The sequence below is a fragment of the Gadus morhua genome, chromosome 8, assembly GCF_902167405.1.
Source record: "Gadus morhua chromosome 8, gadMor3.0, whole genome shotgun sequence".
In the NCBI taxonomy this organism is placed as follows: domain Eukaryota; kingdom Metazoa; phylum Chordata; class Actinopteri; order Gadiformes; family Gadidae; genus Gadus; species Gadus morhua.
Window position 1 is genome coordinate 20229143 of NC_044055.1, and position 124947 is coordinate 20354089.

The window sequence follows — 124947 nt, forward strand, 5'->3', positions numbered from 1 at the left end:
GTCGAGCTACATGTGCGGTGGAAAAGCGGCATTATTGTAGTGTTGCCCATCTGCTTCCCCACATATTGTTTTAACGCCATTTACATCTGCCTGTAATATCAAGGTCCCAGGGAAGTGGTTTGGAGTGACAGAGATGTACCATTGAATATCTATATCTTAAGATATCAGCCTTCAACCCCCCCCCCCCCCCCCAGACACCACCTGATCCCATGGTAGGAAAAATTGATTCAGCCTCCTGCCAAACAAATCTGCCCATCAAGATGCCTGCAAAGTGCTTCGTACACATCTACCTCAAATAATCTACAAACTACAAACAGTGTACTATATGCAATATAACCCACTTATAGACTCGTGTTATATTTAGTGATCAGCAGGTGATGGATCAATAAGACAGGTCGTAGGTCAGATTAGGTGCTCACGTGTCTAGTGTAAGATCGATCTCCAACTCGGTGGTGTTCAGAGAGATGCCTGCTGTGCTCAGAATGATGTAGAAGGTCACCTGTACACACACACACACGCACGCACGCACGCACACACACACACACACACACACACACACACACACACACACACACACACACACACACACACACACACACACACACACACCTTATTAAGAACAACAAATACCTTCAAGATGATAGTTGATCATTGAAGTGTGTGTAAAGAAGGTATCTAGTAATAGTATCAATGATACATAAATAAAAGATTATGATGTATTTTATTTAATTACCTAATATTATCTTCATATTAATTACTATTAATTAGTCCTCACCTTAGCGTCTCGTTTGAAGGGGTTCCCAAGTTCACATTCTGCCATAGAGCCATCCTTATTGGCCTTGCAGGTCACCGGCTGGATCTAATCAGAGCACAGATTAGAAGTCCACTTTGTTGTGTGTGAATGTACGTGTGTTTGCGTATTTGTGTGACCACTGAGTTTATATGTTGTATAGCTAGATGTGTGTGTTTGCATATGTGTTTGTGCATGAAAGCATGTGTGTTGCGTGTGTGTGCGTGTGTGCTTGTGCGTGCCTGTGTGTGTGCGTGCCTTTGTGTGTGTGTGTGTGTGTGTGCGTGCCAGTGTAAGTGTGTGTGTGTGTGTGTGTGTGTGTAAGCCTCACGTATTTAGACAGGACGCGGTATGAAGAGTAGGACAGGGCTTTGGGGAAGGTGGCGTTGATAGAGGCCTCGTAGGCATCATCGCCCTCGACGTTGGTCACCGTGACCTCCAAGGCAATCTCCTTCTCGTTGCTGAGGGACAACACTGGCACCCCAGAGCTGTCGCTGAGGACACAGCCCAGACACGGGCGTCAGTGACCTGGTGCTCCTCTGTGTGTGCGGTGTGTACTTCATTCATGTGTGTGTGTGCATGTGCGGTGTACTTCGCTCATGTGATTGTTAATACCAGCCGCAGAAACATATACTGTATGCTAAAATACGGGTAATATTTGAATATTAGGGGGAATATTGAATATTTGTGTGTGTGTGTGTGTGTGTGTGTGTGTGTGTGTGTGTGTGTGTGTGTGTGTGTGTGTGTGTGTGTGTGTGTGTGTGTGTGTTTGTGTGTTTGTAGCTGGCCTCTTACAGGTGTAGTGGTTCAAAGACGTCTTGGTTGGGTTTCTTTCGGCAGAAGCGATACCCTACCACCATTTTACTCTGGCACACGTTGTCTGCTCCACAGCCCTCCTTCAGGAAGCTCACCTACACACACGCGCAGACACACACACACACACACACACACACACACACACACACACACACACACACACACACACACACACACACACAATCATGAACACACATATACACATGTATACGATACATTCATCTAATGAAAAATGATGAAAGGGCAGACTCCAGCATCAACCCCAGCAGCTCCCCGGCCGTACCTCTGAGCGGATGCTTTTGGGCTTGTCGGCGTCCAGGACGGGCTTTAACTCGGCCCCAGAGGCCTGTCTCCGGCGCCGCGCGCTGTCCTGGATGTCCACGAACACTTCGATCGGGATGCCGCGCAGCTTGTCCCGAATGTCGTCCTGAAATAAGACACGGTATTACGAATCCACCATGCACTGAAATGTAGTATCACACACACACACACACACACACCAGACACACACACACTCACAGTCCTATCAATGTAGCAATCGCAGGTATCTTGAGCGTTGGCACACACACTTAAGCACAAATGAACAAGCATGCACACACGCACGCTTAATCACACGCACACATACACAAACACAAACCCGTTTCCGCAAGCATGCATGTACACAAACACACACACATAACAGTGAGGGGTGAAAGGGGGCGGGGTCAGGAGGAGTTGAGCGTACCTGCAAGGTGAGTTTCCATTCCAGACAGGACTGCTGATTCTGCTTGGTCAGCTTGAGGAGGCCACTGATCTCGAAGTTGCTGCCAGAGGACGACGCCTGGGTGATGACCACCCTGGAGGGTAGGCCCGCCTTCTTACGCTGATCCTCCACCACCAGTTTGTAGCGCACACCTGAAGGAGGGATGGGGCGAGGGCAGGAAGTGTGGTGAGGGTGAGAGCGGGGATGAAAGAAAAGCGTGTTCGATTTTTTTATTTATTCCTTTTCATGTTAAAGATACACTTTGTAACATTGCCAACAAGTGTTTGAAGTTGGTACTGCAGTACGGATTTCCAATATTGAGTTGTGTATGCCCACCCCCTCCTCACCAGGGCTGAGGCTAATGCAGGTTGTCAGGTTGAGGAAAATCAACGGCCACAAGCATAAATCATTCAAATGCAACTCCAAGATTGACCTTTGTTTTAACATGGCTCTGGTCATGGTGCCTTTTTGAATGAGGACGCATCGTTTGAGCATGTTATTATACATAGCATATAAATATGATAATTAATTGTATTTTTACACAGAGAACTCAGTTGATCAAATTGGTTTGCTTTCATGGCTGCAGAACACTTGGGTCTGCCTGCCGATTTGTTTCATATTTGGCAACACGGGGTACTCAGAGAAAAGGGAAATCAAACCAAATTCACAAAAGATAAGTACATTGTGATTGTAGCATTGGTGTCTGAGATGCCATTATTTTGACCTACCAATGTCGCCTGAATTTCTGATGACATCTCATGTTCATTTTATGACGTAATACAGTACATTTTTCACGTATGTTTTTTTATTTAAGTTTTTTATACATTTGTTGTATTTTGTAGGTACATTGTGTACCTGGGGGGAAACCAAGGGGCCAGGGAAAGATAGCTAAGGTTGTGTGGCTTGGCTGTCAAACGACGACTTACTCAGTTTAGGATTGTAGTTCGCTGCGCTGGCGACGTAGCTGAAGCAGCCGGACACTGTTAGACTGTGAACACACAGGGGCAGGTTAGTGATGGCATGCTCTTGGGTATTTTACTCTTACGGATAAGCTACAATCAATGAAACACAAATATAAATGATACGTTCTTCTTCGTTTCAATCGATATAGAATGAAAACCCTCCCCCGTGAATCATGTTGTAAACGTTGGAATCCATTCGCCGAGCTGCACAGAAAGCAAAACATTCTCATGGAACGAGAGAGATGCTGCCATGGCGAACAAGACTCACCAGATCTTGTCGCCACAGTTCTTCTTGGTGAGGTCCAGCTCGGGGGGGGTGATGGTGATTTTCTTGATGATGTCAACAACTGGGCGGGCCCTGAAAGGATAAGAGCGCCAATCAACACTTCTGCACTCCAACATCATGAACAATAATAATAAATAAATAATAAATAAAACCACTACTTAAGTGATTTAGCTCATGATTAAGGATATAGCTGCTTTTCAACCACTGGGATTTAAACCTTGGGCCATTCGGCTGGGACTCAACTTCTACTCGGTGACACTCTACGGGAGCGAAGCTATGATTTCACAAAGATCAAGACCAACCCACCTGAAGACAAACACCGAGTCGGAGAGGGAGCCCACGGCCAGGTCGGGGTAGGTGTTCCGGTCCAGGTCCATGTTCCCCGCCAGAGAGTAGCCAAAATGCCTGCTACCTAACGGCCTGCCTTTCAACATCTGAGAGACAAACGATGAGGTGTCACAGCGTGGGATCAAATACAAGGCACTAAGGTAATTCAGGACATGAACATGAACATATTTAAAAGCACATTGTACATTATCTATGTAATTAAAAGCTTTAATTAATTTGTTTTAGTATTTATTGTTTAAGATGTATACATTTATACATGCATTTATTTATTTGTGTGTTTATTTGTTCGTTTTGTTCATTTTGTCATTTATAATTAGGATGAGGATCATGATGAACATGAGGAGGAAGAGTGATGCATCGGGTGACCTGGGAATGCTTCTTGTTGGAGCTGATGCCGTCCTCTGAGCCGTGGTAGATGTAGACCACCCCCGCACCCTCGTCATCGTAGGGGGCCCCGACTGCAAAGTCTGCATGACAAGGTGGATAATGGTGAGTTATTGTCATGATGATGGCCGTGCTTGTTGCAGTCTGTAGGAGAGAAATAGGAGAGGGGTAGTGGCTCGCGTCAGGACCCCAATAGAAGCCAGGTGAGTTAGGGGCAGATGTCGTCCACTAATCCCCTGTCTTGCCTTCAAAGTATGGCAGGGGTGGCCTGGGTCAGACGATGGGACTTTGTATAGTATTGCGTCAACTTCCCACTCAGACTACTTACCGGGGTAATTGTCCTGATTGATGTCGCCCAGGTTCTCCACAGACAGTCCAAACATGGAGTCCTGAGGCCCGTCGATCCGGAGGGGGGTGACTGTGTCCCATGCCCCGGCCTTGTTGACGTAGACGTAGACCGCGCCCCCGATCTTCCCGTCCTTCTCAAAGTACTGCGGGGCCCCCACAACGATGTCGTGCCAACTAGGAGGAGAGATCAGATGGTTCTTTATTCCTCCCGGTACAGGATAGAGGCAGGAATGAAAAACAAAAGTCTCAAATTCCGTTCATTTAATTAATTTATAAATATAGGGTAAAAAAACAAAACATTAATTGATGTACACAACATGAGAAGTGGAAATAATGTTCACATAAAAGCAAAATAGAAATGGCATTATCATTATTTCATGATGGTACAATATTGAAACTCCACATTAATGACCCTTATAAATAAGGCTCTAAGGTGTCTCAGTGACATAGGGGACTAGGGTAGGCTTGAAACCATGCATTATTGACTTCAAGAGTTTGTCCAAATGAATAAACAAAGCAAAATACATCTGACTACTGAATACTCTGTTTACACAGACTCACTCCCTGGTGCTTGGGACCTTTTGTATTTCATCTCGGGGCATTATGGATCATTTCCAGGGAAATCGTATGAAACGTTAGGAATAACCTTTGTTTTTCTATGTAACATATCTCCAATAGCTCTCAGTAATATATAGTTAAAATGAAGTGTATAGAAAGTCCCCAATGACTTTGAATCCTGGTGTGTGCACGTGTGGGTGAGTTTCTGTATCCTCCCTATCCTATCTCCATGTACCCGTCTTGGTTGAGGTCCAGCACGGCCAGGTCGTAGCCAAAGGAGGAGGCCAGGCCTTCCCCCTGCAGGGTGAACTCCTCCCGCATGCTGGAGTCATTATCTATCGTCAACAGCACCACCGCCCCGCTGTGATTGGCCCTTGGTGCGCCCGCCACCACCGTCAGCCTTTCCTTCACCACCAGGGACTTGCTGGAGTCCAGGGAGAAGCCTGGTGGGGGAGGGAGAGAGGCAGTGAGGCAGGGGGAGAGACAACCAGAGAGAGGGAGAGAGGGAGAGAGAGAGAGAGAGAGAGAGAGAGAGAGAGAGAGAGAGAGAGAGAGAGAGAGAGAGAGAGAGAGAGAGAGAGAGAGGGAGAGAGAGAGGGAGTGAGAGAGAGAGAGAGGGAGAGAGAGTGAGAGAAAGAGAAAGAGAGAGAGAGAGAGAGAGAGAGAGAGAGAGAGAGAGAGAGAGAGAGAGGGAGAGAGAGAGTGAGAGAGAGTGAGAGAGTGAGAGAAAGAGAAAGAGAGAGAGAGAGAGAGAGAGAGAGAGAGAGAGAGAGAGAGAGAGAGAGAGAGAGAGAGAGAGAGAGAGAGAGAGAGAGAGAGAGTGAGAGAAAGAGAGAGAGAGAGAGAGAGAGAGAGAGAGAGAGAGAGAGAGAGAGAGAGAGAGAGAGAGAGAGAGAGAGAGGGAGAGAGAGAGAGTGAGAGAGTGAGAGAAAGAGAAAGAGAGAGAGATAAAAGCCTTTCTCTCAGTCAATCAGGTCAATAAAGGCATACATGGACAGACAGAAGTACATCGACAGGTTGAAGTAACAGACAGACAGACAAAAAGGAGTGGGCCTCAGACAAGACAAGACAGGGGTCAAAGGTAATATACTATACTATACTATACTATACTATACCAGGGGTTCATCTAAACCGGGAAAGAGAGGCGCTGCGCCTCCTTGTTTCAACCCAGCGCCTCCTTGTCGAAAATTTTAAATTACTTAAAATCTCCCGGAATGGAGAGCGAGCGAGCAAGACCGCGCACAGGAGACAACGTGCTCCTAACCGCGTTCGCATCTGTGTAGCGAGCGCGCAGCACAACAGAGAGGGATCTAGAAACTGTGCATGAGGCAGAGTGCACGTGAGCCTCAGGCGCCTCCTGATTGGCCTGGATCAATAAGTCAACCAATCTGTTTACAGTGTAGGCGGGCTTTTATCTCTTCTCCCGAACCAAATTTATCAGTTCAGTGAATCTGAGAGTGTCTGAGAAGAAAGAAAATATAGCGTTTGGTGACCTAGTTTACAGTGTTTTAAAATACTAATTTAAATAATAAAGAAAGTGTTCTTCCAGCAGGTTCCCGAAGTACGTGTTTTTTTTTCTATATACATTACTGTATGTAATGTTCTGCATCTATGGTAACTTAGCCATTTTGGATAATTTGGCCTTACTATACGAGTCAACATACTGGTCCTTCACAAGCCTCAGAATGATCCATTTCTACCTCAAATTTTCAAAAGCTCCGCAACTTTGAGGTGAACAGTACACTGCTTAAACTTTGATAAATTCAAATCATTCTTCCTTTTTTCATGGTCAGCACAGTTTCAACGGTGCCAATCTAGCAGGCCATGATGTTGAAATTATGACTCACGATGACTAGTGGACATCCACCGATGATTTTACCCTTTAAAGCACAACGTGAGCAGAGCCTGACTGGTATACAAACTCTTCTTCGTTGCTGGAGTTGGACACGCTGGCCATAAAGAGCACACCTGGGCGATGCATTGGAGCATTCAGATGCAGTGAAGACACAGACACAGACCATCGGTAAATATGTGGAGAGCGCAAACTGTCCAGACAGTAAACACAACAGGCACTGGCAACGAAACAAACTAACAAGGACATCAAGAAATAAACAGCATTCAACGCAATTATGAGTCATGGTTCCCTTGATAGACAGGACCTCCAACTGAGAGAAGTTCATCTGACTCGCCCTAACCTATCAGCCACTCTGTCTGCCCAGCACATTTTCATCACCTTTCTTCCCAATGTGATGGAGGAGGAGCAACTTATAGGGGGGAGGGAGATTGATAAAGAGAGGATGGAAGGTGAGGTCATGAATGAAAGATGGAGAAAGGGAAGTAGAGAGAGAGATGGGGGAGGGTAGGTGTTGGTACCCAGATAGCTGGTGGGAGGAACAGGTACCAGATCGGCCCTCAGCTCCCGCTCGTTGCCGGTCTCAAATGGACCGTCCTGGTAGATGCCCATTTCAACGAGGGTGTTGTTATTCTGTTCAAGACGCACCACACCTGGATGGTTGAGGAGAGAGTGGAGGAGAGGAGAGGGGAGAGGGGAGGAGAGGGGAGGAGAGGGGAGGAGAGGGGAGTGGAGGAGTGGAGAGGGGAGGAGAGAGGAGAGGAGAGGAGAGAGGAGAGGAGAGAGGAGAGGAGAGGAGAGGAGAGGAGAGGAGAGGAGAGGAGAGGAGAGGAGAGGAGAGGAGAGAGGGTAGGAGAGGGGAGGAGAGGGGAGGAGAGGAGAATGGAGGAGAGGAGAGGGGAGAGGGGAGTGGAGGAGAGGAGAGGAGAGGAGAGGAGAGGAGAGGAGAGGAGACGGGAGAGGAGAGGAGAGGAGAGGAGAGGAGAGGAGAGGAGAGGGGAGGAGAGGAGAGGAGAGGAGAGGAGAGGAGACGGGAGAGGAGAGAGGAGAGGAGAGAAAAATAAAAATAAAATTACTCAATGGCGGGAAGAAAGGAATTAGCTGGAGGACTGACTTTTAAGTAAACGTTTCTTCCCAAATATAATCAATAGTAAAAACCTATTCAGTTCAAATTATGTGATCGTGTCGGCCCGTCCCTCAAAGGCTGCCCCACGTCTCTCTGACTCTCTGCAGTTCCAAGTCCAGAGTCAAGGCCCTCATACACTGTCCACCACCGCCGTAACCCCACAGCCTATACCTTTCCAGTTGTATGCGCCCGGCGCTCCAAAGATCAGGTAGTGGTACTCCTTGTCGAAGGTGGCGGAGAGCCCCTGCTGGCAGGAGCCAAAGCGCTCGTGGCCGTAGTTGCGGCCGTTGCAGAAGTGCCAGTTGCCGTTGTCCTCGTTGTCCTTGGGGTTCATGGTCAGGTCCTGGCTCATCACGTAGCAGCGGCCGATGATGTTGCGGGTCTCTATTTCTTTGCCCACGTTGTTGCGTGTCTGGTAACGGTGAGCGCAGGTCTGGGGAACCACCACAATCAGAGAGAGCTCATCCTTTGGCCTAGTAAACTATTAAAATGACTAATACGAAATGTTTCTACTGTCTGTTTTTAATGTCCTTATATTTCATGTTTTTCACTTTTATAGTACTTTCTGATTTTTTCTTAGTTTTTTATTAGACTGCTTTGGCAATATTCATATTCATTTGCCTTGCCAAGAAAATATGTTTTTAGTGCAGAGAGAAAAGAGAATCTGAGGAAAATTCAGTTTATGCATTAAACGTCAGACAAATACACACAAACACACACACACACACACACATATATACACACACAGGCACACATGAGGACACACAAGACACACACCACACACACACACATACACACACAGGCACATATGAGAACACACATACAGAATGAGTATTAATAGAGTAATTACAGAAGCCAGTCCTTACCACAATCTTCCCTCCGGGTCCCTGGCTGTTAACAGTGACTCCCATCCACTGGTTCTCTTTGCTCTCCTTGGAAAGGTCCTCTATATGATCACAGAACATAGGATCAGCAGAGAGACACACACACACACACGCACACACATACACAACTTATTCCAAAAACATTTTCCTCAATGAAATCTAAGTAAATGAATCCCCTCAAATTCTGTTATGTGCGAGGAGTCGTTTTTTAATGTTCGTACAGCTTCATTATTAGTGGAGTATGCAAGCAAAATGGGCTAAGTGCAGGGCCCTGCCTGGGATGGAAAGGCCCTAAGGTCAGCTCACAATGCAGGTCAAAATTGGTTTACCATCGTTATCGAAATTCACCCTCTCACAGGTCTCGGAGGGGTTGGTGAAGTCACAGTTGTACAGCCCTCCAGGGACCTTCGCCTTCTGCATGCTCAGGGGCCCGGCTCTGGGGGCCCCTACCAGCAGCCTGTAAGAAGCATAGGTATGAATCAGACCAGGAGATAACATTCACACACATGGTTTTGTAGTGACAGATACTATGCTGGAAGCTACTGATAGACTGTATGTTCACTCACTGTTTGTATGTTGGTGGTTGTGGCGGCGTGCTTGGTTTGAGTACATACACAAACGTGCGCGAAGAAGACCCTATCTCACACACACACAAACAAGCCAGTGTTCCGTGTGTTCCCTCTAATAGTGACTCAAAGAATGCTATAAATTGTCTGCAGTGCTCCACTCCAGTGCACTCCGTTCTACACTATTTTTTTTTCTCAGAAGCTGTGCGAGTGCGAGTGCTTCCAGAAGCACTCGCACGCCTGGTATCTTGTTCTCTCTCTCTCTCTCTCTCTCTCTCTCTCTCTCTCTCTCTCTCTCTCTCTCTCTCTCTCTCTCTCTCTCTCTCTCTCTCTCTCTCTCTCTCTCTCTTTCTCTACTACATTTTCTCTCATTATCTCATTATCTCAAACTTTGTCTCATTATCTCAAACTTTACACAATCTTTCACTTTCTTACTCAACAACATAGGCTATGTATCTCATTATTTCTCAACACATCCGTATGCACAACACCTATCTCTCTCTCTCTTTCACTATACACATTCTATCCCGCTCTCAAACTCAGTCACTCTCACAAACAAACACACAATCACCCTCTTTCTCTCTCTCACATACACACACACACACACACACACACACACGCACACACACACACACACACACACACACACACACACACACACACACACACACATACTCACCCTCTCACACACACACACACACACTGACACTCACGCTCTCACAACAACACATACACATACAGCCTCTCTCTCTCTCTCTCTCTCTCTCACACACACACACACACACACATTCAGCCTCTCTCTCTCTCTCTCACACACACACACACACACACTCAGCCTCTCTCTCTCTCTCTCTCTCTCTCTCTCTCACACACACACACAGCCAGTCTTTGTGGGCCGAGGACAGGGGCCGGGCCACGCCCAGCTGAAGGGCAGTTCCCAGGGTTTTCCACGCTACGTATCTGTGACAATTTCCACGGCGATAATAAAGTGATGCATTGTGGGGGGTCACAGGGGGTCAGTGGAGCACACTTTCCATGCATCCCTATGTTCATCGCCCACTGACTTGCTGTCTTCTCTTTATATCTGGCATTGTCATTCTAAGTTTCTCCCGTCATCGCCTGAGACCTTAAGGAACTCATTGGACTTAAGGATTCAGGATCCTTAAGTTCCTTAAGGAAGATTTGTATGGCAGTTTCTTACGCTTCAGTATTAGGAGAAATGCAACGCACACTAGGCCTCATTTGAGAGGGATAAGGTCAGAAGCTTATGCTGAAGAACGTCCCCAGGCTGAGGCATGTGATGAGTAGGACAGGGAGGTGGCTAGAGTGTTTGATCGAAAGGTTCTTGGTCCAGCCTGTTTACCTGCGTGCGCCCTGACGTTTTGAAGCACGACAGAATTTGCATTGAAATATATTTTTCCGATGACATAATTACGACAACACAACGACAAGTGACAACACATGAGAATGGGTGAGAGAGAGAGAGATCTACAGTTGTGCCTCTGGGATGGGTCTCTATGTGAACCTACGCTGACTTCCACGTATGCGCTCCTCTTTCATGAGGGAGAGGGGGGAGGCGCTCGAAACACGCCTACGCTTTTTAATCACGTGACACTAAACAACAATGCCCCTAGCGACACAGCTAAGTTACACATTCTCAAGGATTGTGTTTTGAGCACCAGAAATAGGAAAAAGTCCAATTAATGTACGGCCTAGAATCTAGTTGACTAGAAATTATATTAGAAGAGGGTTTGCGCTTTTTTTTTTTCACACCAATAAAATATCAAAATAAAATTAAAAAGAAGTGTGCAGTTGTATCGCAACTGTTTCGTTTTGGATGCCAACTTTCAAATAAAAGGGTGATAGCTTATTTTAGTAATTTAACAATGAACTAAATGCTCAAAAACACCCATGTAACATAATGCCCCTCATCAGCGGACAGCTCTTTGCTTCAATCCTCTAAATACACAGGATATGTAGCTGAAAGCTCTGAGCAATGTCTTCACTAGACTGCATGGGGTGAGTGTCCATCTGCATATTCGCATCACGGCTGATGTAAACCGTTTTTAACTTGCGTGTAGACAGTATATTTTCAGGCGTGACGTGAGGAAAGCGTTTCGTTCTCACATGCGGGAAGGCCAAGGCAACGATGGCCGAGGCGGGAAGGGCGAGATGCGTTGACGTAGGTGAATCCCGCAACTTTTTGAGTTTCGGAGAGATCTTTTTAGATATTTGGTTAACCGCCCAAGCTTTTTCTCTTGTCAAGTGGTATGGAGGTAGATTTGTGTCTTTATCATGCAATCAAAAATAATAGGTTTGAGAGCAAAACTTTCCACACTGCATTAAAAAAATAGATTTGAGAGCAAAACTATCGACACTGCAATCAAAAAATGTTTTATTGCAAGATAAATTAATGTGATAAAAAAAATATTAATGGGAATCCAAAAGTTTTGTTTGCAAACACAAAAGTTTTGTTTGCGAATCCAAAAGTTTTGTTTGCGAATCAAAAAGCTTTGTTTGCGAATCCTAAAGTTTTGCTTGCGAATCCAAAAGCTTTGCTTGATGTTGAGCTGAATCTCGTGGGCGGGACCTACGCCAAAAGATGTAAGACACGTCTCTATTGGCCAGTCTTGATCGGAGTGACAGCTTGGCAACACCTGAAAAGCCGCTGCCCCCCGACCGCCTCCAGAAGCAGATTGTCGGCCTGTTCGTTTGTGCCTCTCAATCCGCGGCGGCGGTCAACAACATCGCCCTGCTCTCCTCTGCCATGGTCTCCTTGTCGGCTGACAGGGAGGCCTACGGGATTTTCAGGGCACGCAAGCGCGCGCACGGGACAAGCCCATAAGGCGAAGCCTAGACGGCGTAGCCTACATGAAATAGAACTCCCTCTCTCGTTACTAACTGTGGATGTTGCCAAGCTGTCACTCCGATCGAGACTGGCCAATAGAGACGTGTCTTACATCTTTTGGCGTAGGTCCCGCCCACGAGATTCAGCTCAACAGCAAGCAAAGCTTTTGGATTCGCAAGCAAAACTTTAGGATTCGCAAGCAAAGCTTTTGGATTCGCAAGCAAAACTTTAAGATTCGCAAGCAAAGCTTTTTGATTCGCAAACAAAACTTTTGGATTCGCAAACAAAACTTTTGGATTTGCAAACAAAACTTTTGGGTTTGCAAACAAAACTTTTGGATTCCCATTAATATTTTTTTTATCACATTAATTTATCTTGCAATAAAACATTTTTTGATTGCAGTGTCGATAGTTTTGCTCTCAAATCTATTTTTTGATTGCAGTGTGGAAAGTTTTGCTCTCAAACCTATTATTTTTGATTGCATAATAAAGACACAAATCTACCTCCATAAAGTGGCCATGTAACGTTATCTAACCTGCATCCCTCCCTGCACAGACATGCCACGCTAGAGCTTTTTCTCTTTGATAAGCTTGCACGCTCTCACTTTCATTTATTTTTACTCTCAGTCATTTAAAACATAATTCTTCTTTAATTCCTATCATAGCTATTGCATTTTATTTTTCATTATCATTTTCTTTTGCCTGTGCAATTATAGTGGAACGACTCTCTGGACTCCTGCCATCCACTAGTTAGCTTTAACTGTAGTTACAGAGTATTCTGTACCTTGTTACGTATTTTAAGAACCTAAGCTACCCACACATATACCCTATGAAGCAGGACCAAACATATAAGCCGTAAATACTATACATAGCCACAAGGGGAGCAAGACCTTATTGAAGGCTGCTCCACCACAGAAGACATCACCTTTAGTTAGGTGAAGAAGCCGAAGCCACTACGTCACCCCGGCCACGCCCACTACATAGGACACGCCCACTTGACGTGCTCAAGCGGGTGATTCGAAGGAAACAGCCCCAGAATCTCTTGGCAGCCCATAGGATAGGGTTATAGCTTTGGTCAGCTGGGAGACGCTCTGCACGTGCAAAGATATGCTTCAACCTCCTTTTGCTTCATATGCCGCGTTTCCACTGCAGGGTGCGGAACGGATCGGATCGCAAAGGTGCGGTAGGGAGGGGGCGGTATAGCCCAGCTCAGTTCCGAGGTCGCGTTTCCACTGCTGACAGTACCCTTTGTGATAGGCCGGATGTCGATCGCCGCGGCAGCTAGGTAAACATCGTAAACAACGTCTTCCTCCCCAAGAATGCAGACGAACGTCTCCACCTCCTTGTTCGCCCAAGCAAGTGTTTTACGCGACATGTTAATTGTAAAGAATAATACCCCGAGGCTACTGTTTGCTTGTTTTTATCCCCGCACCACCCGGAAGTGATGATTCTGTCGACCAATCAACGGAGGGTGTGTAGCTAGAATTTCCCGGGACCCTTTCAGGCGTCCGGTCTCGTTTTCGGTACCCCAACGGAGAAGTCCCGAGAAAGGGGCCGGAACGGGTACGGCAAAGTCCGGGTCACGCCCACTTTTGGCGGTGGAAACGCGACCCGACCCACACCTTTGCGATCCGATCCGTTCCGCACCCTGCAGCGGAAACGCGCCATTAGTTATCAGTTTACCATACCGAATTACTTTACCAATTAAAGTAACTGTTAAAAGCCATCCTTTGGATTTGATCACTTTCCTTGAAGAACTCTGCAATAACCTTACTAAAGAAATACTCCAGTTACATGCTCCACTTGACTTATGTAATCACTATAGCAACACCTAAACAGTCCCTACTACTCAGAGTGTGTTGCACTGTAAATGCACTGGAGCGTCTGACCCAAATTCCATTTGCAAGAAGCCAAGTCTGACAGGGAGTGAGCACACCTCTTCCTTCGAGACAGAGAATGTGTAGAGAATGGAAGGAAAAGGCTCATGCTGAGAAAAGCTGATCTCTGGGGTGCAGGCAAGGTCACTTGATCCCTGTTTGCTATGGTGGACCACTCAATGTCACACGGTTCATACAGTGATCGTTCCTCCTCACATACACAAAAGACAGGGGGAATCCCCTACCCAGCTGGCTTCCTTAAGAATCAACTTAGAAACGACACACACACACGCACACACACACATACACACACAAACACAAATTTCCCTTTGATGGAATGGTGCTATGTTGCATTACTTAAAACTAAAAAACTACCCAAGATGTTACATCTATGTATTATGCACAAATAATACATACTTATGTATTGTACTGTAAATAGTCTGGGACTAGCATGGTTTCATAGCGTGGGTAACTAATGTCTTCTGGTCCAGCCAAAGGTCATGTGCTGAGTGGGCCCAGTGCAGCGGTAGGTCTGACCCGTCAGCCTCAGGCCAAGTACCCTTCTGCTCATCTAATCACTGACCACCAGCACAGGAAGCGGAGACACACGGGCTACAGACGACAGGAAGGACCCAGACAACAGGGAGGGGTAGGCACAGGGCGCAGGGGCAGGAGGAAGCTACAGGCAGAGGGATGGGGGCAGATTACACATGCATGGGCGTAGTGTGTCATGGTGTACATGTAACATGCGGCAGGGGTAGCAGGGGCAAAGGGATCCACAGGATCATCAGGGGGTGTCTCCATCATTACCTCTACCCACCAACCCTACTGGGGGGCAGTGGGAAACCACACACACCAGGTTTTATGGTTATGGTGGTCTGCTGTTGCGACCATTGAATTATGATCTCATTCAGGACAGGCAGTAAGATTCATTGCAATATGCAATGTTGAGCCTCCGAGAGGAGAGAGTGCCCTCGGCATTAGTTGTATTGTTCTGGTCAGAAATGTGTCCCTCCAAACTGTAGAGGGGGGGGGGGAGGGATTGTTTTAACACTGTGGCCCACTGAGCCTGTTCTGTGGTACCACATGAATCTGGCTGCCTGCTGGGGCGCTCGCCGTTGCTTAGCGACAGCCAGCGGGCACTCTATCAGCCGACCCGCAACTGTTAGCGGGACCCGAGCCGGTGGTGCTCTGGTGGGTTGTTATGCTACGCAGCATTGTGGTACTGCTGTCAGGCGGCCTGGGAACCAGGGGCCCTTACAGGCAGCCACTGAACCACTGCGGAGCCGGGGCCCGCTGACTGAAGGAATAGTGTGGTGGGAGGATGCTCGGTTCCCAGATGTGAGCCTGATTTATGCTCTTCGTCTCAGCATTACTCCAGCCCTCCTCCCTCTCTTCCCGTCTGCTCTTCACTTCATTTCTCCATCTCCCCGCTTTGATGTTAGCCAACCTGCAGTGCTAACCTGAAGCAGGCTAGCTAGGCTGGAAGCCAGGAGAGGGGAGGGATGATACCGCCTCCCTTTTGTTATTTCATTCTTTCTTCCTTTTTAACCACAAACACACAATCCCAATAAAGCTTGGCACTTGTAATCTGTTAACACCATCGAAACACACATAAATTATACTTCATACTCATAGACCCTAGACTCAAGTTAGAATTTAGAGTTTTACTTTTCTTAACGTGCAGAAATGACACACCCATCTCGAGTCCCATAGAGAACTGTGTGAGGCTCTGCATCACAGCTTGTTTAGATTCAGTCTCTATCTCTCTTGTTAAAACAGTAAACTGCAGGGACCCCATGTATTGCCGTTATTCAACATGGCATTATGTTCTTTCTTAGCTCCTTACCCTGCACTTCTTGATCTACTTACCTCTTGATTGATTTATACAGAAACACACACAGCTTCACCCACCTCATCTTCCTCATTTCTGGGTGTGTGCATCATTTTTCCCAGCATGGCACTAAACAGACATAATATGTGAGTCAAGTCGGCTGGGTAAAACACACACACACACTGCACTCGACTGGGCTAGCTGGAGTCTGACTCACACATCACGTCTAGTTTTAAGAGCTAGGAGGGACAAGAGTGTGCTCACATAAACATGCACCCTTGGTCCACACTGTACACTTGCACAGAATAACCCCAGAGCTTGAGTCGCATTAAACACTTCAGCACTAAAAGGACCAGCGTTTTCTGAATATTATAACCACAGCATTGTTAAACACTTGATCCTGATTGGTTAATAGTGGTATTAATCAAAAAAGGGACTCCTCTGCCTTTTAACAGTATCCACTCTATGTGGTACGAATGTCTCCTTGACAACACATACTTATAATCATATACTGTTCATATACGTTCCGAGTGGAATGTATACATCCTTTCTCGGATAATAACAGTATTGGAATAGGGAGGGGACTCTGTTTGTTTCTCTGTGTGTGTCCGTGTGTGTGTGTGTGTGTGTGTGTGTGTGTGTGTGTGTGCGTGCGTGCGTGCGTGCGTGCGAACTGTCTATCAGTTTATTCATCTGTCTGTTCGTCTGTCAGTCATAGCATCGACGTGTTCTTCTCCTGACTCCTGGAATGTCTCCTTCACCACACAAAGCCTTGATGACAGAGACGACTCCAAGGCACTGCTGTCTGAGTCTCAGTGCCCTGCAACTTGCTGCATGTTCACCCACACCCATAAACACACCCACACACATAAGCATACCCACACACATAAGCACACACACACGCACATACACACACACACACACACAAAAATACACACAAACACATGGACAGATACACATAGAGCATGTGTAACCTCTTATCTGTCTTCCAGCAGCACTGTGAACAGCAAGCGGCACTGAACGAAACAACCACACAATCCAGGGGATTTGACAGGGATTGGACTTAATTATTCTAGTATGGGTTTTGTAATCATATTATACATCCTAGAAAGACCCCCTCTGGGGGCTTACCAATGTTTGACTAAAAGAAAAGTGTGGTTCTACATTAAAAGTTAAAAGGGTAGAGGTGTACCTGTGGGCCTCCTTGAGCAAGATCCCTATAGTCCTCGACCTTTCATCAATGACATGCACACTTCCCTCCAGGTTGCTTTAAGAAATGACTAAACTGTAAATAATAGTAGAAAGTGCTTATTGTGGTGCATTAAGCATGAGATTACATTGACGAGAGTTGACGCCTTAAATCATGGTTACTTTAGCTACTTTACGTGGACGAAGGTCACTGCTTTGGTCACCTGCTCATGAAAGAGCATCTCTTTAAGTGGGCGGTCAGACGTCGGACACGAGGAAAACGCGGCACAGCGCGCGCGTGCGTGCGCGAGTGTTTTCGAGATATGAACCAACCAGGTAAGCCTGCAACTTACATTTTATACTAGTATAATAATCGTTCCATAAACAATGTTTATACATTTTTGTTGGTTCTATATAGATTGTGGATTCAGATTGTATATGGTTTGTTCAACTTTGTAGCAAAGCAGTGGACGCATAAAATAGGAGCTTCCGCCGTTACATAAGACTGACCGTGATTCCGGTACACCTTTCAGGTATGTCCTCGAACAGTAAATACATGTGACCTGCTGTGACTCGAAGGTGCGGAATATGAAGCTGATTTTCCTTCTTCCGTTAGCCACATGTGTCCCTCGGCTACTGACCAGACGGTCAACCTGCGCGTAATATGCCAGGCTTTTAGAGTTATGAACAGTCTTCTATTCAAGACAATAACATTAACCGAGTTTAACACACATAGGCATATATATGCCTGTAAAGGTTGGCAGAATGCAGTGTGTTGTGACACCTTGTGCGAGTTTACTTTCTAAGCACTTTTGAACAAGTGCATGGCCAAGGACTCGGAGCCTACCTGCGACACCTGTTTCCAACGACGACACAATGATACACACTTAAAGCCCACCAACACCGCCTCGGAAATACAACTCAATGATAAATTCTTACAAAGTCTTACATTCTTTTATCTGATGGACGAAGTTGCCAGTGCATGGCCATGGAGAATCCGAAAAAACTTCCAGGTTCCCCATTCTTCCGCAGGACACTTTCGTGGTCCAGGTTAAAGGCAGTGCATTCCAAGAGAAGAAGCAGCGGCAGTCCGTAGAAGATCCAAATGTTCAAGCCCGCCATCGCTGTGGTGAGTAGGGAGACTTGTTCCACTTCCCCAAGTCCCTCGGTAATGTAATGAAGCTCGAGCAGGAGCGCGCGACAGACAGACACGGGACTAATAGCTGCAGGGGAGGTAAACTGCTGCCCACTTGAAGCTTGTGCCGCGCCCCTCCCGGTAAAGGCCTGTACACGCAGAAACGCGCGTTCATACTTTCTTTACTCACTCACACACACGCAAGTGCACGCACACACGCGCGCACCACGGACGCACACACAAGTACCTGCACACACATACCCACAGACAAATAAAAAATGCACGAGCATTAAATATTTCTACATAACCCCACCCCACTGATTCATGACAGAACTAATACACAATATTAAACTTAAAGAAAAAAATAAGAAAAACGAAAAGCCCTTCAGCTGCATTGTAGTGAATGGTGTTGAATTATCCTCTGATCTAGCTCTTTAGGCAGAAGGTCAACAAGGTCTGGACTTATTGCTGCCTCAGGCATTGTCAGCCATGGGGTGATCGATAGCTGCTTCAGGGTATTATGTGATTATGTTAACTAATAACTACAGATGAGTTATACAGGCCGGGTTTTACACTGTGGAGATTACTCCTAGCTTAGTGATACTAAACATCATTGCATTTAAACGTACAGCTCACTCACTCACTCACACACACAAACAGACAAAGACATGAGTGGAGAGGGAGATGGACAAAGAACAAACAGTGAAGTGTGTGGTTGTATGTGTTTGTGTTTGTGTGCGTGCGCGTGCATGTGCAGTTATGCGTGTGCGAAAATGTGTAGGCAGTAAACTGGCCTTATAAATGGCCTAATAAATGCGTAACAGACAAAACAGGAAGCGATGACTGAGCTGGCGAAAAAATAATTCTACTGATATGCACAATATTGACGAATGATGACTGCCCTAACTGAATGAGACGATAAAGAATCACACACACACACACACACACACACACACACACACACACACACACACACACACACACACACACACATACACACACACACACACACACACACACACACACACAAAAAAAAACACACACACACACACACACACACCACAAACGCCCTCCACAGAGAGCAGGAATCGAGCTGACTTATGGTGATTGATGATCATTGTTGAGTGTTGCTCCCTTGCGATGACATCCTGACAGAAGATTGGATGCCCTGGCCACAGGCCTGTGTCCTCCGTAATGACTCATTAGATGAGTCACATCATCCACCCCCCAACCTCTCCCCAAGCCCCAGATTAAAGCACGACGTGGGTCCAGCTGCACACACACACACACACACACACACACACACACACACACACACACACGCACACACACACACACACACACACACACACAAAGCCCTTTACCCTCACTGTGGAATGGCATCCGCGGATGAAACTCTGACCCAAAGCTTGCCCTCACAACAGAACTCCTACAGAACACAACGGTGGCTTTGTGCAGACACAGAGTCTGAGAAATGGAAAGACATGAAGAAAGAGAGGGAGGGAAGCAAGAAAGGAGAGAGAGAGATAGATAGATAACGGGATACCCACTGACACAGTAGGGGTAGAGTAGTAGGGGCAGAGTGAGAGAGAGAGAACTGAAGGAGATGAGAGCACTGTTATGCTTGGTTATTGGTTTTTCTACCTTACAGAGGCGGAGAAACAATGAAAAGATGCGTTTGTGACCCCTGTTATCACCACATACCCTCTGACCCAATCAAAGTCTTGAAAATGAATTATAACGGGAAGGTCGGGGAGAGAGTCAGGATTTCAGGGATGTCTGTGTGGATCTTCCTCACATCCTCTGTCTTTTAAGAAGGGAGCATCTCACCTATTTAAGGGCCCACATCACATGATACACGCATTGTAATTGGGAAAAATGTATTTGAAGTTTGTATTTTTCCCACTATGGTGTGTATATTAAGTATAAAGCACCCATCAGAAGCCAATATGATATGTGAGTTTATTCCTCATAATTCAAAATTGTTGCAGAAAACCGCATGGCGTGGGTGCATGGATTACGTAATTAGACAGGCCGAGCTGGGCTTGGCTTTGTTGAAGATTTCATTAGAATGGACAATTTATGCTCAAGAGACTGCATGTGTTTTTGTGTTTTGGGTGTGTTTTTTTTTGTGTGTGTGTGTGTGTGTGTGTGTGTGTGTGTGTGTGTGTGTGTGTGTGTGTGTGTGTGTGTGTGTGTGTGTGTGTGTGTGTGTGTGTGTGTGTGTGCGTGCGTGTGCGTGTGCGTGTGTGTATGTGTGCATGAGCATCCAACCGTATTATATTTTGCCAATATGTTGTGGGCTTTCAATCTTCACAGCAAACTCTGCAATATTTTCAGCAGCCATGAATGACAACATATCACTGTGTGTTTCCTGCATCCACTAATCCCCAAATGTACCCACCCCTCCATTCCCTCTAACATTACTGCCTGTTGTCATCTCCATCACCCCCTGTCCAATTCAGCCCCATCCATCACCAACTACCCCATCCTTCATCAGTCAGAGGGAGAGAAATCTGCCCGGTCAGATCTCTCTCTCTACCTCTGAGTGCGCTCTGTCTATCTCTCACTCTCTCTGTTTCTCTCTCTGTCTCTAGGGAGAATTAAAGGGTACTGTCTACACACAAACACACAGGAATCATCATAATAAACACAGACACTGCACGCGGAGATGTCGACTCTGCTGTTGATGGATCTGTTAGGACTGGGCGCTTGGTTACGTGGGGGGGGGGGGGGTTGTTTACACATTAGACTCTCTTCTCTGGCAGAACCCTACATTACTATATAGTAACATACTATAACATGTATAACTATTGAGGTATTACCGCAGACAAATATTGTACTGCTCATTATTATGGGGTCCTAGGGAACAGCGAATAGCTTTACAGTACGCAGTACACTTATGGTATGTGAAGGCATACCATAAAAAACATGAAAGCATTTGATATGGATGTGTTCCTAGTCTTCCACTGTAAATAATATGTCTTCAAGCAAAACATGCCTGCACCACTTTGAAACGTACGAAAGGGAGAAGAAAATCCGGAGCCCTAGGCTCAAGAGCTGAGCCAAGTAAACCAAGCCCTGAAGAGTCACCCTTCACGTGTTCTCTCATGCAGACACACACACCTGCACACACACACACACACACACACACACACACACACACACACACACACACACACACACACACACACACACACACACACACACACACACATCTACAAGCGCTGACTACATCTCAACTGCCATGCTCAGACTAGCCTGTGCTAGCGAACCGCCACACAGACCCACCCAATTACTCCCCCTCACTCGACCCAGCCCCACCCTTGCTTCGGAGCCAAGAGAGGACGTATACAAAGACACCCAGGGAGTGAGTGTGTGAGCAGTGCACACTCACCTGAGGGCGTGGCACAGATTAGGCGCCGTGTTATAACTGGGGTGTGTTACTTTATGACGCAGCAGGAAAAGAGATAGCCTGGGGTAGCACATACTCACACAGATATTCGCACACACACATGTTCCCACACACTCAAACACTAACTCGTACGCACACTCACACACATACTCAGGTACACGCACACACCCATACTAGGTACACGCACACACTAGGTGTTTCACAACCTTTTTACTGCCCTCGATATGTACAAACTTCCACACTGTGCCACAATTTGATTACTGCACTATAACTTTTAATGACAACCATTCTTTAGAACTCAGGCTCCCGGTTTTCATCCTGAGCATGTCTGATTGAAACCATGAGTTGCAGATGAGGCATCCTGCAAACGCATGGCTCGTCTCTGTCAATGAGGACTGCGCCTGCATTCCTTTTTGTTAAGGTTGGGGGGGGTGATTCCAAGGCCGATCGCATAGGAAGACTGTGAAGGGATTTACATTACATTGTATACACTCACACACCATGACAGTGTTGGTGATGTCATTAGAGTCTCCCATTGGTTGTTCTCTTCAACCAAATACATTATTTATCATATCTCTTCATATTATTTTGTTAGACTGGGGTTCTTCAAGATTGATGAAACAAACACACCCTCTAATTTGTGGAATTTTAACATTCTGTAAATCAAAACGAAAGCAAGGAGATAGCAGAGTTTGGAAAAACACATTCATCTGTCCTTCAAACACAAACAAACTGGATGAAGATGATTTACAACAGCCTGTGATTAATTTAAAATATCTTTCATTGTTAACAGTTTGACAGAAAGAGCTGTCAGTGAGCAAACAAGTGACATTGAGGGGACAAACCTCTCATTTGCAATTCTCCAGGGTTTTCTTGTTATTCACAGTATTGATCCCCATTCTTAGAAGAAGCCATAGTCTCATATTTAAAACATTGCACGCAAATTCAAGCCCACACACACACACTCACACACACACACACACACACACACACACACACACACACACACACACACACACACACACACACACACACACACAGACACAGTTAAGTGAGCTATCACTGACTCTTCCTCACACGCCAAGGAGCATATTGATTACAATCAATAAGAGGTAATGGATATCTTCTCTTCATCCCCCCCCTTACCAATCCCCCCCTTACCAATCCCCCCCCCCCCCCCCCCCCCCCCCCCCCCGGTCCCCAGATACGTACACCACCTCTGCTCTGTGCATGGGACTGTCCCGTCTGCCCAGTGGATGTAATGTGAGATTACAGAATTGTTAAGAGGGGGTCTCCCTGGTGGCAGGTGGGCTTAGAATAGATGCCAAGTGGGTGTGGGCGAGTGGGTGAGTTTGTGCACGTGTGTATTTTTGTTTTTGTGTGTGTTTGTGCACGTGCCTGTGTAATTCACTTAGTTACACACATAGTTTTTTTCGGATAAAAAAGGAGACTTGTGTAACCTGGCAACCGAGGCTGCCAGCATCTTGGCTGTTTTGGCAAAACAGCGCCCAACATTTTTTCACTTGTTGGAACCGCCTCAATCCTTAATCAATGCGTCGAATGCCTAAATCCTTAATCAATGTTTATCCCTGCTTGTGCAAGAGGTCACATTGTAGCTCATTTTGAGTTAAGCAAGATTACATGTTGACACACTTATGTTATCACTTCTTCTGTCTTATCCATAAAACACAAGACTTAATGGAAATAAAAATACCCAACAAACTCCAACAACTTTGAATTTGCGAACTAGGATAGCAAGTTATGGTGGTGATGGTAGTAGTTCATGGGAAGGTGGTGTTGATGGTGGTTGTAAAGGTGGTGTTGGCGTGGTGCAGTTGGTGGGGATGGTTTGGTTGTGGTGGTGGTGCTGATGGTGATGGTGGTGTTGGTGTCGATGTGGTGGTATTGGTGGTGGGGGCGGTGCTGGTGGTGGTGGTGATAATGGTAGAAGATGGCCAATGCAATCCCTGGAGCAGCTGGATGGGGTGTTGGAATTGAATGCACACAACTCCAACCTTCCCCAAGTTGTCTGCTGACGGTGCTGTAGAGATCGATGCTGTATTGAGCCGTTTCTGTGCGAGAAAGGGGGGATGTACTGGAGAAGAAATGGTCAAAATCTCCACTCAATACAAAAGTGTGAGTGTCTGTTCGACTTCAAACCGGAGAGTTGCACTACAATGTAGCTTTCAAACAATCTAGGAAAATATAAAACCATCTAGCTGAAGATTCAGGACACTGATAATCACTTTTTACCATGAACCAAAATGTATACTTCCCTCGCTCTGGTGAAGTATACAGTATTGTAAGATTCTATTGTAACTAGTATGGTTGCAATAGGATAATACTCACTGATATTGGTAGTTTAAGGTATTATACTCACTAGTATGGATATTGTTATAGATTAAAGTCACTATTATTTGTATTGTAAGATATAATACTCACTAGTATGGGTAGTGTGACATATTATACTCATGGATACTGAAAGATATTAGATCACTATTATGCGTACTGTGAGATATTATAGTCACTACTGTAAGATATTGTCACTATTATTGGTATGGGTATTATACTACTATGGGTATGATATAAGGTAAAGAGACTAGTATGTGTACTATTAGATATTACAGTCACAATTATTGTTTTTTTAAATATTATACTCTTCTAGGTACTATTAGATATTAAAGTCACAAATATTAGTTATGGAAGGTATTATTCTCATATGGGTACTATATAAGGTAAAGAGACTATTATAAGTACTATTATATATTATACTAATATGGGTCGTGTCAGGTATTCTATTCATATGGATGCGTTTGTCAGTGGAAAAAGACTGACAAGTTTTGCTCACGAGTCATAAAAAAAGATTTCAATGCTTTGCTTTGAGGCTTATCTTATCATGCTCTGATACCACTTGGGCTCAACCACACACTGTATTAGATAGAACTATACTAGACACATGCTGGGTGCATAATGAGTTATAACACACACACACTCTCACACACAGGCCCAAGCTCAAGGGCTATCCCTATCAGCTGTTAAACAGGTTTGTTTGGGCCAGACCAAGAGAAACTAACCCAGTGTGCAGGGCGGTGGACACCAGAGAGAGAGAGAGAGAGAGAGAGAGAGAGAGAGAGAGAGAGAGAGAGAGAGAGAGAGAGAGAGAGAGAGAGAGAGAGAGAGAGAGAGAGAGAGAGAGAGAGAGAGAGAGAGAGAGAGAGAGAGAGAGAGAGAGAGAGAGAGAGAGAGAAAACAAGATACCAGGCGTGCGAGTGCTTCTGGTGTGGCTTCACCCCCTTAATCCAGACATTAAAGGCTCTGCACTATTTAAACTTCCTTTGATACTGTACTTATACTGTACTTATATGCATCTATTGAAGCGGCATAAGTGTCACCAGACCCCCGTTGAGAAGATCGAGAGGGGCTACAGATGCCAATATTCACTGCTGGATAATGTTTCCTGTAAAATTATCATTAATATAGTGGTAATAAAATAATGGTAAAATAAACACAAATCTGCCAATACTGACACATTTCTAAATTGATTTTAAATCTTGTAATATAAATTGGTTTTCCAGACCACTGCCATGTAGTGGTCTGGAAAACTGTGTAGCTCACCCTTTTGCTCTTTGGGGGAAAAAGGCAACTAGACACATGGGTAAACAAAACACCACCACTTTAACGCATGTATTTGACCCTGGAGGCACATTTCAAACAACTTAGAAAAGTATTTTCACAGACTTTATGTGTTGCCTCCATTATGCAGAAGGATCATAGAGCGGTTATGGTCTGGTTGATGTTTCATATCCACCCTATGTATGTACCACACCAAAAAACATTTCCATAGTGTCAAAAGGCAGGGAGTTACTTGGGGAAGAAGAGGAAAGGTTTAACCTTATAAGTGTCAATCAAGCAGAGGCAAGCCCAGCCCTGAGTCTGGTGACATTGATTTAAATAATGCATTCCTGTGGGTCAACTGTAACATGTGACCACAGAGAGACAGGCCCTTATTGTAATGCATAGCCTCTACTGTCCACTTTCAAGAAGGTATTGTATACTTCTGCAACCAACAATAAGGTAAAATGTGGAATTGATGCGTTAAAACAGTATAGCTTTAAACTATCCATCCATTTACCAGCACACACACACCAACACACTCACTATACAGAGCTTTTGGAGAATTGAAAAGCACCGTAAAATGCAATACATTATTATTATTATAAAATTGTTTGTATTTAGTTTTCTTGTTTTTCTTTGTAAAGTGTGACTATATAAATTCAATCAATTATTATTATTAAGAGGAAGATAACAACTTCACAAAAAAGTAATTGGCCAAAAGGCTCAGAAGGTAAGAGTTATTCCCTTGATGTGAAGTGATCCACAGGGATTTGCTAACTGGCACAACTATAGTTCGGCCCGATGAGCAGAATCAGGTGGTCTACATATTTAATGGGCGGATCAAAAAGAAAGGGAAAAGAGCACAAATTTTACTTTCTGAACCTTGAATATTCCACCTCTGCCTTCAAAGGTGATGTGCAGACAATACTAGCTTCAAGTGTAACAGTACAGTACAGAGTGCAGCTTTCTCTCAACCACCAAAGTTGTTACTCTGATCAAATCGATTTGGACTAAATTATTCCAGTGTGGTTGTTCCTTGTGTACCAAGCTATATTATTCTAACCCTGCCGTGGTTTACTGTTCCTGTATTACAGCAAAACCCTTCACTTGTCTCTGTCCTTGATCAATATATATACTGTTTGTTTGTCAGTGCGTATGTATGTGTTAAACCTGTCTTCACAGATACTTGGAATGCTAGTACCTTGTTGATGGCACATTTCCCCCGGTAACCTAGGAAACCTGGCATTCCCTTGGTCAATTGTAACAAGTGAGTGTAATATATCACAGGTAGTGTCAACCATGAATAGCAATAATGGCACACATGCATGCTCTCTCTCAGACATAAACACACACACACACACACACACACACACACACACACACACACACACACACACACACACACACACACACACACACACAGTCAAACATGTATTTACATACTTCAACACTTACTGGACTGTTAGAGTGGATTATAAAGACGATTTCACCCAATCACTAAACTGCTGACAGAACAGTGGCAAATACTGGGGGGTTCCTAGATGTAGGGGGTTGAGTCACATATGGGACCAATGTATCATTTATGGAGAGAAAATGCAATAGAAACGATAAAAGTCTAATAATGTTATCATAATCTTATCCGAGGACAATGGCTGGGTAAAAAAAAGTTATTAAAATAAAGAGCCTGTAAATTCAGGTTCAGAATGGGATACAGCAGAGCAAAGAATTAAAGGAATCGAAACAACCAAAAACAACACCACAGGAGGATGTGTCCCGACTTGCAGAGAGGAGAGAGAATTCCTCCACAATTCGACACCTCGCCCTACCACTCCCTTCACCCAAAAAGCCCTTCTGTATCCTGCCTATATCCCTCCCTCTCTGAACTCCACACTTACTCACCCTTCTACTGCACTAAACACAAAAAAAAACACAAACTCTCACTTGTCCCAACGCCTGCCTAGCCTCCCTTCACCTCATGTGTCTGCAGCCAAGCCTCGACAGGGAGGGAGACCACGATGAATAGTTGAACACTGCTACTGACTCACAGGAAGACACATGCACATGCCTGTACAAAGGCGCACACACACCCTGTTCTTCATAACCCGATATCCTGCGGTATTTGTTGTTGTTATCATGCGCAATGTTTTTTTGGTTTGACGAGACAGAACAACCTCCACAGAAAATTGTTTTGGGTTTTTTTGAGATTTAAATACCTGGAATGTGAAGTCAAATGTTTGAAATATTGTGTCGTTTCATGACTTGGGTTTATGATGGATTACTGGATGATTTACTGTAGACCTACTCCAGTCAGAGTGTGAATCATTTCCTTAGCTGAAGCTAGTCATATGAGATAAGCTGACCCACCTTTATTTATCTAATCCTTCCTGCACAACTTTAACTGGCATTGTGATATGCTCTACAGTACATACGCATGCACGCACACAAACACACAGCTCACCAAATTGAAAGCTTTGCAGATATATCCCCAGAACTTGATGTCCTCATACATAGTAAAGCAATTTCGATTTACATGGGAACAGGTGTTGGCATGTAAATCTGAAGTACATGAAGGGAAATAAGGGTTAGCATAAGAATAAGGAGAAGGGACCTGGAAACAGTGGAACTTATTCTTTATCAATTCCAACTGCAGACAAGAAAGTTTAGAAAAAATGAAAAATGCCCAAGGAATGCTGCCTCAAGGCCATGGCTGAAGGGTATCAGCCAACCAATCCTGCGTGTGGTAAGAGTGCAGTGTTTTAAATTATTTATGCCAGCCTTTAGCCCTTAACCTTGGATTATGTTTTTATGTAATTAATGTACGTTTTCCATTTTATGAATGTTAATTAAAGCACAAAATAGACATTTTACCATTTAAATGGGCAACGTCATAAAACAACTATATACAAAGGGAGTTGATTCGTTTAACTCTGCAAAATGATTAACCTTCAAAGTAGTTACCTTAGTGCTACTTGCCAATTCTGTTCAGAAAGAAACCCTATTCGTTATGTCCATGCTGAAATATAGTCATGCTGCCATCTATTGGCTGATTGGTGAACTTGCAACTGGGCCACTAGGAGCAATTCAACGTGATTACATTTTAAATATGTGAAGCTAGTGTTCCCAAAAGGAAAGGGATGGAAAAGCCTCTTGAATGTTTTCGACATTGGTTATCAAATGAGAAGTCGGGGCTTGACTATGCTAATTTTTCTGGTTTTAGGGACATTTCTGTTACTCAGTGTGCCAACAATGCATAATACTGAATGACATAATGTGTAGTTAGTGACATTTCTGCCCGGTATTTTGGGGTGTAGACTCAGATACGTTGCTCAGGGATACAGTCAGCAAAATGCCTGCCTTACAGTAGTGCAGGTCAGCAGTGCAAGACAGTCCAGCCGACAGATAATCAACGACTGCTGATAGGCCCGACCTGTCAATGTGGCCAATAATCCACCATTTAAAAACAAACACATGAAGTTATCCAAAGCCCACAAGCTTGAAGGCAACTAAACTACAGTTATTATGGTTTGAGGTACAACCACCATACACTTTATGTCCTTCGTCTAATAAATGATAAATTGTTAAAACACTTTTAAATAAAAACATTGAGACTTATGGCATGAAAGTTACAATAAAATGATACTTTATCTGTGTCTTTATACATACAAGTTGAAATTTACACAATGCACACATACACACTAAATATTAGTATCCAGGCCAGGAACCATGGATTCCACCAGGTCACAGACTGCTCTCTTCTGGAAGCTTGGTAAGGATATCTACCCCATCCGAGGTGATGACCACTGTGTGTTCAAACTGAGCTGACCTGCAAATGTATACGTCACATCTCAAAATTCACATCTCATTTATGATGCAGTGTAAAAACGGTATACCTTATCTATTGTTAGTTGTGGTTGTAGAATGATGTTGATACCGTGATGGCTCGGCAATGGTTAGCTGTTATCTCTTTGTTAGACCCTATACAAACATACCTTTTGTCATCTGCAGAAACTGCTGTCCATTTATCTCGCAGGATTCTGAACTCTGAAGATCCCTCCGTTATTATGGGTTCTGCAAATCAGAGGAAGGTGAACTCCAACATTCACAGCCATACACGATATTATGAAGCGACACATGAACTTGACTAACCTATTGTGAAGGCCATGCCTTCATCCATGGTCATGTCATTGTCATTTGCTGATAAAGAAAAAGGTAATAAGGTTAAATGGAAGTTCTAAAAGCCATAAATCCTGTATATATTTTGAATAAAAATAAACGTTTACCATGATGCCAGATTTCAGGATGACCATGAAAGTAGGAGCCTATTCCATGGCCAATGAAATAGGGACACACTTCAAAGCCACTTGTGAGGGCTATCTCACTGCAAATGCACAGCAAGACATTAGACGAAAAAATAAAATACTTGACAAATTGTAGAGCAACACACTTTATCCATGCATGCATTTTCTAGGCAAGCCACGGAAAGGAAATGTGTAAGTAAAGAAGTAAGAAAGGAAGAGAGGAGGGTTGGAAGAAAAGTAGGAAAAAGTAAGTAAGGAAGGAAGAGAGAAAAGGAAAATAAAAAAGGGAGGAAGTAGTGGCACTAGAATAAGAACGATGATAGATAGGCCGGAAAGGTAGTTAGGCGTGCAGACCTAATAGTGTTTCCTATGACACTGAGCGGCGCGCCAGGTCTGCAAGCAGCGATGGCTTCGTCTCGACAGCGCTTCGCTATCTCAACCAGCCGCTGCCCGGGCTCATCCACCTGGCCAATCAAGAAGGTTTCTGAGGTGTCGCCATGGTAACCCTCAAAGTAAACCTGCATAAATAAAAAGACAGGATAATAGACACAGGAACCTTGTGCATCAGAACATTCAAATTACTTTTGTTTGTGCACATAAGTGTGGCGGTAGCACCAGTAAAGGCACATCAACTTACAGTCACATCAACATTAATGATATCTCCATCTTGGAGCTGACGGCTGCAAGAAATAACCATGGTTTAGCACAATGAGATTTATCTTTGGTCAACCACTAGTTCAACATCTGAAAACAAGCATTGCAACATAGTGTGTGTGTGTGTATATGTGTATATGTATATGTATGTATGCATGTATGTATGTATGTATGTATGTATGTATGTATGTATGTATGTATGTATGTATGTATGTATGTATGTATGTATGCATGTATGTATGTATGCATGTGTATGTGTATGTGCGTGTGTGTGTACCTGTCCGGTATACCGTGACAGATGACGTTGTTGACAGAAGTACAGACTGATTTGGGGAACCCCCCGTATCGGAGAGGGGAGGGATACGCATTGTGTTTAATCGTCTCTTGGTGGACTATGAAGTCTATCTCATCTGTCGTCATGCCAACCTAAAAACAACAACGACAGGATAAATGCATTATACCTTTAAACAGAGAGACAGTTGCATTATAGCAGGCACCCTATTATTTGTATTCTTGGCCATGGGCTTTCACAGAAGATACAAACTACTACAAATTCGTTTTTTCGCATCGTAGCATATGTGATACTAATTGAGAATGTGATAATAACATCTAGTTTATTACACAAATGAAGGGATGCATGCATATGACCAACCTTGAGACAACGTCCAGCCAGTAGCAACACCTGTCTTGCCAGCTGGCAGGCTTTGGTGAGCCCCGCGATCTGCTCCTGGTCCTTGAGCTCTATATAGTCTGGCCATTCTGGGACCACTGCTTTGCCAATATAGTTAGGTCGCACGATGTGCTTTGGAAAGGATCCAGAGAGAAACGGATCATTGGATATTTTATTTGCCAGTGATATAGTTCAACTTTAGTGATCTGTTTTAACATGACATGACTTTATCAGCAGTTTTTAACTAAACATTCATTAAGCAAGTGAAAACGAAAGTATTTAAATTTCTATGACAGTGGTATTTTAATAGAATGTGAATTAAAAGACAAGTCTCTTTGCAATTGTTCACAGGGCAAGGTGGAACCCTCAAATAAAAATGGTTGTTCCCTTAATTTGTACCTTGGGAACGGAGTAAGCAGGCCTTACGGTAGCCGGCCGAACAACATTATGAGAAAAATCCGAATTATTCCACTTCCGCCAGAAGAACCTCCTGTGTTGTTGACGTGGGACAGCAGGACCGTGCATCCACAGAGCACAGGCTCTCCGGAGGGAACCTCCCAGCCCTGGAGACAGAAATAAACATCTGACAGGACTGAGGCCAAAGAAAAATCCGAGCACGTTTTGTCATTGGGGTGGAGAAGTTCCATACGTGCTGCCTTTGTCTATACGACAAGCCTTTACTTTTGAAAAATGTGATACAAGATAGATTTTAGTTTTAATACTACACAAAATGAGTTTAAGTAGCGTTACTAACACAGTCAAAAGCAGTAGTAGCTATTTACATCGGATCTGACACGCGTCACCTGCATCGATATCTGCAAATGTATCTATTGAACAGGTAGATTTGACAGATGCTGTGATATCGCAAACGCAATCATTCCTGTTTGACAGAGAACAGTGTGCGTTACCAATACCTGGTTTCGACGCAAAGCCAGCGAAACAGGGCGCCGCCATATTGTCATACAACAAGTAGTCACGTGCTATGGATACGCACACGGAAGATCAGGCTGAAATACCCGTTTCTATAAACGTCAGCAATTATCTTTTTTATTGTTTTAGAACAAATAAATAAATAAATAGTACTAGTTTTATTTATTTTAGAAAAACAATTGCACTTAAAAAAATAGTTAATACAATTTAATTATTAGTAGTTAAAAGTACTTAGTAGTAGTAGGTGAGCTCTCGAGTGACAGTCATGTATGGATACGCATTCCTATGCCTTCGTAAGATCTGCTACATACTGACTTATAATACGCGTACATATCAAATAAACTGTGGTCAGTCATTGTATAGGCTGTTATTTATCAAACGAGCACGTTGTGAACTGTGTGCACATGAACACTTGAAACAGATATACATGTGCAAAACGTTATCCATGCAGACATGCATAACATATGATCCTTTCAACAAATCATGCCAAGATATGCATGTGTTGTGTGGACATGAGAGGGTTTGGTTTCATCACTAGACCTGGACATTTATCGAGATATAGGTGAGCATAGCAGAGACCACACTGACAGTTACACGCACACCTTACGACTGTCATTGAAGTTAACAATCACTCGTCCACTCGTAAAAAATGCTATCAGCAGCATAATCTATTCGGTGCATTCCTCGAAAGTGAAGCAGTTCACATCATCTTCCCAGTGTTGACACATGACGTTTGGGTGTTTACCTCGACCCGGTTACACACTATACTGTAGACAGACATGCAGATCATCAACCTGTCTGTACCTATTGTTTCACACATTGGTTACACATTAGGCTAAACAATGTGACCCCTCGCCTCCGACACTGCGTCCTCGACCTAGCACCTCACCCCCCATCATGTGTCACACTTCTCTTTGCCTACAACAAGACGAGACCCAGAGAGCGCGCATCGTCCGCTCGCTCGTCACTGTACGTGACGTCACACCAGCATGGCGGTCAAGGTGACTTCGGCAGAGCTCTCCTAACCGTTTTGACGTTTTTTCTTTCAATTGCTGCATGCTTTTGGTAGTTTTGTAGCGTGTGAACGGTGAAGATAGGAGTGCTGGCTCTATTCGAGTACAAAAGGAGCAGATAGATAGTGTGTGTCGGGAGGCTGTAGCATCACTGGGCTAACGCCCGGCGGTGGCTGGCCTTGATGATACATCCTCAACCTCCAGCTAGGCGCTGTGCTGCTAACCAGCTGTCAGACTGATCGATGAGATCAAAGATCGAGACTCGGCTGGTTTCGCTTCGTGTAAACCATTATTTTCCCCTGTGTTCGTCCTTGTCTTCTTGGTTCTTGGAGCTAAACCTATTCAATCCAGCGTACGGTTTGTGTCCTCTTCCATCTGAATGGTTACATCGCTAGCTACCCCGGCTAGCCTTTACTAGCTCCGATTGTTTGGTTTTATAGCTGGCTGGTTGGTTATTGCTCGGATAGCCACCTCACGGTACAGTGTTTGTAGCCTTAGTTTGTCGTTTGAGTCCCTTTGAGCCCGCTGTTGAGGGCTGAGCTGTCTCAAGGTTGGGGCCGTTTCAAGGAGACCTCAACCCTGAGCTGCTCTGGGCTTGGTGTTGTGTGATTAATATCATAGCTCCCCGCTTATGAATAATAATCCCCGCTTCACCTCGTAGACGATACATGGAATTTCTGCAGAGTTTGGACAACATACTAAATCAATTTATTGAATTGTCTCCAGATACAATCCACCAAACGAGCGGACCCAAGTGAGCTCAAGGCAATCTTCCAGAAAGTAAGTACGATTTATCTAATAACTAAATATATATTCATTCATGTTACTCATACTTATATCGTTTCAACTTTGATTCAACAACAACCAATTTCATAACTCGAGGTCTTCTAAGGTTGTGTCACACGATCTGAATTACAACATATTACAACATAATTGTGCTCCCATACCGTTTGATTGCCCAAGTCTCAAGCAAATTAGGGTTTATTTGAAGGCTAGTCCTGCAGGCTACTTACAATTGCCTTCGAAAGTCATGATTTCCGTGAATGATTGGTTATGTAAAGCCATTGTAACGACTGTGTAATCAGCTGGTTCTATGTGAACCATCACTAGGTGGCTGCATATTTTGCTTTCGTTTACTTATTTTCCCCTCTTGCTTACAAAGCCCTGTTGGTTCTATGTGTGGCAGTATTTGGCTCACTTTGTTATATAATTATTAAACGTTTCGTCTCAGTGGATCCAATCCGACTACCTTGTGCTTTGTGTATGAGCAGTGATTTGAAATGTAGGCGGAGTGTTTTAAAGGTATTTTTAATGTGTTTAGTGCTGGGGAGGTCAGCCGAGGCTAGTGGGGGGCTTGCAACAGACGGAATTCTGTAGGCGCTTTCGGCTTGTTAAACACAAAACCACAACCGTCACACGCAAACATGTGTTCGAGGCTATGTTGGATGCATAGCCTGCAAAGACCTTGGGGGTGGGGGGGTGTTTTTGCATATGCAATGTTCTTGTTGCCTTATTTGCAGTGTAGTGTTTCTGAAATGTTGTATGAAGATAAGTGCTAAATTTAGTAGTTTCCTCGCCACATAATAAAGAAATGTTTACCCACCCCAGATGTCGTGTGTCTGTGTAAACTGTATTTTATGAGGGTGCGCTTCACAAGCTTGAAACCCTCTGGTGTTGTCGTCTCCTCCTTCAGTATGCCAGCGTAGCAGACAAGGATGGCGAGAAGTTAATGACCCCAGGAGACTTTGTCCAGAAGTACCTGGGACTGCACACGCAAATCCACCACAACCCCAAAACTGTCCAACTCATCGCTGGAGTGGCAGACACCACTAAAGACGGGTAGATCCAAACACAACCCAACACAAAAGCTGACTGACACACACACCCACGTATACACACACACACACACACGCACACGCACACACACACACAAAGAGAGCTTCACGTTGTGTTTATCATCGCTAATTGAAGTTGGAGTGGGTCTTGTCTGATCCACGATCGCTATTAGGTCAGCTTACTGATATAATAAATCTAAAATCTCATGGGCTATCTTTATTATTCTATGATTAGTGCATGAATTAAGTCCTGATTATGTGGGTTAATCATTACATCTGAAAAGAGGAAGGGTTGGAAGTCCTTTTAGATCCTTTTAAACTCTTACTGTAGGTTGGGCAAATATACTCCAATAAAAAGAAAAAATGGTGTTACTCTGATCATCACGATACATTGCATTGTCATTACAGGACTCATCCTTTCCGTCTAACCAAGGCTATTGATGATCCCTTTACAAAGTATAACACATGTTTGTCTCTCTGTCTCTTCTCCACAAACACACACACACTCAGACTGATCTCATTCCAGGAGTTCCTAGCATTCGAGTCGGTGCTGTGTGTCCCAGACGCCCTCTTCATAGTTGCTTTCCAGCTGTTTGACAAGACAGGAACAGGAGACATTTCCTTTGGTAGGAGAAACGGGTTTCATGTGTCCATTAGAAAAGTGGGTTTACTCTCTGCAATACTTCACACACCCTGAGTTAACTATGGAGTTCTACAAGGACCCGTTGTGTTCCTTTTGGTTTTAGGCGATGTATTGTTGACCAGATTATATAAGACTTAGCCTTCGACGTGTGGATTTTCTTCTTGCCGATGTTAATCACACACGTTTTGTCGTACTTAGACAACAGGGGACTTGTGTATTAAACGTGTGACGTAAATGCAGATCAAGGCAGCTATTTGACTAAAGAGGATGGAAGGGCTGTGTTTTGTCGTGGCTCACGGGTACGTTTCTAATTGAACATGCAGAGAATGTGCGAGATATCTTCGGCCAGACCACGGTGCACCACCACATTCCCTTCAACTGGGACTGTGAGTTCATCCGCCTGCACTTCGGCCACGACCGCAAGAAACGCCTCAGCTACCTGGAGTTCACCCAGTTCCTGCAGGTACGACTGGGTCACGCACACATGCATGCACACGCACAATAATTCCATTATGTACACACATATTAAAGGAGTTTTGCCTTGCTCTTTTGGGGGGGATGGCCTCTGAAGCGGTTGAGACCCTAACTAATTCAGAGCTTTGCAAAAAACATAGACATAAACGTGCCATTCAATTAAAAAAAGCTTTATTGGCATGAGAAAAAATATTTTCGTAGTCAAAGTCAAAATATATATACATATCAGATATCACACTTTTAAATACTCCAAATATAAAAATAGTAAAATATGGGATCTTGTAAAAATAAAGATACACGCTAAATACACAGTATTTACAATACTGTAAATTCTTACACTGACTTCCATAGTGCTCATGAGCATTAATGTCTTATATCAGCCCCACATTGGCCCAAAAGACGTGCTGTGTGGCTCTGGGCTCCTGTGTTTGACCGCCCGGCCCTGTGATGTGTTGTGTAGGAGCTGCAGCTGGAGCATGCCCGCCAGGCCTTTGCCCAGAAGGACAATGGCAAGAGCGGCGCCATTTCTGCCATGGACTTCAGTGACATCATGGCCACCATCCGGCACCACATGCTCACGCCATTTGTGGAGGAGAACCTGGTTTCGGTAAGGGGGTTTCACTGTTATCTGATTTGCAAACTAAACTGTGCAGATTTACGACTCAAATTACTATGAGACCAATTTGGTTTTTGGTTTCATCTGGGCCTTGTTGTAATTTTGCCCCCGTGACTTTTATCTGTACGATTCCCCTCCGTTCACTTATCTGTTCCCATTTCAACATTGCTAAATGTCATACCGATAATGTCACCAATAAGTTTGAAAGTGAAAGGGCAACGGCCCTGTTCAGTGGCTGATCTCCCCTCCCCACTAGTGATAACAAGTCGCTGTTCCCTTCTCTAGGCTGCAGGGGGCAACACCTCGCACATGGTCAGCTTCTCCTACTTCAACGCCTTCAACTCCCTCCTCAACAACATGGAGTTGATCCGCAAGATCTACAGCACACTGGCCGGCACGCGCAAGGACACGCTGGTCACCAAAGGTATTCACACACACACACACACACACACACACACACACACACACACACACACACACACACACACACACACACACACACACACACACACACACACACACACACACACACACACACACACAGGCAAGTTTTTTTAAGATTGGGGGACGGTGACTGTTTCTTTATCTGGCAGTATCCATAGCAACTGGTGTCATGTATCCATGGCAACTGATGAAATGTCTTTCTCCCCTTCCCCCCGTTTTCCTGTAGAGGAGTTTGTCCACGCCGCCAACAGGTTTGGCCAGGTCACTCCGATGGAGATTGACATCCTGTACCAACTCTCCGGGCTTCACTCTGCCTCTGGGTAAGAAACGCTCTTCGTCTCCATCATCATCGTCATCATCAAAAAGCATGAACATGAAATTCAGGCATACAGAATATGCATGGACCCCAAACTGTTTTAGTACGCCACCTAATGTTGAGGTGGCTCTGCGTCCTGTGCGTCTCACTAGGCGTCTGAACCTGGCCGACATCGAGAGGATAGCCCCCTTAGAGGAAGGCTCTCTGCCCTACCACCTGGTGGAGGCCCAGAAACAGGTACTGGGCGTGTGGTGATGTGTCTGCAGTGAGGGAGTGAGTGCTATCCGCTAGATACGTTTGCAGACACGCTCCCTTGAAGAGCTGACATAACAACCATTTATTTAGTGTGTGTGTGTGTGTGTGTGTGTGTTATTTGTTGTCTTATACGTTATGTGTTTGCTGCTTCTTTTTCACTGCCGGCTGTGTATCAATTTGCCCCTCAGGGTTGGTAAAGATACCTTGTGTGTGTGTGTGTGTGTGTGTGTGTGTGTGTGTGTGTGTGTGTGTGTGTGTGTGTGTGTGTGTGTGTGTGTGTGTGTGTGTGTGTGTGTGTGTGTGTGTGTGTGTGTGTGTGTGTGTGTGTGTGTTCCCAGGCCCAGGGGGACACATCGAGGCCGGTGTATCTCCAAGCAGCGGAGTCTGCCTACAGGTTCTCCCTTGGCGCCATCGCTGGAGGTCAGTCCTGCTGACAGAGACACAACACCGGGCTCAGACAAGCCATCTAGCCCCCTGTCATGTGGTCTGACGCGTGTGTGTGTGTGTGTGTGTGTCCACTCAGCCACGGGGGCCACGGCGGTGTACCCCATCGACCTGGTGAAGACCCGCATGCAGAACCAGAGGTCCACGGGCTCCTTCGTGGGAGAGCTCATGTACAAGAACAGCTTCGACTGCGCCAAGAAGGTGCTGCGCTACGAGGGCTTCTTCGGCTTCTACAGAGGTAGGCCCCGGCCACGCCGGCCTCTGTCCCTCCTTCTGCTCTCCCTCTCTCCAACCCCTCTCCTTCATCGCTCCCCTCACTGTATATCGCTCGAGTTTGACCCTGTATCGCTTGCAACCTGGATAATGGCAAATGACTCTACCTTATGCAACCTCTAGCACATTCTCAAAAAGTTGGTCGTATGGACGAGAAATTCTTGCTCCGAATTATGCATCACGACTCTTAATTTAATCCGTAATAACGCATGGATTAAGTCTCTGATGAACTGTTTTGTTCTGAGAATTCTCTGCCCCTGTGTGACTTGGTGTCCGTTGAATTCAAACGCCGCTGTCCCCCTGTTTGACGCCGTCCCCCAGGTCTGGTCCCCCAGCTCATAGGCGTGGCTCCGGAGAAGGCCATCAAACTCACGGTGAGCCCCCCCACCTCTCCCTAGCCTCCACTCGCCGCCCCTCCAGCCGCCCCCCCCCCCTCCCGCCTGTCTGATGTGAAGCCCCCCACCGCTCACTGTGTGTTCCTGTCTGCAGGTCAATGACTTTGTGAGAGACAAGTTCACCACCAAAGACGGCTCCATTCCTCTCTTCGCAGAGGTTATGTCGGGAGCGTGTGTAAGTAGAGCCCACCCTGTGGGGCTTTGGGGGTCACCTCTTTTATATTCAGACTTTATTTTGTCATATGATTATACATAATTAATTATTAATCTGATAACCAATGACAACCGAGGTGACAAATTGCTCCCTTTGAGCCGCAGCGCGTTGTTTCCACCTGGCGGCGCTCTAACGTCTTCTCTCTCGCTCTCCGCAGGCCGGGGGCTCCCAGGTCATCTTCACCAACCCTCTGGAGATCGTCAAGATCCGCCTGCAGGTGGCCGGGGAGATCACCACCGGCCCCCGAGTCAGCGCCCTGAACGTGGTCCGCGACCTGGGCTTCTTCGGCCTCTACAAGGTACCTCAGGGGTTAACCGTCGCCGGCGTCCGGCTCCCACGGCCTCACATTTCAAAATGATTTTTTGCTTTCCCACACTCTTGATTCTACTCTTTCTTTGTGTTCGCCCGTCCAGGGAGCCAAAGCATGTTTCCTGAGGGACATCCCCTTCTCAGCCATATATTTCCCGGTGTACGCCCACGTCAAGGCAGAGTTTGCTGATGAGCAAGGCAGGCTGGGAGCATTGCAGCTGCTCACCGCCGGCGCCATTGCAGGTAACCTCATTTAAAAGAGAAAGTAAATTAAATAGATATAACGACATTATAACTTATTCAAAAATCGTATTCAAAATTGAAAGAGAATATGTATATTTGTCATTCATAAAACCACCTTGGTTATGATAATGGTATTTGTAATGCCAAGATCCAGGTTTTAGAGATTATCCAGAATGTAACCTACAACACTAACCCCAACCCAAAATACTAATGACCCCGAGAGATGTCAATCAAGGATTGACCGCCAACTGACTGCGCCGCTGACCCACGCCAGGTATTCCCGCCGCCTCCCTGGTGACCCCCGCGGACGTCATCAAGACGCGGCTGCAGGTGGCGGCGAGGGCGGGCCAGACCAGCTACACGGGCGTCATCGACTGCTTCAGGAAGATCATGCAGGAGGAGGGGTTCAGAGCCCTGTGGAAGGGAGCCGGAGGTGAGACGCGCTCCTGTGGATGGTGATGGGGGAGGAGGAGGAGGAGGAGGAGGATGACCTGTGTTTGTGTGTTCTCTTCCCTCCCCAGCGCGTGTGTGCCGGTCCTCCCCTCAGTTTGGTGTGACTCTGTTGACCTATGAGCTCCTGCAGAGGTGGTTCTATGTGGACTTTGGCGGACAGTAAGTGGAATCTAGCATATCGCCTCTCCAGTTCAGTCGGTCGTTTAGCATACATTTGCAGTGGGCTGATGTATCCCCCCGATGTAAGGCCGCCAGCCCCCAGAATTTGACTGGGTTAGGTCCAAAGGGTTCAAACCCAGCCTGTGATGGCGGTCATGGTCATTAACCCTTTACCTCACAGCAGGACGTCACCCTAGACATTAAATGTAATTCTCTGGGAAAAAACGTATTTTCTATCTCTCTTCCTCCCCCCCCCCCCCCCCCCCAGTCGTCCTGCCGGCTCCGAGCCCACCCCCAAGTCCCGCATCTCGGAGCTGCCCCCCATCCACGCCGAGCACGTGGGCGGCTACCGTCTGGCAGCCGCCACCTTCGCCGGCGTGGAGAACAAGTTCGGCCTCCACCTGCCCAAGTTCAAGTCCTCGGGCGTGGTCAGCATACACCAGGCGGAGCCCGCCAAGACGCCGGCCCCCTAGAGCGGGCCCCTGCAGATCACCGTCTCTCGCCTCCTCCCCCACCACCACCATTACTACTACTGGGAGAGAGGGACACATACACACACACAAACACATACACATACACACATACGCACAAACACACATTGTAAAGCACTCCACACGAGGAGCCATGAAACGGAAGAACAAAGATACTGGGCGGGGGTGAAGGAGCAGCAGAGGAGCTGCCCCGAGGCGCGTCTTCAGTGGCTGCATGCGTCTTCTAATGCTCTCCAATTATGTGTACCCTTCCCCCCATTCCCGAGCATTTGTAAAAAAAAAAAAAAAAAAAAACATGAACGAAAACATTTAAACTCCAGAGAGACAAACCTTAGCAGAGCATTTGGCACTATTTGTTTTCTGTCGCTCGCTCATGATTAGCTTATATATATATATTTGATTTCTTTTCTGTCTGATGCACAGTGTGAGTAGGACTTCTCTGATTGGACAGTGAGCATGGAGGGGGAGGGGCTTCTTAGAGCAGGGTGTGTTGAGAGTTGGTCTTGATTGGCCCGCGCAGTGACTGTACATATTGTAGATCTGTACAGAGATGCCACAGTGACGGATGAATAACAGTAAACTGATTCTTGACGGATTGTTTGCTTTGCCTTGGCTTTTAAAGAAAAAAAAAGGGCGTATGTGATGGGGTTTAGGTGATTTGGATTCACAGTACTGGGATGTTACGGAAGAGATGTTTGGCCTTTGATCTCTGAGAATCACTCTTACTGATGTACAGATATTTTTCATTCAGTTGTTTTCTTGATAAACAAAAAAAATAATCACCATTCGGTAAAATATCTAATAATACCTTTAATGTATATCAATGCATTCATTGTACTGTATTTTATGGAAATAAATCGTCCATATTAATTTTATCCAAGCTGACTTAATTTATTTAAATGACAAAGTACAAGGGGAGGAATGGGCAGTACAATATGTCTTCATAAAATGCAGAGATTGGTCTTCGATTACATTGTTGTTTCTTTCATACTGATTGTGTTATTTGAAAATGCGGATATGATAACATCGTGAGCTCACTTTCAAATGTACAATTTCAAAATCATTTTGGGCTGGGTTGAATAATCCAGACTGCATTTTGTAAAGAGTAGTAAGAGAAATACATCATATTTCATCAGTCTTAATAGGCTCCCTAAAAGGGGACAGGCCAGGAAAGGGTTACCTAGTATTCAATACACTGAAAACACCGTAAGACTTTGGTACAGGAATAAAATCTTAACCTAGGTAGTGTCAACAAATTCAAGGAAATGTAAGGACATGTTTTTTTTCTTTCCGCCAAGTAACTAAACTACTGGCTGTAGAGTGCTAAGATCAGAAACAAACCACTTTAGTCTAAGACAGCTCAAAGCAACAGGCTGTGCGACAGTACAAGAGATGATGATAATAATAATAAACACAAAAGGCAGAATAAATATTAAATATACAGATGAAACTCAAAAGATAACGCAGGCCAGAGTGAGTGTCAATTAATTCAAATCCTTTTCAAAGGGGCGATGGAAAGGTTGTACAGCAGAGATATGTTAGCTAGTGTAGTGTACATATTCTCCGTGCTGTGAACACGCACGCAAATCCTCAGCCAAGTGTAGCGTAGACCTACAGCGAAATAGTAAAACATGTAAAAACACTCAAATGGTAATAAAAAGGTGCAAGTACAAAGGTTTTGCATATTTTAAAAAAAGAGCTTGACGGTTGAGGTTTTTAAAGAGAGTGCATGGTCTCCAAACTGAAATCCTGAGGACGCCGACATAGAGCTAGAATAGACAGAACAGACTCGATCTTTGCACTTACGCTGAACTATTGGACACAGGCACTACTCGGGCGATGAGCCTTCGAATCAACTGCCATTTCTCATTCCAAATGAAACCCATAACACAGTGCTCCCTGCAGCTACACACATCCACGACCCCTTTAACACATCTCTAACCGGTCCATCTACCCAAAAGACAACAGAAATGGACAATCTACAACCGATTTCTGCTCTAAGCTGTCTGTTCTGGTCGTTCTAGCTCTGTAGCGCCATCGTCTGGGGTCAGTCGGCCGTCAGATGGGTTAGTGTTTAAGTCAGTGGTGAGGATGAAGCTGGAAGCGAGAGAGAGACCGGAGCGCTGGCCAGCGGTAAGCGGGGCAGCGGTGCTGGGCCTGGGGGGGGGGCGTGGGGGCGTGGGGGGCGTGCGGGACGCCGCGCCGTCACGGCCTTCAGGCGGCCAGCTCCTCCGCCTCCTCGCGGTTCTCGTTGATCTCGGCCAGCGTCCGCACGAAGCGGGTCCACTCGTCCGCCTTGGGGACGCAGATTTGCTAAAAGGGAACGACACAACACAAGCGTCACCGAGGGAAGGGTGGGGGCAGTGGAGCGGTCCAGAAGGGAGCCGACGTCCTGCCTGGCAACCAGAATCCAAACCATGGGGACGGTTGAATATTGAAAGACCTATGGTAATTAGTTTGTTTACTACCGGTAATTACCAATGGTATTACTGGTAAATGAGAACGGCATGTCAAAGACACAATGTTTGTAAGATCAAGATAGTAATACAATTAGAGCTAATAGTACAATTTGTTGTGCACAAGATGTGCACAGAGTGATGAATAGCCTCGTCTCAGTGCAGGGTGGAGGACAAATGACACCGGCAGGGAGAACTCACCTCTCCCACGTCGTAGACCTGCACCTGTCCGTCAGAGTCCCCGGTGGCGATCTCTCGCCCAGAGTGGGACCACCGCACGCGGTTCAGAGCCGGAGCCCCCTCCACACACACGCTGGCAGTCGGGACCTTAACCCACCCGCAGACAAACCCCCCCGTTATCAGTCAGAAGCACTGGTCCAATAGAAGGCTACTTGTTCATTGAACAGATGCTGCCTGATGCTGAAATGACTGATAAGTCAGAGTAATGTAATGAAGGTGCGGGCGGAGCATAGGGCCAATGGTGGATGCTCACAGTTGTGCTGTGGTCATGGGGTGTCGAACCCAAAACCTTTCAGCTGGGAGTCAAACACCCTAATCACTAGACTATCACGGCCCGAAAAAGCGAACCACCTTAGGTTTAAGAAAAGCTCTCTTCTACATTTCATAATTGAGGGACCGTCATGAGCTTCGTGTATTTTTAATGCGCGCCAATGATTTGTAGAGTTGTGAATGGGTGTGTGAGGTGCACCTCGGTGTCGTTGTTGAGGTTCCAGAGGTCCAGGCGCCCGGCCAGGTCCACGCAGGCGAACAGGGCGGGATGGGTGGGGGACCACATCACGTCGTACACGTAGTCGCAGCTGTCCTCAAACGAGTACAGCGGACGGGTGCTCTGCAGGGACGGGACGCATCAGACGCAATGAGGACAAAATAACTCCCATAACCTCCTAAGAATTATTCGGATTGCTCATGTTTATTTCCACCCCTGTACACTGCGTGTCATAACCTCAGAAATAGAACAGACGTAAAGTGTTTTTAACCTGTAAATGTTCATTCTAACTCAAGAAAAACAGACTGCTTAAAGTGTGTTTCTCTCCTCAAGAGCTCTCCATCTTATAAGCAGCTGTCCTTGTTCGGACCCCATTTCCCTCTCTATGTTGTAGTGAAGAGAAAGAAGCCTGTGTGCGGGTCTGTCTCTAGCTCCCCTCTCTCCTCGTCTTGCACCAGAGGGCACCATCTTACTGAGAGTCCCCAGAGACACAGAGCATCACCAGTGGCCCAACAGGCTTTCAAACCAGGCCACAAGCTTCCCCTTCAGAGACACACTCTGTGCAAACTGAGTGTGCCTGAGTGTGCACAGAGTGTGCCTGTGTGTGTGTGTGTGTGTGTGTGTGTGTGTGTGTGTGTGTGTGTGTGTGTGTGTGTGTGTGTGTGTGTGTGTGTGTGTGTGTGTGTGTGTGTGTGTGTGTGTGTGCCTGTGTGTATGTGTGCGTGTGCCTGCAGGCGTGTGTGCATAGGTGTGTGTGTGTGTGTGTGTGTGTGTGTGTGTGTGTGTGTGTGTGTGTGTGTGTGCGTGTGCATGTGTGTGCCTGTGTGTGTGTGCGTGCTACCTTGGTGCTCCAGAGCTTGACGGTCCAGTCGAAGGAGGAGGAGATGAAGAGGTGGGAGAAGTCCACGGCCCCCGCCGCGCTGTGGCAGCTCAGCCCGGTCACGGGGCCGTGGTGGCCCTCGAACACGTCCGTGATGCCCGCCTTACTGCAGCGCACACGCATCACACACCCCGCACACAGACCGTAACAATGTTTCATGAGCAAATCTGCTAAACTACATTTTCAACCCTTAAAAGCTACAGATAAACATTGTTGCATTAAGAACATCAAACTCATGTCATCAACCGTGAACAAAATGTTGTAATAATGCTAGAACAATAACGATAATGAGTGGGTATACTGGTGACTGGAACGTCTCTAGTTAAATCCCTTGCTCCTCCTACTGTTGAGGTGCCCCTGGGTAAGACTCCTAACCTATCACCTCCTGATGAGCTGGCTGTCCCCTCGCATGGTTCACACCGCTGCTGGTGTGTGAAAGTGTTGAAGAATGAAAGTCGCTTTGCACAAAAACTAGGGCTGAATGCCCTAAATATAATATAATACATTGAACCTTTGGCAGAGAGTTGAATAATACCAGCATCGAGCTAATAGCAACTGTCATTGTCACCGTCAGTACCAGCTCATAGTTTAATTGACTCTTTAATCTCCGTATGCATTCATCTGTTGGCGCTAATATCGGCGGTAGTGCCCACCCACCTCCCGTGGCGGCAGGCGGTGTACACCGATCCGTCCTCGCTGCCCACCACAAAGTTGTTGACGTCGGCGAGGGGGAAGGCCATGGAGGTGACGGCCACCGCCTTGCTCTGCTTGAACATGAGCTCCAGGCTGTCCTGCAGGGGGCACACAGAGACCACTGGGGGTCAGGCCCCCACACACACACACACACACACACACACCTGGCATAGAGCTGGAGCCCCCATAAGGCTAGAGGGCCTTACGCTTCTATGCACTAGCTCTTGATCGCCACTACATGATATGGGTCAGTTATAACGTAGATTCTTTAAGGTTAGCAGTGGAACATAGAGATACATACATGGACTCTAGAGGCCAAAACACTACCCCTAACCCTAACTAGAAGGGTTATTGTCCCTGCAGGGCAATGGTCACTGCATATGGGTCATTGTTAAAGGACTTTTCCTTACTACTATTGTGGTCTTTCACACCATAACCTATTGACCAGTTGACCATGACAACATTCTCTGCATCAGCAGTAAAAGCATGCGTGTGCCAGTGTGCATGTATCGTGTGCTTGTGTTTGAACAGTGAGGGCCTACCTGTGGCTGGGAGAGCATGTCCAGGCTCCAGGAGCACATCTTGCCATCTGTGGAGATGCTGATCAGGTTGTGGGCGTTCTGGGTGCCCACCACGTTCACACAGTACACCGGGTGCTGGGAGACAGAGCCACAGAGACGCGTCAGCTACAGGCTCAAGGCTAACTGTAACCTTAATGACAACGCTAATGCAAACGTTTAGCGCTAATTCTTACCACAGCGCTAACCAACCATAAAGATAACGCTAAGCTCAACACTAACCTAAGAGCCAATCAGAGAGTCTTCTGAATCACATACCCCAACAACATATGTGACGAGGTGATGAAAATATGCACGCACATCAGAACGGTGTCATCGTGTGTCTGTGTGTGTGTGTGTGTGTGTGTGTGTGTGTGTGTGTGTGTGTGTGTGTGTCTGTGTGTGTGTGTGTGTGTGTGTGTGTGTGTGTGTGTGTGCGCGTGTGTGTGTGCGCGTGTGCGTGTGTGTGTGTGTGTGTGTGTGCGCGTGTGCGCGTGCGTGTGTGTGTGTCTGTGCGAGCGTGTCACCGTGTGTGCGGACGCCGACAGCGGGGTCCTCTGCACGGGGGTGCGCTTGTTGCTCCGGTTGTCCCACAGGACGATCTGTCCCGAGTACGTCCCGCCCACCACCAGGTTGGGGTGGAAGCGGGCGAAGCCTGCTGACATCACCTCCGACTGCAAGGGCACACGTACAGTCAGAGCTCGGACGGTTTCATAGAGTAGCACATCTGCTACTTTGTACTCATGAGTGGGGCCTTGTGAAGCGATACAGTGCAATGTACCAGTTGTGTACTCTATAAGCCCGGACAGGCTTATAGAGTACACATCTGGTACATTGTACTGTATCGGATCATGAGTGGGGCCTTGTGAAGCGATTCGGACCAATACAGTACAATGTACCAGATGTGTACTCTAGTTATAGAGCTTAACACCCAGACGACTAGCCGCTGTGTCCTCTGAACCGTGCAGCCTTTTGAAGTGATTTTGACCAATCAGAGCGTTGCGGCGCGCCCGGGGACTGACCTGGCAGTGGAAGGTGTACTCGGGCGTGTTCTTCTTGTACTTGAGGTTCCAGACCAGTGCCACGCCGTCGGGCTCATGCGGGGCGTCCTCGTTGTTGTTGTACGACGCCACCAGCAGCTCTGGGTACTGGGTACAGGCGCACAACAAGGCGGACGGACGTCACAATCACAGCAGAACCCAGAAGGCCCACGAGACAATACCCGGTCCACACTCCGAAGCATCAAAGGTCTCTCATTGGCTGCCTAGGAACAGGACCTGGGACTCTGTGTGCTACCACAAAACGCATGCACAACGAGGGCGTGTGAGAGCACAGCGAGGGCGTGTGCGCTGTAAGAGGTGCTGACGGCAGTGGGCAGATGGGCCGGGCCTGGGAGACCCAGTGTCAGCAAGTATTCACCTGCCTTTTCATATTAAACTGAATAAGCTGAAGTCTAATGTATGTGCTTAAAAGCACTAGGGATTCTATTATGAGAAATGATGGCGCAATAATGATAGAATACTGAGATTGGGTTGGGGGATCTTAATTAGGAATTAATTGTGTCTCCCCTCAGATCAATTCAATAAAGCACACACACACACAAACATACACACCCGCACACACAAACACACACACAGAAAGACATACTTGTGGGGACCAGTCGAGACAGGTGACCACTCGGTTCTTTGTCCAGCGTTCGTCTGCAAACTGTCTGTTCAGCACCAACTTGGCGCCAGCCTGCATTTCGCTGATGACACGGAAATACCAAAAATTAAGCAAGAGGGCGTTTTTACAAAAACAGAATCATTCGTTGTCTACTTCTAGTCGCATAGTCAGTTTGTACTGGTTAGGGTAAGTTGGGCCTGGCCAGCAATTTGGACAAACATGGGAAGAAAATGTTTTCCTCCAATTTGTTTCATTTCAACGACAACGTCTACAGTTGTTTTTGTGTTGAGTTTGAGGCATATTGTCATTATTAATTAGCGTTCCTCCGTTTCACAGCTGACATTTTATTATACCCGGATGATCATTGCTCCATGTGTGTGTTTGTGGCGGCTCATTCACATGCCTGGCAACCACCCACCACTGGGCTGGGCCAACGGATCCAGTTTACATCTGGCCATGGCCAGGGAATCCAGATACATGTCATTAACACTACCACAACGCTTCCAACACTACCCCACCACACTACCACCCATCCCCCCCACCCGGACCCCCAGACCCACACACCGCCCCTGAGCACGTCTCACCCCTCCTTGTCCTCCAGGTCCCGCCCGCTGTAGTCGAAGCAGACGTCCACGCGCTCGCCCAGAGCCCGCTCCACGATGCGGCTGCCCCGCTCGAAGAAGGACATGAAGTCCTCGGTGTGGAGCAGCTGCAGCTTCTCCTCCTCCGTCAGCTCCTTGACTGGAGGAGAGAGGGAGAGAGAGAGAGAGAGAGAGAGAGAGAGAGAGAGAGAGAGAGAGGGAGAGGGAGAGAGAGAGAGAGGGAGAGGGAGAGAGAGAGAGAGAGAGAGAGAGAGAGAGAGAGGGAGAGAGAGAGAGAGAGAGAGAGAGAGAGAGAGAGAGAGAGAGAGAGAGAGAGAGAGAGAGAGAGAGAGAGAGAGAGAGAGAGAGAGGGAGGCAGAGAGAGACAGAGAGAGAGACGGATAGAGAGACAGATAGAGACAGAGTCAGAGAGACATAGAGACAGAGAGAAGGAGAGAAAGAGAGAGACACAGACAGACAGATAGACAGACAGACAGACAGACAGCCGAAAGACAGACGGACAAATATAAAGAGAGAGAGAGAAAGAGAGAGCGAGAGAGAGAGAGAAAGAGAAAGAGAGAGAGCTTATATTTATGTATCTTCATTATATTCAGTACCACCTATCTACTTTATACTACTTAGTACTATGCAGTATGCACCCAGAATATATCCAAATAAATGTTCATCATATCACAATGTCACCGAATGTCAACTACTATCCAACGAGCAGCTAGGTGCTGATGAGCAGTGAGTGTAGCGTGACGCGTAGCACAGAGAGAGACCCTGAAGGGGCAGCAAGCCCCCTCTACTCACCCTCCTCCTCCTGCTCGCCCTGCTCCCCCTTCTCCTCCTGGAGGTCCTGGACTGGGGCCGCATCCCTCTCCTCATCCTCCTCTTCTGTGGCCCACACACACACGCACACACACACACACACACACAGACACACAAACACAATTTCAAGACTCTAATTCAGTAATGCTGTGCAGCTCCACTGGCTGTGCAAATCCTGAAAATACGTGTGTGTGTGTGTGTGTGTGTGTGTGTGTGTGTGTGTGTGTGTGTGTGTGTGTGTGTGTGTGTGTGTGTGTGTGTGTGTGTGTGTGTGTGTGTCTGTGTGTGTGTGTGTGTGTGTGTGTGTGTGTGTGTGTGTGTACCTTCTTTCTGCTCTCCATGTGTAACTGTCTCGGTGGGGGTCTGTGTTTCCTTGCAGTAGGACACCATCTCCTTAGGGAGGAAGTCCACCTGTGTCACCTTGGACATACAGAGCTTCACGGGTCCACGTCTGGATGTAGACACACACACACACACACACACGCGCGCGTCCAAAGGGTCAGCATATTATATTGACGCGATCAAATCCACCCATCCATTCAGAAAACACTTAATGAAACACGTAGAAACATAGACATCTGGTCAACAGAGGACGACTCCCACACACGGACCACCACGGAGGTGCATACAGAACAGAACACGACTTTAAAGACCAGTCAGTGGCGGGAAAACAACAGGTGGAGGCGGTGCAAGAGGAGGAGGAGGAGGAGCAGCAGTACCCCATCAGCTCAGAGTCGGAGTGGAGCTGCAGAGTGGAAGGGTCAGGGTCCCAGTGCAATGTCCTGATAACAGCCAGACCACCAGCATGGTGTTAGTGGGAGAGAGAGAGAGAGAGAGAGAGAGAGAGAGAGAGAGAGAGAGAGAGAGAGAGAGAGAGAGAGAGAGAGAGAGCGCACGCGAGAGAGAGAGAGAGAGAGAGAGAGAGAGAGAGAGAGAGAGAGAGAGAGAGAGAGAGAGAGAGAGAGAGAGAGAGAGAGAGAGAGAGAGAGAGAGAGAGAGAGAGAGAGAGATGATGAAGAGAAGTTGAGAGACAGGAGAGAGAGAGAAAGAGAGAGAAACAGGACAGTCAGACAGGCAGAGCAGTAGCAAGTGCATCAAGTTCAGACACAGTAAAATGCATAAATTGAGGAGAGGGAAAACAGAGAGAAAGAGAGAGAGAGAGTGAGTTTGAAAGAGACAGGGAGAGGTGGAGGAGAAGAGAGGAATTAGTTATTTGCGCAGAATAAAAACAGGAAAGCCGGTGAGAGAGAAGGCAAATAAGGTGAAAGGGTTGACATTTTCAAACAAAGTCAAACTTCCGCATGCAGGTTTATCAACAGGTTTTACAACAGTCCAGCCTAATCTCACTATCTCACTCTCCCTGACTCTCTCTCTCACGGTCACTCTCACTCCAACACACACACACACACACACACACACACACACACACACACACACACACACACACACACACACACACACACACACACACACACACACACACACACACACACACACACACACACACAGACCTGGGTCCGGCGTTCCCGTCACCGGAGTCCTGGCTCCCGGCGTCGCTGCCCACTGATTTGTTGGAAGGAGACATGGGGGCGGGGACTAGGTAGTGAAACAGACACGTATCCTCTGTTATTATCCTCAGAGGCTCCGCTGCTCGGACACACCCGTGAAAGAGAGAGAAAGAGGAGAGAGAGAGAGTGTGTGTGTGTGTGTGTGTGTGCATGAGCGTGTGTGTGTGTGTGTACGGGTTGTGGGTATAGTTGAGTGTGTGCATCGGGAACAAGTAGGTGAACCCAACATAAGTGATGGGGTAAATTAGTAAGTGAATGAGAGGGGGAGTAAGTGTGGGAGTGAATAACAAGTGAGTGTAAGGTTTGGATTATCAGGGTTTGTGTGCATGCGGTTATATAATGAATGGAGGGGGGGGGGGGGGGGGGGGGGGTGATACACAAAAAAGGGATGAGAGACGGACAAGAAAGGGAGAAAAGATAAAATGCAAATAAATGACAGGTAGACACGGGAGTCATGCTTTTGAACAAACGGTCAGAAGGCCAAACGCTGAAGACAAGAGGAGCAGAGAGGGGAGAGGGGGTGATGGCTGAGGCCTTGTTAGACCACCAGGTTAAAGAAGCCTTTCTTAAAAGTACAGCCATCCCTTGAGAGGAAAAACCCAGACATAATGAAAGACAACAAGGGGGAGACAGATGCATGCTGGGATGCAAACTCTTATTTAACGTGTGTGTGTGTGTGTGTGTGTGTGTGTGTGTGTGTGTGTGTGTGTGTGTGTGTGTGTGTGTGTGTGTGTGTGTGTGTGTGTGTGTGTGTGTGTGTGTGTGTGTGTGTGTGTGTGTGTGTGTGTGTGTGTGCTTACCGTGGGCTAAATCAGGGGTGATACCCACACTCTGCAGCAGAGCCTCCGCCTCTCTCCTCTTCCTGTCCAGATCTGAGTCTTCAGCCGCGGGACCCCCAGACCCGTCCGCTCCACGCTTAGCATCCCCCTACCCCACGCGCACACACACACACACACACACACACACACACACACACACACACACACACACACACACACACACACACACACACACACACACACACACACACACCGCAGAATTTAGTCCCAAAACATTGCTACTGTTAATTACTGGTTTATGACAAGTACATCCTGTTAATCAATACTGAATAAGATTGGTTTAGCTTATGCTCTCGTGTATTCTGTTCAAAGTTAAACAAATGATCGACCACCACAACATCTTACAATAGGCAGGGGCAGGATCATGTAATGGTTGTTGTTTTGTACTTCTAGCGGAAAGGTTCTGGTTTCCAACCAAACCGTCTGGAATCTAACTGTTATCATCATCATAGAACACGATGGCTGAAACCTACCTGCCCCTTAATGACATTTATCAATTGTCTATTTAAGTCTTGGCATAAAAGTATCTGCTAAAGGATTAACTAGTAGTAATAATACTAGCTTGTGACTCCCTTTGGTCTCGGTTAAAGAAACAGCTGACAATAAGCCATATATACAAATGAGAAGTCACCACTATAACATGACAAAGTGCTACAATGGGGGGCTTTAAGTCTTCCATGGGCCTACGCACATCCTTCTTTTTCTTCTCTTCCTCTTTTCTCTTCTTCTCCTCTCGGATCTGGGCAATGCGCTGCTTCTTCCTCTCCAACTCGGCCTTCAGCTCACTCTTGTCAGACATCCTGTAGGGCAGGGAGGGAGGGAGCATGTGGATGGGAGGGAGGGAGGGAGGGAGGGAGGGAGGGAGGGAGGGAGGGAGGGAGGGAGGGAGGGAGGGAGGGTGTGACATTAGATTAGAGCAATAAAACTCATGCTCTTAGCATAACGGGTTACACAACATGGTTAACTTGACTCTTGAAATATGCATGCAATATTTCAAGGTTTATATATACATTAATGCATTATGGTTCATCATATGTATTGTTAAATTCAACAGCACTGGGAAAAATAAGGGTTTGCTCTCATTTAAAAGCAGACTTTTGAACACACCATTGCCATTGATGTTAATTGCCATTAACTGAATTTGAGTCATGACTCTGTTTTATTAAAATGATCTGATAAAACGAAGGGACTTGCAGGGAGCCTCTGGGTGTGTTGGTTTTAGCCCTGTCACACTGGGAACATGTGAAGACACAAGAGAGCAGCTAAAGACAATGTTTCCTTTATCTCGTCTTCTTAACCATGGCTGAGCATTGAAGAAAACGTTTCCAGATAAAAAAAGATCCAACGTCATAACATGTAGTTATTACAATAATCACAAATATATTTGAAGTCTATAAACAAGTCAACATTTCATGCATTTCAGAAGGTAACCTTTGGTAACCTATTTTCTTTATGGTTATGTTTATTTGTATTGTGCAGGCCTGCTGTCTGACAGCATGCAGTACAACATCTAACCCGGCCGGTTCTCTGCAGAGCAATAGGTTATCTGGGTGTCCACGTTGATGAGCAGTACATATTGCATATTGCACACAAATACGCACAGACACTTAAGAATTCAGATGTTTCTGAATCCTTTCAGATGATAAGGTAAGAAGTGATGGACAGAACAAGGCGACCATCACAGGGGCTGCTGAGGACACTTCTTTTGTCATTGCTGGACTCGACTCAAGGGTTTACATAATATTGTCTATAAACCACGTTTATCCAAATTATAAAACCATACCGATTTTTTCCTACCCTACATAATCAATTGACCAGTTTACATTCATTTTAAGTAATCTGACTGTGGGGAACGTGAAGGAGGCTAGCTAGATTAGCATAGTAATCCTCAAGGCCGGCTCTGAGTCGCCCTAACGGACCGGCCGCTCCTCAGCCCCGCCGCTGTCAGAACCAGACCCACCCAGCTATACCGCTTAATACCAGGCTATCTGGGACAAATAAACATCCAACTGCAAATACCTGATGTCAGATCTGGACCGTAGGCCGTTTACTATCGTAGTCCGTTTTGATGTGTGCACTGTGTGAATAGCGGGGATGGTGATGAAGACTGGTGATGCTGGAAGTGACAGTTACACTAGTCTTCTTCACTAGTGTTTTCCCGAAGAAACAGCAGGGACGTTGTACCGCCCTCTGAAGGTTTGACACGGTATTAATTGAATGCACAATGCAGTGGAATCTCTGTGGCTATACACGGCATGATCTGTCCTGTATAAGTCGATTTAATGAACATAAGCCCTCTACACACCAAGATGATCTATTTCCCATTGGTAGAAATACTGATAGAAAGATTGGTGCGTCTATTACATTTCCAAACCCCTACTTAATTATGTATTTTATAGTAACAAAGACTGAGACAATACATCAACCGTTCCTCTGTGACCGGGTAACAGAGGAACGGTCGGTACAATCTCAGGGGGTTTGTGGTTCGGAGTTCTGTTCTCAAAGGAGAAGGAGAAGGGCTCTGCCCAGGGCCCTCCTGGATGAGAGGAAGATCAAAGGCTAAACTCAGCCAGGACGGTCGAGAGGAGAGGAGGAGGGCCCGGAGGCCTCGGGGCTATCCTCAATGGGGGAGAAGGAGCATGTCTCCAAAGCCAAGGGGCCTATTGCCTACATGTCTACTTTTTACCAACAGAAACACAAAAGCACAGACATCCAACACCCTTGAGATTTGTGTGCAAGGGAAAAAATCAATAGGAATGAATACTGTGTCAGAGCGATTAAAGCAAGAACACAGCTGTAATGGAAGGTTTAATTTCCGCCTGAAATATTAATGTTTGAATACTACCTAGTGTATCATCACTACAGTACTTCAGCTGAAGACTACCTGGGTCAAGATTTGGTGCCGATTTATTGAAGTAGAGGAAAGAGGTGGTTTGAGAGGGATTCTCCAAGATACGCTGTGAAACAGGGTTTTAGTGACCCCTGCTGCCATAATACACTCACTACACTATGACACCGACGCTGTGGTCCAGCAGTGCCAACCACTGAGCCACACTATTAGTGCTTCATCTCCAACCCTTTAAATTAAAAAAACATTAATGGATTGCTGTGTGTATGTATGTTTATTAATGCGCAAAAAAAAAAGGAAATCTTGTTTTTGTTTACGTTTAATACATTGTCATCAGCAAATGATTTCATTGAGTTTTTAATTACATTTCTTGGTGCGTGTGTGTCTCAGTCCCAGTCCTGTCTGGATATAGTAAAGCATTACACCATCAACCTCCTCAACGGGTATTTACTCTTCATCGGCAGCGGCGTTGATGTAGCGGTAGGGGTCGTAGAGGTCACGTTTGTAATCGTAAGGATCAAACTGCGGCTGGATCTCCCTCGCTTCCTCCGTCTTCTCCTCCACCTTCTCTATCACCGGCACCACCGCCGCGGGCGGGGGGGCAGGAGGAGGGGTGGCGGCCTGGGCGGGGCGTAGCGGGTGGTCGACGAGGCAGTCGGGGTCCCAGTAGGGGTCGCAGTCGTACTCCATGGACTTGCCCACGGCGACGGGCGGAGCAGGTGGAGGAGGGGGGGGGGCGGACTTCTTGGGGGGCGGCGGCGGTGGAGGCGGGAGCGCGGCGGCGGCGGCGGCGGCGGCGGCGGCGGCGGCGGCGATCTCCTCCTTGGACTTGGGCCTGCAGGCGGCATTGTAGCGCGGGTCACACAGCACCGGCACCGCCCCCGTGGGCAGGAACACAATCTGCGGCTTGCACATTGTGTCCCTGGGGTTGCACAGGTAGAAGACCTCGGCGTCTGCAAGGGGGTTCTGGGTGGTGGGCGGCGGGGGGGGCTCCGTGGTGGTCGGGGGTAGGGTGGTGGTCGGCGGCAGGGTGGTGGTGGGCGGCGCCAGGGTGGTCTGCATGCCCAGGAGGTTCTGGTAGGCGGGGGCGTCCGCCCCGTGGACCTGCTCCAGGTGACGCATCTGCTGGTACAGGATGCGGAGTCTGTCGATCTCGTAGAGCTGGCAGGGAGAGAGATGGAGACGCACCAACGAAGAAGTCAATCAAAGAAAAATATAGAGGTTCCACTCTGTCAAAGGCCAAAAATAAATGTCATCTTATTTCATTTGACGCATTGCAAAGACCTAAGACCTTTTTTCTAGGTAAACCTAGGATTAATATATATACTTATTTCCATATCATCTTACCCCTTCGATGTGTCCGATGCTGTTGTAGAAGCGGTAGTAGGACTGGAAGTCAGGGGTGCTCCGGTGCCACTTGTCCTCAACGTTCCTCCTGGGTCGAGACTGGGACAAGAAGTCATGGGCTCTGGCTGAATCTATGCTGACGGAGCCCATGACTGCTTTCTCTGCCAAATATCCAGAAATTGTATGGGAGGAAGAGCAGTACATTTTCAAAGTCACATTTACATTACAACATTTTAACTAAATATTTGATGAACATTTTATTTTTTATTTGAGGTAAGCACTTTTGTTGTTAAAGGTTTTTATGAATTGTTCATTCTTTTCTCAGCACTTTTTTTAATGCAACTAAAACATTGTGTAATTAATGTTGAAAAAAGTTGGATTGCAAAGATACATAAATAAAATATACAGTAGAGGTACAAATACGTAAGTATTACCTTGAGCATCCTTTATTTTCACTAAAGATGTTGCTTCTAGCAAATCTACAGAAAATAACGGTAAGAGAATTAGGTCAGCGTTAGCGTGAAAATGACAAGTATGACCTCCATTCATCTGGAGGTAAGAGACACTTTGTTCTTTTCAAGAGTTATGCGTTAGCATGCCCATTTTACATTTATATTTTTGATTATAAAAAGCTGTATATTTGTATTGTTACACACCTGGTATTAACACCACGCAGCACAACGCCCAGAGCAGGGAAACTTTGGACAGCATCCTTGACATCTGCAATGTAAAACACGACGATCCATAACTGTTGCAAATATCTTCTCAAACATATTCGGTTAAACTATATCAAATTGTTTGACGGAATGCAGTAGGCCTAAGTGAATAAAAACTAACATATATGTATTTTTATTCTCTGTAGTCTTAACGTTTCAACTAATTAAACTTGCTGGAAAAAAACGAATAGGCCTACTACAAGCATGGTTCAAAGATAGATAGTTGTAGACATATCACCGACATATCCTAAACAGAGAAGTTCCGCGTCTTACCTGTCCTCGTCTCTCCCGTGGCCAGCTGCAGGATGCAAAGTGTTTGTGAATATTTTACTGTTAATAAATACTCGACTTCGCGTCGCTTATAATTGGTGCGTTTTCATTGGCTCTCGACTCAAGTGGCTCCACCCCTTATACAGTCGAGACGTGGAAGAGCTCGTTAGAGCCTCCAACGAGGCTATGAAGCATATTAAATAGTACTGAAAAGTCCAACTTCAAAACAAATCGGGGTCCTTGTAAAGGCTTAACATCCGTGCTCCCGCTGTGTGCAGCACAGGAGTTTGCTTGCTTGCTGACGATTTCTTTAAATCATGATCCTGATCAAAGTAATAGACACATAAGGCCCAAAGATAAATGTGTATGCCTTTATGCCAACCACAGAAACTGCAGATAAAACACATTTGGTTCAGTAAATCCTATAAACCTAGCAGGGTAGGACCAATATTAAAGGCAGACCTAACTTTGGTAATTCCTAGATCATGACAAAACATGCCAGCAAGGTAAAAAAAAAAAATAGAAAGAAAAAATACCCTCCAAAAACAGCTGGGGGCTCTTTCAACTCTGTTCTTGGCCAGTACAAAAAAATAGAGGGGGACTCAGTAAACTGCTGTTTCTAGGGGGAAATATGCAGGGATTATGGGCTAGCTGGTTCAAACCCTAACCATCTACCATATATGCCTTATTCCAGTTTAAAACTCATGTGTTGCTTCTTTTTCAGGAAACCTGGAAATATAACTACTTTTTTTTTTAAATCAAAACTAAATTAAGGAGAATATAAGCAAATTGTACTTCAATTGGCTGATACAAAAATTCATTAACCACCTTAATCTCTCTGTCCCCTTCCCTTCGTTCAGTGAACTTTAGAGAGAGCCTCAGAGGAAGCTACTAATGACCCAGAATACAACATCTCAACACTAACATGGACTTTATTATTGTTGGTGATCCCTTACAATACCATACCAACACTGTTCTAGTACAGTGCTACAGCACTAGCCACTCACTGATCGGCCAAACACATAAAGTCTGCGTTGTATTTGTTTGTTTTAAATGTCTCATAATCTTCACAGTGTTGCCGTCTTTTCACACTGCTCATTCCTGCTCAATGTGTGTGATTGTGTCGTGCTAAACCAGCCGGTGAGGCCCTGATCACAGAGTGCAGAGACACAGCGTCTGACAGACGGCACCAGGTGTGTAGTGGTGGATGTCATGCTGTAATTGCTGTACGCAGGCATGCCTTAAATGGAAGGGTAGGGGACGCTTGGTTCCCCTTAAATCATAAGGGACGTGTATACCTAGAGGTGTTGACATGTCTTATGGCTCAAGAGGAGCCGTCAGTAGGACAATATTCAATTAATTTAATCTGCATCGCATTGATTGAACATCCATTAGGAGGATTAGGCCTTCAAACACTTTCAGACATTTACATGTAGTCATTTTGCAGACATTTTTATCCAGAGTGACTAATAAAGTGTGCCTGAAGGAACAATTAAAGCAAACAATCAAAGTTGGAGCGCTTACAACAATGTTCAAAGGTGAAGGTACCAAGGAACATGAATCGGTTACATTGATTCAGTGTACTGGAGAGTTATCCAATCTCACACAATTTAACTTATAGTCATTTGATAACGATAAGTCTTGTGGATTCAATTCATATACTTAACCTTTATTGATTGTTATTCCACTGGGTTGGAACTAAGGAATTCTGGTTTACAACGAATTCATCCGTATGAACTTTTATTAAAAGAAAATCTCGTCTTACATACAACATATGCCTGCAATTTTCATTCTTTGGCAATATCTGTTGCAGTAATATTTAAAGCTCGAGTATTAGAAAATGGTGACCCCGCATCTTATCATCTAAGCAACATAAAATTCAATATTATAAACATAATATTAATATATTGTAAAATGGCATTAGTTCACCAAATTGGCCATGTTTAGGTCAAACTATGCAAAAGACCACATACTATTGGGTGGATTACTGCAATTTAAAAATAGTTTTCATAGAAAAACATTATCACCACCTTTGGGGGGGCAATTACCCTAACATGTGTCCCTCTTATCTTCCAATGAAATTATACCTTGTCCTGGGCGCTCTCTCAATCGGGTCTCTATGTTTTTAGACGTGCATTCTCCGTTTTAAGAGGGTGGGTGGTTTGTAGTAAACCTGCCTACTTGTATTTAAAAAAGTTGATCTTACTCTATAGAATTACTATGATTAGGCCTTCTTATTAATTGGACTCTACAAAAAAATGTCTGAGAGAGTATTGTTCTTTGTATTTAGATAACTGAAAAAAATGACCCCATGATCAATAAAACACCAATAGCTCTTTCAAAGTGCTTACATGTTCAGGTAAATTGTAGCGATATGTTAGGCCAGCATAACAGATACTTTCTATGCTGACTGGACTCCCAATGTTGGTCAATTGATACATTTTTAGTTTATATCATGTTCCATCTGAAATTGTACCGCTGAAACCTCCAAAAATATATATAATAACAATAAAAATATATATATTATTATATTTAAGAAATATATAGTAAAATATTTCTTTATATGTGTACTTATAATTTTTAGGATATATTTTGGCATAGAGAATATATTGTCAGACACCGGGCGACGTTACATAAAGGTCCGACGGAAATGAACAACATTTCTGTAACAACTTCTGGTCAACTGCAGTTTTGCTTTCAAAGTAAAATTACAGATTTCGATTACTTTCAATAAAATGATCAGGAATGTCAAAATGTCCAGCTCAACAGAAATTAATCCGTTTTAAACAGCGCCAACGATGAGCCAAAACAGAACTTGATCTTAACGCTTCAGGTTTATCTTCGTTTTTTTTTTTTTGTGCTGTTTTTAATAATCCTAGAACCTCCTTGTGGTTGACCCTGGTGGTATATATACCATAAAACGTGCAGCCTTACATTGTTAAATTAGTAGCCTATAATAGATCTATCTTACTTAGTCAATGAACAATTGCATTGTTTCTTAACAGCACACTAAAACGTCGGAATTAAATTGATAAGAATTCCCTAATTATGTTTTTAACCATTTCTCCGTGAACATTGATAAACGGGGACGCTGTCTTGACGGTTAGAATCTTAATTACTTTTACTCTGAAGGAAACGGAACTTCTGCATTGGGAGTGTGCAGACGTCTTGACGTCGCGTTTATATTTGTAGTTCCTACACTGCTGACTTGTCAGCATTAAGTCTACTAAAAGCTGTCACTCGGATTACGGATCGGCTTTTAATTAAAAAAAAACTTGGCTATCTGTCTGCCTTTTCATCAGTGTGACGACTGCTCCGCTCGTGCTGGCCAACGAGGAACCAGGCACTGGACCAAAGGACTAAAGGTTGTGCTACTGAGTTAAGTTAGCTAGCCAACTAGCTACAGCTAGAAGCTAGTCAGTCTGACGACTAGCTAAGTAACACTGCTAGCCAGCAGCGTTAGCAAGTTACCCTGTCAACTACCCTCCTAGCCTGCCAGCTGTCCTCCCAGGCCAGGAAGAGTCCACTCCTCCGTTATAGACTTCGGGACGAAACACGGAAACGGTAGGTGAGATGTGGCATCGTTTTTAGGAACAAATTGTCCTTGCTAACTAGAGAGAAGAAAAGTGCTTGTTAATTAATTGGAACTGTAACAGTAGTTGACAGCTCAACTCCTCCTGTGGGCTACTAATAATGGTTTGACATTAGCCATAGCAAAGCTGTCTTTGGTTCAAGGGGGATTTGCTTTGCTTTGCAGTACAGTATAGCAATATGCTGGCTGTGGCCATGGGAGATTTGCCTGATGGGCGTTAAGTTCATATTACCTGATCATGTAGGATTACTGTCTAGGCTCAGTGACAGATATGCATCTGAACAAAGAAATCCTGTGAACGGCCGATGTCATTTAAGGTTTGAATATGGTTGTAGTGTCAACCCAGCTCACAATCTCAATAATTGCAACAGGTCACGATTGAACAATAAACACTTGAATCATTTCATATTGACACCCCGACCAAGACCAACTGGCCAAGGGTAGGGGCTTCCCTCTTGTGCAACCGCTCGTTGAGGTTGCTGTCATTAGCAGACCTCTCTGCATGCATACTATTTATTGAAGTGCCCCTGCCTGCCCTTTCACTTAGTCTTGCATTCACTTTTAATAGTTCATGCCTCGGTAGCAGACGGGAATGCATGTGTCCTGTTTAACCAAGGGTGTTGCTACTTTTAAAACATGCAGGGCAGTGGCTCATGAGTAGAAAAACAGAACAGCATTCCTGGTGCCTTAGCTGTGCCAGGTCAGTGAATGACAATTGAATGACATTAAAGGAATAAGGCTGGGCAATATATAAAAATATGTTCATTGTGAACATAGGTGTATGCCTTTTCTTTGTGGAAGGTGGTTGGCTGTTGTGTTTGCTCCCTGGGAGTGGGAACAAGGCCAGGTGGCTGTTGCATAACGGATTCAAATTAAGTCCGGGCATTGTGAAAGTACACCATCTCCTGCTGGAGTACAGACCCATGCTAATCCCAGCCAGACTCTTTTCCATGGTCCTAAACAGACCTCTTAGGATGACTCTCTTTGAGGACTTAAAAATGAACAATAACTATGCTAACACTGTTCTGACTGGCAAGTCTCCCAGCTGAGAGTTTCTGCTCATTAATGACCAGTTTCGTGGTGTCAAATATTAAATGGAAACCAAACCATGTTTCGTTGCTGTTTCAGGCAGTGCTTGCCGGAACTATTGCCCTCTAATCGTGTACACACTTTGGGTTGTGAAATGGCACGGCTACTCTGTTGGCTCTTGCAGTGCTTGTGTGGTGGTGACCTTTTGTTGACTTTGCCCCTCTGCTGCAGTCCCAGGAGGATGGAGAGCCAGGGGTCCAGTGAGGTGCTGGTGTCCAGCAGAAAGAGGAGGAGAGAGAGGGAGAGCTCCTACTGTGAGTCCGAGGACTCGGAGAAGCCTGGAAAAGTCCCCAGATGCACTGTGGTGAGTCAAGGGAGAGGGACTCATGTTACGGCCGTCACTGAAGAGCCCGTTTGTCCTCCACTCCTCTGAATAGGCCGTTGTGTGTGTGTGTGTGTGTGTGTGTGTGTGTGTGTGTGTGTGTGTGTGTGTGTGTGTGAGAATGTATTTGCGTGCATATTTTTGTGTTGCATTTTGTGCAGCAGCCCATTCATATTGAAACATATGACACTCATTCATATTGCACAATCTCTAAACTCCTGCAGTCGGTTGCACCAGCAGAACGTAAAGCCGATCATAAGTTCGGGTGTAAAGTCTGCCTTAACCCTACGCTCGACGTAGCTAGTGCCAAACTAAAGGTGTTCTAAATTTTGGTTGCACCACCATAACTTAAGTTGTAACGTTACTAGTAGTGCATAAAGTGTACCAGTGTCGCTTTTAATGACGTTTAGATAATTTCAAGCCAATCATTGACAGATAACAATGTAAACAGGAAATACCGGCAAGTTTCCACCTTACCCGAGTGAAGACGCGTTAGCACCCAAATGAGAGGGCAAACAAAACAGTTTCAGTCATTTATTCTCTTTGCTTGGACGGTATAGGCGTGAGGTTAAGCTATTTGATGGCAGATTTTATAATAAATAAATAAATATAATATTCCGCCCGGCAAAACCGAAATCGCGCATATAATTCAACATCATCATAATAAAGAAATGGATCGATACGGTCACGGACAATCCGTTCCCGGCGCAAATCGCATTGAAACTCCTTTTCCCATTGCTCAAAACGAATAGCCATCTTTACCCTGCGTTAGTGTTTAAATCTTTTTACGTTTTTTTCTTTTAACGGTTCTTTATCGTTAGTATGGAACTTACACCAGCTAGAGGGGAGGTGTAAAAGATAAGTTATAACTTAGTGTTACGTTGAAACTATCTGCTTGGTGCAACTGCTATTTTTTTAGTAGAGTGTAAAGTCGAACGTTTGGGTGATTTACGTTCAACGTAGCCTAAGTGGGACCTTACGTTCTGCTGGTGCAACTGGACCCTGAACTTTGCTTCAGTGATGCTGGATGTCCTTCTGTGCCTTCCTGTTGTGCTTCCCTGTTAGCAGACACTATATCATGTTACAATCTTACAGCAGTGCAGTGTGAAACAGGCCCATGCTCTGACACTAGAAAGTTAAAGGTCCCAGTACGCAGCAGGAGACATAACCTGTTTTACCAAGCCAGCATTTGAGGTTGTGATTAGGCAAATGTTGAGTCCTAGACTGTTAATGATGGGAGAGTGGGACAGAGGGCGAAAGAGCATGTCATGCGGGTGACTTGTCTCACACTTTTTCATCATCCTGAGAGATAGGTAAGTGAGAAAGGTCAAGTGACTTTTCTACATGGCTTCCCTACCTGCTACCTCCATCTGTTAGTATCTGTCATTTTTTTATCTGACGTATCTTCTTCTTATCCTTCCTCCTTTCACTACCTCGTCCTCTCTTTGCATAAGGAGTTTGGTGGTGTGAAATTAAATCATTGGCACCCCTACTTTATTGGATGAGCAAAGACATGCTCGGGTTCAACTTCGAGGGTCCAAAGTTATCCCCTGCCAATGGCGGATAGAATTGACCATTGGATGGGTACAAAGAATCTGGGTTTCATTTGAAAACTATCGTCTGGCCAGTAAATGATTCTGTCTGGCAGGTTCGAACCCTGATTAGACCAAGTGGGTGTTGTGGACCCCTAGCGTTCCCCCAGCCCCAAACGGTATTCATTTTATCAAGTCAATACATGTCTCTTGATCCACAGGGGCTGAAGCAGCCGGCTCCGTTTGCAGATGAGCTTGTGCCCACTAAAGCGCCTTACCTCAGAGTGAACATGGAGACGGCAAAGAGAGGAACCCCCCGTGAGTCTATGTCTCTCACCTGCCCCGCCCACCCTGTTCTGAACACATGGGCTCTGAATGTTCGTTATTGCCTCCTTTAATCCCTTTGTGCCTCCTGGGAGTTTACTGACTGTGATGCTGTTGCCATGTGCTCATTCCTTTCCCTCCTCACATCACTGGTCATCCTCACATATTGACATGCACTGAATGTTTACACATTTAAACCCGCACATTGTAACTTTTCTACTGCAGTACTGCATTTACTCCATTCAAAGGGACCTGAATGATAACAATTCTCAAGAATAAAACAGGCCTTTCCCCCAAAACAATCCATGGAGGGAAGTCTTAGCTATAAATATATATAAAGCTTTATTATGGTCCCCTATTGCGAGTTTTGCTGCAACTCAAGCTACCACCTAAGCTACTAGAGGTAACTAACGGGGAAACTTGCATAGATCAATTTGACTTTGAATTGTATTGATTGCTGATTGGTTCTGTCCTTGCAGCTGATAGGCCGGTGCGGGTCTATGCCGATGGCATCTTTGACGTCTTCCACTCTGGTCACGCCAGAGCGCTCATGCAGGCCAAATGCCTGTTCCCCAACACACACCTCATCGTCGGTGGTAGGTTCCTGAGATCGTCAATTGAACTGAAACCGACTAAATGTTCCGCCCTGCTTCTCAAGGGGGAAGGGGAGACGTTTGAGTCAACACGCCCGCCTCCAGCTCAGAGTGGGCTCATTAATGACCTGGAAGGAATGGTTCAATGGTGGATCACTTTGTGGCATCATTCATCATTATTAACTCTAGGTACTCTTTATCCAATTTCATTGGAGATTGTCTGAAACAATACGATTACATCAATGAAAAGGTGGGGGGCCTTCTGGGGAAGGGGGGGATTTAACAGTGAATGTGAAGCCTGCTGTGCTGCAGCTGAAGTAACACTTTGACCGCTTCTCTGTTGACCCTGAATGCTGCAACGCAACTATCGGTGCAAGTAACACTAACAAAAGTAGTAATAGAAATATGAAACAATGAATTGCTAGAATAAGCAATGATGAATAGGATACTCGTAGTTCAAATACAATTAATACTAGAAGCGGGACAGCAACACACAGGGACGATAACTAACGGTACCGTTGATGAGCTAGCGTAAGCGCTAACGCTAAAGCTAGCTCACCAACGGTACCGTTGTTGAGCTAGCGTTAGCGTTAACGCTCCCCCCCCCCCCCCCGCAGTGTGCAGCGACGACCTGACCCACCAGTTCAAGGGCTTCACGGTGATGAACGAGGACGAGCGCTACGACGCCATCAGCCACTGCCGCTACGTGGACGAGGTGGTGCGCAACGCCCCCTGGAGCATCTCGCCCGAGTACCTGGCCAAGCACCGGGTAAGGGCGGGCCGGAAGGGGGGGTCCAAGGCGGGTCTGCAGGGAAGAGGACCAGGGTGGTCCCGTGATGTTAGGGCGTCCAAGGCGGCAGCTCTGGTGATAGTAAGACAACAGCAACATGGTCATGCTTCTGAGAAATAAGCTGTCTGTAGGGAACCACGAAACCAAAACGATGCAGGAGATGTGTTGGCGTTAATCATGCTCTACCGGGCCTCCGATTCCTGTTATCTGGTGTTTGGAAAGTTTGACCCCTCTCCTTTTTTGCTTTCCCATTCCTTTAAACCCAACAGAAGCAGCTCATATGGCATCCCATTTAGTTTCCTCCTTTCTTACTGTCCGATTTATGCCACCACTGTTGTATCTCCAAAGTGTTTGGCGTACAGTGAGTGGGTCGTCGGGTGTGTTTGATGACTCGACCCGTTGCTCCCTACAGATTGACTTTGTGGCCCATGACGACATCCCCTACTCCTCGGCCGGCAGCGATGATGTCTACAAGCACATTAAGGAGGCTGGTGAGAACCACAGCTGTCTCCACATTACAGGACACGACATGACATGACATACTGTGTGGCCCAAGGCACAGCCCTGACTGAGCTGTATCCAGGACGATGCACTGGCTTAAGATTCCCTTATGAAATCAAGCATCTTGAAATGGATCATTATAATGCATGTTCCCCGTAACCAGTCGGAGCATGTTGAGTCAGGTCCCATGCAGCTCGCAAGCTGTGCAAGACAAACAGGAAAGTAACACGCATCACTGTGTTTCTTTTGGCTTCGCCCCACTGACCTTTAACCTCGCCCCCACCCTGCGCAGGCATGTTCGCCCCCACCCAGCGCACCGAGGGGATCTCCACCTCCGACATCATCACGCGCATCGTGCGTGACTACGACGTGTACGTGAGACGCAACCTGCAGCGGGGCTACACCGCCAAGGAGCTCAACGTCAGCTTCATCAACGTAAGCACACTGGCACACTACACATCATCATCATCATCGTCATGGGCGTTATTATACACTACCTCAAACCATTCCTGGAAAAGGGAAGAGGAAGCAATGGTAAGGGGGAGGTGTTGGCTGTGATCTATAGCCATACTGGGTTCATAGCCGTAGCCTGTGAATGTTTTTCTTCTCAATACTATTTCTCCACAATGCTACCGTTCTCCCATTGCAGTGTAGACAGTCCGTGACCAACTACAATATCAAACAGCAAAGTCACGTTCCATCTCTAACCCTCCCTCCCTCTCTCTCTCCCCCCCTCCCTCCCTCCCTCTCTCCCCCCCCCCCCCCCCCCCCCCCTGCAGGAGAAGAAGTACCACCTACAGGAGCGTGTGGACAAGGTGAAGCGGAAGGTGCGCGACGTGGAGGAGAAGAGCAAGGAGTTTGTCCAGAAGGTGGAGGAGAAGAGCATCGACCTCATCCAGAAGTGGGAGGAGAAGTCCAGGGAGTTCATCGGCAACTTCCTGCAGATGTTTGGCCCCGAGGGAGCTCTGGTGAGAACGGCGCCATGAGAGGTCACTCTAGGGTTCAGCGCCACGTGCCTGAAGACGCTTAAAGCCCGGACTCTGAACGGTGGAGTCCCACACACACACACAGTGATAGAGTTATACGTCAAAAGAATCTTCCGTAGCCACAGAGAATGCAGATCGGCCACTGAAGTACTTCCGAGAATTCGGATTAGCCACTGAAGTACCACAGAGAATGCAGATTGGCCTGCCGAGGTCAGCCTGTCACTGTGACCTGGGCTGGCTGATAAGAAGCCTCAGAGGTTTAAGATGTTCTTCTGATGGTGGGTTATCGGCATTGCTGTGTCTCTGGAACAGAATATAAAAAAACATATACAGAAATACATGCATTCAACTTTCTCCTCACTAAGAATCACAATTTTTTTTCCCCCTAGAATCTCGTCTCGTATGATAACTTGTATCCGCAGTCACTCCCTCTGGTTTCTGTTGTCAGATTCCACACAGAAATGTGACACCTAAATGTTCAACTGCGGTCGGTTAAATAAGTGTTTAAATAATATCTCATCTGGCCAAAAGAGCAATATAATTCTTCTAAATCCACAACGTGGGGGCCAAACACCTTGCACCCCCCTCCAAAGTCACAGGGCCTAAAAAAAGATAGGTCATGTTTAAAAATAGGAACGCGAAATAGAAAATCTGAAAGTCACTCAGAACCCTTCCAACAACCATCCACGTGTGTGTCTTGTACTTCTCTACCTTCAGAAGCCCCCCCCCCCCCCTCCATGAATACTTTGCATTGCCCCCCCCCTGCAGAAGCACATGCTGAAGGAGGGCAAGGGCCGCATGCTGCAGGCCATCAGCCCCCGCCAGAGCCCCAACAGCAGCCCCGCCCGCGAGGAGGAACGCTCCCCCTCCCCCACCTTCCGCCTGCCCTTCTTCAACAAGACGTCCCCCCCGCCCTCGCCGCCGCACCACAGCGCCGCCCGCAGCTACCCCATCAGCGAGGACGACGACGAAGACGACGAAGACTAGGTCGCGAGCGTCTGAAGGATGTCTAGAAGACGTGTTGTTCCGACGGGAAGAGGGGCTTGTGTGCGGGCGTCTGCACAGCTCTGTCTTAGCATACCAGTAGCAGCGGTCGGTCTCTCTTTCTTATCGTTAGCTCTTCCTTTTGATCCCCACTTGTTACAGCGGTTTTTGTTTATTCTCTCACAATGTCGGTTGCACGTTGACCGCTCACTGTAATCAGCCACTTGTGCAGCACTTCTTCTCCTTCTTTCTTTGCCCGTCAATTTCTAAGCGTGTTCCTTTTCAATGTGATCAAGGTCAGTTTTAAAATGCAATATCTGGTGCCCTTTTGCTACTCGGAGGCAGTCATCCCCTATCTTGTCCTTTAGTCCCTTTTGGATATTTTTTGTTTATATTTTTAGTTACTGTCACTTAATGAATATGTACACCTTGTTCTTCACCTTGGTTTTCCAATGGTTATGAAGAGTTTCTCAGTATTTCTATGTGGTTGTTTGGCTAGCATTGCTGCACGGTGGGTGGAATCACTACGGTGTCGGGTTTGATTGGAAGAATAGGTTTGCCCTACAACACTACATAACATAATCCAGTTGTTAAAAGGTGAAGGGCTTGTTATCTGCGTACACTAACTGAAACTAATCCAATCGGCGTTCTTTGTTCGTTCTTCATCCAACATGTATGTTTATATGATCTGAGAAAATTCGGCCTATTGCTTATTTTTCAGTCTTTTTTTTTTAATTCGGGAAAGAGAAATGTTTTTTCAAAACCCCTTTCCCCCCCCTTCTAAAAAAGGTGTGAGCATGCATGGGCCGTGCACAGTTCTGTGTGCATGTGCATGTTATGTTTGAGTGTGCATTTAACTGCAAAGCTCTTAGGTGGGCATGTTTTAACCTGTTGTCCCATTGTGTTGACCCCTCTGTCCACTGACACGATCTGGCTGTGCTCAGTGTCGGATAATAAATCAATAACTGATTTAAAATCAATAACCTGTTGCGGGTTGCACCGCTGTTCTTTCTGTGGAGGAGTTTACGGATCTCGTTCTTTTGAGATGAATCTTGAAACATTGAGCACAAATATCGTAATCAGTTGATTTTTATAGTTCGCTGTCTGCTTTTTGTGGATGACAGAGAACCCAAGGCACCCTAGAAACTGATTTCAATGAAGTCATCAGATGTTAACAAGGCTCCAGGGTTTTGTTTAACCAGCTTGATGCAGATCACAACCATCCTTTATTCAAAGGTTGAATTCAAATATGGATTCCGTTTTGGGATACCAAATACAATACCCAGTTTCAGATACTACAACTGGGTATTGAACATGTAAGATTTGCATGTTACACATAATTCTCAATTCAGAATATTAGGAACAGTACATAATTGAATGTGTCCCAAAACTTCAAGCTATTCCCAAAAAAATATGTCGACATCCTTAAATTTTGAACGTGAAGACATTGCCCACAATGAGCATTATATTTATCGATGTTTATATAATTCTCCATTTGTGGAGTTGGATCCAACTTGTGTCAAGTATTGTCATTTTTAAGGTGAGCATGAGTTGTTCTGTACCCTTGATAAACTGAAGCCATCAAAGCCATTTCTTTCTAATTGTTTCACAGCCTTGCCCAAAACTGACCACCTGCATATTTTACTGTTGTAAAGCAATAGCGCTGCTTTGGTTATTCTAACAGGCTAGAGGAACAAGTACTAGTGTGATGAATCCACTGATGTCTTTTGGGAATCTGTACATTGGAATTGTTCTGGGGGTTACCAGAAAGTGTACATGGGTTAGTGAAAAGCCAGTACTACAAAGACAAAAATGTACAATTCTAACACTCTTACTGCCATTATTTTTGTTGTTCTGAATGTGCAGAAAGTTACAAATATATATAAAAATGTTGACCAAAGAAATTGTCATTTTATCTTCTATCCTTGGTGGGCAATTGTGGTTCATAAAGTTATGTTTACTAATGCAACATTATAGTTCAGTTTCCTGTATTCTAACAGCACTCAATTGTGGTTCATAAAGTTATGTTTACTAATGCTAGATTATAGTTCAGTTTCCTGTATTCTAACAGCACTCAATTGTATTAACCATGAGAGAAAGTTGACATCCATAGCTTTTATAGCACCACACTCAATCATGACAGTCCAATAAACACTGCAATATAGTGTGTGATGTTTGGACACATGGTCAATCTTTATTGGACACAGCGGTCACCAGAGCTACAAACATGAAAAAGCCGACAGACAAAGGTGACCACTAGTAGGAGACAAAATCACATCTGCTCACAGGACCCACTCGTCTGGCCCCCACATATTTAATCATTTACAATTAAGTCATGTTAGTTCAATCCAGAGAAAAAAAAGCGCAAAGCTGAGATGAAACAGCAGAAATAAGCTGTAGTTGGAGGTTGGAGCAAGAGCTCATTAGTGGTGTAAAACTGTCTCAACTGAAGGGAAGTCTTAAGTAAAAGGAAAGGTAGCAAGATGGGGTGCACTTTATACAAAGTACACTCATTTGGTCATTCCTAGCTGCTGAGACCATGTTAGTACACCAGCAAAGCAGCGATTAGTTTGAAAATTACTCCCAGTACAATTTCCCTATTTATTTTTTGCATTGAATGGCAGATAAGGGCAACACACCGGGAAGTCGAGGACTTAGTATATCAAAAGCATCCTCGGTCCCTCCCAGCACGTCAGGTATCACAAAGCTAAGCCCCTTGGTCTTACGACTGCAGTGTCTACATATAAAACAATCAAAGGTATTAACGTGTACTGGATACTTGAGGATCTAAAAACAGGACATTTCCCTTTTAAACTAACTATAGCGCAGATAGTAGCACAGTAACATTAAGGAATAGAGACCAGAAGCCCCTTCTCTCACCCGTCCCCTTCCTCCAGACCACCAGGTCCATTATGTTAACCTGTTTACTCCCCACTAACAAGTTATACGATAACAACTTCACATTTTGCATATATCTGTGCCTTATGCCATGTTTATTTATTTTTCTCCAAATTCTAACACCAATTTCATTCTTATTAAGGGTTGGGGAGAAGAAGTATTGAGGCAGAGAGGGTATGATTCCAGAGAGCGAGGAGAAGAGGATGAAGGACGGGGCGAAGGGAGAGGAAGACCTGCTGCTCTTCTTGGGGGGAGCCTGGGAGGGGCTAAACATTAGCAGCGCGTCTCGTAGATCCCTGAGCGGCCGATGTAGCGGACCCATTTGATGACGTCGTGGTCACTGTAGTTCAGCTTGGACTCGAACACCTTCAGGTAGCGCACCTTCAGCCCCGACGGAGCGAAGGGGACCTGGAGACCAAGCACACGGGACACGTTAATGCATGATGGGAGTTGTAGTCCACAATCTATGTCAAGACTTAAACAGAGACTTCAGGGAAGTAAGCGCGTGTCCCGACCTCGAAGTTCATGGAGATGGGGGGCCGGGCCCATTTCTTCTTGTCATTGGTGGGCAGCAGCTCAATCTCAGCGCTGATCTGGGACTCCTTCATCCCCGCCATGCGCTTGATCCTAGAAGAGACGATCAAGCAATGAGCAACGGAAATCAAGAGGATTTCTGCAGTTGAGACAGAGAACGCAAGCGACGCAGTGCGACTTACTTCCACACGATGGCGTTCTCGCTGGCCTTGTACTTGGCCTTTCCCTTCATACAGATCACCTGCACACCGCTGGTGTTCAGGGGGGTGGGGATGCGTACCTGCAGGGGACACACACACACACACACACACACACACACACGTTAAGGGCCTCTGATGACGATCGCATAAAGTGAGCTGTGGACCCCAGGGGAGGAAATAAAACTTGGCTTAATTGCCTTTTAGGGTAGGCTATTGGATAGGGCACTTTGTAATTCGACAATCGTGCAGAATTATTGACCCAACAGCATGGTGCTGCTGCCCGACAGTTGCCTTGGCAACTCGTCTCCTCGGCAGGTGTACGTCGTCAGCCACCCTGGAGTAGTGGCTGTAGCATAATGCTGCTGTACATTCCTCCTTCAGTGTGGATGTTGGGACGTTGTCAATCTTTTGGACTCTTCAATTATATATCCAGCTTCACAACTGCCAAACTGCATAACATAAAATGACTACAGATTGTTGCACTAACAATATTTTTGCAATGGCTGGCTCATGGAACTCATTTATTCAAGTACACGTACGCACACCGTCCTCCCTCACTACCCATCCTCCATGCATCCATACACAAATTACAGAATAATGAAATCCCATGCATATCTTCGTTTCAAAGAAGTAAGCTACATCCCATTTGACGTGACCGAAACCTCCATGTTCAAAATATAGAGTACAGAGACTACGGACTGATAGCAGATATCTTCCCACCAAAAGCACCACCAAATAAACCAAAGACTGAAGCTCATTGTTGGGGGCTCACCTCGATCTTCTGGGCCAGTAGCGAGGGCTTGAAGTTGGACTTGATGACCACCTTGACCTCCAGCTTGGTGCGGCCCACCTCCCGCACCAGGGGGATGACGCGGAACGGCAGGATGATGTCCTTAGTGGTGCGGTACCTGGCAGCGCACAACAACAACACACCATGTGAACGTCCACACGGGGTCTGCTACGATAGCGCGCCAACCTGCGTTAACCAAGCGATGGCTGGGAAGAAGGAGTTCTACCATAACGGTCGGGACCGCTAACCGACAGTACGTTTCAGACGCCGTCGTCAGACTTGGGGGTCAGTTAGAACCTGTGGAACGGTTTGACTCGCTAGGGCCCCGGGAACCCCGAGAATGATAAGGGGCCGAGTAGGCGGTGGAGAGCAGGAGAACCAAGGGAGTTCAGAAGACGGCCAACCAGCGACCAGGGCCACTCACCTCATGAGCTCGTACTCGCCGTCGGGGGGGATGAAGCTAATGCTGCGCTCAGAGTCAAACTTGCTGAGCCGCACGCACTGGTGGAAGGTGCAGTCGTCGATGGCTATGGACTGCTTCCCACTGCTGCTGCAGGAGGAGAGGGCCACATGGAGGGGGGGGGAGGAGAGACAAAGGATAGAATATGAGAACATTTGTATGGTTCGATTTACACAATATCCACAGAAACGATACTCAGTGTAACAGATCAATACAAATACAACGATCACATCACAACAATATTTTCTGGCTTTATCACACACATAGACAGACAGTAGTGTGCGTGTAAAGATACACAACCCAAAACTGGTAGTACAAGGACACAAACCTAAACTACTTTGACAGAAAGGAGCTCTTGTTAGATGTTTGGGTGAAGGGGTTAAGTGTGGACAGAGGGAAGGGTTGTGGGGGCTATGAAACAAACCATCACTACTGAGGGGGCGGCATGGACACTACAGTGAAGACACAATGAGGCGTGTTTGACTGATGTTGCACTGGTGAAACAAAACGGCCCGTCAAAAGGTCCCAAAGCACCAACAATGAGGACCTCTCTGCAGATGCGTGTGTGTTTGTGCGTGTGCGTGCGTGTTAGGGCAGAGGGTCACTTATTAGTACAATACCTTCCTCCCCCTAAATCACTGAGGGGCGGCACACAGAGAAAGAGAGAGAACAGATGCATCCGCAGGGAGAAGGAGGGAAAAATAAAATAGTTCAAGTTATCCAGAAGGCCAACAGTGAGTACAGACAGGAAGAGAGGTGGATGAAGGACAGCATGGCGTCTTAGATACAACCATACACCCTCTGCTGCCCTCAAATCAAGACTAACATATACATGACTATTAGTTTGAAACAAGGGACCGATAAACATTTCCTCAAATGCAAAGTTCAAAACGTCCAATCAAAAAGGAGTTTGATCATTGGTCCGTGAGCCCCCTAAGCCCCGCCCCCCCGCCCAACTCACCTCTTCACGGCCTCGTCGGTCGTGCCTCCCTTGCCCGCCTTGTCGATGACAATCTTGTCGTTCATGCCAAACTTGCACTCGGGCATGCCGCTCAGGTAGCTCTTCATCACCACCCGCCCTGACACGTGGGCGCTGAGCACCTGGCCTGGGGGGTTAGATACAGATAGTGAGCCAGGGGTTTCTTCCAGTATCTAGCGGCTAGTTCTCGCTATGCTTGAGCGCCTTTACCCAGCATGGCAAAAATAGCAAAACACAGCCCAAAACTTGTAGCAACAACTATACGGAAAGTCCGGCTAGCTTACCAAACCCCACAATAATTATAAATAAAAAAAGGGAAAATATTTAAAGTGACAGTGCTTTGTAGGTCAGTGGGATACACCCGTGTGTAACACATGTACTATCTTTATGTCCATGCGTGTTGCCCCACTGACCCTGCGGGGACATCAGCAGGTTGACGCTCTCCAGGACGTCGAGGAAGAGCTCGTTGCGGCGATACTTGATGCCCTCGCGCCGCCAGCCGATCTGGCCCGTCACCTGGCTGGTGATCTGAGACTGCTCCTCCTTTGTCTGGAGGAGGCGTAGCGGGGTGGGACAGCAGCAGGGGGAGAGGGGCAACAACAATGGACTTATGAAACATGTACAACGCTTCTTCTCGCAGGCTTGCTCAGGAATAAAAGGACCGTAGCAAGATTGTGTGTGTGTGTGTGCGCGTGTGTGTGTAATTGTGTGTTGCCATTACCTGATGCTGTGTTTGGTGTGATGGACATAGGCAGCAACGGTAATGAGAGGAAGGGGTGTGTGGTTCAGGAAAAGAAGGGAGGAAGGAAGAGAAGTACGGCTTTTAGTTACAAACAGTCATCAAAGTCAACAATATCTTCTATTGTAATTAAATGCGTGTCTCCATGTTTGTGTTTGTGGAGGAGCAGCAGCCTGACCTGTCCCTTGATGCCCTGCTGGGTGATGAATGTTTTCAGTGCGCCGGTCTCAGAGTTCTGTGGATAGCCAAAGTCCAGGATCTCTGTATGCACACAAGTACAGAAAACACACAGCACCGAGCCAGATACCAGGGCATTAGACATGAGGGAAGCTCAAGATTTAGGAGATTGACGCATTGGGCTGAAAAAAACAATTAAACATAAATGCAGATAGTTCAATAAATGAATCCATCCGGATTAGAAAGTGACCCATATCCTGTAGACTCATCCTCCTCTATAGCCCCTGCTGTTGCTCACCGTCCAGCAGCTCGTAGATGAGCACAAAGTTGTTCTTGATGTTCTCCTCGCTGATCTTGCCGAAGTAGGCGGACATGACGTCGCACATCTTGTACAGGAACTCGAACACCATGGCGGCGTTGACGTTCTGCTTGGTGACGGCCGCCAGCCAGATGTTGGAGCGCTTGACGTGGAAGAAGCTGGTGCGGGCGATGTTGGTGACCGGCGAGCGCACCTGCTGCCGGGCGTGGATCACGTTCACGCGGAACGCGTCCACCGCGTTGCGCCTGGGGGGGGAGGGGGGGGACAGGTAGGAAGATGAAGACCTTATACCTCTGAAGGAGAGTCAGGATGGTAATCACTTGATAATCACCCCATAGCAGTGTAGAACAATATCAAAGCATCAATGGAGGATTTATATATGGGGACCGCCAACCAAAGTCATGATCATAGATATCCACTCGTTACTGCAAAGTAATGAATGAAAAGCTTGCAGCTTGCACGACACCTCATTGGTTGGTTTCATCAGATCGTCCTACGCAGATTAAGTACTTCCTGCTCTGAGAAGAGGCATCCAGGTTTTGGATCAATGCTTATCAGTGACTAGTGGAGAGAGAAGATACCTTTCGTCTGATATTCTGCAGAGGTCTTCGTAAACCAACAAAATAATACAACAACCATTACACTTCTCAGCCATCATAAATCAGTTGTGGGCAGCAGCAGAAGCACAAACGCTGCACAATGACTTGGAGAAGTCATTGTACAGTGAGACAATGGGGGGGGGGCAAGGGTAGGTCGAGGAAGCATGTCATGTCTGATTAACATTTAGTAATCACAGGGTTCTCCCTCTGTGCACGACGCAGAGGCCCTGTAGAACCAGACGGGGCAAACTTTCCCAAGAGTGCAGTAAAGCTGGAGGGGATTAACCAACCCACTCTGTTCAAATTCCAAACCCAGGCCAACTCTTGTGTGTATGCGTATTATTTAAACAGAGGGACTTCACTGTTTTCGTTTACACAACAATCTAGAAATCGACAGAAAACATGTATTTAAAGATGACTGCTTAATCCAAAGTCTGAGCGCTCTAACCGAGCTACATGTATATTGGCTCTAAACTCAGCAGTGCGGTAAAGTGATGAGGTGATGTCATGATTAATTATAAAGCCATGACCCTATTCTTTACTTTGTGAACAAACTAATAACTCACCATAATTATTCTTGTCTAATTGCATGTTAAAACAGGCCCCAAAAACATGGGTTTGTCTTTGGGAGCTGCCAAATCCCAGGCTTAGCAGGAGGAGGTAGAGGTAGTAATGGGGCCCCAACACACACGATGACTCCCATGTCACAAGCAATCATTCCCCAGTTCAGGTTAGGAAATGCAGGGACTGTATTGCTCCATTGAATAAACAGATGATTATGAGTTAATCCTTCACGCTACCACTGTATCGAGCACTCCATAAGACACTTCTATATTAAGCCAACCTCAATGCTGTAAAGAGATTCCATCGATTTATTTATTTTTTACTTTTTAAGTAAAGAACCATAGTCCGGAGTTATTTATTCCTGGTGACAAAACAGTGGTCCACAACATACCACCCTACAAGAGTGAAGATTGACCGACACTGAGCGCCCTTAAGGAAACCAGCCGATCTCATGCTCGGGTAACATGCTAAAGTCAAGTTTATTGGCAACAATGCTACGGGCTAGCTTATTAGCTTCTTTTGACATCAATTGACACTCTTATACCCCTTTTACACTGAAGCAAGGACACGGTACAGAGTTTACTTTTGGTGCACTAGATCCACCTGTGCTAGCCGACCTGGGGCTGTGACCCTGGTGGAGACACTTTCCAGTTTTGCTAAAAAGGGGAGGATTTAAGTTATCGTACGCGGCTTAATGTAGGGGAATGCCATTGGTTAAATACTGGAGGTGGGGCTTTGAACTTTGACTGCAGCATTTGTCTTGACTTGGGCCGACAAAGGTGCCATGGAGATGGCCGACTGATCAACAACTTATTTGCTGCTTTTCAATAATGAACAACGTGCCAATAATGGATATTTGCAAGATTCAGTACCGAGAGAAATTCTGAAAATAAGACACATTCCTGGCAGTTAATACAGAAAGGTCTGGGTACAAAGTACAATATGTTTTTGTGACCACACTTTAACCTGATCACAGCAGGCGACAGAGGTCTTCAGTATGAAAGGGGTACAAGTTGGCTACTCTTAATCCGGTTAACTATTGGCCACACACCAGGAAGTTGATGTGAGGTCAAAGGGCATGCTTTTTGGGGAATGAAGGGAGGGGTCCAGCTGTATGGTTGCCATGGTAAAAGAGGAAGTCATGCTTGGGCATCTCTTACCTATTCCTACCGGTGCAAGATGGAGAGATAAAGTGTATGTGTGTGGGGGGAGGCAACAGTGGTGGCAAAAACAGATAGAAGAAAGAAGGATTTAAAGGAGAGACATAAATGCACAAGACAGACAGTTCTGTGCATCATGTGAAAACACAGAGGTGAAGAGCCTGGTTTCAAGATGGCAGACAGCTGACCAGCCACTGTTTATCTCCAGTCAGATAGGAGAGATGTCAGCAGCACTTTATACCTGTGTAACATGAACGCCACCTGTGATGCTCACAGTGCAATGTCATGTATAATTGAGGCAATGCTGCTCTCTGTCAAATGGACGATTGCAACATTTGACATGAGGAAGGGTCAGATGTTGGAAGCAGACACACTCGCATCCAAGCACCCCGCCACGGCCAGCATACCGAAGAGTTGGTCAGAAATTGGTCAAAAGGAGAACGTGGAGACCATCCACCATAGGTTGCATTATATTTTCCATATGTTGGGTGTGTGGCAAGCCCTCCATATCTTCAAGTTTCCACTTCAGCAAGTAACACTTCCCGTATTTGCTGTGATATTTGGAATAACTTCAAGTTGGGTTTCACTTCTGATTACCACTTGACTAACTGTAGCAGCTGTTTGGGATTTGCTTTCCCTAAACTTGTAACCTGTGCCACTAGCCCAACTGATGGACGTAACAAAGACAGATTAGGAGATATATAGAAATAAAGAGGACTTTAGGACCAACCAAAAGCACAAACAATAGCCACAAAGTAAACAAATTGTTTCTGTGAGTGCATGCAAATTAGACGGATAATATTTGCTTAGACGCTAAAAAGATGCAAATCACGCTTTCAAATGTCAGCTTATCCAGACTTCCTTCTACACCCGTTATTAAATCCTAACCAGAGGCCATGGCAACACAAGTCTGCCCCTTATCACAACAGGAAATGATGAATGCAAAAGGCTTCCCTGTTATTCACTCACCATTCTTCCGTCTAGCATGTCAAGCATGCAAAACGGGGCAGAGTAATTGCTGGAATAAAACATACAATTTCAGTTGGCCTTTTATCTTGGAATAGATTACGTCCATCTTCGATTTTGAGCCTGTTGGGTAGTTAATACTAACAAAGGACCACCGTTTCCACTTGCTGCATTTGTTTTGTTTTCAACCCCACTATATCCGAGTGAATTGGTTGGATTTCATTTTTCATAATAATTTAAAATCAGGCTATGTGAAGAGTGTATGTCAATTTGAAAACCATTTGAATATTGAGAACATCTACTGGCAAACTTTCAACAATTCAGTTCCACCTTCCAAGCGGTCGATTCACAGCTGAACAGTAGTGTTTTTTTTAGAAACGTTGGCCTTCTACATGCTTTTGACACCTGCTGGTTACACATAATGACGTGGCGTCAGACACTGACACTGCTACCTTCCCATTGGACGTACCCTATGTCATCGCGGTACACTCGGGAGATAAGGACCTCCCCCTTATGGTTGTAGATGAACAGTCCTCCAATCATTGTGGCTGCTCTTTACTCCCAAATGCCCATGGTGAACTCAAACACCACCTGAGGAGAGAGAGAGAGAGAGAGAGAGAGAGAGAGAGAGAGAGAGAGATAAGAGGGAGACATGGAGACAGAGGAAAGGGGTGATTGTAATGAGGAAACAGCGACAGGAAACTGCATTTTCTAGTGAAAGCCAGGAACAGTGCAAGGGGTGACCCACATTACAGGGGGACGTTTGTCTGCTTGCTTCCGCTCGTGCACAGACACTGCTTCATTTCCAATGAATACACCCCGCAGCTGGGCCTTGGGGGTGTAAAGTCAGTGTTGTGTGTGACACACATATTGTTTCAGATAATACCTAAATATAGATCATTACCTAAATATAGATCATTACATATACATACATACATACATACATACATATATATATATATATATATATATATATATATATATATATATATATATATATATATATATATATATATATATATATATATATATATATATGGATGCAAGGACACACACATTCTTACATGGCGGTACACAACAGTCACACAATGTAGCTTTTCCTTGAAAGGAAGATTAAGGCTGGATTAGCACACACACCACTCAAGCCTCAAGCTTTTAGGTAGCCAACTAGAAACAGAATATCCATTATTGGCCAGAGGGAGGCATTAGGTCCAATGTGTAGTGCAAAGCATCGAATTTCCTAGCAATTAGACATACAGACACGAGGAAAATGTACCGCACTAGTACATACATTTCTATGAAATAGCTGAAGCTTCCTGCAAATAGTAGGCTGGTTGTACCCATTCAGAAAATACTTGTTGAAGACAAGTGCTGAAGAGGTGCATGTCTTGAAATGATTGCGCGTGCCCGGCTGCTGTTCGTTTCGACACGCTAGATAACGGAGGGTCACAGGAAACCTAAACGTATTTTCTCTAACGTCTCCCGGCGTCAGAGTCCTGCCGGAGACACGGTAGTGAGGGCGCTGCCCTAAGCGGGTTTAATCGCCCTAATATCGGCCCAAGTCAAGATGTCTGCTTTCCTCGAACTCACTCTCTGAAGGTCCATATATATTGTGTTTGTTGTCCGTTATGTCTCTGCAATGTGTGCGTGTTCGACTCGTCTCTTAGGTTTACACATTCATAAGTGAAGACAATGTTGGGCATGGACGTCCACCACAAATGAAAGAGATGGGAGTTGGGCATAGCTTTCCGAGATAACCCGAGCTAACGTAGCTTAGCAAGCGAGCTACTTGGCAAAGCGACAGATACCCATGCTAACGTTAGCTCCGCTGCCCAGCTGAACAATGTTACACACTATGAAAGCCAAGTTACACAAAAGCAAAAACTACCATAACTATCTTCTGGGTTACGGTCGGCTTACCCTGAATCGCTCTAACCCGCCACCGGCGCTTGTCCCCTTCTCACCGCCGATGTTTATTCTAGGTTTGAATAGCCTTCTGGTTCACACACCCGCTAATTCCGCTCCTCCGTCTCTCCCCCTCCTCCTCGGCTTGGTGTCAGCTGACCGCCCGCTGACTGACGCGCTAACGTCCTGGGCAGAGGAAAAGGCGCGGCTGAGCCAATGTTCAAGCCGCGCCCAGACCTTTATAGATATAGAGGAGTTGGAAATTCGTTTGTTTGCTACCACAGTTTATGTTTTGGATTTTTATTATCAATTCTGCACCTCGTTTATCTTTGCTTGGTTGCAAGGGTTACACAATGTATACCCTACAATGAAAGTTAAACGTATCTAAAATAACATTACACATTTCAATGTTAGGGGTTCATTCATGATACAATGTATGGGCGGATTGACCTACTTATTTACTACCAGCCGTCTGTAGTAGCCTAAACATACACACATCTGCGGGACAGATTGCAAAAACCTCCACATTCCTCTTCCTGGACTGCATGGAATGTGTTTTAAGGTGAAAAAATGACCAATCATCCAGCAAGTTGTAAATGTCTACCTCCAGACAAAAGCAAGGAAACACGACTGTTGAAGACCACAAAAAGACACAAAAGGCAGGTTTAAGTCATAAAACTATATTTATAAATAAAAAGACATTTGCTCCTTGATAAAAGTAGTGAGAAAGACATGGTAAGAATTTGTTTCCACTATACATTATCACAAGACAGAGACTGAAAATGCTCTGGATTAAAGATGAAAATGTAGTTATGTCGTTTAAAAAAATGACTCTCGAAGCTGGACGCTTATGTTTAGTGTTGAAAAATTAAACTATTTGCAGCAGACTACGTATATAATAAAAACAAATGCATTCACACAGAAAGAAGGACCTCAATGCTCTTTCTCTACATACTCCTTTTTTTAAAACTTCTTTCCCTCTTTAGTCAGGCAAACATATTAAAACATTTTTAATAAAGTTGACAGTGTTCATTTCAGCTTTCTCTCACTTCTTTTTTTTTTCATCTTTCCAAGTGATCCGTTGTTAGAGGTCAAAGAAAAAGGGGGGACTGAAGAAGGGGAAGAAAGGAGGGAGAGAAATAGTGAGTGAGGGGGGGGGCAAGTTGTGGGGAGGAGAGGACAGAGGCATGCGCTCCGATAAGGAGAGCAAGAGAAACGGCCAGGGAAGAACAAACGATAAACCATTTCAGTTAGAAAAGCGCCTAGTCATGTCCTCCGCCTGTCCGTTCCTCCACTGCACTCTTCCTCCTATCAGAGAGGAAGCCAAGAGAGGTCCGCCGGTTTCATCTTCCTGGGGTGGGGGGGGAAATCGGGGAGGGAGGGGTCTTCTTCACTGAAGAAAAATATGGCCACTGCTACGGGGAGGAAGTCGGGCGGGTAAAAGAAAGTAAAGAAATTATTCTCTCAGCAATGAAGCCAGACATGGACTCATATCTCAAAAGGGAGAACGGGATCTGAAGACGTTGTGCTGCTGTGCTGCTCTCAGCTGTGCTGCTCTCACCCCCCCCCCCCCCCCCTCCCTCCTCCCTACCCTCATCTGCCCAGTCACCCACAGGAAGCACAAACTGTCCAACGCATGGGGTTGTGGATATAGGGGGGGCGGGGACGGGACGGGGGTGGCTGTGACCGTCATCACATGACATCGACAAAGTACTCTCCGGGGTTGCCGACCGCCATGCGCAGGGACTGGCGGGAGGCGGTGAGCTCCGGCGGTACGTTGACCAGCTCCCGGCCCGGCGGCGCCCCCGGGGCGGCCGTGGGCGTGTGCGGGGGCTGGGGGGGCAGGCCCGGGGGGCCGTAGACTAGCCCGGGGGGGGCGTAGGCGATGGCGTGGGAGTGGTGGGAGTGGCCACTACGGTGGCTGAGGGAGCTGCGGACGCTGCGCTCGCTAGGGGCCGCCATGGAGCGCTCGCTTGGGGCCCGGAGGCTGCGGACCTCCGACTCGCTGCCGCCGCTGCCCCCGGACTTGCGGCCCTCGTTCTTGCTGCAGTTGGACCCGCTGCTCCCTGCGGGCGGAGAGAGGGAAGAGGAGAGAGTGAGACTCAGATGGATTTGAATACAAAGTGAACCGCGAGAGGGTTGACATGTGCACGATTATGATAATGATAATAATAAAGTAAAAGTTGAGACTACAAATGGTGAGCTACAGTCACAAGGAAAACAATGAATGCCGCTTCCTCGTTCGAGCTGGCGTGGATATGTGTATTATATTAAAAAGGGACGACGTAGAGTTTATAAACGGAAATGGCACCATTTCATGCACCTTACTAGATTATAGTAAAGATAATTCACACGTGTAGCCCCTTGGAAGGTCAAAACAAAGAAAGTACAATAACAAACAGGACAGAGAAGACATAATAAAGAGATACACAGAAAATAACACACAAGACACTCATTACCGAGCTACGCACAATAGCAGATAACAAATGTATGCATGTCAGCATAGAGCAAGTCATAAAGACCATAAGATCAAATTCAAGGTCAGTGAGCACAGTGCTGTGCAGCTTTTAACAGGCTATTTAACCTGGTGACGACAGTGCTGATAGAGCTGCAGCTCCACATATGCTGTTCCACTGCATAGCGGCTTTTACAGAAAAAGCTGATTGCCCAAATGCAGTGTGTCAAAATGGTGTGGTACAGTCACGTGTACAGGATAATCTTGAGGATCTAATAGAATGTACTGAGCCAGAATACACAAATTGGAAAACCGTGTGAAACTCTCGAAGCTCAGTACAAAATATTTCTCCAATACTCTTCAGTAATGAAAATGCAAAGGCTTTTTTGTCTGCAGTTTTTACAGTTTGTTTGAATAAGAACTCAAGAGCTGGTATGGGTGTACAGCCTGCCCCCAACATGCAATTCAATAAGATGATTTATAGCCCAGAGCAGTTGGAATGACCTTTCTAAGCAACCACAGATCAGTGTACCAGTAGAATAACAAACTGATACATGAAACGGACACACAATCTCTCACAAACACACACACACACACACACACACTCACCACTGTGCTGGCTCCCGGCACTGCCTTGGCCAGGGCCCCCGGCATAGGGCTGGGGCAGGTCGTGGGGGGACTGGGGATTGTAGGGGTGCGTGATGGGGAACTGGTAGGGCATGGCCATGGGCCAGGGGGCCGCTCCAGGGTGGGGCAGAGGATGGAGGATGTCCTGGTCGGACGCCCCGCCGCTGGAGCCGTCGTGGTCATGGAGGGACAGGTGGGCCATGTCTGACGGGGACAGAGCCGGGGTTATGTACATCACCCTCTAATCACCATCCAAATAAAGCTAGTTTAAAGCACCACAGGTAGGACAAATAGCACAGAAACAACATGAGCTTAAATCCTTCTCCATCGTATGGATTCAATTATAGTACTTTGTAATAAATTAGAAAGGGAAAAAATATATTTTAATTTATGGTAGAGATATTTCTCATGGAAATGTTGCCAGTACATTTTTAGACAACCATTTTTGCCCAAGAGGTGCATATTAATTGCTCTTCCTTTATTCCATCATTTCATTTAACTATCAATAATACCACTTTATTGCACAAGAAAAAAAACTGCTTACAGTATTGATTTCGTTTTATATGAACCCACAAATTACACCATGCACCGTTTAGAGGCCCTACCATCTGGTAGAAGACGGGGGTCCCTGAAAGTCAAAGCTCTGAACAGCTTTATCCCTACAGCTGTTGGGACTGCTTAACAGTACCTTCATCTACACACTATTTTCATCCACTTGCACTGTAATGTAAAACTATTAATTTAATCATTTAAAAAAGGTTTGGAAATTGTCCAGGTTGTTCATTGCTGGCAGAAACCCCCCACAAAAAAAATCCTATAACAAAGTTACATTTAAAATCAGCCACAGACGACGGCTCCCATGACAACCTAACTGGATAAAAATAAATAATGGGTAAACCCTTTTACAAGTTTCAACTTACTGCCGCAGACGTCCCCAAAGATGTAGTAGCACTGCTCAGAGAAGGTGATCTTGTTGACCGTGTGTCGGATGTAGCCGGCCTTCAGCAGGTTGCTGGCGTACTTGCGGGCCTCCCGGCGGTCCGAGAAGCCTTCCACGTGGTGGAAGAGCCAGTCCACCACGTCGGAACCTAAGGGGGACAGTGCTGGGTTAGAACCTCACGTTTGGCCATTTGGATGGACGGTGTGTTCCTCAACGGACCCGTCTCTCCGTCATTGGATTTGATGCTGTGAGGTCCTCAAACTCTTCAGTGGATAATACAATTTGAAAAAGAGACTTATCTATCACTGTTACTCATGGAGGCCGCTGCAATCAATGTACTATTGTACTAAACTCAGTGTTGTGCAAATCCAAATGATTTAGTTTACAGAATATAAGTAAGAATATGTAGTTGGCCTAAAAATTTGAATGTTTCTAAAAAAAGAAAGAAAAAAATGCCAAAGTGTATGCAACCAAAATCACCACACACAAAGACATGGCTTGAAATACACATAGTTATCAAGCATCAAGGAAAATGCATAGAAACAATTCGACCATGGTCAACTTGTTGCACCTACCAATAAAGGCATTGGCGATGGTAATCTTTAGCCACATCCTGTCGCGCACCTCCAGCCCGGATTCTGGAGTCGCCATCGCCTTAGCAACAGTAGCCATTTCGGTGTGGATGGACAGGTGGAAGTCATCGAAACCTGGGGTGATTCAGTGAGGGTTGACACAGTGAGCTAGTTAGAGGGGTTGCCATGATCTCCACGGCTGCAGTCAAGGACGTCCTGTTCTAGCTCGCCTACAGCAAGTCGTTTGACCTCCCTTTGGTCGTGACCTCAGCTGCATAAATTTGGCCAGGGCCTTTCACCTGAGTGTTTACACTTACAAGTTTAATGTCACAAAAAGATATGGTACTTCAATGGTACTAGGAAACCAATTAAATGGGAATAAGGAAAGTCTTCCGTCAAAGAAAGGTCTCATACCTCCCCAGACAGAAGATATAAAGGTAGATATTTGACTTCAAACATAATGGGGAGATGGGAGCTCTGTGTGAGTTATGGCGACAGGGGAGTTATGCTGAGAGGGAGGCTGTGGGAATGAACAGGGATCGGGCTGAAAATGGAAAAGTCTTGGAATGCAGCAGAAGGGCGGGGCCCGTGCTTAACAGGGATAGGATTTATTTTAGATTACAGGAACACACCGATAGTGAAGTTTCCTCAGGGGAGACATTAAACATGCCAGGGTTTGGGGACCAGAGTATGGATTTGTGTATATGCACACACTAAACAACACCACTACCGTCTCTAGGAAATACTATTCTAATAGCATCTCTAAAGCACTTACAAGCTCTTATCTCCGTCCTATGAGTGTGTCACTGTTAAAAGCATTTAAAAAAAAAAGGCATAAAGAAAAAATAGTCATCATAAGAGATTGTCCATCGCAAACCTCTAGAAGGTAGGCTATAGACCCAGTGTGTGTGTGTGTGTGTGTGTGTGTGTGTGTGTCCAACCTAGGCTACAAATTTTGGTCATTTTTGTGTTTGAAAGTCTTGGGCTGGCGAGTGTACAGACTGGCCACTAGGGGTCTCCGAATCCTCAGCTTTCAAAGATAAAGACACAACAGATCATTGTTCTGTTTTCTATTTAGCCTGAAACTGAACGATCTGCAGATATGATATTTGCATACGCCACGACGTTGTGTTGAACTGACGTAACATCTTTATCCAGACTTGTTTATACATGATCATACAACTTTTACATGTGACAACATTTAAGTCCTTGCATTTGCATCCCAAATTGCGGACAAAAATAATTCTATAATGAAAACCCGTAGGACCCCGGTTTGAAGGTTAACGTGTCTCACGTTCGGTCTCTGGGATGGAGCTACTGATGGAGGAGCTGGTGGAGGTGACGGTGCTCATGGAGGGGCTCATGCCATAGGGAGGGTACACCCCCGTCATGGCTGCAGTGTGGGACACCCAGGCTGCCGGGTCAATGGGCCGGATGGGCTCGCCTGGAAGGAGGGGGAGGAGTCAGGCCAGCATTCAAATGCATGACTAATGACCGAGCCGGTCCTTAGTGTGAATGTTACTCAACAATGGTAACAATCACAGAGACACTACTTCATTCAGCACATTAAACATTTAAATTAAATTCATTATTACTGCATTTGAAATTCTGGCTAGTTGGAATAAATTCAGCTCAAATCAAAAGAGGTAATAATGTCCACAAATCTGATCTACATCTATGAAATAAAATTGAAAGAATAAAAATCTATCAATTAACTTTTTTTTAAAGTCTTCTAACATTCACAAAAGAGTTAAAGAAGGGAAGAACAAAAGCCCAAGCTAATGGCTAACCAAGAAACAAAAGGTCAGGGGTAGAGCAGCGAAGGAGGGACTGAAGGAGCGGGGAAAGGAATGCGAGTCTTACTTCTGGGCAGAGCGAAGCAGCTGCGAGGGTTGGGGTCCCAGCACTTGGCCACCGTCAGGGTAATGGGTCTGACAATAAACACAGCCGCCCGGGTGACACACTACTGTTAACACCAGGCTGACAACACACACCAGGCTACACGCCTGGCCGCTTAACAGCACTCCGCTAAGCCCGGCGGATTCCCACCCAGCCGGCCGGGCGGAGGACCCACTGTGTCTATATTTGTGAAAGGCGCTGAGAGTGGGAATGCCCTTTACATATGAATCCACACAGACACTTGGGATGTTGGTCACTCACCCTGGCTTGTGCACAATGTCTCTTAGCACCCTCACCGCGTCGTCGTTGCTCATGTTCTCAAAGTTGATTTCGTTCACCTAGAGGTTTGGGAAAGGACACGGGTTACTAGTCAGCCATTGTAACCTCTTTGTGAACTAGTCGTATGTTGCTTAAGTGAAGAAAAGAAGAAAGTATCATGTGCCAGTGTTCTTGGAATCATTTATGTTTAAATGATTATGTTCATCATATACCGGTAAACATAATCTTTTATTTATTATGGCTAGGCTGACTAGGCTTTAAGAGGAGCAATGCCTTCAACTAAAATATTCTGCCAGTCACAAAACAGAACTGGACCGTAAACAGACAGGCAGGGAAACTGCTTAACCCAGTTTCTTTGCATGAGATTTGAAACCGCTATCACATAGATCAGATATTGCTGTTGGAGCCCAATGAAAACACAGCAGATTATTTACCCCTCTACTCAACCTGTGACTTCACGTTCTGTTATGAAACGGACAGGAGAGTGAAAACAGGAAGCTGAAGGGTGGGATCAGGCTAAAATAAACAGCAGACACCACCCAAAATAATAAAAGTGCCGCGTGTTAAAAAAAAAGAAAAAAAAAAAGGTTTTTTTTTTTTTTTTCTTCAAACCATTTTAAGTATGAAATCCCCTTCTGGATCCCATTATATCAGACAATGGCAACAATTAGCTGCCAGCCGTCTGGTCAGAAGAATGCGTGGTGTTCCCCCCCCTTATAATTCACCTCCCCTCACCTGCAGGTGCTTGCACTAAAGACCATCCTCTCATTCTCTTGGTTCGAGTCCCAGACACGCAACACCACCACAAAAGGGTTTCCCCCCCCCACCACTGCTCTCACACCGCCTATCGCCCCATCTCTGACACACACCTGCAGCAGCATGTCCCCCGGCTCTATGCGCCCATCTGCAGCCACGGCCCCTCCCTTCATGATGGATCCGATGTAGATCCCCCCGTCTCCACGCTCGTTGCTCTGGCCCACAATGCTGATTCCCAGGAAGTTGTACTTCTCTGTACACGGGGACAGGAGGAGGAAAGGGAAGAAGTAGAGGCAACAGAGCATGAATGGAAGGGCTCATAGACGTGACAGAGAATCGACTTTAAAGAGGTGTGTTAAATGAACAAATGAGTTAACGTTGTTTGAATCCCGGATGTGGCCTGAGCCAGCGTGGGAAGTAGGACCGTTACTTACCCATGTTGAGTGTGACGGTGATGATGTTGAGGGACATGGTGGAGTCTGTGATGCTGCTGAACGAGGACGACTGCCGGACCCAAAATGTGACAGTTCAGAGGATTAACAAACCAGATAGTTTAGAGTTCTGAGCAGTGCTGTTCAACCCAGAGCCGTAACGTACACAAGTCATGACTTGCTTTTCCATTGATTATTCTAAATTGATATCAGTTAGTATTATATTACGTTTGCCAAATCCTACATGGTCACAATCTGAGCATTCCTTGAATGGGGATCTCCCTGTCTATTCTGAATGCTTCTTTTTTTCCAACCAAGCTATAAAGAGTTACTGGCTTTTGCAGTTCTTTGGGTGAGGGCCAGAGCCTACGGTTAAGAGGTGCAGTCAAACCCAACCATTATATTATGAGCATATTAACCCCTCCTGTGACTTCCATTGTGAGGCAGGAGCTACATATCTAACCCGTGAGCCCGAGACGTGCTGCTGTCCCATGCCCTCCCCCGGGTGTCCCTCGTGGGCGTGGTCTCACCCGGTCCATGTTGGAGGTCTTGGGTTTTTTGCGCCGCCGTCGCTGGTGCCGTCTCATCAAGCGAGATGAACTCTGCTCAGTGGAGCTGCTGAACCTGCAACCCCAGAGAGAGAGGACGGCCGTTTAGACGATGTGGCAGGACAATGTCGTGGCCAGGCTGTCCCTACTGCCAGCCAAAAAGGTATCCAGTTGGATCCCCTTGTCCACAGAGTACCTGGAGGCTAACCCCTCGTATCTTCTCCTTAACGGTATGAATCTGAATTCACTGTAATTCACTTTGGATAAAAGCTTCTTCTAAATGGTAAATTGGAAAAAAGGTGCAAGTGAGGGCTAGCAACCCTAACCCTTCAACAATTGGTATTATGATTATGTTCTGTTGAAGCAAAAGCCTGTTAATACGCCTTCCATGGTACATGGGAGCAAAGAAGTCTGGTCATGGGTTGTGCTCCAAAGCCATCTTATAACTCGATTCTGCTTGCACACAGATGTGAAAATGAATCCAAGCGAGGTCGCTGAAGGATCAGTTGGCTAAACAATGCAGTAAAGTCTTACTTCTCAAGCTCCTAAGGCTTTGACACAAATAGTCACGCAGAAATGTGTGATGTTTATCCAACTTGGGTTTTACCATAACAACTCCAATTTTCCCAACTTTGTTCAGTGGTAACAGACACGACAGAGCTGGAGCAGAAGACTCAAAGACTATTGTAGTCTTTGAAATCTTATGAAAGAGGCGAGGCCGAGTTCAAAGGCGTGCTAACACCATATGATTCCAATTCTGCTCATATAAGACTAAAAGCATGCCGATTTGAAAACAAGGCAAGAGATCTAATAGAGACGATTGCTCTGCTTCAACTCAGCTCGGAGGGAAGATGAATAATGAAGTAAATATGGTGAAACGTTGAAAGAGTGAGCGTCACGAGGACTGCAGTTTTAAGGCCTGGAGCTCCGGCCTCCTGGGATGTGGAGTCTGACCTGCTGGTGGCGTCGTCATCCTCCGAGTCGAAGCAGGAAGTGGACTCCAGCTCGCTGCTCATGAAGGACGAGCAGCTGTCGTACTCGGGTCCCCCGCGGCCCACCCCCCGCAACGAGAAGCCGTTCTTTCCACCTAGGGATGGGACACACACACACACACAGACACGCACACAGACATGCACACACGCACGGAAAGTTGTAGTTAGCAAAAAAAAGAGAAGAAGGAAAGAAGCTTTGGTTACATAAGAAACAAGGGCTGTTTGTCTGGGCCGCCTGAAAATCGAGCAGCAATATCTAATCAGTCAAATGAGAAGCCCCACAACTTCCAGTTTGACTTTGAACACTAAATACGGCTTCCACAATCCGTACATTTATACGTTCTGACCTCTATGACCTTGGTGCCATAGGAGGACACAATTTGACACGGACAAACCTAGGAAGTAAGATTTAGCTTAGCTAAATGAGAAATCAGGGTGTCTACTAAACGACCATTACATTATGGTTTATTGGGCTCAGTTCAACTGTTACAGTGGGAAGTTAATTAACAGAAAATTTCAACTCAGTTTGACATATTTATACGAGTGTTCTTGCCAGCCTTGAGATAAAGATATGAATAAATAAGGTAAAAGGTGAATAAATCAGGCCTTGCAGGCCTTGCTGACCGTGGTCGTTGTTGTGCTTCTTGCGGGGCTTCTCCCTCTCCCTCCTCTGGGACACCACGGAGCCCGTCTCCGTGGCGTTGTCCAGCATGTCCCGGCCACTCGCCGCCTTCCCACTGCAGGACAACGGAACAGGACTTCAATAAGAGAGGAGCAAACACACCAACACACGGTAGAGAAACACATGGTCAGCATCAAAGAGGACCAGGTAATGTCCACAAACACAGCTCCTCTTTTGTCTTATTGCTTTTTAAAACGTCCTGTTATACATCCTACCCTTTTCGGAAAAATATAATCAACTTTTTTTATCTGCACTTGGGGTTGGATTACGATGCCAGCCTGAAGCCATTCAAATGGGTTCAGGTTATATTTGTCAGGTACATCGTATCGTCTTTGTGTTAGAGTGCACTTTTAGTATTGATTCTACAGAACTTATTCCAAAACATTGTTCCTACATTTGTTTCAAACAGACTCAGTGTCTTTTGCCTGCAGCTATACAAGGTAAAGTCAGCATTCCTTGGACTTCAAATATACTTCAATGCTATTATGATGGGAAATAATAATATTTCACACAGCTTGACGGCTTACAGGATGGCATTAGAGCAATTTGAGTAGGTTGATGTTTGGTTCTGGGAAGTCCCTTTATAAGTCTATTAAGATAAGTAATTGGTCATATACGGCTAAAACTATGCCTGATCAGCACAAAAACATTGAAGACCCTTTGATGTAATTAGTCAAACGGAAAACACTGCATTGAGGGCATACCTGGGAGTGATAATAAATGACTCACAACATTGCAGAGGATAAAGAAGACTAAGGAGTGAAGGAGAAGGAAACCACAAAGGATAGAAAAGACAGATTCTTGCTTTGAGTATCGTTCTCAGTCAGCTCCTTGGCACCACAGCTCGTAAGTGTAACCCTGCTCCCTGTCTCTTCCCGTCTACTGCACACACACATTGCTACACAGGGAAGGCACTGACTGGTAGGAGGGCGGTCTGGACTCCCCGATCCCGCTGGTTCTCTCCAGAGGGGGTGGCTGCTCCGTGCTGTCGGCCACAGAGCCCCCGTCGGACTGGGCACCGTCCCCAGAGACCAGCTGTGGACCAATGGAGACAGGATAGGTCAGAGAACCATGGGACCCACAGATAAGAGGCAGAACCAGACCCAGAAAATTCATGAACGGCGGTCAATTTAAACCATTTGATAACATTAGGCCACAAGCAGTGGTAGGGCGAGGCCAAATTCTGAGGAAGTATCCTTGAATTAGATTTTGATTCCATAAACGACAAGAGACAGATTGATGATGCTGTAAAGCCCAATGAAAAAGAAACTGCCTCAGTTAAGCCACTCGTAATTTTGTTCATGTTTTTGAAGTCACCGAGACAGAAACCAGCCGTGGACTAACAGTCTGACAAAAATATATTGAACATTACAGAATATACATTTCTAACTACATAAACTCTTAATAAGTCTCATGACATGTGTTCTGCGCAGAGGAACCTGGCCTATTCATAGTATAGGCTTTATAATTAAGCTGGGTCTTGGAAGTTTCCTCTCAACATCCAGCCTACGTCATTTCATATACATCCAGCGTATGTTTACATGTTTCAGTGTGTGCTTTCAGTATCGTGGGCAGTGCCAGTACCAGTAGCAACAAACCAAATTAGTAATACACAGGCAGAACCGCCAGACACAGAGCCAGTGGCAGTTGGAAGGGGCGATTAAGCCCTCCATCTTGAGCGATGAGATGTATAGTGACGACAGTGACCCAGACTCTGAGTCCCCCCCTAGAGACCAATCAGTCAGCTCATCGCCTGGACAGATGAGCACAAGGAGGCCATCAAAAAGCAACGCAGTGGGCCTGTAATTACATCTCAATGCTAACCACCTCCATCCTATCACCAGCAGCTTAACGGACACATTCTCTCCCATGTAAATAGACCCACAGACACACGCTAGTACAACAACGACAACAAGAGAGAGCGCAAGAATAAGGAACAAAAAGACTGTCTGGAGCGTTTCTTGGCCTTGTTTCAGACACGTAGGGCTAATATAAAAGGACCACAAAAAAGACGGAAAGAACCCCTCCATAAATCTAAACACACTGCATTCAATCAGTCTGACACTTCAGCGCCCTTACAGCGAGACACAAAAAAACGTCCTTCTCCAGCCCTGATTTCTCTCTGGCCCGGCTGATTCAATCTTCTCGTAAGGCCGCTTTCAGACAGCCTCTTTATGGAGGAGTATTTCCCCCCTGCCCCCTCATCCTGTGATTTTAGTTGGTCTTCTAATCCAATCTCCATGAGGTGGAGGGAGGAAGGGGAGAAGGCACACCAGGGCCAGATGTCTTGTACATGTTATGGACAGCCATGAATTAGTGCCCTGTTGTCTGTTTCGTCTGAGTCACTGCTTCTACGTGTGGTTTATGCAGGCTTGCGGGGTGTATGTTTAATTACGGACGGAAGACGGAAACAGTGTGTATGCAATTTTGTATGCCGTTGCCAGTCGTTTAAAAAAAAAAAAACACAACCAAAAATGAGCAAAAAAGTGTGTGCGTGTCTTATTCCTAAGGTCATTAGGGGATAATGATATTACCACATTATCACACAGATACATGCGGCCTCTCCCTAGAGACTGGATGGCTGTGGCCGTGGCCTGGCCAACAGATGGCCGCACACACACACACACACACACACACACACACACACACACACACACACACACACACACACACACACACACACACACACACACACACACACACACACACACACACACACACTAAAACAAATACTCAACACTGTCCAAATTTAGCCACCACAAACACAAACCCCCTCTACATGGTACATTACTTGACCGTACCCATGACACGACACGTCCATTAAAACAGGGCAGCTTGGCGTTGTCATCTGAGATCTCCTCCTTCACCACCCTGCAAGGAAGGCACAGCACTGAATCAGTAAATCTTTACGCATACAGAAAGTAAAAACACTTTTGAGATAGTGGGGATACAAAGAAGTATGGATTTGATGGCGAACGATAGGGACACTGTAAATGTTGAAGACACCGTGCTCTTTTATATGCAAAGAACAACAACTTTTAAACCATTAAGCCGTCAAAACGGTAATAAAACACTGCTTTTGGCAAGCAGTGAGACCCATGCACTTAATAGTTTAAGAAAAGAAAACGGTTTCCTTCTGAGGTCATAAAACAAAGCATGCCTCAAAATGTAACCAAATCTTTCCAGAACAGTTGAACCAATATAAACATGGTTGGTTATAAATTTGTTTTTTTTAAACAACATTGATCTTCTAATATAAAACATGGCCTTATATATACAGATGATAGTTAGGGAGGGAATGAAATGACAACCCACAAAACTATTAATGTTCATTCAAATTTAAGGAAAAATAACTTAAGGTAGTTTTTTTTAAACACATGGGTACTTCAACTTTACTAAGGAATGTGTGAAATACAGGTTGGAGTCTTGGTGAGAAATACTCAGGATTTAAGTGTTCTAGTCCATGTAGAATCCAAGGGTGAGATATCTTTATGTCAATCACAACATCTCAAGGGTTAGCCAACAGCCCACTGACCTATAAAATACATCTAAAACAGCAAATTAAACTCAATTACATCAAGTAATTAGCATTCCACACCGTTTTCTATCTAGGCAAACAACCTTTACACTAGTCCTCTAGTGGAGCTGCAAAAACATCAGAACTTGTAGCAAGGTTTTGCCTCAAGATAGAAAATAATCAGGTGAGATCTATCTGGTTTCCACAATGGGGGTGTTAACATGCCATAGACTTGGCAGTATCAAGTCTTCCTGTAAGTAAGCCGAGGTGGTCACTACGTGCTCAACACAGTCCTGCTTGTAATGGGGCACTGATCTCCATTCCCGTTTAACAAGTTATCTTTACTCTTGAATTTCAAAGTACTCTAGTGGGTTCAAACTATGTATTTATAGAATCAACTACTTTATTTACACAAGTGATAATCTTTTGTCTGTTTGATTAAAGCAATCTTTTCCGTTTTTAACAGCCTATAAGCTGTGCCCCACCCATGTAGGCTATTACTGGGTCCACATATTAGGATGAGAAATTTGAAGAAGTAATCACAATTGAAAAGTTTACCAACAACTTTATGTATAACAATGTAACATAGGTGGGCACGGTTGGTGGTTTGTCTAAAGTTCTGGGGGGACTTGTCACGTTTCACGCAAATGAACATGATCATTAAACTGCCAGAGTGATAAACAGGGCATTCCTGTGTCCAACACTAAATTCCTCAAGACTAAAAGACAACAGCAGGGGCCTGCTGGACGAGCTGACTGACTGGTTGTTTCCATTCTGACATTGGCTGGTTAGCCAAGCTTTACGATGTAAGCCATCCATACGGACTGTAGTAGTGTTCATATTGGTAGTTTACAACAACTGTTTTCTGGTATGCTTACACTCCATACAAAACACGTCCTATTGAGCACTTAAGGGAGCGATACGTTAGGGTAAAGGCACACGATGTCAGTGGAATCCGAGAAACACAACGAACTGCAAAACAATGCAGTGTAAACAAACGTCCCTACTAGGTCCGGGACCCCAGCCCCGGGGGACACCAGCCCGGGGACCGCTGGACCACAGCCTGAGGGTCACCAGCCCGGGGACCTCGGGACCCCAGCCTGGGGGACACCAGCCCGTGGACCCCGGGACCACAGCCCGGAGGACCCGAGCCCGGGGACCCCGGGACCCGCTATGCGCTAGCAGCTAACAAAGGAACGGCGACTCAAGCCGCAAGCTAGTGGAGGTTAGCTTCCATAGGAGTGAATTATAACAGGACCGCCAGGTCGGGTGCGTTTGAGGCGAGGAACCGACAGCACATTGGTGAGGCCTATGTCAAACCAGTATCGAGCCGTACACAAATAACAACTTTACCCGAAATCATCGTCCATGGATTTAAAGAAGAACTTGTAGTTTGGTTTCTTGAGGACATTTTTGAAGTCTGCGAGAGTCACTCTGTCCGCCGGCACAGACAATTTCACCAAATACGGTGTTTCCTGGTCGTCGAGGTGGTAGATAATCTTGGTCTCCCCCATCTCAAACAGCTGGGGCGAGACAGTCCGAGTGCATGAACCCGTCTGGCAGGCTCCCTCTCGGGCCCCGGCTCCCTGTGGCGTTGCGGCCGGGCCGGGAGACTCTCAGTGGCTCACACTCGCCGGACTACGAAGCCCAGTCCTGAACCCTTTCACGCCAGCTTGCTGCGCCTGCTTTTCCAATTCAAATGCACCTTGCTCGTCCAAAATACGGTCCAAACTGGGGTCGACGCTTAATAATTTACAGTCTGATATTCGGAAGCACCAAAAACGCCATGGACTCTGACCAAAATTGTTAAAAGAAGCTAAAACATAAACAATCTCGGACAGCTCGCTAGCTGCCAAGCTCGTTACTTTGTTGCCCACGAAGCACTGCTGCTGTCAAGGACTCTTCCGACCCTGTCACAGTGGTGCTCCCTCTACCGGAGAGGAGGAGTGCGGCAGACAATAAACCCCTTCTACACCGATCCCTAGCATTGGAGGTGCACTTCAACCAGAACATAAACCTATTGTGTGGACATGATATGTATTGTTTCTTCCATTAGACTAGCTATAACAAAATTTCCTATTTGGTTTTCCATACATTTGAACACATTTCTGTAATATCTTGAATAATATTTCTTTCTTCCCACCCAACTCATCTATTAACACACTGTATTTTATTAAGTATACTACCCGGAGTATAGTGTGTTCTATCTTCATTTTACCGATGACCATTTGCTGATGCTATTAAATAATAGAATAATGTTATGGACCAGAGGACACATAACTCCAGCACATTTTCAGTGCATTTATAAGAACTACATGTTTCTTTCTTTAGATTGTTTTCTATATCCCTTTCTAAAGAGGTCAAATAAATTATCATTTGTAATAGCAGAGCAGGTTATTAAAAAATGTGTATGTATTGTTTGTGTATGTTTACATTATGTGATTTTAAATTATTTGTCACGTCCAATAATGCATTTTTCCTTTCAAGACATAATTTTGCCTAAAACTGCCTAAAATTGCCTCGACTTCCAAATATAGCTTATGTTACCAAAGTCCAGTTGCCAATAAAACCTTGATATGAATATACCTCCATTATAATGCGAGTAGAAACAAGAAAAACATAAAGACAAAAGTGAATATTTACAACAATTTGCCGTTTATTCGACCAACTGATAAATGATGCACAACCATAGGCCACATGAGAGTCAATACAGAACTCATTGCAAAGGCTCGTTAGTGACAGTAAAACAATGAATGGGGTACAAAATTTTATTCTGAAATAGATAGCATTTAATTCCTTCTACGAAAAAAAAACTAAAAACCTTCAAAATGCTTTGACAGTGGCTGGGCAGGACAACGAAATACATTTCAAGTAACAAACAAAACAAATTACCTTAAGAAATGTTGTGACTGTGGCAGGGCATGACAGCAGAATAACTTTTAGGCAACAAAACAAAGAAGAAAATATAGAGGTGTGGGGCAGGGGGGGTTTGGTCTCTCATAATTCATTAAATAAACTTTGCGGGGGGTTAGGGATCGCTTGGGGCTGGAGAGACGTATCCTAGTCATCTAAAAAGTCATCATCCAGGTTGACGTCTGTGGTGTCGATGTCATCCAGCTCCATGTTGTCCAGGTCCACATCCAGATCGTCCAGAGACTGGGAGGAGAGGAGAGGAGTAGCGTAAGGGATATGTACACACAACACAGGGTCAGACTTCTGGATGTCCCACTTCAAGAAGCCGTGCATATAATGTTTACTATTCCACAATGAGATAAGAACGCCTTATTAGCCAAACGGTTCACAGAGAGAGAGAAAGGGGAGACCCTACCTTATCTTTCTGTGACGAGTGAAGGGCTTCCTCCTCTTCCTCGGGAGTCTCTACGGAAGAGGCTGATGGCTGCGAGGGTGTCATGGCTGAGACCGCCGCCATCATAGAAGCCATCATTCCGGCAACTGGGCTCGCCTTGTCACCGTCTTCTGACTGCTGACCAGGGTGACAGAGAAGTAGTGTGAAGCCTAAACACTGGCTGTTCGGAGTCCCTCATTATCAACCTGTAATATGTCCTTTATTGATGTCAAATGATGTGTGGAGTAAGTAAATAAATCAGGGTCTTAAGAGGGACAATGCGTAAAGAGGGGGGGGGGGCTCACCGTTGTAGTGGGGGTAGGGAGCACTCCAGTGGGCTCATATCCCTTGGCCTCCTCTAGAAGGTTTCTGTCTTCATTGGGCTGAGAAGTATACAAGACACAAGGTTTCAAAATACAATGGTGTAATGCCGCTTTTCCACTGCATGGTACCAGCTCGACACGACTCGACTCAGCTCGCCTTTTTTGCGTTTCCACCGCGAAAACATGGTATCTGGTACCTGAAGTGGCTGCTTTTTCTAGTACCGCCTCGCTCTAGGTTCCAAGCGGCTGAGCCGATGCTAAAAGGTGACGTCGGCAGACGGCCGGCCACTGATTGGCCAGAGAGTGTGACGAAGTCACGAGAGCGACATGGCAACCATGCTGGTAACAGCCATAGCAGCGCCGCAGCCAACATATTCCACTTCTTCAACATGCCAGCTAATAATACGAACACGAATACCATCGCATCGATGTTCTCCATTGTTGTTATGTGGGTTCTGTCCATGTGTGGGTTACGTAGGTGTTGTTTGGGTCGCGTACAAAAATACGTCACGGCCCTTTCGCGCAGCCGACCCCGCCCACGTCCCGGAGGTACTATTTGCGGTGGAAAAGGACCCGCGCTGCTACCGTGTCGAGTCGTGTCGAGTCGTGTCGTGTCGAGTCGAGCTACATGTGCGGTGGAAAAGCGGCATAAGAGTGGCAAATACACCGTAAGAAATGTCCCTCATTAATGACGACAATCCAAATAAAGACGATACAATTTAATCCCAGAGCCTCCCGTAACTGACCGTCACCAGGGGGTAGTCGGTGGCGGGCCTGGAGGTCCCCAGGCAGGTCTCTCTGAGGAAGTGCTCGGCTCCGAAGGACTCCCTCAGACCAGGGAACAGGTTCTCGTACTCTGTGGGGTCTGCCAGCGACTCGGCAGCCTTTCAAACCAAAACAAGGGCACAATGGTGAGTAGATGTAGTCTAACACACATTCGTTCCAAAAACATTTTCAAACCCACAGATAGCTCAAAGCGGTGCACAATGGTATATTGAAATGAATAGAAACAGAAGAGATGTGTCAAGCCACTTGCATGAGGACTTCTAGTCGATGTTGCTGATTGTCGGACATACCTTCTGGTTGACCTTGGCCAGGTTCTCCCTCCACAGCTTGACCACCCGGGACACCTGGCTGGGCAGGTAGGTGCGGGCCAGGAAGGCCGCCTCTGGCAGCCGGTTGGTTCTGATCAGCAGCTCCAGACACTGGTCCAGCCTGGAGGGTGAAACCAAACCATAAAAGAGAGCGGATCAGAACTCCAGTCCCATCTCTGACCCACAACAGGGACCCCCAAACTACATTGAATACAAATATTTAATGTAGTCCTACTTAGAGTGTATTTTACATAATATTTTTACATCCCTTGTGTGCAACAGTTTTGCACACAAGGGACCTCTCTGTGTCGTTACCAAGGTCACTCGTTCAGGCATGTGGTAGAGAAGGTAGCTCATATTCGAAAATGGAGGTGTTTGTGTGTGTCTAGGGGGGGGGGGGGTACTTTAGATCAGCATCAAAATATTTAGGGCGAGGTAAGGAACAACACCTGCAGCAGACAGCCTACCCCTCTCTCACTCTCCAGTGTACTCACTTGCCCTGCAGGAAGTAGGTCATGAAGGCCACGTTGTTCTTCCCGTCCTTCTCGGCTCCTTCGGCCAGCTTGCTCACCATGGTGGCGTTGCCCGAGGCTGTGGCCAGCAGCAGCAGCCCACCGTAGTCCTGGGCGTGGTGGAGGCACTCCTGGGCCAGCCCGAACTGGCACTTACTGATGGCCAGCTCCGCCAACTGCTTCCACTTCTGCTCCGCCTGTGGCGCGGTGGGGGAGAGGGGGATGGGAGTTTGTCAAGCGGTGTCATGACAACCAATTTCCCCTTGACGACCGGTCGCCTTTACGAGGCTTGCTCTTGTGAAGAAGAAAGTGTTTAAACTCGTTTCGGTTGAAGTTGGCTACATTTGTTGTTGGCTAAAGTTAACCTCGCCATTAAACCTCAACTCCTATGGTAACGGTTTTCAGGGAGTTTTATGGTAAATATAATCAATCTATTGAATATGATTCAAATACTTTCCACCCCCCGAATGTTTGGAGTTCCACCAGCGGTGTGTTTACCTCGGCCTCAACGGCCAGCTGGTAGGCTGTCTTCAGCTCCCCCAGGTTCAGGGCCAGCTCAAAGCGGTGCTCTGGGTCCATGGACACAGCCAGGGCCTGCTGCTTGAAGCCCTGCGCACACACAAAAACACACCTTTTACACTTTGATTCGATCACAAACCACCAGCAACTCTTCTCTAGTGGTGCACGTAGACAAGGGGCTAAGTAGCTCTTCTTGAACGGAAAATATTAATATCCAATAAACATAAATACAAGTGTGCTGCATATGCGAGCAAATGTTTGCTCAACTGTAATTGATTATAATTAGTGCTGTCAAGCGATTAAAATATTTAATCGTGATTAATCGCATTACATTTTTTTCTATGCTAAATATCCCTTGATTTCTTTGTCCCATTAATTTTTCTCATTTTAATGCTCTTATCAACATGGAGAAGTGCATCGGCTTGCCTTGTGCAAATGTTTTTTTATTGATAACAACAATGGCATATACTGATCAAAACAGGACGATACAAAAAAAAAAGCCTATAGCGCAATTAAACGATGAACATACAAACATACTGCCCTGAACATAGCCATCAGTCTACTGCTTCTGCGTTAATAACGCGTTTAACCGACAGCACTAATTATAATATAACAGCTCTGATTCCTGCTCACCTGTTTCTCCAGGAAGTGGGCCACACGGGTCCTCTGCTCCTTGGGGATGGTGGGCAGGACCTTGTCCGCCATGCCGAAGTCCCTCCGCATCACGGCGGTCTGGTACTCCAGGACGGACACCAGCAGGGAGTAGGTGACGATGTTGAGCTCCTTGTCCCCCAGGTAGAGGCGGTCGTCCTTGGGGATGTAGCCCAGGAGGTACATGGTCCTGCCATGGGGGGAGGTCACACATGAACCAGGTCAGCTCCACACGAGAACCCAGGCAGAGAGCCCCTCAAGGCAGGAGGAGGCACTTCATAAAGGAGGACGCTGGCAGACCCGACTGTTTATGCCAGGCTGGTAAATTGTTGACGTTGAGAATGTTAATGTTTTACTTGGGTGCAAATAATTTGACTTCTCTGGCTTCTATCCATCAAAGCTGCAATGCAGAAAGCCTGACTCTTTATAATCCAACAATAATATTATTGATGCAGAACTATGTATCCCGTGTTAGTCTATAACTTAAGTGTAATCTTTACCATTGCGCCTTTTGATTTACTTCAAAGAGTATCTGTACCTGTCCAGGTGAGCAATAGTGACGATCTCTCCTCCTACGAAGTAGTTGAGCCTGTTGACCGAGCTGGTGTAGATGAAGCAGTCTCCAACCCAGAGCCCTGTCTTCACTATCTCCTGGATTTCTCCTTGCACCTTCAGGAAAAAGGAGACCAATCAAGGCTTAGAATGGCCAGCTATGGATGTGAGGGAATTATAAGATAATCTTTACTGGTATTAAATATTAGAATATTTACTTAAGAGACCCTTTTATCCAATGCAAAGTAGGGCTTTGACTTTTGCCCAAAAATCATATTCGAAGTTTGTTTGTTTATTCATATTAATTTTCAAATATTTATGAATAATATTTTGACCATTAAATGCCTTCAGTAAGACCTGGATTGGGCTTCGCAAGGTTTGTTTACCGCGTTGCTATGGTTACCGATCTTGCGTGTTCCAACGGTTTATTAGGTTTCTAATAAATCGCTGTCTAATCAATACTTCATTCACTGCCTCTTCTGTGGTCATTACAATATTATGAATAGACTGCGTCGTTTTCTCCGACGTCTCTCCCTCTTGGCCTGCCCGAATATTAAGGGCTGCCTAATATTCGTTCGAATTTTGATTTATTTTTTGATATTCAAATTATATTCGAATAATGAAGTTCGGAGTCAAAGCCCTAATGCATAGTGGGGTTATATCCCTCCGATTATAAATCAAGAAATGTTTAAACAAAAGTCATTCCTGCAGTGAGAAGGTATAGATAACTTTGAACAAAATTGTTGACTACAGTGAAAAGGTAGACAGCAAAGGTTAAACCTCCAATACATTGACCTTACACAGTCCTATTTACATAAACTAAAAACACACACACACATACTAATTTGCACACTTACCTCAAAGGCGTCCTCAATGCCGTCCTCTGTGACCCCCTCGTTGGACTCCTGGGAGGCAGCGACCTTGTCGGCCATGTAGCGCAGGATGAAGAAAGACTCCTCTGTAGCGATGCACACCAGCTCCCCGGAGTCCGACCAGAAGATCTGCAGCGGGCAGGGTCGAGAGAGAGAGAGAGAGGGAGAGGGACATGGAACAGAGGGACAGGAGAGAGAGACTGATTTATAGGCCCAATCCCATTTCTACCCCTTACGGGAAGGGGAAGGGGTAAGGGGAAGGGGTAAGGGGTAGAAATGGGATTGGGCCATAGTCTAATAAATAGATATTACAGGTAATGCCTCAATGACTTTGGCAATCACTGAGGGAAAAGCTACATACAACTAAAACTAGGAAGTGTTTTCCCCATTACTCGAGGAGAAGTCTTACGTGTTTGGGCTGGATCTCAATGCGCCGGATGAGCTCCGTGTTCTCCCAGTCGTAGAAGGCCAGGCCGTTCACCGACCGCACCCCGAGGAGGAAGCCTCCATAGATACCTGTAGGGAAACGAACCACGCCCATGTTTACACATCAGCACAGGCTACATGTGGAAGAACGGCAACCAACATTTTGTCACCAGGAATAATATATATATATATCAGTGGAGGCTTCTCCATTGAGGAGAGGGAGGAAGATCCTCCCTAACATTGTTGAGAATAAAAAATTTAGATTGCCCCGACTATTGTAATGAATTAATGCCCTTAAATATGACTACTTTATTGCCTTTGAATATATAATGTTCGTTTCCCTGGGTAAAGGGACATTAGCACCCCCTATCGCCTATTGACAATTACTTCAGGGAGGAACGTCCTCCCTCCGCCGCCGTCCACTCCCATTAATTTTCCCGAAAGTACTGGCGGCCGGTGGATAACATGGGTTTCAATGGGAGAGAGGAGGAAAATCCTCCTCTGAGTGGGTGGGACCTTAAGGGGTCTGATTCGCGCAAAAATCTATCCGTCTGCGCTATGAACCAATAAGCAGGATCCCTGGATGTTGAGCAGTGCTGACAGATTGGTCCGATTTCCCACCGAATTGGGCTACTTTTAACCATGTTAGGCTGGAAAAATTATCATTGGGCGGGAAATCTGCCCAATCTGGCAACGCTGTCGATAACAAACCCGGTCTGCATTGCCGCGGTGCTCAGTCTGAGAGACGCAGCGCAAGTGAAATCTGCGATAGCGAGATCCTAAATGCACAATGGAAACATTGGAAACGGAGGACATTGTTAACGTCTTATTACAAAAACCATTCCACTCATTCAGAAAGAGGTAGACCACTTCCCAAAATCAAGGTAATCAGAAGTAATGGCAACGTCAGTGTTGTGAGTGCTACATGGTTTGCTAGGTACGCATGACTTACTGGTAGCATTACAAGCAATTGTAACTGAAAATAAACATAGCTAAATAACTTCAGTCAGTGAGGGCAAAAATAGGCCCAATAATAGGCCCAGATTTTTTTATTTACTTTTACAAATCAATAGTAGGCCTGATTTGACTAATATGCTTTGCATCCTTTCCTTCTCAAATTACAGTGATGCCACTGGTGGCTTTGTATACATTTTGTTCACATAACTCCCTCCCTGCTATTTTATAGTTCACCAAAACACCCTGAAACAACTTGAGTCTCACATTCTTATGCCACCATACACCAACAGTGCAAGCAGGCCAATGGCAACCAAGTGCGCAGTCCTTCCTCCCTCACTTTAAAAACCACCAGCCGCCACTGATATATATATATATATATATATATATATATATATTGTATATCCATTAAGATTACCTTCAGCGCCAAAGTCTGGCTTGAAAGATTTCTTCTCCTTGAAATTCTTGAAGATTTTGACGATGCTGGTGCTTTCTCGGATGGCATATCTATACATGACAAAAGAACGTTACATTTTTATTTATTCTTTATTGCTGTGATAAAGGGCAAGTTCACAAAAGGAGAAAGACGCCATCTTCCCAGGTACGTACTCTGAGGAGTCGTGCGCCCACACAAACTCCTGTGCCGAGCCGAAGCTCTTGTTCCTCAGGGCCATCGCTGTGTAGATGATGTACTCTCCATCCCCACACACCACCACGAACCTGAACCACGGGCACAGCACACACAGGGCATGACTCACCGTCACACTGCAGTGCTAGTACAGGTGAGAAAGGACATCCCAGACCACATATACATGAAAAGGCTAATTGAGGCTGTGCATATCTGTAGGTTACTAGTTGCTGTAGTAACAAAACTGAATAACATGTGTTTTAGAGATTTGGTGTGTGTGTGTGTAGGTGCAAGTCTGCCCGTCTGTCTGTATGTGTCTTTACCTTCCGTTGGGGTTGTGCTGGATGGTCTGGGGGTAGATCTCACAGCTGCCCATGTCTTTGACAGCCAGGGGCAGCCTCTCTCCGTCCTTGATCTCCGTGTCCACCATGGCCTTCAGGTTGGCCTGCTGCACCTCGCTGTGCTTGGCCCAGATGATCTTGCCATTGGCGTCCATGGACATAGCCGGCTCCTCACGCCCGAGCTAAGCAGTGTGGACAAACATTGGGGGTGAGGCGTGAAATACGCGACATATTGTAGCAGACTCGGTTGCAGATGCGGTAACAGAACTCTTTTTGGTTTTGGTTACAGAAATATAGTTGGTAATATTTTTTACATCATAAAGGAATATTCATTCAGTAAATTTTGAGTTGTGGCTACATATTCATATTTTTCATTGCTTTGAATAGACACTGAATGCATTAGAATGCAATTCTAATGATTGCAATAAATTCCCTCTATGCAAACAGCTTTACAGCATTTAAAGCCTGAAGGCTGTTTCCTCTCCATTGAGGTAAAGGACACAAACCCATATAATTTCTAAGTGCAGTAGACGGCATAACCTCCTAAACTAAATGCTTTGCTCAAAATGTCTAGCCTTTCTCTCCAGATCAATATGACTGGTAACAAATTTTGGGCGAGCAGTGCTCTTTACTAAGGTCACCTTGATGATGATGCTGCCTTCGTCGTAGCCCAGGGCCACGTTGTTGGAGCCCCTGAGGCCACACACGCACCACACCCGCTCCATGCCGTAGTTCAGGGTGCTCTCCAGCCGGTAGGTGCTGGAGTGCCAGATCCTCACTGTACCTGGACATGGCAGAGGACAAATCGGGATTGAGTTAGAAACAGCATAACTTGGGAGAGGAGTTGCATTTGGTGCAAAGTTCTAGGACAAATGTTGACGTGTGTGTGTGTGTGTGTGTGTGTGTGTGTGTGTGTGTGTGTGTGTGTGTGTGTGTGTGTGTGTGTGTGTGTGTGTGTGTGTGTGTGTGTGTGTGTGTGTGTGTGTGTGTGCGCGTGCGCGCGCGTCTCACCATCCTCAGACCCTGTGATGATGATGGGCAACTCTGGATGGAAGCTGACACAGGAGACATTCTGGGCATGACCTTCCAGGGTCTGGACACAGGTCTTGTTCTGGAAAACAGAAAGGAAGAATTGTTATTATGGCATTATAAACATTTTTCTTTTCTTTTTATTGACATTATGATTCCTCTCAAACCCTTGTGGTACAAGGCGTGGTTGTTCCTACCTGGTAGTCCCAGATCTTGACCAGGCGGTCGTCGGCTCCTGATATGAGGTAGGGCTTGTCCCCTCCACTGTAGTAGTCAATGCAGTTCACTCCTTTCTCGTGGCCCTCCAAGGTGAAGTTGGGCGAGGAGGAGCCGAGCTGCCACACCTGGTAAGACATCGCAGGGGGCCATTCACATTTTTGGTGCCTTCTATGTTTGATGGGAGTAAATCTAATGGGAAACTAGGAGCTTATAGTTTGACCCCTCTCCCCCTACCCCTTGCCCCCTTTCAGTAGCTATTGGTTAAGATTCATACTTAAATAAGGCTTGTATTCAATATGATTAAACACAGGAGACTTTTTATTTGTGATTACTTTTAAACCACCCGAGATCGAATACATAATCCATTAATTAAATGGTATAATAATGGTTTGTTAATCCTAATGTAAAGGTAACAGCATTATACACGAAAAGGATGGCCACATTACTTTAAATAACATAAAAAATTGATTGCAACAAAGGAGATCTGTTCGTACCTTAATGGTCCTGTCCAGAGATGCGCTGGCAAACTGGTTGTTGTCTTTGGGGTTGATGACAATCTGCATGACGTAGTGAGTGTGCCCCTCAAACACCTGGCTGCATGACCACTTCTTGTCCCAGTCCCACAGCTTGATCAGCATGTCATCTACACACACAATCATACATTATTACAAATTAAGGTGTTTGTATCCAACTCTAAACAACAACACTTTGAGTAAATGTGGCTTCTTCCAATAGACATGCCATTTTGTATTTTTGGGTATAAAGTATAAATATATATAAAATATTAAGTCACGTTAAAACAATAGTAGATTGGATAGCAAATGGGTAAAACATGGGCATGCTCATAAATGCATTATTAGAGTTGTTTCAGCAGTGTTGCCTCAATATCAAGGGAACCATCCCTTAAGGCTTATGCAGATTCTCTCCATCCCCCCCTCAAAAGAAAAACTATATTTTGGCTCTACAAAGGGGCTATTAGGGTCCATTACTCCGACATGGGTCAACAAATGGAGGGATGAGATTGCGTACCACTGCTGGTGAGGATGTACGGCTGAGTAGGGTGCACAGCGATGCAGCGGATGTAGTCAGAGTGGGCTTCGAACATGTGGACCCGCTCTAAGGTGTTGTAGTTGAACACACGGATCTGCATGTCATCCTGCACGTGACGGGGGGGAGGAAGGAAAGTTACAGACAATACGGCATATTTTCAGAATTTATGAAAGAGAAAAGCCAGGATAAAGGTAAGATAATATCCTAATATTAACATAATATTGATGTTGGCAGTAACATAGTATTCATTTTGGAAACAAAGAAAAATAGACTGAAGTATTTCCTTTTAGGCTTTCATTCAAATAAGATAACCAAAGCTACTAAGAAGGGCTATCCCCCTTACCGCTCCAGTGATGACCCAGTTCTTCCTGGCCACGAACTTGGATGCTCTTACAGGGAGGTCACACACCTCAAACGTCTTCACTAGCGTCTAAAAACAGAAGGTAAAAAGTGCTGTTTCTTTAAAATAGTAAGTAATTAGAATGAGTTAAGAATAAAAGTGTATAATAATGCATTTATTAGAACAATGTAGGACCTAATTAAACAAAATGTAAGAGAGCCTAAACAGTTTGTAACCAACATTATATTAAAGTTTAACTATATTGTCAAAAAGGGAAAATTATTGTTTTGTCTTGTTTGGCACAACAACATTGAATGAAGAACTAGAAGGCGAGATATCACCCTTAAAGACAGTTGTGCGAAAAGTGCATAAGTTATGCATACTTATAACAGTTTGAGGATGTACAAAAATAAATGGTGTCGTTCTTCGACTTTCAATTAAATCACAAGCAATTGAATGTTCACAGTTACCTATGAAAAAGTCTTTACGTTATTTTTCCGATCGTACCTGTGTTTCGTGGTTCCACACACAGACACTGCCATTGTACAGGCTGGCCAGCATCCATGGCTCGGTCGGATGAAGATCCACACTCTTCACTCGATCCGACCTGGCCGTGAGCCTCCTCTTGATGTCCAGCCTCAGAGGCTAAACGACAGAGGAGAATTACATCCAGCATTTTCTACATAAACACTGGATAGTTTGTCAAGATGCAGTCGGACAAGTTGGTGAAATGCTAAAAATGCTACAATCTGGCAACACTGTTCCTGCTGTCAAACGGCTCTTCATCCTACGACCTGGCTTGACAATAGCATGTCAACGTTAGCTTGCTTTATGTATTCAATATATATACTTCTCATGTAAATAATAACACACAGATTTGAGCTCATCTCATTTCATTTATAACATTCTCAAATGTCATATATAGATTGTCAGACGAGGTCGTCCCAGGTCTGGTCTTGACAACTTGTTACAAGCTAACACCACGTAGCTAGCTAGGCTTTCTAATAAAGGGATACACCTCTGATACAATGATAGTGTCTGACACTACTCCAAGACAAAACAATTCTAAAAAAAAATCTTACCATCTTTTATCCCCGCGTTGTCGGTATAGGATGAATTTTTATAGAGGATATTTAAGATACAGGTCCCGATAATGCGACTCAGTGGACACAGCACTGATACTGACGTGGAACTTCCTTAGTCACAATCTCGCGAGACTTCGGCACTGAGGTGGTGATGTGAAACGCGATCTGCGGAGCTGGACCGCGTCAGCGGCCAAGGGGTAAAACAGTGGGTCTAAGTTCGATATATAATGTCTGTTTATTGTTATGTCGCCCATAGTTTCCACAGATAAATATCAGTCTCTAGGTGTATGCTACATAAAGAAAAGATCTTGCTAAAAAATTGAACAAATGGGCCACCTACTGTTACTTGGCCTACTGTAAATATTGCACTTGTGTATAAGTGCAATACACACTTACAAGTGTGATATTGCTCAATGTTTTATTTAAAGACTTAATTCATATCCTGCTTATCTGCAATATCAAAATGCAGGCCTAATAAAATCTATGTAATTGCTGTAATATGACATACAATTATTACATCATCATGTAATCATTTATTGTTATTATACCCCTCAACTTTTTTCCAGAAGAAGTCTTGAAAAACATGTCTGGTGATTTGTATGATTTCTGCTTCTGCACACATTGCACCCATGGCCCTTATAGAAAGTGGACTCACTCTGAAGTAGCCTAACATTTTTCAATTTCATTATTTCTCCCAATGGGCTTTTCGGGCAATTTACAGGTCTGATGGTTCTAAGCTGTAGGGCTTGTCAAATCTTGTTTAAAAGTGGTCCAATGTGCCTCTAGAAGACACCATCTCCAATAATTTTTGTATTTGTTTCGAATGTTTTTTATAAAAAATGTAATAATGACCAAAGCATTCTGTCGTTTTGTGTTTGAATCCTTGTCTGTTTATGTTTCGATGTATTCATTACAATTCACCCTTAGTGGTATTTAACATTAATCAAATCTTTGCTAGTAATAGTAGTAGTTAGTATCTCTTCTTAAACAGAAGTGTGTTTGTTACATCTTTGCAAACAACTTGGAATTTGGTGCACTTCAACATATGAATGAGTGAAAGAAAACAGTTGAAAATGTTGGTGTTTATTCTTTCCGCTTAAAAACTTGAACAGAAACTACATCCTCACACGTTAACTCCTGTAGGGAAGAGAGAGAATCAAGTTAACTGGTGCTTACATCATAGGGTCCAGAAACAATGTACAACAGTAAAAAAAACAACAGCTATCTATAAAATCAATCAACCAATCAATCCATTTACATTCCCATGAACAACTTTAGGAGTATCTTAATGACGCACCAGGTAAAGCTTGTCTCCTTGGATCCAGTGCTTCCAGCCGCGGTTCGCCTTCTCTCCCTTCTGGGTGCAGACCAGCTTGTCCCCTTCCCAGTTCACCAGACTCTGGAAGACGAGCGAGAAACGTCACGATCAGGAGACATAAAGCTCACCGTGGGCATCCGAGTTCTAGCGGCCCAGTGATCCAGTGGTCCAATGAAATGATTAGAACAGTTTAGATCAATGCTCTATCCCCGTATTTAATCTGGCAGTGGTGAGCGTCGATGTGTGCTTTATAGTAAAGTAGTAAGACCAAGTTAAAAAATAAATAAAGTAGAGCCAGAAAGCACTGCAAATATTTACTCAACATCATAAAATCGGACTGATATGCCATTGGATTTTATCTGTTTGTCCATCAACCAACCTTTGCTTGCCGAAGCCAATCTTTAGAGCTTGTTATTACATATTTCAACAATGTTGTATTTTGCTTCTGCTGATGCAGCAGCAATTTAGATATGTATTCCGTCTATTAGCAGCTTTTATCCAAACCTAGAAGATAGTAGCGCTAGGCCTCTTGCTCAAGGATTCCATTTGTCTGTGAGTCACTGCCCTGTGGTACCTGCTTTAGATGTAGTGGGTTAATATAGAGCTGGCCTTAGTCAATTCATGTTTGCATAGCCCTTTATCACAGTCACAGTCTCAAAGGGCTACTGTACTCTATGACCCCCCCCACCCCTAACCCCTTCAGGGCAAGGAATAATTTCCTATTTTTATCAAGAGAAGAAGAAACCGTGAGATGGACATGTGATGCAAGGCTCAGCAACCTACCTTGACGTGCCTGTTGTCCAGTCCCTTGGTGAACTCGTCAAACTCAACCCCTATTGTGAAGGAGTGTTCGTAGTTGCGGAAGGTGCTCAGGGTTTGGAACTCAAAAGAGTCTCCACGCTGGGTGACCACTTTGGTCTGCGACAACGACATGGCGATTTTCCTTGTGGCAAAATCAATATCTAGAATTTAAAAAAAGACAGAGAGATATCGTTATGGAAACATGTGTAAACGTTTCTTTTCCATTTTCCATTTTGTATTGATTCAAATAAGGGTATTCTTATTTCTCAATGGCCAAACTGGTTGTGTTAAATATGCAATGTATTACTAGTATTTAAAATGAAGAATATCTTTATGATAATGAAAGTATGAATATCTTTATGTAACATTGGAATAATGTTACTCAAAAATGTACGTGAAATGTAGTGGGGTTGACAGATAAGTAGAGATAAGATTAGGAAGGTGATGTTTGAGACCGGTGGGCATTGCCCAATGAACTGCAGTACTCAACATGCAACATTTGTATGTAAATGCAAGGCTTTATGTCAAAGAACTAAGCAATGTTCTTATACTTTTGCAATTTTGGGGTTTATTTTGGTCCATATTCTAAATAATTGATTGGGAAAAAATATGATCCAAAGATGATTATGTAGTAGTAATCAACATGTATAATACAACAGGTATAATAGTTCAAGGACATGTGTATATGTATTCCTTTGTCAATGCACACCACTCAAAGTTGAATCACAATCCCTTACGTATATCCACTGAATTAATGTCAAAATGTCAAATGGAAGAGAGAGAGAAGCCAATCGATCAGAATGGATTTCATTGCATCAAGGCTGCTGCTCCAAATGTCACATGAAATCAAAAACATCTTACTTAAGGCTTTCAGGTATTCCTCAAACTTTTCATTGGTTTCCAGTATCCATTTTCCATTGAAGTCCGCAGGCATGGTGGAGGCTGAAGGCAAGCTGGGCCGATATAGACTTTAGACAGCGCTCAGAGAGAGAGAAGGCCAAAGGCAAGCAAGGCCAATGTAGACTTTAGACAGTCAGAGGGAGAGCGAGAGTTTGGCTTTGTGCTGTGCTCCTCTCCTTTTTATATGAGTCGAATGGTCAGAAGCAATTGATAAGATAGTTTATGGCTCTGGGGGGACAGAGGGGGGGGGGGGGTTGATTGACAGTTGTCATGGGCAGATTTTTTCAAAGTAATTGTGGGAGGTGACTGAGGGAATTGTAGAAGTGATCATCACGTACACGTGACTACGTGTGTGGTTGTGTGTGTGTGTGTGTGTGTGTGTGTGTGTGTGTGTGTGTGTGTGTGTGTGTGTGTGTGTGCATGTTTGTGTGTGAGTGTTTGTGTGCTCAGATAATCATGTACGCTCAAAAACTTGCATGCACACATACGCAAAGCAGTAACTCTAACTGAACATTATTGCATATGTATCTAGATATCTCTATCTTGAGCACTGAGGTAAATCTAGTTCATAGTTTTAGTTGTGAATAGAATTAATGTAAAAGCTATATATAGTGTATTGTAGTGTATTGTCTGCTTCGTAGTGCTGCTGTGGGAAAAGTGTCTAATCCCGGAGTGCTGACCTTCCAGGCCAAGGGATATGCAGTTCAGCTGCATATCCCAGTCTATATCACCATTATTAGCTCACAAAATAATTGTAGTCTTAATAAACATTGTCGTATCAGTAACATATTTGGAAGTTTAATTATTGATTGCTTTTGAAAGGCACCATCACAAATGGATTGGGAAAAAAAACCATATACATTGCATTTTATCAACACTTTGACTGCCTTGAGTAGATTAAGTGTCATTATAAATTTAAATAAGCGCTGTTCATTTTGGCAAATAAATATTTGGCTTCATATCTATCTAGAACAACAACCAGTCAGAGAACTCATTGTCATCAGCCTATCAGAGAAACTCATGATCATGCCTTTAGCTAGCTATCCCTAATATATAATATAATTTAAGGGATACATGTGTGGTAGGATGTTTAACTGAGGAGGGAAGTATAGGTGTGTTCGGTTGTATCTGGTGATGTGCCTCTGATCCAACTGGCGCCATTTTGGTTCCTGGTGCAGCCGTCTTAGGTCTTCTTGAACACCTGCTGGGAAACAGCTCCACCTGCTCTCAACTCCTACAGGGGAGACAATCAAATAATAATAAATAATAATAGTAACAATATATATTATATTATATAATTGTATATAAATAAATAGATGCATGTATATATCTATTTTTTTATTTTTTTACTCCACATAGATCAAAACCCTCCAATAAAAATGACTCATTGAAATTGGCTGAGAAATGTAAATGTTATAGTGCTTTTAAACCAGAAAAAAAAACAGCCCTGCCCCCCCCTCTCTAAAATGGTGTCGACGTTGAAACTCGATCCAAATGCCAATCTATGCCGCATCTATGTTTATGTCTTTGCAAAGACCCATGATCACCTGAATGAGCCACACCTTCATTGCATTGCAATTCAGTTGGGTAGGGTTTTGCATTTACTACTATGGTCTTCAGAGGTGCGTAACCTGCCTTTAATTTCGCTGCCAGTAGAGGCTGCTATTCCTCTATATACAAGAGTACTCGCCGATAAAGTATGATTCAGAATAATAATTAATGTTATGGGTGCTGCTGATTAAGAACATATGTTGGTTTCACTTTAGATACTCCGGTAGGTTTTGATAAGTTTGCTATGATAGCGGTAATCATACAGGAGGAGATTAGATTTTCCAAGGTAATGAAATGGTAATGCTCTAATTGTAGCTGCAACAGGCTTTTTAAATGCTAATGCTTTCATTACAGAGCACACTATGAACTTGAGAGAAAGAGAAAACAGTGCTACTTATCTGCTGATATTAAATATGCATAAAGTAAGATATGGAAAGACAATAGCTGATTAGAAAGAGAATCAGGACATTTGTTAACTGAAAAAAGTATCCATTACATATTCTCCAATTTGTGGGATATAACATTTTCTGAAAACCTCTTCTGCACATTTACTGCCCACACACACACACACACACACACACACACACACACACACACACACACACACACACACACACACACACACACACACACACACACAAGCCACTGCTGTAAATGTGTTGATGATATTGTAATCATCCCAAGGAAAACAAATCAATGTGATTCTTACCAGATGGAGCTCATCACCGGTCACCCAGTGGGTCCAGCCCCTGCCTTCGATCTCTCCCTTCTGCACACACACCAGCCGGTCCCCATCCCAGGAGACAGTGGTCTGAGAACACAGCACCACAAGCCTGATTAAATAACCCCTACTGGGCCACTGCTGGCTGGCGCAAGTAGCAATAGAACTGAGTGCCAGGGAAATCTGTACGGTATTTCTCTTGTAATCATGTGATGTGGCCGTAGAAGGTACAGATTAAAGGGGATTCTTGGATTTTCATGTTTCATTCCGCCAGTGGATTGGTTGAATCCAGTGTTTAGCAACACACAATAGAGGTTGCCCTACGAGTACACACAATCACGTATAAGCTGACAAGCCCCCCCCCCAACACACACACACACACACACACACACACACACACACACACACACACACACACACACACACACACACACACACACACACACACACACACACACACACACACACACACACTGTGTAAACACACAAATGCACTTGTGTGGTCATCCCTCAGATTTCTCTGTATTTCATCAGGAAGAGTAATTCCTGTCTCTGTCAAAGTTAAATCGTTTAATTTATTATAGGCTATGCACAGTTTAACACAGGAACATTCTGAACAGGAAATGCCATGTGACATGCATGGCAAGAAACAAATGGTGGCGTTGACAGCAAAGAAATAGGGTCATATGCCTAAATGTGTTCAAAAATAGCGCGAAATATACATTCTACAAATAATGCGATGTGAACTCTGATTGTAGCCGGCAGGCCGATTAGTAGGCCTAAATCTCATCAAATACAGCCAAACTAGAAAACAGCCGTTTCACACAAACACGAAGCGCCAATGTTTTCACCACGGTTTGTCAAGATTAACACGTTTTAACTGAGCTGGCAGAATAACATCATTTAGGTCTATATGTCTGTCACGGATTTTCATCACCACCATTTAAAAAGAAAACGTATGTAAAATGTTTAATCATTTTTTTAATACACTTTTTCACAGAGAAAGTTAATAATATAGGCTACGCTATTTCCGTGATGCCGATTATTTGTTTCACAAAACAGTCCCCAGTTATCATCACAACTTCCACACACAACCACACACGCACACACGCACACACGCACACACACTCACCATGCACTTCCTGTCGTCCACCCCTGAGAGGTCCTCCTCGAACTCCTGCCCCACGGTGAAGTCCATGTTGTAGTTCTTGAAGGTGCTGAGCGTCTTGATGGTGATGTGGTCCCCGTCCTGCGTGATGTCCTTGTCGGGCTTCAGCAGGGTGGCGATCTTCCTGATGGCCACATTGACCTCTGATAAGATGGTCCAAAGGAAAATGAAGATAAATTGGTGAGAAAGGTGTTTTTTGGTGTTTTTATTTACAAAGGTCTATGTATTCGATTTATAAAAAGTTAAATCAGCAAATAGGTTACGTTTAGTTCTTGAGGAGTATTCATGTCGTTCAACTCACCGAGCGCCTTCAGATACTCCTCGAAGTTATCGTTGGAAATCATTTTCCAGTATCCGTTCAAGTCAATCGGCATCTTGGCAGTGTTGTTCTTACTTCCAGTAGTTCGAGTAAAAGTGCAAGTGAAGCTCAAGGCCGTCGTAGCACTGATTTTAAACCAAATTCAATTTAATCCGATTACCTGTTGCGTACCTCCCATTTCTACCTGTTCAGCCCTTTAGAAAATTCTCAAATTCACCACACGACGGAGTCGCATGAATTCAAACAATGTGCATACATAAAGGCTGGTAAAGTGTAGGACTCTTTGGGATTAGCATGAAAGCCCCTGCTTAATTAGCTGTGTATTATAAGAAACTGTGTCAGGGAAATGTGGTAATAGCTATGTGTAATTCCCTTGCAGCGCTACATGGTGTGTATCACTGCATCAGTTTAGCATGTGCGACTCTATAATGATGATAATGTAAGGTAGGCCTATGCATCTCTTCAACATCGCCGAGGTATCTCCCCTTAAGCCGTCAGCCGTCACCAGTCTCACTGCAGAGTCCCCTTGAAGCTGCAGTGGCAGGTTAATTTACGGAGAAGGGTTGGGATTAAATAAGTGTAAACTTCTTCCCACACCTTTTCGAAAATGTTACAGTTATCAAGTATTTATCATTTATGTATCTAATTATGCTTTTTTTGTTTAACATCATTAATTTCTGTATGATACATTCTTTTTGGTTTTCTTTTACATCTTCGAAATAAATTTCAACCAAAACAAACTTGACATTGTCAGCGAGTGTGTGTTTTGCAAAGTAATACAGTCAAAAAGGAATGTTCACATAACATTTTATTAATTGTCTCCTCTGGCTTCATGTACAATCGTATGTGCTCTTTAAAAATAATTTACTTTCTGTTGAATAATTGAAATTGCTGGTGTGCTTTTGTCCCCCCCCCCCCCTTCTCATTTACGATCCAAGGCAGCAAGAGTTTTATAATCACCACCGTAATCTTCACCCTCAGTGGAACTCACACACTGCAGAACAAACAAACAGCTAATATTAGGACCCCTCCTTCCCCTTCCCCTCCACCAACCAATATTCAGGAGTTATCGAACAACAACCCTCAAAAGACACGGCACTCTAACATTGAGAAAAAAAGACAAACAAAACAATTGAAACCTCCCCAGGGAGCCACATTATGTTTCCCTGTGTCCTCTTCTATTTCTAAAGTTATGTTTTGGCTTGGTGCCCCTGCTGTATGACATCCCACTGGCTGTAAACACACACATTCCACTCACAGTTCAACCCCACACAGCTGGTATCCAGCAGAGTTCAGGTTGTGCCGTGCACTATGCAGGGACGGGTATAAGCTCAGTCTGCGCCGCTCTCATCCAGTCCCCCCCCCTGGTGGGCGGACGGACGGGGGGCTCATGCCAGGCTCCCCCCCGTCCCCCCCGGCTGGTATTGCTTGGCCAGGGGTCTGAGCGGCGTGCCCTGGTTCTTGCTCTCGCTGGCGTCGGTGTAGAGGGCGTGGCGGCCGATGTAGTCGATGACGTCGTCGGGCAGCAGGTACTTGGCGCTGAGGCCCCGGCGCAGGGCGCGCCGCACCTCCGTGGCGCTGGCCTCGTTGTGCACCCACTCGCGCACCAGGAACACGTTGCGGCGGTGGCGCCACAGCGCGTCCGACTCGTGAGCGGCGCGCTCCGGTTGCAGCCCGCCGCGGCTCACGCACACGAGGCCGTACGCGCCGGCCAGCTCCTCCAGGTCCTCAGGCCGCCACATGCCCGGCACGCGGAAGCCTTCCAGGAAGTCCGCCCCGCACAGCAGCTTCAGCTGGGGCGATGGACCTTGGCGTCATGACCGAGAAGAATAAGTTAAGTTTGATAAATTAAAAGAATTATGATTCTCTCAGGTTGGCTGGACTCCCCCATCATGGTTGATTATTTTTTTCTTCATTTTATTTTCATTATTCCTTTACTTTCGCCTACTGCTTGTAGCGTTCCTATTAGTATTTCAGAGAAGGCGTATTCCCTCCGAAAACAAAGCACAAACACAAGGCTGAGAGCTTGTTCAAAGTGCTACATTGTGCATTTGTAATGAGTTGGCAGGTTACATTGTGGCCTGTCGGTCCACACCCGGGCGAACGTGTTGGATGTTCGGTGGTCCCATTAAGATGAACCGGACCACTGATGTGTGAACTTCCACAATGATAGAATTGATGAGCCAATTCTGAGGCTGACTCAGATGAGAGTGGAACTGAAATGGAATCGTTAATGAGACCCGGAGCCATGCATACAAGGGAGCCAGAGGTGAAAATAGCCAACAACCACACCACCAATGAGGGACTGACAAGGATAGGAAAATAAAAGCTTTCATCAGAAGTTCCCCGGACACAATGGAAAGAAGATATGGAGACCTTTGATCTTAAAGCGATAGCACATTTTGAATATGCAAATATAACTGTGCCATATCTTACAATGCCAAGCTGTGCTTGATTCATAGGCTGGATACAGGATATATTGCTTCAAACAGCACACAGAACAGACAATAAACCAACATATAGACATATCGTATATTCCTCAGTTTCAAGTTATATCAAAGTTTAACCCTATGGCTAATGGTCTTCTGTCGACTTAAGCATGCACTCTAAACAGAACAGTTAAGAACAGTTTTGAGCCATTAATGAGCCACAAGTTGAGCACAGGAATACCATATGGTACTGAAACAACTCTCTGACCCTTCGCGCTCCACTAAAGGATAGCTTTAGGGTGGTTTTCTTGTAAGCTCCACGGCCGTGATGTGGGGTCTTTATACCATATGAATGGAATTACGTATTATATATAACATATTACATGTAGGTATTATCAAGTAATGTAGGGTAAGACTTGAAGAGATAGGTCTCTTAATTGAGTTACCTGTGCTTTGCTGGTACTGTTTCAGTATGCACCCATGGTGATGCCTTCAGACCCACCAAAGGTGAGGGGGGGAGGGAGAGAGAGAGAAAGAGAGACAGAGAAAGAACGACAGACAGACGGACAGAGAAAGAACGACAGACAGACGGACAGAGAATCAGAAGGTCAGCAAGTCAGAACAAAGCGAGAGACAGCAAAAAAAACGTATTTACAATGAGAAAGGTCTAATAATAGTAACATTTCACCATATTACAAAAATAGATTAAATCGAAGCGCTGGGATTTATAGTCAAGCCTCTTATCGGTATTGGAGCTGATGGGTATGTTTGAGTGCCCCTGGGCTCGTATGGCTGCATGCGAGGGAGGTGTGGGGGGGCGGCCTCGCACAACACTGCCCCTCACAGGCCCCGGTTGCCAGAGACAACGGGCCACTTGATGCCCTAAGCAGCTTCCTGGTTGCGTCAAACAGCAGCTTGCGTCAAACAGCAGCTTAGTAGCCGGCCGAACGGCACCCTCAACAAGGGGATTTATGGTTAATGGGGAGCGAGGGGGGGGGCGGAGGACGCGAGCGGTTGAATAAGGGAACAACGCATGTGGGGTTATGAGAGAGGAACGAGGTGGCCCCCTTGGAGACTGGCTGTAATGTTGCTTTATGTTGCTCCTGAACGCCAGTGGCGGGCCGGCCCACTCGTGAGGGGCACTGAATTATTCACCCTGGGTAAAGCCTGCTGTTGGGCCGCCGATTACCGGCCAGCTTGTTTAGCCCCGTCCGAATATGACATAAAGGCATCAAACGTGAATAAACTAAAGTAATATAACTCATTTAGTACATGTGAATATAACCTCTGATGTAATATGGTTACGCACTGCACCGGGTGCTATATAACCGACATGAAAGTGCCAGATTCGGCCGTTGTGGCCCCTGCCTCGCCTGGCCGGGAGATTACCTCACCGGCCCCGGGCCCCGGCTCCGTCTGGGCTGCAAACACAGAGCCAGCCAAATGATTTAGGCCCCTAGGACCCAAGCATTGTTCCTCGCCTCACGCTAATGGCTGCCGTTGGCACAGAGCGGTGCTAGCAGGGGGAGGAGGGGGGAGAGGGGAGCGGGGCTCCGGAGAACGCATCTAATGGAATGAACGGGAATTCGGGATTATCGGACTGCCCTGTAATGCAGTTAAAAGCCGTGGAGTGATGCAGGTCCAATAAGGGTACGTTAACAGCACCCGGGGAACGAGAGAATGAATAGAGGGAGACCACAAGTGGACGGATAGGCGGATGTGAGGTAAACACATTAAGAATGAAAGCTGTTGGTTCTCGCCTCAGGTCTAAACTCCTCTTTCTCGGCAGTAGGTATCAACCTCCACATTGAGATGCAGCCAGTTAATGATGAAGACTAACCTCCAAGGGGCTTGGATTCTACATAAAGAGGCCCTATTATACCTCATATATATCAGCTACTCAGTTTATACAGAATATAATAATAATCATAGGTCAGCTTAATCAGCGTCAAAATAAAAGGGAATTCAAATGGCTGACAGCAATGTCTGCACCTCTAGACTAGATTTAAACACATACAAATATAAAAAAACACATATTCACTCTAGGGGGATTAACTACATTGTCCGATACACATGATTTAGCCGGATGCGCTGTCCGACATGCCAAGCAGCCTTAAATAAATTGCCTGTGAAGTAACTCTCCAAAGTGATTTGCAACCGGTGCTCTCTGAATAAAACATAGCGTGCAAAGCAGTGCAGTGTGTTGGGATAGAGAGGGAGTAACTGACTATATCTACAACAAACAAGGGAACGAGACACGGGTGAAAATTTGCACTGTATCCAAAGAAAAAACACAGTTTTAATCCAAGTGGTTGGCTGCAGAATACATGAACCTGCTCTTATGAAATATGTATGAACATCCAGGATTCAGAAATGCTAATCATTAGGTATAACCGGACCTTCTCTCGTTCAAATGCGTGACACAATTATTCGAGCGTCTAATAAAGATGAAAGCTGAGGGCTTCTCTTGTTCATTAATTTGAAAGCATAGTTCCACACCTCATAGTGACGACTGTCTCTGTCCAGTCTGGCTGGTCGCTCTCCCATTCGTCAATCGTTATCCAATCAGAGGTCTGCAGGGCCAGCTTCGCCATGGCATTCCTGTGCTCGGCCGACACAAGGCCCTGTTTGCCATAGCCATCACTCACTGGGGATACAATGCCTTTAACAACCTGGTAGTTACCTGAAAGCAGAGGACCGGGTTTCCATCCAAGTCATGATTCATGAAATTGTTCACACAGCTCAACACAAATACAATGAGATGCTGAGGCACGAACAGTTCAGACTAGAGTGATGTCTTTCATTTGAGCTCCGTGTGTGGTTTCTATTGCACAAAAATGGAAACAGATAACAGATATGTATATAAAGTGACACACTAGCATGGTATGCTTGCAGACTAGTGTGTCATTAAAGATTCAAGCTATAGCAGCAGCACTGTAGTAATGCATAAATGCATATTCAAGTAGCCCACTTCTCCAAGTCATCTGCCAACCACCTCCCATTGATGTAAATCCTATGACTCAGCCTTTAAAGAAAATAGGACACGTTTCACAAAGTTGAAAAACGCTGAAAAACACCTGCTAACTGAAAATTACAAGCGAGTTAATGAATGTGGCAACATTTTGCTAGCTACCATTTATGTAAAAAAATTAAAAGAATGCTTACTAATAATAATTTCTCATTTCCGTGCCAACATTCCGTGTGCCGGATGTGTGACCAGCTTTAAGTCCAACGCTTACGTTTACCATAAAACAGCCCAGTCAGCTGCCGTATAATAAGGAACAGGATCAAAGCTGAGCTGTAAGAGCATTATTTAGGGCCCTTGCAAATGAAATACACCACTGTTGTCCCTGATTCCATGTACAATGGGCATCTGGGAACACGTGAGCTGTTTCATAACATTCACAGGAAAAAGCAAGTGCCACGGCAGCTCGGGAGCGTGTTCAAAGCCAACACACGACAAAAAGTGATGGACGATTTCCAGGGGGAAGGATAATGTAGGGGGTTTCACTCCGCCCAGAGGTTGTGGGTTCAAACACCACTGCCTGCCCTGCAGTCTATCTGTCAGCGTTCTTCTGCAAGTTGCCTTACCTCTATTTGATACCTCATGATATAGCTACAATCAGTGTAAGATGTTTAATTGGTGATTACCAGTTTGTTTTTTTTACCTGTACTACTCTGCACTGTTATATGACATCTGGTATTTTGATAAATCTGGTTGGTATCTGATCACATTCTCAACGACTATTGCTTGGCTATTTTTGTCACAAGGAGGAGACATGTCAGCGGCAGAAACAGTTTGGATTTATCCCCATTGAGTGAGAAAAAGCCCAGTATAATGTTTCAAGGACATGCGTCTCTGTATTGATTAACAGTAGGGCAGGGAGAAAGTAAACCAAGATCGATTTTACGCAAAATTTACGAGAGTACCTCAGGTTATATATGCGTGTGAACAAGTCAATTCAACAAAACAGATGGGAAGAAAATCCAAATGCAAAGAACGCCTGTTTTTCTTGGTAAAGGTTGAAAACTGAAAGATGAATTCCCTTTTCGTGATATGATTGAACACACAGCGTTTGCCACCAGTGTAATCATCAAAATGGGATCAAGCATTTGGCACCCCCTCCCTCTAACCCATTTTCAGTCTCTTTTCCTCTGCTTCTCTGGTGTTTCTCTGACCTGTGCTGTGCATGTGGTCTCTGGCCAGCTCAAACAGCCTCATATGCTGGTTGGTGATGGGGTTGAAGGAGCCGCAGGCTAGCAACACCAGTGGAATTCGGCCGGCAGCCATCTTGGCTTATGGTACAACTTCACAACATCATGTCCTTGCCTCTGTGCCTTAAAGGAGAGAGAAGTGGATGAGGTCACTGATGTCATGAGAGGCATACAGAGGCTGGTAAAGCAGAAGCAAATAGCGCCTGCAGGGACCGAAGAATGAAGCTATTCAATAGAAGACATGAATGCCTGAAATTATATCATTATCATGTCAGTTCCCCAAGGCCATTATAAAACCACAAAGAAAAATCGAAAATGTCGAACTGCTGGATCGTACAAAAACGAATTGGATAAAAATAGTTCTCCGAATAACCCAACTCTTTATGCTAATGTCAATATCCAAGGAGATAAATTACTCTCTTGACAACCGCCTTTGGTTGATGTTAGTTATTGAATGTCCCTATCTTAATTCAGTTGAAAATAAAATACTGTAACGGGACTTGTTCGTAGAGCATCATAATACATAATATGCGAGTGCAACAAAGTGTAAATTTAAGTTTCAATCAAACTCAGGCTTGAAAAGTGACTTGGTTTAAAATCGATTTCTACCTTAAGGAAATCGTGCTAGGTGCAATGTCGCACGGCCACAGGAAAACGAAGTGAATCGATTGGTTACGTATCGATGCCAGTTAGGAAACAGTAGCCGGCCCCTCACGTTACTACCAATAATAACAACAAAACCATACTTCAAACACGAACCAATGACTTTCACAGGGCATACAGCTAGCCTCAACTAGCTACGCTAGTAAAATGCACTGACTATTGTGATGGATTACGATCTTGAAGTAACGTACGGAAAATGTATTGTAATCTAAACGACAAAGTCGCCGCAGTGGTTTGTTTATTAAAGTTCCCACCTGCTTCTATTATGCAAGCATGCATGCTTCATCTTTAATCCGGTCCCCCTCGCTGAAGGAACAAATATTGTCACTCAAAGGTTCCGGGCAGAGCGAGAAGGCCACGGCTGACCCCTTGTGGACATAAATATAACGCTACTGGAGCTCTCCGTGGTCCTGAACCTCACCAACACTTGATACTGCAGTTAGCTTAGGGTAAAGTTAAAATAAAACCAACGATTCTCAATTCAGCCCAAATAGGTGTAACACTTTAGGCTACTACAATAAGCAGGCTATTCATTGTTGGTAAGGATAACATATTTTCATGGCAGGCTGTCATCACTCAATGCCGACCTTTAAATCATAGTTGTGCCATTTTCTCGTTATAAGAACATCAAACTCAGCCGTTTCGAAACGTGACCTTTCATTGGGGTATTGTTGAGGAGCTTGTCGAGTCAGGAGACGACACTTATGGACGACCTGTGGCGAGAGCTGCGATGAACACAACAATGCTCTGGCAGAACATGGCTGTAAACAAATTTATGAGAAGTTGACATACAATAGCGTTGTAATATTGCAGATAAAACGATTCGAGTTATTTGGTTCTGTGGTTGCTGCCTTTAAATGTCACACCGGCTCTCAGGAAGGCCTTCGGCGGAAGCTACCGGTGTCTACTGACGCCATGAAACGAATCATGTGAACAATTGGCTTTTCTATGCTTGTGATGGCTCTCTTGTGAATTGTTTCACCGGTTAATGTCGCCCACGTTTTAAAGACCATTCATTGAGGACATTTAACTTTCTCTGGTAGGCCTACCTTTAGTTCTGTGTGTATATTGAATATAAACCCACCAGTGATACTGAAGCATAAGTCGTGTGGTGTAACTCTGCTTTGTGTGTGTGTGTGTGTGTGTGTGTGTGTGTGTGTGTGTGTGTGTGTGTGTGTGTGTGTGTGTGTGTGTGGGTGTGTGTGGGTGTGTGTGCGTGTGTGTGCGTGTGTGTGCGTGTGTGTGTGTGTGTGTGTTTGTGTGTGTGTGTGTGTGTGTGTGTGTGTGTGTGTGTGTGTGTGTGTTTGTGTGTGTGTGTGTGTGTGTGTGTGTGTGTGTGTGTGTGTGTGTGTGTGTGTGTGTGTGTGTGTGTGTGTGTGTGTGTGTGTGTGTTTATGTACGCATGGCCGCTCTATCTTTGTTATCCTCTTAAAACTCCCTCGCGCTCTAATCCCTGGAGAGAACACGAGCACCACACCCACCAGAACACCACGTGGGCACAATCATTCAGCACAATGTGACGATGAAAGGAGAGCCCACTGCTAAAATGGACCAAAACAAAAAAGACCCAAATCCACCAGGGTTGAGTAGTTATAGACGTTTTGTTCAAGTCTAGAGGAAGAAGATTGCTAAATACGAAAATAGGTGCGATAAGTTGGATATGCAAAGAGCAGATTAGCACTTTTTGAGAAAATAAAATAATAGTATTAATAATAATATCAATCATTATAATAATAGTAAAAATAGTAGTATAATATGAATATATATTAATAATACATTATCATCATCATCCTTATCATCATCCTAGTCCTCATCATCATCAGCATCATCATACTTGAATAGCCTAAAACAATAATAACAACCGAGCAGACCAAATATTGTTTGTCCTAATTGTTGTCGTGCATGCTCAATTGGCCTATACGTTCGTCTCTTATTCAACCAGAAGTAACTGACAATGAGACTGTTGTGCTCGTGACGTTGCACCCGTTGTCCCGGGGTGCCTCCCCTCCCAATTCCAAACTCACGCGCATCCCTCCAACTCTTATTCCTCCTCCCTTCCGCTCTCATAGCGAGTACCTCCTCGATCCACCGCCGAATCGGTCCGCTGTTCCCCCGCGCGGAACTGGAGAGCACGACCGGAGCAGAGCCACCGCGAGCCCGCAGCCCGGCAGGGGAAAGTGAAGGATCTCTTTAAGACAGGAAGAGAGAAAAGAGCCAAGATCGACCCTCGAGACATTGTCCGTCCAAACGTCTTAAAAGATGATCGGGGTTTCGTTGTTGATGTTATGGCTGATATGTGGCCAGTTCGGCGCTTTTGGAGGAAAAGGTAGGAACTTGCTTTCAAATGTATTGTATTTCTTAATCCAAACAAATAGGTAGATATTGTTTGGTTAAGTCAAGCCCCTGCATATGTGGTCAAAACAACAACGTAGAGTGTATTTACAGTCAACAGGGTACATAAAGTTATCGCACATGATCCTCGGTTTTAGGGAGCAGAGAAGTATGCAGATGCGTGCATACTTAGCCCTTCTCGTTATTACACCATGTGCTCCTTCAATGTAGCCTCGTAGCCGATCTCCCTTTCTCTCTCCTCCTTTCCCCGTGCGTGGCACACACGCACATACACACACACACACACACACACACACACACACACACACACACACACACACACATACACACAAACAAACAGAGACACACACACGCGCGCAAGTACACACGCACGCACGCACGCACGAACAAGCACACACACGCACACATAGGCTACACGCACGCACGCAACACAACAAGCAGGCAGCAGCATCGGCGTTGGAGTAGTTCACATCTGTAGTACTAATTGGGTCTCCGGAGTGCGAGCGGAAAGTTGCCTGGCCTGTTTGCACACTGAAACACATTAGAATGCATTTCAGCGGTTAAAAGGAGCTCTGGATTGTTTTGGCCTAAATGGCTCCGGATGGAAATTGATGATATTTATAACAAGGCACAAACGACTCCATAATCCTAATCATTCACTTGTGATTAATTGTAATGGTACTATTCCATCAGTAACCCAAGTTCCAAATGTTTTGACTCTTTGTCGTTGAATAGGAGATTAGGTGTTGAATTGTCCATGTAGGACCACAACATGGTTGCTTCAGTGTATATCAAAACCAGGTATAGACACAAGACTGTTTAGAAGAAGATGCGTCAAATTGGTCTCAGGAGCAAAGCTTTCAATCAGACAGGCAGACATACAATCAGGCAGACAGACAGGCGGACATACATTCAGGCAGAAAGACAGGTAGACAGACAGGCAGACAGGCAGGGGGACAACCAGGCGGGCAGGCTGACATACATGGAGACCAAGAGGGGATGAATGGGTGGTGTGGTAAGGCATCGAGCTGCATTATCCTCCCAACAACATAAATCGTGAAAGCAAAGTGGAACGCGAGAGTATAACTCCACTGGATCTTCTCTCTCTCCCGGTTCTTTGTGAAAGAAAAGTTATGCTGTGCTATTTGTCTCTCTTTGTCTCCCTTTATAAATGTAGCCCTTTTTTCT

At 45.4% G+C, this 124947-nt stretch overlaps 11 protein-coding genes across 26 annotated transcripts in view; 2 read left to right on the plus strand and 9 right to left on the minus strand.

Annotated features, from left to right (window-relative positions):
- The window catches only part of LOC115549061 (integrin alpha-6), a 24243-nt gene extending 5569 nt beyond the window's left edge, over nt 1-18674 (minus strand). For 2 of the 3 annotated variants that reach the window (XM_030364051.1, XM_030364053.1), the window contains exons 1-17: nt 18358-18674; nt 9426-9553; nt 9079-9158; nt 8384-8645; nt 7608-7739; nt 5470-5677; nt 4657-4850; nt 4311-4411; nt 3903-4030; nt 3579-3668; nt 3275-3336; nt 2331-2500; nt 1890-2033; nt 1586-1701; nt 1122-1284; nt 776-859; nt 420-499 (exon numbers count right to left, since the gene is read on the minus strand). In XM_030364051.1, coding sequence (XP_030219911.1) covers nt 420-499; nt 776-859; nt 1122-1284; nt 1586-1701; nt 1890-2033; nt 2331-2500; nt 3275-3336; nt 3579-3668; nt 3903-4030; nt 4311-4411; nt 4657-4850; nt 5470-5677; nt 7608-7739; nt 8384-8645; nt 9079-9158; nt 9426-9553; nt 18358-18530 — 2315 coding nt within the window. In that variant the 5' untranslated portion in view covers nt 18531-18674. The remainder of the gene's footprint in view (nt 1-419; nt 500-775; nt 860-1121; nt 1285-1585; nt 1702-1889; nt 2034-2330; nt 2501-3274; nt 3337-3578; nt 3669-3902; nt 4031-4310; nt 4412-4656; nt 4851-5469; nt 5678-7607; nt 7740-8383; nt 8646-9078; nt 9159-9425; nt 9554-18357) is intronic. The other variant, XM_030364052.1, reaches the window with a different exon arrangement.
- Nucleotides 18675-29185: 10511 nt separating this feature from the next.
- Nucleotides 29186-32169, minus strand: metap1d (methionyl aminopeptidase type 1D (mitochondrial)). The gene is made up of 10 exons (XM_030363561.1): nt 32110-32169; nt 31595-31758; nt 31178-31327; nt 30803-30951; nt 30509-30551; nt 30226-30389; nt 29854-29951; nt 29720-29767; nt 29563-29641; nt 29186-29396 (listed from the first exon to the last, which is right to left on the minus strand). The coding sequence occupies exons 1-10, from the start codon at nt 32147-32149 to the stop codon at nt 29312-29314; spliced, it is 1020 nt and encodes a 339-aa protein (XP_030219421.1). The 5' UTR covers nt 32150-32169; the 3' UTR covers nt 29186-29311.
- Nucleotides 32170-33045: 876 nt separating this feature from the next.
- On the plus strand, nt 33046-40998 carry slc25a12 (solute carrier family 25 member 12). The gene is made up of 18 exons (XM_030363553.1): nt 33046-33126; nt 33865-33918; nt 34832-34977; nt 35484-35599; nt 35940-36079; nt 36551-36697; nt 36992-37130; nt 37377-37470; nt 37619-37703; nt 38060-38141; nt 38245-38403; nt 38760-38812; nt 38928-39008; nt 39205-39345; nt 39461-39599; nt 39874-40032; nt 40121-40211; nt 40480-40998. The coding sequence occupies exons 1-18, from the start codon at nt 33115-33117 to the stop codon at nt 40682-40684; spliced, it is 2043 nt and encodes a 680-aa protein (XP_030219413.1). The 5' UTR covers nt 33046-33114; the 3' UTR covers nt 40685-40998.
- A 570-nt stretch (nt 40999-41568) lies between these two features.
- LOC115548741 (cytoplasmic dynein 1 intermediate chain 2) lies at nt 41569-53663 on the minus strand. Of its 7 annotated transcripts, none has more exons than XM_030363555.1 (17): nt 53519-53663; nt 52191-52299; nt 51461-51587; nt 50604-50739; nt 49812-49874; nt 49416-49543; nt 49075-49155; nt 48265-48421; nt 47663-47762; nt 47038-47163; nt 46543-46689; nt 46001-46114; nt 45423-45556; nt 44727-44871; nt 43868-44008; nt 43360-43485; nt 41569-43015 (listed from the first exon to the last, which is right to left on the minus strand). In XM_030363555.1, exons 2-17 carry the CDS (start codon nt 52296-52298, stop codon nt 42917-42919), a joined length of 1932 nt encoding a protein of 643 aa, XP_030219415.1. In that variant the 5' UTR covers nt 52299; nt 53519-53663; the 3' UTR covers nt 41569-42916. The 7 variants fall into 7 exon arrangements, with proteins under 7 accessions (XP_030219415.1, XP_030219417.1, XP_030219416.1 ...); XM_030363557.1 differs by having other exon boundaries at nt 50604-50688; nt 53519-53661; XM_030363556.1 differs by having other exon boundaries at nt 49075-49158; nt 50604-50688; nt 53519-53661.
- A 985-nt stretch (nt 53664-54648) lies between these two features.
- On the minus strand, nt 54649-56787 carry and3 (actinodin3). The gene is made up of 5 exons (XM_030363562.1): nt 56684-56787; nt 56351-56414; nt 56129-56173; nt 55695-55855; nt 54649-55508 (listed from the first exon to the last, which is right to left on the minus strand). Exons 2-5 carry the CDS (start codon nt 56412-56414, stop codon nt 54795-54797), a joined length of 984 nt encoding a protein of 327 aa, XP_030219422.1. The 5' UTR covers nt 56684-56787; the 3' UTR covers nt 54649-54794.
- A 3043-nt stretch (nt 56788-59830) lies between these two features.
- On the plus strand, nt 59831-69560 carry pcyt1aa (phosphate cytidylyltransferase 1A, choline a). 2 transcript variants are annotated; one of them, XM_030364983.1, is made up of 9 exons: nt 59831-60244; nt 61533-61665; nt 63437-63533; nt 64019-64135; nt 64750-64901; nt 65335-65413; nt 65716-65858; nt 66203-66391; nt 67178-69560. In XM_030364983.1, the coding sequence occupies exons 2-9, from the start codon at nt 61543-61545 to the stop codon at nt 67394-67396; spliced, it is 1119 nt and encodes a 372-aa protein (XP_030220843.1). In that variant the 5' UTR covers nt 59831-60244; nt 61533-61542; the 3' UTR covers nt 67397-69560. The 2 variants fall into 2 exon arrangements, with proteins under 2 accessions (XP_030220843.1, XP_030220845.1); XM_030364985.1 differs by having other exon boundaries at nt 59839-60248.
- A 2-nt stretch (nt 69561-69562) lies between these two features.
- Nucleotides 69563-79865, minus strand: LOC115549660 (AP-2 complex subunit mu-A). 4 transcript variants are annotated; one of them, XM_030364980.1, is made up of 13 exons: nt 79699-79865; nt 78248-78369; nt 74469-74734; nt 74172-74254; nt 73976-73981; nt 73668-73803; nt 73237-73381; nt 72896-72913; nt 72240-72362; nt 71798-71933; nt 71008-71105; nt 70807-70918; nt 69563-70699 (listed from the first exon to the last, which is right to left on the minus strand). In XM_030364980.1, the coding sequence occupies exons 2-13, from the start codon at nt 78319-78321 to the stop codon at nt 70565-70567; spliced, it is 1332 nt and encodes a 443-aa protein (XP_030220840.1). In that variant the 5' UTR covers nt 78322-78369; nt 79699-79865; the 3' UTR covers nt 69563-70564. The 4 variants fall into 4 exon arrangements, with proteins under 4 accessions (XP_030220840.1, XP_030220839.1, XP_030220842.1 ...); XM_030364979.1 differs by having other exon boundaries at nt 72240-72365; XM_030364982.1 differs by lacking the exon at nt 72896-72913.
- A 482-nt stretch (nt 79866-80347) lies between these two features.
- LOC115549663 (segment polarity protein dishevelled homolog DVL-3) lies at nt 80348-95285 on the minus strand. Of its 2 annotated transcripts, none has more exons than XM_030364986.1 (15): nt 94735-95285; nt 92666-92735; nt 90784-90899; nt 89807-89940; nt 89145-89277; nt 88173-88266; nt 87646-87715; nt 87325-87464; nt 86438-86514; nt 86141-86208; nt 85572-85721; nt 84281-84412; nt 83686-83853; nt 82748-82969; nt 80348-81749 (listed from the first exon to the last, which is right to left on the minus strand). In XM_030364986.1, exons 1-15 carry the CDS (start codon nt 94893-94895, stop codon nt 81376-81378), a joined length of 2109 nt encoding a protein of 702 aa, XP_030220846.1. In that variant the 5' UTR covers nt 94896-95285; the 3' UTR covers nt 80348-81375. The 2 variants fall into 2 exon arrangements, with proteins under 2 accessions (XP_030220846.1, XP_030220847.1); XM_030364987.1 differs by having other exon boundaries at nt 81376-81749; nt 89807-89919.
- Nucleotides 95286-96013: 728 nt separating this feature from the next.
- Nucleotides 96014-107519, minus strand: copb2 (COPI coat complex subunit beta 2). 2 transcript variants are annotated; one of them, XM_030364060.1, is made up of 22 exons: nt 107320-107519; nt 106745-106882; nt 106241-106327; nt 105877-106003; nt 105342-105490; nt 104826-104972; nt 104611-104710; nt 104241-104383; nt 103582-103781; nt 103240-103350; nt 103049-103137; nt 101660-101766; nt 101236-101379; nt 100365-100495; nt 99809-100016; nt 99155-99265; nt 98639-98853; nt 98127-98265; nt 97797-97934; nt 97033-97110; nt 96710-96865; nt 96014-96537 (listed from the first exon to the last, which is right to left on the minus strand). In XM_030364060.1, exons 1-22 carry the CDS (start codon nt 107320-107322, stop codon nt 96442-96444), a joined length of 2817 nt encoding a protein of 938 aa, XP_030219920.1. In that variant the 5' UTR covers nt 107323-107519; the 3' UTR covers nt 96014-96441. The 2 variants fall into 2 exon arrangements, with proteins under 2 accessions (XP_030219920.1, XP_030219921.1); XM_030364061.1 differs by having other exon boundaries at nt 96134-96537; nt 96710-96862.
- An 865-nt stretch (nt 107520-108384) lies between these two features.
- Nucleotides 108385-121655, minus strand: LOC115548672 (uncharacterized). The gene is made up of 13 exons (XM_030363435.1): nt 121354-121655; nt 120709-120867; nt 119029-119212; nt 116976-117019; nt 115490-115907; nt 114083-114225; nt 113746-113924; nt 112602-112703; nt 112245-112252; nt 110303-110409; nt 109424-109602; nt 108620-108721; nt 108385-108459 (listed from the first exon to the last, which is right to left on the minus strand). The coding sequence occupies exons 2-13, from the start codon at nt 120818-120820 to the stop codon at nt 108406-108408; spliced, it is 1632 nt and encodes a 543-aa protein (XP_030219295.1). The 5' UTR covers nt 120821-120867; nt 121354-121655; the 3' UTR covers nt 108385-108405.
- Nucleotides 111112-114389, minus strand: rbp1.1 (retinol binding protein 1, cellular, tandem duplicate 1). Of its 2 annotated transcripts, none has more exons than XM_030364155.1 (4): nt 114083-114389; nt 113746-113924; nt 112602-112725; nt 111112-111575 (listed from the first exon to the last, which is right to left on the minus strand). In XM_030364155.1, exons 1-3 carry the CDS (start codon nt 114153-114155, stop codon nt 112615-112617), a joined length of 363 nt encoding a protein of 120 aa, XP_030220015.1. In that variant the 5' UTR covers nt 114156-114389; the 3' UTR covers nt 111112-111575; nt 112602-112614. The 2 variants fall into 2 exon arrangements, with proteins under 2 accessions (XP_030220015.1, XP_030220014.1); XM_030364154.1 differs by having other exon boundaries at nt 112602-112703; nt 114083-114388.
- Nucleotides 121656-124947: the final 3292 nt, after the last annotated feature.

Bases quoted from the DNA above. Each gene is read 5' to 3' on its own strand.
- metap1d (XM_030363561.1), bottom strand. From the start codon at position 32,149: ATGGCGGCGCCCTGTTTCGCTGGCTTTGCGTCGAAACCAG. The intron at 30,390-30,508 runs GTAAGTTGATGT...TTATTTATGCAG, and splicing joins TCATTAATGTTGATGTGACT to GTTTACTTTGAGGGTTACCA. The intron at 29,952-30,225 runs GTCTGCACGCCT...GTGCATTTGCAG, and splicing joins GTCATAGGAAACACTATTAG to TGAGATAGCCCTCACAAGTG.
- slc25a12 (XM_030363553.1), top strand. The intron at 37,704-38,059 runs GTACTGGGCGTG...GTGTGTTCCCAG, and splicing joins TGGTGGAGGCCCAGAAACAG to GCCCAGGGGGACACATCGAG. The intron at 38,142-38,244 runs GTCAGTCCTGCT...GTGTCCACTCAG, and splicing joins CCTTGGCGCCATCGCTGGAG to CCACGGGGGCCACGGCGGTG.
- LOC115548741 (XM_030363554.1), bottom strand. From the start codon at position 52,298: ATGTCTGACAAGAGTGAGCTGAAGGCCGAGTTGGAGAGGAAGAAGCAG. The intron at 49,875-50,603 runs GTCTGTGTGTGT...GGCTGTTATCAG, and splicing joins GACGGGAACGCCGGACCCAG to GACATTGCACTGGGACCCTG. The intron at 47,164-47,662 runs GTATGTCTTTCT...GCCTGTACCCAG, and splicing joins GTCTCGACTGGTCCCCACAA to TACCCAGAGCTGCTGGTGGC.
- and3 (XM_030363562.1), bottom strand. From the start codon at position 56,414: ATGTCAAGGATGCTGTCCAAAGTTTCCCTGCTCTGGGCGTTGTGCTGC. The intron at 56,174-56,350 runs GTGTGTAACAAT...TATTTTCTGTAG, and splicing joins CTGCGTGGTGTTAATACCAG to ATTTGCTAGAAGCAACATCT. The intron at 55,856-56,128 runs GTAATACTTACG...GATATTTGGCAG, and splicing joins GAAAATAAAGGATGCTCAAG to AGAAAGCAGTCATGGGCTCC.
- pcyt1aa (XM_030364983.1), top strand. From the start codon at position 61,543: ATGGAGAGCCAGGGGTCCAGTGAGGTGCTGGTGTCCAGCAGAAAGAGG. The intron at 65,859-66,202 runs GTAAGCACACTG...CCCCCCCTGCAG, and splicing joins TCAACGTCAGCTTCATCAAC to GAGAAGAAGTACCACCTACA. The intron at 66,392-67,177 runs GTGAGAACGGCG...CCCCCCCTGCAG, and splicing joins TTGGCCCCGAGGGAGCTCTG to AAGCACATGCTGAAGGAGGG.
- LOC115549660 (XM_030364979.1), bottom strand. From the start codon at position 78,321: ATGATTGGAGGACTGTTCATCTACAACCATAAGGGGGAGGTCCTTATC. The intron at 73,382-73,667 runs GTCAGTGGGGCA...CTAACCCCCCAG, and splicing joins CCTGCTGATGTCCCCGCAGG to GCCAGGTGCTCAGCGCCCAC. The intron at 70,700-70,806 runs GTCGGGACACGC...CTTGGTCTCCAG, and splicing joins CCATCTCCATGAACTTCGAG to GTCCCCTTCGCTCCGTCGGG.
- LOC115549663 (XM_030364986.1), bottom strand. From the start codon at position 94,895: ATGGGGGAGACCAAGATTATCTACCACCTCGACGACCAGGAAACACCG. The intron at 85,722-86,140 runs GTAAGACTCGCA...CCCTCCTTCCAG, and splicing joins CTGCTTCGCTCTGCCCAGAA to GCGAGCCCATCCGGCCCATT. The intron at 82,970-83,685 runs GTAAGTTGAAAC...TGTCCCCGTCAG, and splicing joins CTTTGGGGACGTCTGCGGCA to ACATGGCCCACCTGTCCCTC.
- copb2 (XM_030364060.1), bottom strand. The intron at 104,973-105,341 runs GTACGAACAGAT...ATGTCTTACCAG, and splicing joins CTCTGGACAGGACCATTAAG to GTGTGGCAGCTCGGCTCCTC. The intron at 101,380-101,659 runs GTAAGACTTCTC...TGCCCGCTGCAG, and splicing joins TTGAGATCCAGCCCAAACAC to ATCTTCTGGTCGGACTCCGG.
- rbp1.1 (XM_030364154.1), bottom strand. From the start codon at position 114,155: ATGCCGATTGACTTGAACGGATACTGGAAAATGATTTCCAACGATAAC. The intron at 112,704-113,745 runs GTGAGTGTGTGT...CTGTGTTCTCAG, and splicing joins TGGACGACAGGAAGTGCATG to ACCACTGTCTCCTGGGATGG. The intron at 111,576-112,601 runs GTAAGAATCACA...TCTCCCCTGTAG, and splicing joins CCGGTGATGAGCTCCATCTG to GAGTTGAGAGCAGGTGGAGC.
- LOC115548672 (XM_030363435.1), bottom strand. From the start codon at position 120,820: ATGGCTGCCGGCCGAATTCCACTGGTGTTGCTAGCCTGCGGCTCCTTC. The intron at 108,722-109,423 runs GTAGGTTGCTGA...CTCGTCTTCCAG, and splicing joins TGGACAACAGGCACGTCAAG to AGTCTGGTGAACTGGGAAGG. The intron at 108,460-108,619 runs GTGCGTCATTAA...TCTTCCCTACAG, and splicing joins AAGGAGACAAGCTTTACCTG to GAGTTAACGTGTGAGGATGT.